The following is a 144,179-nucleotide window of genomic DNA, read 5'->3' on the forward strand; positions in this document are numbered from 1 at the left end:
GTCGTAACAAGGTTTCCATAGGTGAACCTGCGGAAGGATCATTTATGAATACCAGCCTTTTTCGGCCACGGAGCGCGCGCTTCATGGCGGGAGGTGGTTGCGTTGGAAACAACTCTGGCCGAGGCGGCAGGCGTGTTGGGAGCCCGGCGGGACCCCCGCGCCGGTGTCTCTCTGTCTCTCTGCCGTCCCCCGTTCAGAGGTAGACGGTGGAAGGAGCCGAGGCGCGCGCCTCTCTCCTTCCCGTCGACCAAGAGTGAATACCTGTTATTGAACGTGTAACACCAACTATATAACGTGAATGCCACAAAACGAATGCATTTGTTTATCTAGCCCCTTACGTGATTGCGGTGTGCAAGGGCTATTGTTTATCATAAGTAGGAACTTTATGCAGTACTCAGTAGCTTGTTTATTTTCTTCTGAGTGCTTTGTTTAATTACATGTTTACATGAACAGCCACCACTGTAAACAACATGTTTTTTCACCAATAGATTATGCAATGCCGCCCTCCGTAGGATCTATAATAATAAAAAAATAATAAAAAATTATTAAAAAATTTACAAAAAACGAACGTTCGAACGTTCGTTCGATACACCCTGGCGAACGTTCGAACCCTAAAAACAGGGTTCGGGCTCAGCCTTAATACACGACGAGTGTGACATGAAACTCTACATTCAGAAAGGGGAAAAAAAGCCCTCGGAAACGTTCAGTATTCTGATGTGGCATTTCAAAATAAAAGCCCTCGAAAATGTTATATACATTTACCTCAACTTTCAGATTATAATTTAAAGGAAAGCACCCATAGTTCAAGGCCAACACCTCAGAGTGTCACCCAGAAACGTTAACGTTCAGTACATTCTGAAGTGGCATTTCAAAATAAAAGCCCTGGAAAATGTTATATAAATTTACCTCAACTTTCAGATTATAATTTAAAGGAAAGCACCCAAAGTTCAAGGCCAATTCCACGTCAGAGTTGTAAGGGAACACCTCAGAGTGTCACCCAGAAACTTTCAGTACATTCTGATTTGGCATTTCAAAATAAAAGCCCTCAGAAATGTTACGTTCAGATTATAATTTAAAGGAAAGCACCCAAAGTTCAAGACCAATTCCACTTCAGAGTTGTAAGGGAACACCTCAGAGTGTCACCCAGAAACTTTCAGTACATTCTGATATGGTATTTCAAAATAAAAGCCCTCGGAAATGTTACTTTCAGATTATAATTTAAAGGAAAGCACCCAAAGTTCAAGACCAATTCCACTTCAGAGTTGTAAGGGAACACCTCAGAGTGTCACCCAGAAACGTTCAGTACATTCTGATGTGGCATTTTAAAATAAAAGCCCTCGGAAATGTTACTTTCAGATTATAATTTAAAGGAAAGCACCCAAAGTGCAAGACCAATTCCACTTCAGAGTTGTAAGGGAACACCTCAGAGTGTCACTCAGAAACGTTCAGAACATTCTGAAGTGGCATTTCAAAATAAAAGCCCTCGAAAATGTTATATAAATTTACCTCAACTTTCAGATTATAGTTTAAAGGAAAGCACCCAAAATGTAAGGCCAATTCCCCTTCAGAGTTGTAAGGGAACACCTCAGAGTGTCACCCAGAAACTTTCAGTACATTCTGAGTGGCATTTCAAAATAAAAGCCCTCGAAAATGTTACTTTCAGATTATAATTTAAAGGAAAGTACCCAAAGTTCAAGACCAATTCCACTTCAGAGTTGTAAGGGAACACCTCAGAGTGTCACCCAGAAACGTTCAGTACATTCTGATGTGGCATTTCAAAATAAAAGCCCTGTAAAATGTTATATAAATTTACCTCAACTTTCAGATTATAATTTAAAGGAAAGCACCCAAAGTTCAAGGCCAATTCCACTTCAGAGTTGTAAGGGAACACCTCAGAGTGTCACCCAGAAACTTTCAGTACATTCTGATGTGGCATTTCAAAATAAAAGCCCTCGGAAATGTTACTTTCAGATTATAATTTAAAGGAAAGCACCCAAAGTTCAAGACCAATTCCACTTCAGAGTTGTAAGGGAACACCTCAGAGTGTCACCCAGAAACTTTCAGTACATTCTGATGTGGCATTTCAAAATAAAAGCCCTCGAAAATGTTATATAAATTTACCTCAACTTTCAGATTATAATTTAAAGGAAAGCACCCAAAATGTAAGGCCAATTCCCCTTCAGAGTTGTAAGGGAACACCTCAGAGTGTCACCCAGAAACTTTTAGTACATTCTGAGTGGCATTTCAAAATAAAAGCCCTCGAAAATGTTACTTTCAGATTATAATTTAAAGGAAAGTACCCAAAGTTCAAGACCAATTCCACGTCAGAGTTGTAAGGGAACACCTCAGAGTGTCACCCAGAAACGTTCAGTACATTCTGATGTGGCATTTCAAAATAAAAGCCCTCGAAAATGTTATATAAATTTACCTCAACTTTCAGATTATAATTTAAAGGAAAGCACCCAAAATGCAAGGCCAATTCCCCTTCAGAGTTGTAGGGGAACACCTCAGAGTGTCACCCAGAAACTTTCAGTACATTCTGATGTGGCATTTCAAAATAAAAGCCCTCGAAAATGTTACTTTCAGATTATAATTTAGAGGAAAGCACCCAAAGTTCAAGACCAATTCCACTTCAGAGTTGTAAGGGAACACCTCAGAGTGTCACCCAGAAACTTTCAGTACATTCTGAAGTGGCATTTCAAAATAAAAGCCCTCGGAAATGTTATATAAATTTACCTCAACTTTCAGATTATAATTTAAAGGAAAGCACCCAAAGTACAAGGCCAATTCCACTTTAGAGTTGTAAGGGAACACCTCAGAGTGCCACCCAGAAACTTTCAGTACATTCTGATGTGGCATTTCAAAATAATGTTACTTTCAGATTATAATTTAAAGGAAAGCACCCACTTTCAGTTTCTGGGTTACACTCTGAGGTGTTCCCTTACAACTCTGAAGTGGAATTGGTCTTGAACTTTTGGTGCTTTCCTTTAAATTATAATCTGAAAGTTGAGGTAAATTTAAATAACATTTTCGAGGGCTTTTATTTTGAAATGCCACATCAGAATGTACTGAAAGTTTCTGGGTGACACTCTGAGGTGTTCCCTTACAACTCTGAAGTGGAATTGGCCTTGACTTTTGGGTGCTTTCCTTTAAATTATAATCTGAAAGTTGAGGTAAATTTATATAACATTTTCGAGGGCTTTTATTTTGAAATGCCACATCAGAATACTGAACGTTTCCGAGGGCTTTTTTTCTCCCTTTCTGAATGTAGCGCTTCATGTCACACTCGTTGTGTATACGATATGAAATATTAATTTGTAACTGAACATAACAACTCTTGCTAAATCGTATGAGATACACAGGAAGGCAATTCTACGATGAATTGAAAATGGGGGACCCTGATGTAAACAAGACGAAAGTCTTTCTCTGGTCTGCATCCCCTTAACAATTGTATGTATTGAGCTGTACTGTACTGTACCCATTCTGCAATCTGTTCAATCAATCAATCAATCAATCAATCAAGGAAACGGTAACGTTAGCAGGGGAGAGAGGGGAGAAAACAGATGGTGGAGGTAAACGGTACCCTATCCCCCCCCCTCACAGTGAACTGTGGTGTTCCACAAGGAAGCATACTAGGACCACTACTGTTCCTAATTTATGCAAATGACATGTCGTCAGCTTGTGACTGCAACTTGTTCCTGTTTGCGGACGACTCAGCCCTGCTGGTCTCTGACAAGAACAAGTTACAGGTTGAAAAAACCCTCAGCTCGGAACTAGGCAAAATCTGCATATGGCTCGCCGACAACAAACTATCATTACACATGGGCAAAACAGAGTCCATTCTCTTCGGTTCAAATAACAAACTCAGCAAAACAGACGGCTTCTCAGTTACAGTGGGTGACAATATTGTCACAAGGAAAGATGAAATTACCTACCTGGGTTCCATCCTAGAGGCTAATCTTTCCTGTGACAAAATGGCATCCAATGTAATAAAAAAAGTCAATCAACAAACTCGATTCTTGTACCGGATCTCCTCCCTGGTAAACAAGAATACCCTGAAGACTCTGGCAGGAGCACTCATTCAAGGGTACTACGACTATGCTTGCACCTCATGGTACCAAAGCACCTCAAAGGCACTAAAAACCAAATTACAAACATCTCAAAACAAACTAGTCAGACTACTGCTTGATTGATTGATTGATTGATTGATTGATTGAAAACTTTATTAACAGATTGCAGCATGGGTACAATACAGTACAGCTCAATACACACAATTGTTAAGGGGATGCAGACCAGAGAAAGACTTTCGTCTTGTTTACATCAGGGTCCCCCATTTTCAATTCATCAGGACATATATGACATACATGACATACAGATAGTCAGTACTGCTACATCTATACATTTATGACACCAGATTTGCAAATACAGTACTGTTTGTGATACAGAAGGAGTCAAGAAAAGGGAGTATATACATTTGACGTAGAAACTGTACATTGGAGGAGGTTGGGTGGGGGGGGTTGGGTACATTGGGATATTGACAACCATACTGGGTAATTTACATTGGAGGTGGTTGGGGGGGGGGGCACACTGTATAAACAAGTAAAACTGTACATTGAGGGGGGGGGGGGGGGGGAGGAGACATTGTACAAACAAACAAAATTGTACATTGGACTATTGACAAAACCATACTAGGTAAATGACTGTACATTGGAGGGGGTTGGGTTAGGATATTTACAGGGGCCAGTGTTGAATTGCAGTCTCCCGTAGGTGTCCCTTGAGGGAGGTTTTGAAAGTGGGTAGTGATCCACATTCCTTTACAGCTTTGGGTAGGGCGTTCCACATTGATGTGGCATAATTGCGAAACGTGTTTAGTCCCTTATTTGAGCCGAATCTGGGTTTAACATGATTTGTGGAGCTCCCTCTGGTGTTGTGATCGTGGTATTCACTGACCTTTGGGAAGTATTTTGACATGTACATGGGTACCTTGGTCGTGTAGTGTATCTTGTAGACCAGGCCCATTGCAAGTTGCTGTACTCTGTCGTCTACTCTAAGCCATCCTAGGTTGACCTGACTCCTAGAACCCACCTCACCCCTGCACACTTTGCCAACCTAGGATGGCTTAGAGTAGACGACAGAGTACAGCAACTTGCAATGGGCCTGGTCTACAAGATACACTACACGACCAAGGTACCCATGTACATGTCAAAATACTTCCCAAAGGTCAGTGAATACCACGATCACAACACCAGAGGGAGCTCCACAAATCATGTAAAACCCAGATTCGGCTCAAACAAGGGACTAAACACGTTTCGCAATTATGCCACAACAATGTGGAACGCCCTACCCAAAGCTGTAAAGGAATGTAAATCACTACCCACCTTCAAAAACACTCTCAAAGAACACCTACGGGAGACTGCAATTCAAAACTGGCCCCTACAAATGTCCTAACCCAGTTGTACAATAAAGACCAAGCATGGCTTTGTCAGTATTCCAATGTACAGCCCCACCCAACCCCACCCCACCTACCCAACCTCCTCCAATGTACAGTTCCCATGTCAAATGTATGTCAGTATTCCAATGTACAGTGTGTCCCGCCCCTACCCAACCCCCCCCCCCCCCCCCCCCCCACCTCCAATGTACAGCCCCACCCCACCCACCCAACCTCCCCCAATGCACAGTTTCTATGTCAAATGTATATACTCTTCTTCTGGATTTTTTTAGTATCACAAACAGTACTGTATTTGAAAATCTGGTATGTCATAAATGTATAGATGTAGCAGTACTGTCTATCTGTATGTCATGTGTGTCATATGATGAATTGAAAATGGGGGACCCTGATGGAAACAAGACGAAAGTCTTTCTCAGGTCTGCATCCTCTTAACAATTGTATGTATTGAGCTGTACTGTACTGTACCCATTCTGCAATCTGTTAATAAACTTTTCAATCAATCAATCAATCAATCAATCAATCAATCAAGCATGAACTAAAAACCCTTTTACCGTAATAAGGCAAGTGTATGCGCAAACGAAAATAAACGGGTGGACCACTTGACTGTGATATCCGAATTGAAGGCTGGCTTGACCCCAGTAAAAAAAAAAGCGAGGAACGTGCCGAGGCGACTGGCTTAAAAAAGCCCACGGAGAGTTTTGAGTTTGTTTTAATGACTGTAATAAACAGGGCAAGGTTCTTGAATTGAAATATGATGATGAATATGATTATGAACAGTGGCGTCGTTAGCCCTGGGCTTCCGGGGCTTTAGCCCCGGATGTTTTTCTCCTAGCCCCGGATCTAAAAAAAGAAAAAAAAAAAAAAAAAAGTTTACATTTTTTTTTTTTTTTTTACTTTTTTTTTTTTTTTTTTTATGTCAGCATCCCCATTGTCTTTGCTGAATGTTTGTTAGTGTTTGGTATTTTTTGTTGGTTTTTAGTACTTTTAAACATTTTTAGTAAGTAGTTTTCATTTGATCCTATAATTTTTCATTCACCGATTTGTGGACTTTTTTTTTAGTGTCCTGAAAGGCGCCTTATAAATCAAATGCATTATTATTATTATTATTATTATTATTATTATTATTATTATTATTATTATTATTATTATTATTATTATTATTATTATTATTATTATTATTATTATTATTATTATTATTATTATCATCATCATCCAGGAGGGAAAAGACACTTTGGATAGTAGGGACTGCATCTCTGCCTGTCCTGACCAGGAAACACTTTGCAACTGTGATCTCCTCTGGCAATAGTTGGATATTGTAATGTGTGGCGAGGGGTTGCAGCAATTCCACTGAGAGAAACTGGTCTGAGGCTGGATAACATGCCTGTACTGTATGCCTCTCATAAGTTGTTATCCAACTCATGAGAACCTGCTCTCAAGCTCTGGATAGAACAGTCTCTGTCTCAGCTGATCTCCTGAGCTGAGGTCTGAGCTTGTGCCACAAGATGCCATTACATATGGCCTTTGTCCTGTCATACATGTCCACTGCCATCTCTGAGGTGCGATAACCTTTGAGTGTGTCCTGCACTGTGCTTTTAAATAGTACAGATAGGTATTGAAGATGTGCACTTTAACGCAGCAGCACCTGGAGCCTCCATACCCATGTCCAGTGTCCACTGACAAAGACATGCTCATGATACTGTGATAAACTATAATAAGCTTTAATCGAACCCTGGTTCATTTCCTCGGATAGTCCGGTTGGTTTGGGGTGGTGTGAAAGCTCATTCACTCTTGCAAGTGAACCCTGCATTTGAGATGTGAATGCAAAGCGGACCAAAGGCAGGAAAATACCCCAAAATCTAATATCTTTTTTATGAGACTTTTTTTTTCGATTGCTTAAGCATGATTTTTAAAACGGGGCCCGGTGTTTCAAAACACACAATTAGCACAACCACACACACAATTATCAGAACACCTCAGATCCTTTGCTAAATTAAACACTTGTCAAAACCATACACTAATTTAAAAAAACTACATTTTGTTACTATATGAAACACACGTTTTATATGACTTAATTCTGTTTGAACCAGTTACTCACACTGCTGTGCTTAACCTAAAACACATTTAGCTATTCTACTTCTCAGTGATTAGAGTACTGTAAGTGAAGTACGCAGAGAATGTGCAAATATACAATAAATTCACCAAACACTACACAAGACCAATGCTGTAGACTGATGAAAATATTATTTATTTATCTACATATACCCAAATCAATGATGCAGACTGCTGGAAAAAAAACATTTTCTCTCCATATACCCAAATCAATGATGCAGACTGATGAAAATATAAATTTTCTCGCCATATAACCAAATCAGTCAACATTTCAACATGGAGAATCACAACAAAACATGTCCCAGTTTTCATGCTACTATGTGCATAACACTGTAAGCTCAGCAAATATCAGACAAACATAAAATACTGTATCCAGTAGGCCTACAGGTTAAAATTACAGTAAAAAAAAACAATTTTGAAAAAATTTAAATAGAGTACAGAAAATACTAGACATTATCTCTTTGCCTAGCTGGATCTGGCAAGATACTTTTTTGCTCTGTGTATTGTTTTGCAAAAAGTGTGAGGCTGACATTGTGCTTATAGAGGTGCGAATCTGGGCCTATGTTTTGCTCCTTGAGTGTAATGTTTTGATAATTGTGTAATACTTTTGATTTGAGTGTTTATGCAATTGAAGAAAACTGTAAAGACTAGAGATTAACTGTTTATTTCTTTTGTACATAGTCTGTGCATATGTTTGTTTGTTTGTTTATTTGCTTATGTGTATGATTCTTAACTGTTTTTATTTTGTTATTGGTGTATATGTGTGTATGTATGTACAGTATATGTATATATATATATATGTGTATATATGTATATTTGTACTCCTGTTGGGGCCTCTTGGACCAGATCAATGTTTTATCTGGCTAAATAAAAGTTAAATAAATAAATAAGAAACTGATGATTTGGTCCTGTTAACTTTGAATTTTCTATGGGGACTGCCCAGATCCCTCTCATGGACATGGACCTCACTTTGAGAACCTCTAATGATTCTAGTTCTTCAGTATTCATCTCTAATTACTCTAAAATTGCGTATTACTGTGTTTAAAAAAAAAAAAAAAAAAAAAAAGGGGGGGGGGGGGGGAAACCCCCCTCCACCCCCCTGGGCTGAAGCCCCCAATGTTTTCTAACCCTAAAAACGCCCCTGATTATGAATATGAATATGAATATTATTGAATATGATGAATTGAAAATGGGGGACCCTGATGTAAACAAGACGAAAGTCTTTCTCTGGTCTGCATCCCCTTAACAATTGTATTGAGCTGTACTGTTGTCTGTACCAGTGGCGGACTGGCCATCGGGACGTTCGGGACGAATCCCGATGGGCCGGAACCAAAGTGGGCTGGTCCAAAAAAAAAAAAAAAAAAAAATCTTTTTTTTTATACTTTTTTTTTAACTTTTTTTTTTTAACTTTTTTTTTTGGGCCAGTGTGTGGGCCACTAATGTGGGCCGGTGTGTGGGCCAGTGTGTGGGCCAGTGTGTGGGCCAGTGTGTGAGTCGGTGTGTGGGCCACTAATGTGGGCCAGTGTGTGGGCCGGTGTGTGGGCCAGTATGTGGGACGGTGTGTGGGCCACTAATGTGGGCCAGTGTGTGGGCCGGTGTGTGGGCCAGTGTGTGAGTCGGTGTGTGGGCCGGTGTGTGGGCCAGTATGTGGGCCAGTCTGTGGGCCGGTGTGTGGGCCAGTATGTGGGCCGGTGTGTGGGCCAGTATGTGGGCCAGTCTGTGGGCCAGTGTGTGGGCCGGTGTGTGAGTCGGTGTGTGGGCCACTAATGTGGGCCAGTGTGTGTGCCGGTGTGTGGGCCAGTGTGTGGGCCAGTATGTGGGCCGGTGTGTGGGCCGGTGTGTGGGCCAGTGTGTGGGCCGGTGTGTGGGCCAGTGTGTGGGCCGGTGTGTGGGCCAGTGTGTGGGCCAGTGTGTGGGCCGGTGTAGTGTGTGGGCCGGTGTAGTGTGTGGGCCAGTGTGTGGGCCGTATGTGGGCCGGTGTGTGGACCATTATGTGGGCCGGTGTGTGGGCCAGTGTGTGGGCCGGCAATAAAACAATAAACAAGTTGCATAAACTAAATCAGATTAAAAATGATCACAGTTCTGGTTTGCCTTAAGATGCAGTTTAAGATGGGTCTTGAACATGGAGTATGTAGGGCACTCTCTAATCACAACTGGTAGGCTATTCCAGTAGTTACCACTTTTAACAGAGAACACAGTTTTTGCAATGGTAGTATACCGAAAAGGCACCTTACAGTCCCCTCTACTGATGGCCCTGGTGGTAATGCCAGTGTCTCCTTTCTGTTGGATTAACTCATTCAATGGGGGAGGGGCAAGTCCATGCAGAACCTTGTACATGAAGCAAGTATATTTGAAAACTTGGAAATTCTCGAAACTTAGCATGTTATGTTTTTCTAAAACATTACAGTGATGAAATGAAATTTGTTTCCTATCAAATACTTTTATGGCTTTTTTGTAGAGTAATTCTATTGGTGTAAGAGTAGTGACATATGAAAGAGACCAGTTGATAAAACAGTACTCGATGTGTGATAAAATCATTGAATGCAGAAACATCCTTGCAGCATTAACTGGCAGGCAGGGCCTGATCTGCCTGAAGTTTTCGATGTTAAACTTGACTGTGTTTGTCACTTTCTTCACATTACTTTTTGAAGGTCAATGTAGAGTCCAATGTGACCCCAAGATACTTGAATTAATGTACAATGTCCAGCTCCGCCTCTCCCAGAAACACATTAGAGTGAGTGACCTCTACTGGTGACTTTGTGAACATCATACACACTGTTTTCTTGGTGTTAAGTGAAAGACATGCTTTTGTTAGCCAGTCTTGAATGAGACATGAGACATCAGTGAATGAGATTCACGTTTCCTCCCAACCGCGAGTAAGCCTAGAAGCGCAGAAATGGAGAATGCAAAAAAAGAAAGGGTGGAGCTGAAAAAGCTAGAATTGCTAGTAAAAGACGCAGAACAATGTTCTAAAATTACAGACATGTTTAGTAGAGGAAGGGCTGGCGTTAGAGTAGCTGCTGCTGCTAATGATGATGAAGTTCAAGTGGAAGGAACCAACAGTAACATGACAGGTGCGTGCAGTAGCCTAGTGCATATTCTACTGTTGGTGTGTGCCGGTTCATGAGGGCTAGCTAGCCTATACTAGTTCTTGCAGTGATTTCAGTCATTCTATTACAAGACAATGTGCTTTCCGTATTCCTGATTCCTTACAGCACATGGACGTAAATAGTCGTGACTCGTGACATTTTTTCTCTGACTAAAAGTTTAGTTAGCAATGTTAGGACTAGTGCCCACCACAGCATCAGAAGCTAAAGTGCTAACCTAGAGAGCCAATCAGAACCTAGGACGGGCTGCAAATTAATTGGCTACTAATATTATAATAGTAAATACTCAAATAAAATACTATTATGTTCCCTTTCAAATTTTCATGTTGATATAATATTGGTAATCTAATTGATTGAATTGATTAGTTGCCATTTTACATGCTTAAATAAGATGTACCTTAGAATTCCCAACAGTTAGCCATGTTCTCGATTAGTCTCATCTACATGTTTGTAGATAACCACAGCTAACTAGCTTAAGCTAACAACTAGGTCAACTACTACCCCGTAGTTAAACAAATGTGATTGCATATAACAGCTAACTGCTACAGCTAAGTTGGTAGTTAGCCTATTCCATTAATGTTGAATGTATTTATGAAGGTTGTTGATGGTGGTTGGCGCTGAACAGCAGACATGATTCCGTCAGTCTGCCACAGGGAAGCTGTGTTTGCTGATGCTGCTCACGACCACCAGTAGCGTATGACTGTGTGAGTGTGAATGCTTGATGGTTTCTGTGAAGCGCTTTGTGGAACAATGCTGATATACAGTTAAGAATGAGTAATTCGCTTTTGGTTTTTAAGAAAATGGTTTGTAAAGCTATTTTTGAAAACTACAAGGGTGAATAATACTGTTTTTTTTTTTGCTATTTTCTTTTAGAATACTGTTTTGGAGTCTTAATTTTTAAAATTTTTGTTAAGAATATAAGGACAGGCATAGGCTATATAAGCATTGCTTCAGTCTGTACCTTCTCAGTCACTGTAAAATCAAATATTGTTAAATGATGGTGTATATATTGTATTGTGTGAGATGATGACTGAATAAACTACTACTACTACTACTACTACTACTACTGCTACTACTACTACTACTACTACTACTACTACTACTTTGGGTGTTTTCAAAAGGCTGAAAAACGCTGTATGAATTCAAGCCATTATTATTGATTGCTGATGTTCTTCTTATGCAGTTGACTCTGAGGAAAGAGAGCGCCCAGTCCAGCACAGCTGACCCTGAGGGGAGAGAGAGCGCCCAGTCCAGCACAGCTGACCCTGAGGGGAGAGAGAGAGCCCAGTCCAGACAGACAGACAGACACACAGAGAGAGAAAGAGAGAGAGAGAGAGACACAGAGAGAGAGAAAGAGAGAGAGAGAGACACACAGAGAGAGAGAGACACAGAGAGAGACACACAGAGAGAGGGAGAGACACAGAGAGACACACACACACACACACACACACACACACACACACACACACACACACACACACACACACACACACACACACACACACAGAGACACATACACAGAGAGAGAGAGAGAGAGAGAGAGAGAGAGAGAGAGAGAGAGAGAGAGAGAGAGAGAGAGAGAGAGAGAGAGAGAGAGAGAGAGAGAGAGAAAACAAGCTCTTGGAATGGGTGTCTGGGAGGAAGTGGGGGGTCTTTCGATGTTGATTAAACGGCAAGCAACTAATGTCATGAGTGCCAAATTAAAGGACAATAAATCCAATCTAACTGAAATTGTGTAGCACAGACCTTTTCTATGGATCAAAACCTCAATATTATTATGGTGTAGTTAATACTTCATGTATCCTTAATCCCTAGGCTAATGAAGCACTAAGATGTTAGTAAAAAAAAAAAACATATGCCAATGACAGGAAGTAACGGTATATGTATGTGTGTGTCTCTGTGTGTGTGTGTGTGTGTGCACTGTGCATGAGTGCACATATAGGGGCGGTGTGTAGATTTGGTCTCGCTGATGTTGACTCCTTAGCCACAGCCTTGGGTTGTTTAATACTGGACAAGTGTTTCATAACGGCCGTTGTGTTGGCCAGTTTCGGGGCCGGTGCGTGGGCCGGTGCGTGGGCCGGTGTGTGGGCTGGTGCGTCTGAATGTCCCGGGCTGAATTTGTGTCCCAGTCCGCCACTGGTCTGTACTGTACCCATTCTGCAATCTGTTAATAAACTTTTCAATCAATCAATCAAAACAGTCAATATTGTGTCCCAATCTCTCCAGCGCAAGGACGTGGACCTGTTACAGGCGACAGCAATGCTTGGCAACGCGCAACCGATACACTTGCCCAACTCCGAGGAGAGTTTGATTAAAAGCGCACGCGCAAGAGCTGGCATCCTCATGGGGGTATGGGGTCCACATCCACAGTCTCTTCAAAGACAGACGCGCAAGTCGCACAAAGAGGCACTTTTCAGAGCTTTGCGATGATCAGCGGCTCCAAGACCCAGGGGAGCATTTTAGAGTGCGCAAATGTCGCAAGAGAGACTGTCTGCAGCCGGTTAGCAGTCCTTAGTATTGAGAGCCGACGCGCGCGCAGTATAGAGTTAAAGACTGTTTACAGGACTTTGCGCAGAAGAATACCAGGAGACGCGCTCGTATCAAATAATAGGCCTATACAAAGCAGCTCCTGATTGCATCCATATGGATAATGTAGCCTATATAGGTTGTGTTTTGTTTGTTTGTTTTTTAGGCTTTTCTTTTATACAGAACAGAATGTTATATAATGTTGTGTGAACTCCAATGATGATATAGTATAGGTGATAGCGTTCTACAATACATACCTTCATGTTACAAAAAATACACAGCTTGTTTGTATTTGTCAATGATGTTTAAATCAGATTATATTATATGATTATACAGTTCCTACAAAAGATGCCTGAAAAAATAAACATTTAAAAAAGTGGCCGCGATGTAGTACTCTATTATTGCGCAACGCCACTGCCTACATAGAACCCTTTGCGGCTACCGGGGAACATAGGGGAACATAGGGATGACCCCGCTATTTGTACCACATACAATTCGATCTCTGATCAGGGAATCTATAATGTCCCCAAAGCTGCAACTACTAGCAAGCATTCTCAAGTCTGTTACATAGCTGTCCACGTTTTCATCCAATCCTTGGTTCCTGATAAAGAATCTGTATCTTTGTTTAATTTACCTTTTGATTGCAGTACTCGTCAAATTGCTTGATAATAGTTATCAACGTTGTCCAGTGGTGCAGTGGTAAATTGACAGTAGGTCAAACGCTCCACGCGCGTGCATGCACAGTTTTTTTGGCACACATTCTTTTTTTTTTTTTTTTTTGCTGCATACTTATAAAAAATAATTTAAAGATGTATTTTTTTTACAAACCGCTTGAATCATAGCCACGTTAATAATGCTTGTAATAAACCAAACCGTTTGTAAATCCGTCAATATTTCAGCGAGTTATGAGTATTTTTGTCTGTGCAGCTGACTCACTCTCACTCAAGGCTAACTGGAGCAAGATGGCGGCGGTTCAGTGACGTCGCTCTCCATTGGCCGGCAGCGCGGGCAAGCTATCTAGTGTTCTATATATATCTATGCCTTAAAGTGTTGGTGCTCTCGTCCTGCAGCTGGATACTATTGCCTCACAGCGCGGCCGTCAGCGCGCGGCCCAGAGAGCGCCGCTGGCTCTGCGGCTCTGCAGCTGCATGCTTCTCCGGGAGTCCGGTTGGATAATGCCATGTAAAAAGTCGCATGCCTGACATATCGGCATGTAACTCGAGAACCGAGGCACGGATTTTGGCGATCCAGATGGCATTCGAACGGCAACGAATAGCGCGTTATTCGGTCATTTATATGTTCGGCGAAAAATGCAGCCCCGAGCCTTCAGATGCTCGCAAAGGGCCGTGAAACTGAAACTGAAACTGAAAAACAGTGAAACCCCGGACATTTCGATGAATTAATAAACCCCCCCCGGACGCCCCGGACAGGGCGTGAAAAGAGGACATGTCCGGGCAAAAGAGGACGTTTGGTCAGCCTACTCTACCTGTGCTTTTGTTATGTAAAAACGGTGGCCGCGCCGAGCCGGCACTTAGTTACAACGAATGGGAACAGCGGATTTTTGTGTGAGTGACTGCGCGTACACGCGCGAACATTTCCGTGCGCGATTGCGCGTACTTCAGCCTCAGTGAGTGAGGTATCACAGCGTGATACCGAGTGATACGAGCACTGCAAGCCTGACGTTGTCTCCGCCGACGAACTGGGCAGAGTTGTCTGTAGTTCTCTCCCCTTTTCTCCGACGAGATATTTAAACAGTTTGACTTTATTTGTCTCTTCGGCGTCGGGCATGGTAAGCTCTGTATACAATGTGAACTCCTCCTTCCAACGTTTCCATGCCTTCGTCAGGTTGTTGGAGTCCAAAAGCAGATGTCCAGGCGGTCTAAGCGAATTTAGCCCTTCCATCGCCGACAGATCGTAAGCGTAGACTGAAAGGAAAGTCCCCTTGCTTGCCTCAGCAGTCAGCACCCTGGCAGTGGCGCGTCTCTACTTTCCGTAGCTCCATTTCTGCAGACCCCTCTCTGATTGGTTGAGCCCATTTCTGCAGCTGTTCTCTCTGTAATAAGCGGACCGGTCGTTTACATGGAGAAATGGCGCCACCGTCTGTATTTATGTGGTGACTGCAACTGGAGTGGTGTGATATACCTGATTGATTGATTGACAATTTTATTAACAGATTGCAGAATGGGTACAATACAAATACAGTACAGCTCAATACACACAATTGTTAAGGGGATGCAGACCAGAGAAATACTTTCGTCTTGTTTACATCAGTCCCCCATTTTCAATTCATCATAACATATGACATACATGTCAATGTGTCAAAATTGCCTCCTAATATACATTTAGCTAAACAGGCCAACATATTATATTTCTTAGTCTAGGGGTTATGAATATTCACAGCAAATGTTGTGACTGTACAACTAACAGGTGAAAAGATACTCTTTTGATTTGAAAATGTTGGCCTGATGGTGGCACTAGAGGAACGGAATCAATGTTTCTTCATTTAGGGTCAAGTAATGCTAATTCAGCACTCTTATGCATTTATGGTGTTACTTATATGTTGTACAATAAGAGTTGCAAAGATGATATATGAATCGATAGAAAGCGATACCACGGATACAACTGTATCCATAATTTCAGTCCATGGAACCAACATTTTGAGTAAGAAAAGTACAAAAACAACTTTAATGTGCCAAAAACAAGGGAGTACATGTACATATTTACAATGTTAAATACTGTGGAACGTAGCAGATATGAAACAGTTGATTTGAAAATCTGAGAACAAACAAAAACAAAAAGCTTTCATCAAAATCCAGTGTTGAGCACAAGCAGTGAGTTATGCAAACTGCCAAAATGAACACTAAACTAAACTACAGACATGAACACTAAAGTACAGAACACCAGTCCCTAACTTTGACTGAAATGTATAGACTTTGACCAGAAAATCAAGTGGCTTTGTTTTGGTTTCTGCCATGATGTGGCTCTTGGTATAGGTTATTATATTATAATATTAGTATTGGGGAACTTCTCCTGATACCCTACTTTAGCCTGGTATCTCCCTGACATGCAATAACAGTATCGGTGCATCGCTAGTTCTAAAGCAAAGAAAACATGTTCAGCATTTTACAGCGCTTTCCAGTTTATGGGCTCCTTTCTGGATTTCTTCAGCAGCTCATTTGCCTTTGAGAAGTGTTTGCAACCGAAGAACCCACGATGAGCCGACAGAGGAAAAGGATGCACAGCCTTCAGGACGTGATGACGTTTCTACAAACCATGAACACAAAGACCATAAGAGGAGATTAGTAAGAGGTGTGTGTGTGTGAGATAGGGCTGACAAATGGCCTAAAATGACATTCAACTATTCCTTCTATAAAAACCACATAGGTTCGAACCATTGAAATATCTATTATTCTCTTATTATAGAATAATTATATCAGGGTTAGAAATTTTAAAAAAAATCCCAGGGCTTTTTTTGCCCCCCTTAACACTTTGAGTGCCACGGGTCCGGTGCCCCAGAACCCTGTTGAATGCCACCACCCACTTCAATGACAGAGCTCTCATATTTGCGAATGCATAAACTATATCTTAAATTATGGCTATGTGTCTAATATGGCCGTCGCTTATCAATGACTTGTTTGCAGTCAACATTGTTGAAACGGATTGTTGTTTTAATCGGTTAATTTCCGTTTTATACCATTTAGAAAAACGCTCGTTTTTGAAAGTTTCAGAAAATGTCAGAGGATTCTGTGATAATCGCCCTTTACTGGAATACACTGGAATACACAAAACACGTTGTCATTTTTCGGCCTATTTATGAATCGTTTTCAAATAAACGCTAGATCCCCCCCACCCCACCCACAGAACCACTTCCAATGTACAGCCCCCCCCCCCACCTACCCAACCTCCCCCACTGTACAGTTTTTACGTCAAATGTATATACTCTTTTCTGGACTCTTTTTGTATCACAAACAGTACTGTATTTGCAAATATGGTATGTCATAAATGTATAGATGTAGCAGTACTGTATATCATGTATGTCATATATGTCCTGATGAATTGAAAATGGGGGACCCTGATGTAAACAAGATGAAAGTCTTTCTCTGGTCTGCATCCCCTTAACAATTGTGTGTATTGAGCTGTACTGTATTGTACCCATTCTGCAATCTGTTAATAAAGTTTTCAATCAATCAATCAATCAAGCCTGAACGTCAGCAAGACCAAGGAACTGATGGAAGAAGCTAAGGAGCTACAACCCCCTCTAGTGGAGAGAGGGGGAACAACGACAGGTACCTTGGTGTACGTACAATATACCTGATCTGCCTTGGTCCACACAGCTTGGTGAAGAAGGCTCAGCAGCGCCTCTACTTCCTCAGACATCGTCATTTAGCTTAAGAGAAAAAAAATAAAAATAATTAGACATTTAAATTTTCTAAGCAGATACTCAGAACTATTTTTTGCCAAACCACTGCTGCCTGGGCGCAGTGATTTCATCACCTCAAAAGCCCTGTTTTTTTTTTTTTTTTTTTTTACTAAGCATTTGCACAATGTAAGTGCCAATCCTTCATATAGTTTTTAGTCTTACAAATGTATTTAAAATGTATTTCATTATTATATAATGACTTCATTATTTTCTTCTTGATGCAGTGCAGTCCATTGGGGCATTGCACATGAGGGGAAGCATTTCACGTCACTGTACTATGTTTTAAGTGACAAATAAACCTTGAACTTCAATTTTGGGATTCAAGTTTTTACAGTGTGATTTGATAGAATAGTGTGATTAAATGGTTTAGCTGCGACCAACACACACACACACACACACACACACACACACACACACACACACACACACACACACACACACACACACACACACACACACACACACACACACACACACACACACACACACACACACACACACACACACACACACACACACACACACACACACACACACACACACACACACACACTCCTGTACATAGCCACACACCCTTGTGTGTGTGTATGAAAATGTATGCACACATAGATGCATGCACGTACACAGTCGCAGCTATTGCGAAGTTGCACTTGTTTTTCTACTGAAACCAATGGGAACACATAATATAGATTGTCTCAGGAGTTTTTTCAAAACAACAGCATGTCATCACTGTGAGAGCACAGGTGACTTTGATGCTATCATTTGTCTGACATCCAGGGTGACAGGCAGCCGGTGACAACCAGACAGACGGAGACAGATAATTTTGACAGAAGACAGACGATATGATAAGATATTCCTTTATTGACCCCCTTGGGGAAATGCAGGTGTCATAGCAGGAGGGGGGAGGGGAGGGGATGTACATGTATGGGCAGGGTAATGGAAGAAAATATCAGTTATATGACAACATAATATTATATGAATAAAAAGTAAACTGTAAAAGAAGGCTGCAGATGAGGGTCTGTATACTGCTCTAGAGTCTGTGAGGGTTTAGTAGTTAAGAGTCATAATACACACTGCTCTAAAGTCTGTAGGGTTTAGTGGTTAAGTCATAATACACACTGCACTAGAGTCTGTGAGGGTTTTGTAGTTAAGACATAATACACACTGCTCTAAAGTCTGCAGGGTTTAGTGGTTAAGAGTCATAATACACACTGCACTAGAGTCTGCAGGGTTTAGTCGTTAAGAGTCATAATACACACTGCTCTAAAGTCTGTAGGGTTTAGTGGTTAAGAGTCATAATACACACTGCTCTAGAGTCTGTAGGGTTTAGTAGTTAAGAGTCATAATACACACTGCTCTAGAGTCTGCAGGGTTTAGTGGTTAAGTCATAATACACACTGCTCTAAAGTCTGCAGGGTTTAGGGGTTAAGTCATAATACACACTGCTCTAAAGTCTGCAGGGTTTAGTGGTTAAGTCATAATACACACTGCTCTAGTCTGCAGGGTTTAGGGGTTAAGTCATAATACACACTGCTCTAAAGTCTGCAGGGTTTAGGGGTTAAGTCATAATACACACTGCTCTAAAGTCTGCAGGGTTTAGGGGTTAAGTCATAATACACACTGCTCTAAAGTCTGCAGGGTTTAGTGGTTAAGTCATAATACACACTGCTCTAAAGTCTGCAGGGTTTAGGGGTTAAGTCATAAAACACACTGCTCTAGAGTCCATGCAGGGTTTAGGGGTTAAGAGTCAGATAGTTCTAACAGTTCTCAAGTTCTGCAGCCGTTAGTTCTCCAGCTGCTGGCAGCAGTCCATGCCCCCCGTTGTGAAGCCATGGAGGCTACTGGCACAAAGGACTGGCCGCAGCGCAGGGGCATCGTTCTGGTATGGCAAGGTATGGCACTCGCCATACGTTGTGATAGATTAGTTCATTGATGCCTGGTAATATCTTATATCTGTGCTTAGGCTGTAGGCTGCACCCTGCTCTCTGTGTCTCCCTTTGTGCATGTGGCGTGACCTGATGACCTCTGGCTCGAGGCTCCTTCTACACAGGGCCCCCTTGTACATCTCACGCACACACATGCACGCGCACACACACTCACGTGCACACGCACACACTCACGTACACACGCGCACAAGCTGTCACGCCCCTTTGATTTATGGAGATGTTGTTCCGAGAAGGGGTCTTCTACATCTGGAACCAATTAGCCCCCCTTCTTCTGACCAAGTACACACACACACACACACACCCACACACTCCTCCCCTCCCCTGTATGTATAAAATGACATGTAATATGGACATTCTGCCTCCTTCTTCTACTGGTGATGTGCCCGCGCGGGGTAACTGTCTTCTTCTCTGATGAATAAAAGCTCCTGAAATACTCCGTCTTCCGCTTCGTCCTTCGGCCGACTGGTCCACAACTATATCAATTAAGAATTCACGAGGGATAGGAAATCCCTAACAAATGGAGGTTCCAAAGTGAGAATTGATGTGTTCCAGCCGCAACCAACGACGGAACGGGGAATGGAGACGCGGAGGAGGAGAAGACGATGCAGAAGATCCAGACACTCACACCAGCTGTATGCAGCGCGTCTGAACCAGGGGTGAGATACCAGCAGCCCCTCAGACGTCCGTGACCAGACCACCAGACGACCGGATGACAGGCAGGAGGAGACGAAGGACAGACGGGCCAGGATGAGAGGCGGACCGGAGGAGATGGCAGCTGTGCGAGAGGCCGGAGAGGAACACCGCAGCCAGGCATCGACAGCAGCCAAGCACCGCCGCAAATCATCTACGACACGCAGTTCATCCACGACGAGAACGGGGGAGGCGGCCGCAGGAGAGACACTGAGCTGAGTTGGAGTGACGGTGGGCGGCTGGCGAGAGGTGGAGAGGACAGTCCAGAGACACTGGGAAGGCGGCCGACCAAGGGAGACACGTTTGTCTAGGGGACCCGCACCTGGAACGGGGACCAACCTCAGGAGGTCAGCCCTTGCCCTCCAGAAGACGGGGCCGACCCAGGTGGGCGGTGTACTGTAACAGAGGGAAGGTAGCGCCCTGATGGACGTTGGGTGTGCCTGAGTAAGGGGGGTCCAACGGGGTTACTGTATCTTCTGTTAAGTTGCCAGAATTGTGTTTCTCTCTTTCTTCTCTCTCTCTCTCCCGCTCTCCCCCCTCCCTCTATCTCTCTCTCTGCTCTCCTGATGTTGATTATCCCGTCTGGTATTGGATGTGATGCATGTAATGAGGTGACAATCGACGGATACAGATCAATGAACTGTGTGTTGACGTTTTAATTTAACATCAAAAGGGGGAATTGATAGATTAGTTCATTGATGCCTGGTAATATCTTATATCTGTGCTTAGGCTGTAGACTGCACCCTGCTCTCTGTGTCTCCCTTTGTGCATGTGGCGTGACCTGATGACCTCTGGCTCGAGGCTCCTTCTACACAGGGCCCCCTGTACATCTCACGCACACACATGCACGCGCACACGCACACACACTCACGTGCACACGCACACACTCACGTACACACGCGCACAAGCTGTCACGCCCCTTTGATTTATGGAGATGTTGTTCCGAGAAGGGGTCTTCTACATCTGGAACCAATTAGCCCCCCTTCTTCTGACCAAGTACACACACACACACACACACACACACACACACACACACACACACACACACACACACACACACTCCTCCCCTCCTCTGTATGTATAAAATGACATGTAATATGGACATTCTGCCTCCTTCTTCTACTGGTGATGTGCCCGCGCGGGGTAACTGTCTTCTTCTCTGATGAATAAAAGCTCCTGAAATACTCCGTCTTCCGCTTCGTCCTTCGGCCGACTGGTCCACAACTATATCAATTAAGAATTCACGAGGGATAGGAAATCCCTAACACTTGGCAAAAAAAAAAAATTATTTATTACAATTTTTTATGTTGATTTAGAATTCGAATGTCAACATTATGAACGAAGCTTCAAACTATTCGGTACAGCCCTAGCATGGTTTGATATTGTCAATTATCTCACTTTTACTAGGTGACTTTTACTGTGACTAACTGAAATATGCCAAAAAAAAAGGAAAATGGACATAGGGACAGAGGGCAGCAGAGACAAGTGATACAGGGACACAGGTAAGGTCTTACAATGGCTTAGTGATTATAACAGTGCAGTTCAGCATTCAGTAACCCATACTTTTTGTGAATGTGTTTTTGATACTACATTCTGACATTCTGTTGAACACACACCTCAAAACCGTACCTAAGGAAAATTGGCTCAATTGCAAGAAAAGTAATAGACAGTTATGATATTACATTCTGCATAATTCATATGCAAAATATTGTGGTTCCCTGCTTTAGTCTGTTGACACATTTCTATACTAAAAATGCTTGTGTAGTCCTGTGTCATACACCTAAATGTCATATAACTGAATTGTATAGAAACAACTCACCAAAAGTGACTATTGCACAACTGATTTGACAAAAGAAATCCACCACCCCCTTTACCCCCCACCCCCCACCCCCCCCCCCTCCTCGCCATACCTTGCCTTTTACTGAAACAACGCCACTGCCGCAGCGGTTACTGGTTAGGATAGATAAACTAGGCCTAGCAGGGATCATAGAGAGACAGACTAAATAATAATGGAATCTGGAGGTATTTGATAAGCAGGGATAACACAGACTGTTCCAGACGTTTCCCAAAGCAACAGTGCCAAACAAGACAAACGTCTTTCTCAGGTCTGCATCCCCTTAACAATTGTATGTATTGAGCCGTACTGTATTGTACCCATTCTGCAATCTGTTAAATAAAGTTTTCATTCATTCATTCATCCATCTGCCATTTGTATGTGGAAACACATTGGGAGGATGGGAGGATGCTGCATTCCATTCAAATACGGAGGTCGTAAGTTTCCAGTTGGAAAACTGGAACTATGACCTCAATAGACCTCTCACATAATTTGGACAAACCCCCGGGTCCTTTTTTCCTCAACACCTATGGAGAAAATGGTTGAATGGAATTTTTCTTTCCCGTTTACCAGTCATTTTGTCTGTTAAACTGCGTGTGGGGTGAGAGGTCAAGGTCATTTTAAGGTAAAAATCTGCTTCAAGGTCCTTGACCTGGTGTTATGTGTACATTGCATTCACATGGTGGTGTGGCTGTAGTGTTTAATTGATTGTTTTGTAATTAACACAGGTGTGGTGAGTGGTGACGAGAGGCTCCGCCCTATATAAGCAGACCGGGAGCATCGTCATTTTGTTCTTGTTCTATCTTGTTTTTTTGTGTCTGAACCAAGGAGACTGGTGGTGTAGCCTCTTGTTCTTAAAAAATATAGTAAATAAATATTACTTAGCTAAAAACGTGTCCGACTTCACACTGTCCACCATTTCGCAACCAAGGGGAAACTAGCCATCTTTTTGTGACCGTTAACCATTTCACTGCCACACGACAGAAGGTTAACCCTTTACTATCACATCCGCAGAGCTAATGATGCTAATGATGGAGCATCGCCGTCGGTTGTGTGATAGTAAAGCCGTCGGTTGTGTGATAGTAAAGGGCTAACCTTCTGTATTGTCACAGTGAAAGGGGTAACCGGCTGTCGTGTGGCAGTGAAAGGGTTGAGGCCTTAGGGGGCGCGTGAATACTTTCCCTAAGGGGGTTGCACTTCCGTGTTCGGTTTGCGCGGCCTGATTGGCCACTGACGTTTCTCTCAGCGCCCAATCGTGTTACTCCTAACTATAAATAACGTATTGTTTTCATCTCTCTATATTAACGTAACTAGCTATTCATATCAATCGACATCACATCAATATAAATAACGTATTGATTGCATCTCTCTATATTAACGTAACTAGCTATTCATATCAATCGAAATAACGTATTGTATTGTTTTCATCTCTCTATATTAACGTGATTCCATCAACACAACTTAAATGTTCAAAACACGACACGGGAAATTATTCACGCGACCAGCCTGTGATCTAAAAACTCCTGCCTGTGGCTGAATAATGAAGCCCAAAGTCGCATCACGCGCAAGAGCATATTAGTTCAAGTTCAAGTTTCTTTATTAGTTGTCATACAGAAGTACAGAATACTTTTATACAAAATGCTTCTTTGTTTCGCTCCAGAGATTGTGCTAGGCAAAAATAGATAATAAAATAAGTATAGCAAGTATAAAATAGAAGTCAAGTACGTAGATATATATACAATGCTCTATGTAGAGTAGAAGTAACTGAGTTACCATACAATATACTATACAGTGCAAAGCAGAAGTGGGATGAAGTACAATTTAGGTACAATATAATTTACAGTAAGGTGTAATGAGGTATGGGTTGTAGTGCAAATTCTTTACAGATAAATATAAAGTGTGCTTAGGTGTACTAAAGTGGTTAAAGTGGGTGCTGCAGTGAGTTGTATGTTTAAAGTGAGTGTGTGCGTGTGGATGTGTGTGCTGTGAGTGCATTTGATGGTTGTTACATAGTGTTATTGTTCGTTGAGCATCCTGATGGCCTGGGGATATAAGCTTCTTCTGAGTCTTTCTGTGATTGCCATGAGACTCCTGTATCGCTTGCCTGACCGCAGCAGTTCAAAGAGGCAGTTGTTTGGGTGGCTCGAGTCTTTGATAATTCTCTTAGCCTTGCCCATGCACCGCTTGTTGTAAATGCCCTGGAGAGTGGGAAGCCCCCCTCCAATTGTGCGTTCGGCTGAGCGGGCCACTCTCTGTAGTCTGCTACGGTCTTGTGCGGTGCTGTTCCCAAACAAGGAGGTGATATTGCCAGTCAGTATGCTCTCTATTGTGCATGAGTAGAAGTTCTTAAGGATCTTCTGACTGACTTGGAACTTCCTTAGGCGTCTGAGGAAGTAGAGGCGTTGCCGTGCCTTCTTCACAACACTGTCAATGTGTGAGGTCCATGTCAAGTCCTCGAATATGTGGACTCCGAGGTACTTAAAACTGTTCACTCTCTCAACCGGTGCCCCATCGATGCTGAGGGGGCTGTAGTGCCTGACCCCCGACCTCCTAAAGTCCACAATCATCTCCTTTGTTTTGCTGGCGTTCAGGGAGAGGCTGTTCTCTTGGCACCATCCCGCTAGAACCTTGACCTCCTCCAGTTAGGCCCTCTCGTCGTTTGCAGAGATCAGGCCCACCACTACTGTGTCGTCAGCAAATTTGATGATTGTGTTGTTGTTCCGCTGTGCCACACAGTCATGTGTGTACAGGGAGTAGAGGAGGGGACTCAGAACACAGCCCTGGGGGGGCCCTATGTTGAGAGTGATGGATGAGGAGGTGCAGTTGCCTGCTCTTACCACCTGGGGTCTGCCCGTCAGGAAGTCCAAAAATATTACCTACTTCCTTATGCCGTGCTCAATATTAAAACTCACTGCTCATCCACCCAACGTAAACAGAGCAGAGATAAGCAATAATGAAGTCGTGTTTGCAGAGATAAGCAATAATGAAGTTGTGTTTTGAACATTTTGTCATAATCACAGCACGGGCCTACTTCACTCCCCCTCCTTTTCCCCTCACGTCCTCCACACGCTCCTCTTCATCCCCCTCTCTATCCACTGCGCACTCCTCATCATCCTCTCTTTCTTCAGTCACCCCTTCCTTCACCCTCATTCACCCAGCTGTATTCCATCCCCCTAATTCACACACGGGCAAGCACCCCACTCTCCCCAGCTGCACCCTATCCTCCCCTGATGAGGGGACTATATCTACACCTCGACGCTGACCAGAAGCGTCTCACACATTTATGTTGTGTTGATGGAATCACCTTAATATAGAGATGAAAACAATACGTTATTTATATTGATGTGATGTTGATTGATATGAATAGCTAGTTACGTTAATATAGAGAGATGAAAACAATACGTTATTTATATTGATGTGATGTCGGACTTGGGCTGTGGAACTGAAGGACTTGGGCTGTGGAACTGAAGGACTTGGGCTTGGGCACACACCACTGAGGATAAACGGGGCTACCGTGGACAGGGTGAGCAGCTTTAAGTACCTGGGGGTCGACATCTCAGAGGATCAGACATGGACAACACACATAGACTCAGTCGTAAAAAAGGCGAAGCAGCGCCTCTACCACCTGAGACAGCTAAGGAAGTTCAGAGTATCTGGGAAGATACTCCAGTCCTTCTACTCCGGAGCTGTAGAGAGCATCTTGACTGGAAACATCACTGCCTGGTATGGAAACAGCACGGCACAGGACAAGAAGGCCCTACAGAGAGTGGTGCGCTCAGCCGAGCGTACCACGGGTATTGCACTACCACCCCTGCAGGTTCTATACAACAAGAGGTGCAAATCCAGAGCCTGCAGAATAATGAAAGACCCCCACCACCCCAATAACAGCCTGTTCCAGCTGCTGAGGTCAGGCAGACGCCGGCGAGCACCAGCTACTAGGACAGAGAGACTTCGGCTCAGCTTCTTCCCCCAGGCCATCAGAGCCTTGAACACTGAACTCTCCACACACAAGCACACATGAGCACACACACAACACACACACTGTACACGCTCACACACTAGCAGCCACTTTAACATGAGCAAACACACACTCATGCTGCACACGCTCACACTTATGGTCACTTTACAAAAGGAAAGGTCATTTTAAGAATAGTATAGTATAACTTGAGATTGTATAATATAGCATTGTATAGCAGTGTACATAAAGACCCAGTGCCTCATCCGTAGCTAACAGTGTATTGCACTATCACAGGACCTAGCATGTCCTACCATGCTCTGTAAATAACTCTACGATTTTTTAAAAATATTTTATACTTATCTATTTTTATCTAGCACAATCTCAGGAGCAAAACAGAAAAAGGCATTTCATATAAAAGTATTCTGTATTTTTGTATCACAACTAATAAAGAAACTTGAATTTGAAACTTGATACTAAAATTAGCAGGAGGTCGGATTTTCCTATTTCCCGCTGCAATGGAACGCGCTATTGACGTTCATGACGTCATCACGTTCGCTAGCACGTCGGACTCTGGACTCCAGCACACAGTTCATGACGTCATCACGTTCGCCAGCACGTTGGACTCTGGACTGCAGTACACGGCGTGAAACTTTCTTCTCCTGAAATACTGCAACTAAACAACAGGTGTGTCACGTCCGAGTAACCTTACTATTTGCACGCATTGTGTTAGTGTGCGGTAGATACGTTAGTGCTTTAACACCAGCAGGAAAGCAAAGCTGTAATGGCTGATTATTACTTAAGTTACATCATTGCCAGGAGCTATTTGCTAACCAATGGTTGAATGAATGACACCAGTGCAAAGATGCATCATGTTAAATTTTTAGTACCAGCCATTATAATAATAAACATGTGTACCACCATCACATGCACACACGCACACACACTCAAACATGATGTTAAAAGGCTGAAAGCAGCTGGTCGGCATTAGATTGCTAACTTAGCTAATACAGTGACAGCTGGGCGTGGATGATGGTGCATTCGGTCGGTCCTCGTCATGTCGGGAAAGTATTAACGTCATGGTGCCCAAGTGCGTCCTCCTTTTTATAGGATTCTATCACATTTGCATAACAATAGCGAATATTACGTACCTTGCGCCGTTTTCATTGGAGTTTTTTACAAATGAACGCTGTTTTATTTGTCCTATATATGCGGATATCATTTAAAAACTTAAATTGTACCATTTTGGTTCCCTTTAGACAACAAACATAATGCTAATGATGCACTTTAATTATGATAATTAGGTGGCCATTCACGGTCACTGTAGAGGTGACGTGAGGGCGCATTCATAGTTTAACGCTCCCATGTTCAGATCGCATTTTCATCACCTTTTACTGACCTGCTGACCTGTGAACTGTGAAAAAAGATCTTGGAAAATGGAGTTCTTTTGTTTGAACCTGTTTTCATCAGTTTAAATCAATGCTGCCATCTACTGTCAACTGGAAGGTAGTGTATACAGCGTTTGTCTACCATCTCATCTCAGGAGCAAACAACATCCCCATTTTATTTGTCTAACAAACAAAATATGAATCACAATCACTTGTCACATTAACATTTGAGAGTACATGTGTTTTCAACAAAAATATGACAAATTTAACACAACAGCCAGCACTTTTTAACATTTTATAAACAATATATAAAAAATATAATAAACATAACTTAGAACAATATCAACTATTTACAGCACACCATACATATTTATAAATTTTTTCATTCATACACTCCTCTTCTGCGGCTGTGGAGGGTACGGGAGGAGGTTGTGGGAGTCCGTGATGTTTCAGCCCGCTGCCGCTGTCGGTCTGCCCTGGCCAGAGCTCCTGCCTCGGCGCGGGCGGCGCGGTCCTCTGTCTCGTCGATGGCATCCGTCATCTCCTGGGCGGTGAGCAGGCGGGCCTTGGTGGTGTTCCTCCTGACCTTTCCAGATCTTCGGGTGAACTCTTGAGGCAGACCAGGACCGTGATGTGTTCCCTGGTTCCCTGGGCCTGCCTGTAGGCGTGCTTCGTCCCACGGGGCACAACGACCTTCCTCCGGTTGGAGTCCATCTGAAACCCTGTCTCGTCACAGTTGTAAATATGACAGGGTTTCTCCCTCAGCCCATGTTCCTCCAAGGTGGTGGTGAGGAGCTTGAAGTAGTCTTCTATGGCCCCCCTCTTGGCGCAGGCTGCCCTCCCACGGTCAATGGTGTCCGGGATCAGGCTGGACTTAGGGACCTCGAACAACGTGGCTGCCCGCCTCGCACTCCACCTGCCTGCTCTGACCTCTGCAATGGCCTGGTCCATGGCCTCCGGGGCCCACAGACGCACCTTCCTCTCCCTCTTCCGCATTTGCCGGATATTAGGCATGCTCTGCAAACACACAAAAATATTTTAAACAAGAAAGTAAAATAATATGAACTTTATTATTATTGTACGACTGACGAGTTTATTTTATTTTATTTATTTAGCACATTATTTAAAAAAAACAGTGCTAGGAGGGAACTTACTGTATGTGAGTGATTTATGATGAAATTAAATTAGATTTGAATTGTTTTTTGAATATGGATAAGGAGGTTGTTGACCTCAATGATGAATTTAGTTTATTGCTATGGTTTGTTGGATATGAGTGAAATTCTGATGAAAAGATGAAGAAGAAGATCTTGCCTATTGTTAATGAACTTGAATATGAATGAGCATGAAACCAAAATGATTATGCCGAAATATTACCAGACATGCAAACACACACACACAACCTTACCTTCACCCAGTTCAGCATGGCAGCCTCACACACACACACACACACACCTCCATTCACCTGTAGAGAAACAAACAAGCACACACACAAACCTACCGTGTCTGCTGTGCTGTCTCTGGACTTTGTCACTCTGTCTGTCTATGCTTCAGATGTTTTTTTATACAGAGATTGAGAGAGAGAGAGAGAAAACCAGTTCATTATTTTCCCCGCGACAATTATTGTTCTCCCTTCGATTATTTTCGCGCAACCTCAGTTCATCACTTCAGACAAACTTAGATCTCTTATTAAGATTACAAATGTACAACACATTTCGTCGGACAAAACACTGGCTATATATGCTAGCAACATAAACAAACGATCTGACTTCATCTTGGGGCGAGTGGGAGTTCATGTTTAAGGAACAGGATGCTACTTTTACTTGGGAAACAGCGTCGCCCCGAACACATTCGAACAATTATAACGTTGCAGTGGTACAAACGTTCACATCTAGTAGTCTTTAGATGACTAAATATAGATGAATAGTCATGAAATTTGATATATATACTCTAAAATAAGTATGATTTCATATCACCTACCTTTTGACGTCAAAATCTGGTGGGGCTGTGAGGAAAGATCCAGAATGCCGCGCATGATGGGGCGTGACCGAAGTTGGGTTTGGGCGTTCCCAGATAAAGAGGGTGACCGGGATTGGTTTACGTTCCGTTATATGACCAAATGGTAAAAAAAAAAAACTATCTTACTTATTTGGTCCTAAAAATGTACTTCAGGTTCAGTGTCTCCTCAACTATCTCTGTAAACCTTTGTTTGATCCCTGGGGACATCTCTGGGGGTTTCCTTAGGACCCTGGGGGTTTCATTAGGACCTCTGGTGGTTTTATTATGACCTCTGGGGGTTTCATTAGGACCTCTGGGGGTTTTATTATGACCTCTGGGGGTTTCATTAGGACCTCTGGGGGTTTCATTAGGACCTCTGGGGGTTTTATTATGACCTCTGGGGGTTTCATTAGGACCTCTGGGGGTTTCATTAGGACCTCTGGGGGTTTCATTAGGACCTCTGGGGTTTCATTCGGACCTCTGGGGGTTTTATTATGACCTCTGGGGGTTTCATTAGGACCTCTGGGGGTTTCATTAGGACCATGGGGGTTTCATTATGACCTCTGGGGGTTTCATTAGGACCTCTGGGGGTTTCATTAGGACCTCTGGGGGTTTTATTATGACCTCTGGGGGTTTCATTAGGACCATGGGGGTTTCATTAGGACCTCTGGGGGTTTTATTATGACCTCTGGGGGTTTCATTAGGACCTCTGGGGGTTTTATTATGACCTCTGGGGGTTTCATTATGACCTCTGGGGGTTTCATTAGGACCTCTGGGGGTTTCATTGGGACCTCTGGGGTTTTTATTAGGACCTCTGGGGGTTTCATTAGGACCTCTGGGGGTTTCATTAGGACCTCTGTGGGTTTCATTAGGACCTCTGGGGGTTTTATTATGACCTCTGGGGGTTTCATTAGGACCTCTGGGGGTTTCATTAGGACCTCTGGGGGTTTCATTAGGACTCCTGGGGGTTTCATTAGGACCTCTGGGGGTTTCATTAGGACTCCTGGGGGTTTCATTAGGACCTCTGGGGGTTTCATTAGGACCTCTGGGGGTTTCATTAGGACCTCTGGGGGTTTCATTAGGACCTCTGGGGGTTTCATTAGGACTCCTGGGGTTTCCGGACCCCAAGTTGAGAACCACTGTATTATTACATGCTGTGGTCCAAGCAGGTTCTACGCTAACGTTTCTGGACAGGTTGACAGGAATATTGCATGTCTTTCAATTTAGCCTAAATAAATCTGTAATAATGTAATCTTAAATGAACACGCCAACATTATGGGAAATGCTTACTGTCTTCTCCAGAGTCAGACAAGAAGACAGATACGGACCACTTACCTAGCTGTTGGCCAAAAACACCTCTCCCGGAGTTTCAAGCTAGGCTAACTGCGGACGGCTAAGTGGCGCAGTGGGCAAGGCGTTGCTTCCGGCTTGGCTGGTCGGCGTTGCTTCCGGCTTGGCTGGTCGTTCATACTAATACAATTGGCAGTGTTACGGGGTGGGAAAGCTGGTGGGTGGGGATCGGACGTTGTGGACAGCGACTCCTACAGGTCGGTTGGTGCGCCTGTACAGCAGAATCAGGAAGTATCGGGGGCAGCGTGAGCCTCCCACGCGTTACTCCTCGCCACTGAGAGATTGCGCTGTAGAGGTGAAAAGATGCGACAGGCTGCCTCCTCGTGTACCGGAGGGGACACGTGATGCAAGGCTTCGTCCACATTGCAGCCGACCAGTGGGAGGCATGGTCTAGCAACGTTCGAGACAGGGGAGGGAAGAATTGGAAATACGAAATTGGGATGGGAGAAAAATAGAAAACGGGGAGAAAAAAGTAGATAAAAAAAAAGCTAGGCTAACTGCTCTGTATCCACGTCCATTAATTTGTGCTAAGCTAGGTTAGCTACTGAATACACAGAGGAAATTGGTATGATCTTCTTGTCTGACTCTGGAGAAGACGGTAAGCACATTTCCCATAATCTTGGCGTGTTCCTAATCAGTCATAGACCAAATTTAGCAAATTTCCAGCACAAGTGAAATGTGAAAAAAAAGCAGAAATCCTGTGACTAAATGTAATGTACAATCTGAACTCAGTGCTTGCATTGATTTAGACTGCATGCATTGGAAAGAGTTCCTGTACTAATTGATAAGGAGGCCCGCTGCAACAAAAGGTGTGTGAAAGATTTTCTGTTGTGCAACAACTCATTGTTGCCATGACCGTGTTCTAGGAAGATAACCAGCATGGCCGTCACTCAAGTGTCAACCAACAAGTGTGCTGGAGGCTTTCAGAAGGTCTTTGAACATGACAGGTGAGAACACACACACACACACACACACACACACACACACACACACACACACACACACACACACACACACACACACACACACACACACACACACACACACACACCTAGTCTAGGGCCATATGGAATCCGCGATCCACTACAGAGATGTTAACAAGGAATTCTGAATTATTGCGGGATGGCGTGGAATTTGCTTAAATTATACATAAATCGGTTTTCATATAAATCAATCTTCACTACGACTTTAAAATGGTGACGTGGCACGGTCTACGGAGACGCAGAAATTACCGTTACCAAATCCATGATTCCGAGACAACTCACTCACTCACACACACACACACACACACACACACACACACACACACACACACACACACACACACACACACACACATACTGTATCATTTGGCTGTCCTAAAAAATTCAAAACTGACTTATATGGTTCTTCTGTGCAAATTGACATGGTCCTGTTTCATAAAAAAAAATCTACTTTCTTTTCCCTTTTAATACTGCTACATGGATTTATTTCTATTAGCTTAAACATTTACAGTATATATATTTAAAAAAAATATATATATATATTATTAAAAGAAAATCATGGACAATCCATACCTTTGCATAGAGCCATGATGGTACTTCTGTATACCTCTCCCAGCCTTATATTAATTTATCCTTACCATGCAATATAAATACATTAGTATTATATACTATATATTATTATAGCTTATATAGTATCTTATTGGATAATAAGCATCCATAATGATCATTGACTCTGTTTCTTTCCTCCTGTGAAGCACTGAGCTGAAATGTAAGATGAAGTTCGCAGTCTACCTGCCTCCCAAGGCTGAGGCCGACAAGTGTCCTGTGATGTACTGGCTGTCAGGTGAGTTCTCGGCTCAGTGCACAGCAGCAGGGCTGCAAATCAAATCAAATCAAATTTATTTATAGGGCCCGACAACACACGTTAATGTCCCCATGGGCCGTACAGATCTTCTTTAAACAAGTCAAGAAGAAAACATAACAATAAGTCAAGAACAGAACAAGAACACCATAAGGTCCAAACATTTTTAGATGAATACAAATAAATGAAAGAATGCAAGCACTCCCAGACATACCCCACGCGAAGGTAAGGAAAAACTCACTAAAACCTAACAATAGGGAAAAAAAGCTCCACAGGCAGTGTGGAGGAGAGAAACCTTAGAAGGGCCATTCAAGGGGGGATCTCCCTTCTTAGATGTTGGTGATAGTAGTGTTGCAGACGGACAGTTGGTAAGCATGCACTCATGTGTGTAGTGAAACACAGATGAGTGCATGCAATAGCAACTGTACATTTTGAAAAATTAAAGATAGAGCTAATAGCGATAGCAACTGAACATTTTGAAAGATTAAAGATAGAGCTGATAGCGAATCTATTTGATGCACGACATGAATTATAAAATAACTATAAAAGAAGGAAGGGTCGTCAATGTCACTGCGTTGCACGTAGGGATGGGTACCGAATGCAGTACTTTTAAGTGTATCGACCGAATCATGTCGGTACTACCGAGTACCGATTCACGATCCACCGGTGCCACATTTTGGTAATGCAAAAAAAAAGTCACATTTTTTACCACGAAACCTACGAAGTGTGCCGCACATTCACGACAACGTTCACACGCACAATACACACTTACCTAGGATTTGACTTGATTCAACAACAACAAAGCAGTCGGGCAATGGCATGCCGAAAACGGTTGCAAGTGTATGGAAGCAAATGAGTGACAGAAGTATTTGAATTTGATCAGACACCGAATTTATAGCATTGAAAATAATTACTTTGAAAACATGTATCTGAATTTTTTCAGACACCGAATTTATAGCATTGAAAATAATTACTTTGAAAACATGTATCTGAATTTTTTTCAGACACCGAATTTATAGCATTGAAAATAATTACTTTGAAAACATGTATCTGAATTTTTTTCAGACACCGAATTTATAGCATGGAAAATAATTACTTTGAAAACATGTATCTGAATTTTTTTTAGACACCGAATTTATAGCATTGAAAATAATTACTTTGAAAATCATGTATCTGAATTTTTTTTGCTCCGAATTTACCTATGTGAAATAAAATGTCAGTGTTTAAAATTCAATGTAAAAAATGCGAATGCATAATACAATTCGATGTAAAAAATTCGATGCATAATTGCGGTGTATAAAATTCAATGTAAAAATTCGATGCATAATTGCGGTGTATAGAATTCGATGTAAAAAAACATCATCCGGGCTACCCAGACAGGATAAGCAATCGAGCCTGGATGCAATCGAACGGACTTCTGGCCTATCACTACTGCACGGCTTTGTCAGTCATATGATCACACCAACCCGGGAGAAAGATGGCGGTATATATACATACTGTACGGTGGGGAGAGAATATATACATACGGTGGGGAGGAGACTGTACATTAGGAGGAGGGGGTGGGTGGGTGGGGGAGAAATATACATATGGTGGGGAGAGAATATATACATATGGTGGCGAGGAGACTGTACATTAGGAGGGGGTGGGTGGGAGAGAAATATACATATGGCGGGGAGAGAATATATACATACGGTGGGGAGGAGACTGTACATTAGGAGGGGGTGGGTGGGAGAGAAATATACAAGGATGGGGAGAGAATATATACATACGGTGGGGAGGAGACTGTACATTAGGAGGGGGTGGGTGGGTGGGAGAGAAATATACATATAATAGGTAAGTATCGATATTTAATTATTCATTAAAAATATATATATTTATTTTTTCTGTATAAGGAAGTTGCATTGTTCATTTCAATACCTGTAATAGTACAGTAGTCCACACACACACATGTGCATTCAGTTAACACTTTGGCTGCCATGGGTTAAATTCATTATCAACCGTAGGTTGCCGGCTCTATTTGTCTATAGAGAAAGTCCCCTTCTTTGCAGGGCTATAACTTTTTAAATTCTATTGCTACATTGCCATTATTAGGGCCCATTCAAAGTCCTATATGTATTGTTCATTGTGTAGCAACGTTAAACTTTTTCATTCACATATTCATAGTAAAGTATGGTCTAATGTATAAGTATGTTTTCATCTCTTTCTGCAGCTTTCTCCAGAACGTGATCTATAGCCCCAAATACATTATATTGATGATGCAATACAGTTTTATGGCAATCAGCGCGATATAAAAAATTCCAACTAGACGTACTTCTAGAAGTTACTACACGTCATCTGATGTTGACCGGATGGGCTAGGGGGCGTTTATAATTCCGTGGGCAGCGTTATACCAATCATCTAATGTGGGTCAAATGTTGATAATAGCAGTTAGTATCGAAGACGGTAACTTTACACGCTAAAACTCACCCCAGTCTCTGCGCGCCGTTGGGCGATCATCGTAGAGTAGACATTTTATCATTATGGGATGTAGATTTACCCGGTCCATCTCCAGCTTGTATAATGGTATATACGTCCAAATCATGTTGTTTATCGAGTTATTGGCAATCGATCGCTATGTAGTGTGTCGAGATCGAGTCCCGGGACCTATTAGCGAGTGCCCGGAAGTAATACGGCCGTCCAGCACAACCTCTACGGCACTTCCTGTTAAGCGATTGCGCCGATCGGCCACCAGATGGCGCTCCTGAACCGCCAGAGCGCTCAGTGGGTCCTCCTGGTGGATCTCAGGCCAGCGGAGGGGACATATGAATCCGATCCCAGATTTGTGAAATATTGATATTAAAGACGCTGTAAGGCGTCTTCGGCAACTTGAGCATGGCCGGGAATGACGTGTTTAGGCGTTTCCCGGCACCCAAAGTGTTAAGTTGGAATATGACTGTAATACAAACAGTTCAGTTTGTCAGGTACATGCAACACAGATTACAGTGTTTACATCTGTCTGCTTGAGAAAATACCATGTTCTGCAATAAAAATTATTGAAGTGAGATGAACAGACTGAACTTTATTTTATTAGATAAAACATGTTGACAAAGTTTTACTTTGCAATTGAAAAAAGGTAATAAATAAAATTTGAAAAAATCTCGCAATATATTTTGTATCGCGATACTATTGTGACGCAAGTATCGCGATAGTATCGTATCGTGAGGTCTCTGGCGATTCCCACCCCTAATGTTTGGAGTTAGAATTAGGCTAGTTCTGCTTTGCACCTAGTGATATTGTAGTGTTCAACTCATTGGGTGCCACCCTCTTTCCCCATCTGTACTCAATGGCGCCAGCGTTATTGACCATTTTAGCGATGTTTGCAGACTAGGGCTGCACGAAATAATCGAATTGCGATTTTCTCTGACAGATATTGCGATTTACATTTGCGATTATAATAATAAAAAAAAATTAAGCAGCCCCACAGAGGTTTATTGTAAAATGCGGCTTGCATCTGGCCTACGCGTGGGTCTGTTCGGGACACCGAGCCTGAGAATGTTTATTTTTACCTGGGAATAGATACTGGTACCCAACGGTACCTATTTTTCTGTACTTTACTCTCCCTCTCTGAAGTCTAAACTTCACAACACACACCTTGTGTTGTACTTTACCTCCATCTCCCAAACCGTTCCTACAACAATAACAACAACTTGCAAAGGAGATCTTGTATCTCAATGGGACTTCCTGGTTAAAATATATATATATTTTTTGTAAATAATAATTGCGATATTTTTTTTTTGCGATTAGCTAATTGCATCATTTCAAATTTCGATTTAAAATCGATTAATCATTCAGCCCTATTGCAGACCCATGGTGTGTTCTGTATTATAGCCAGTGTTGGGACTAACGCCGTTACTTTTGGCGGTGTGGTCATGTCAGTGATGTCAGTTTTTATGAATGAACATTGTATGGTCCGTTTTGTGTTTGTTTTATGTTAGGACTACGGGTGGAAATTAGCCCTGTGCAATTCCCGGCATATTTACGTCCTTATCATGCTGTGATGTTATGCATACACTCATGTAAATTATGTTCATTAATTTGCATTGTCCTTAATAAACAAATCTTAATCTTAATCTTACTGTGTTGTGATGTCACGTTTTGTATGATGCATGTTTTAAGCATCACACTCCCCCACCCCCCTACAAGGACCACAATGGAAATAAGCTCTGAGCTTTTTTGTGTTCATCCTTGGCAGTATATCCCGACTGTGCTCTTCTGTCACATGTTTATTTTTTATATTGTCAAATAAAGTCATTCATTCATTCAGTCATTCATACTCTAACGTATTACTTTTGAAATTCAGTAACGCTGTTACCGTTACTGAATGGTTTGTTACTGCGTTATTTTTATGTAGATTGGTAGCGAGCGATAGTGATCCAGCGCAGTCCTCCTGACTCCTGTCTGTGTGTCACCTCACCTGCGGGACACGCTGTGCTGGGGGCGTGTTTTGTTTACTATAGACTTGATTCTCACTATTTCTCTTTTGTCGAGCACAAAGAAAAGAACGTTTTAGTTAAATGTCATTTGTGTTTTGGCTCAAAGATGCTATCTACTGCCCATGCTTCAACGAAGCTAGTAGCTGCTGAGTCTAACGTTAACAGGACTCATCCGAAGCCAGTAAGCCACTCGCTTTCGGGGATCTAGTTAGCATCACCAGGCGGAACACGGCAAATGGGACGGAACACGTCACGTTTTTTCCAACTACTTGGAGAGAGAATATACAAAATGGAAATGAGCTAAAGAAAATGTTTGAGGGGCTGCACTAACGTTACATCTCGACCACTGCAGACTTTGGTGAGTTCAGTGATGTGAATGCAAAGTTGATCAACAGATTTTGACTGTAAGAATCTGCAAGGGAATCTCATCAATACTAATCAAACAATATAAATATAGTCCTTTCATGCACAATTGATATCCTAACTATTCTAACATTGCAATGCACGATTGATATCTTAAACAACGTTGCAAGACGGTTATAATGAAACGCTCCGCCGGCGGCGACATCAAGGCTGTTCCTTCAACCTAATGCACGGTGCATTTCTTATTATGTCGGGACTCGGGACAACATTTGTGTTTGTGTCAAATTTGTGTTTGTATAGACCACATTGCTTAGCAGAGTTCAGTGATGTGAATGGAAACTGTCAAGTTGATCAACAGATTTTGAGTATCTGTAAGGGCATTAACACTTTCAGAGCCCAAGCTTAATCTTGATTTACCGCTTGAATGCCCACCATCCACTTCAATGTTAGCGTTAATAACGCCTAATCTATGTTTTAAATTATGGCTATGTGTCTAATCTGCCCGTCGTTTATCAATGACTCATTTTCCAGTCAACATTGTCGAAGCGGATTGTTTTTTTATCGGTTCATTTTCGTTTCATAGCATTTTGAAAAGCCCTAGTTTTTAAGGAAAATATAAATATTCCATGATAATCGCCCTTTACTGGAATATTCTAGAATACACAAAAACGTTGTAATTTTTCGGCCTATTTATGAATAGTTTTCAAATAAACGCTAGATTATCGATAGTATATGTGTATGTATGCACGCTATATAGGCGATCTGAAAAATCGATTCTCTGATTTCCTCAAAGCGATCGCCCACACACACACAAACACACACATAGGGCGAACGCTGAAATCTCAGCGAATACAACTCTGATTATCCCAAGACTTGTAAAATAGATTCCTTACCTCAGATCAGATGTTCTCCAAAAAGATCATTCCAATTCCTGATCGCCATTCCAAAAATCTATCGCTTTTATTGATCCAACGCTACATACTGTATATGTATTCCACGCTGTTCTGAGGGTCCACAATGAATCCGATCGGCTCGGGTTACATGCCTGAGAAGTACAATGTGGATTCCGGATTTTTCTTTTCTCATCCATTTTCATTGAGTCCATTCCAAAAGGGTGCATTACCATCTGGGAGACGATAGGGGGCGGTTTTTTCACATCTGAGCTCCTACAGGGGCTGCATACCAATGGGAGACTCGGTTGATGAAATATGAATTCAGATCGCTAATAAAAAAATAAAACGATAAACGTCGTGGGCATTCAGGCATTGGGCTGATAAAACGTGTTATGACGTTTTGGGCATTGAAAGTGTTAACACTTTGGCTGCCGGAAAACGCCTAAACACGTCATTCCCGGCCATGCTCAAGTTGCCGAAGACGCTTTACAGCGTCTTTAATATCAATATTTCAAAAATCTTGGTAACGGATTCATATTTCCCCTCCGCTGGCCTGAGATCCACCAGGAGGACCCACTGAGCTCTCTGGCGGTTCAGGAGCGCCATCTGGTGGCCAATCGGCGCAATCGCTTAACAGGAAGTGCTATGGAGATTGTGCTGGTCGGCCGTATTACTTCCGGGCACTAGCTATAGGTTCCGGGACTCGATCTTGACACACTACATAGCGATCGATTGCCAATAACTCGATAAACAACATGATTTGGACGTATATACCATTATACAAGCTGGAGATGGACCGGGTAAATCGACATCCCATAATGGTAAAATTTCTACTCTACGATGATCGCCCAACGGCGCGCGGAGACTGGGGTGAGTTTTAGCGTGTAAAGTTACCGTCTTCGATACTAACTGCTATTATCAACATTTGACCCACATTAGATGATTGGTATAACGCTGCCCACGGAATTATAAACGCCCCCTCGCCCATCCGGTCAACATCAGATGACGTGTAGTAACTTCTAGAAGTACGTCTAGTTGGAATTTTTTATATCGCGCTGATTGCCATAAAACTGTATTGCATCATCAATATAATGTATTTGGGGCTATAGATCACGTTCTGGAGAAAGCTGCAGAAAGAGATGAAAACATACTTATACATTAGACCATACTTTACTATGAATATGTGAATGAAAAAGTTTAACGTTGCTACACAATGAACAATACATATAGGACTTTGAATGGGCCCTAATAATGGCAATGTAGCAATAGAATTTAAAAAGTTATAGCCCTGCAAAGAAGGGGACTTTCTCTATAGACAAATAGAGCCGGCAACCTACGGTTGATAATGAATTTAACCCATGGCAGCCAAAGTGTTAATGAGAGCAATCATTTTTTATTTTTTTTAAATAACTAAATAGTTACTTTTCACAGTAACGCATTACTTTTGAGTGTAAGTAACTAGTAAAGTAACCGAGTTACTTTTGAAATGAAGTAACTAGTAAAGTAACTGAGTTACTATTTTTCAGTAACTAGCACAACACTGATTATAGCTATGGAGACAATAGTATGGCTCATTTGACAGGCATTGTTCATAGTCCATCACTGACTAATCAGTTAATTTCTACATACTGTAGTTTGTGCGCTATTACACGCTAAACATCACCCCTTTCCAAAATAATCTTTTTTCATAGATGGCGAGATATGACGCGTTATATGTAGGGATGGGTACCTTTCACATTTGAACCGATACGGTACCGGTACCTGTGAATCGATACCGGTACCCAACGGTACCTTTTTTCGGTACTTTAGTCTCAAACATTTTTATTTACCTACCTCAGTTGTGAAAAAAATAATCCAAACTTCAAATAACTACAATTTCGACCGTTTTCGGCTTGCCATTGCTCCGACTGCTTTGTTGTTGAATCAAGTCAAATCCTAGGTAAGCATATATTGTGCTTGTGAACGTTGACATGAAAAGAAAAAAGCAAAAAAAAAAAAATATATATATATTATTATTCCCCCCCCCCCCCCCCCGGTATCTCACTTGAATCGATACTCGGTAGTACCGCCGTGTTTCGGTTCGGTACCTCAAAAGTACCGAATTCGGTACCCATCCCTAGTTATATACAATATGCCCAAATCGTTCTGGTTGATCGCCTGAAACCCCAAATACTTCCAAATCAAAGGTATATACCAGGGGTCGGCAACCTTTTTGACATGCAGTGCCAGTTTGAAATGCTCTTGTTAACTAGTGTGCCATATCAACAATATTCCATCCATACAGTAGGCTACATGCATCGTAACAGCATTTTAAAGACACATTTTTATCTCATAATCAGGTATTTTTAATGATCATTTTTACATTATTATTATATTATTATTAACCATATTATCATTATGGTTGTATCCTAGGGTGACCATATTTTGATTTCCAAAAATGCTGGCTCCAGCCTCGAGATACATAACCCTAAATCTGAATTGGGGGAAACGAAGCGACGGAGACAAGCGGCTACACACATACATGAGATGACCATTTCACTCGCATTTGCCTATTCATTTTAATTTTGAGCGAAACATAGACGGAAAAAAAGAGGAATCCGACGAGGGGGATTCGCAAGCCTCATCTAACGGGGTGTCGCAAGGTTTAACTGAGGCGGCTAACGTTAACATGACAGCACTCACGTTACCAGGCTAATGTCGAGCAGCCGTACTGTATTGTACCCATTCTGCAATCTGTTAATAAAGTTTTCAATCAGACATGACGTAGCTCACGTTACCAAGCAATCGTGCACAAAGTTCAGCACCACATACATGGCCCGACACTTGCACACGCACACACACACACACGCACACGCACGCACACACACACACACACACACACACACACACACACACACACACACACACACACACACACACACAAAGCACAGGCACCTAGAGAGAGTTAGAGTCTTTATGGACAGATCTCCAATAAAATAAGGTTGTTTCTCAGTCTCTAAAAACACACCAATCCCAGGTAAGTGCATACATGTGCGCATGCATGAACATGCCACTTATTGCGCGTATGCTCTATACCAGACCTGGGCATTGTACGGCCCGGATTATTCTGACCAGCCCGCGAAAGATTACATAATTAATTTTTATATATATATATATATATATATATATATATATATATATATTTTTTTTTTTTACTTTTTTCTTTTCGTGTCAACGTTCACACGCACAATATACTTTTACCTAGGATTTGACTTGATTCAACAACAAAGCAGTCGGGGCAAAGCGAAAACGGTCGAAAGTATGGTTATTTGAAGTTTGGATTTTTTTTTCACAACTGAGGTAGGTAGATTACATTTTTTTAGACTAAAGTACAGAAAAAAGGTACCGTTGGGTACCGGTATCGATTCACAGGTACCTGTACCGTATCGGTTCAAATGTGAACGGTACCCATCCCTACTGAACACACAACTGCAGGGCAAGGGCATTTTTGCTCATGAAATGCATAGCCATGTGAAAGCCTTCATGACAAAGTTGCAATTAATTTCAAGGCAGCTAGGCAGCAACAATCTCAAACACATGAAAACCCTGAAAGAAGTCAAACCATCAGCTGATCACCGGCACAGGTACTCATCCATGTTGGGAGCACTGCATGATGAATTTTCAAGGTGTTTTCAAGATTTCAAAAAGGTTGAGGATGAAATGCAGCTGGTTTCCTCTCCCTTTACCTGCAGTGTTGATAGTTGTTCAGCTTGAACTCATTGACCTGCAGTCTGATTCGGCCCCCTGGGAAAAATAATTGCCCACCCCTGCTCTATACAGTATATGCACATTCAAGTTCATGTTCACATAATAACAAAATAAACAGCTTCCTACTAGTCAGTGTGATGTGATCCCTGTTTTGCTTTGTCCCCAAATCGTCTTATGAACTCCGAAACATGTCCAAAACAGTCTTCCCTGTACCTTGCAGTCGGAGATTGAGCTTGTTGCCGTGTCGCGTAATATCCGTGAGAAACATCAGTTTCACAACCCACTTCACTTCTCGTCCTCGAGTTCTGGGTAATCTTGGCCTTTTTTTTTTTTATCAAAGCAGCCGACAAACTTTTCCACAGCGTAGCCACCTAACCGTGGAGTAGAGCGGGACATCTTTGTATGCAAGCTTTGTATTTCCTCGAGCAGTTAACTATGAAGTTAACAATCGTTGCCACCGTAGCCATAACCTCATTAAGAACATTTTCCAAACATAAAGCACACATAAAGCTCATTTACCTTAGCTTTCTTAGCTAGCGGGGTTGCCATCATGACATCTACAACTATGCAGAACGCAATTGTGTATGATTACAATGGGAAATGCGAGCGGGAGGCCCCACACACCTCAATCAAACTAAATAAAAAAAGTGTAGCCTGACATGTCATAGGGGTGTGCAAAAGAGTCGACTTACAAAAAATAACCTGTGGGAGGATTTCAACAAGATAAATGCGGCAACAGTCCAGTGCAAAATATTAAAAGTGAAGTAAGAAAAAATAAAAAAAAATATTTTTTTTAATGGGTGCTGCATGCCAATCGAAATGCTCCCGCGTGCCAATGGCGGCACGCATGCCTAGGGTTGCCGACCCCTGGTATATACCATCATCAAGGGGGGGGGGTCGTTTTAACTAGAAACTGCAATCGTGTTTGTCGAGCATGTTTTACGTCCGGTAAAACACGACACTGATTGGTACAGAAGCATGTTTTATGTAAAAAAAAATACCAGCAGGTTACCTAAAATAGACCTTACCTCAGTCAGAAAGTACTCCAAAATTTATAAATCCCAGTCGATCCCATGGCGATCGCAATTACTTGTGTATATTTGGCATGGCTACCATACGGGAAAGAATAGCTCTGATGCACCAAATCTTCCACCGATTGCTATGTTGTGATCCACTCCTAGCCGGAAACAGCCGGTGGTAAACTCTGTACTGGGGACAAGCGATATCCCCAGTTCAAAAGGTAGGCGATACTGCCACCTGGTGAGATTCGATCGTCATTGCAATTCCAACGTAGGCAGATGAGCCAGGGAGACCTAGAGAGCTCCGGCTGAGTGTATAGAATGGGGATCAAAGGGAAAATATCAAAGGATCAAAATCTGAGTATACTCAGGTTTTGGCGCTCAACGCATGGCGGCGAAACCGGACTATACTCGGGTATGGCGCCCAATGAGTTAAGACCAAGTAAACACATCACCCATTGTGATTCCAGAGTACCTCTCTCACTTCACGGATTTGGAGGATTTTACCCATTTCACTAAAATGCCATCATCTAGGTGCATTTATTTTCCTGCAAAGTTTTTATATTTTCCCTTGAAATGTTGCTCTATTGTGTCTAAAAAGGAAACTTTTTTCTGTATTGCATCACATTGGAACAACTTTCAGAAAACAATAGAATAGAAATACTTTTATTATCCCGAGGGAAATTTGACACTGCAAATCGCTCACATTAAACATTTAGACAGAACAAGTCACGAATAAGAATAACAAAACGAATTGCCTAAGAATAGAATAAAATAAAATTGAATACAAATTGAATAAAATATACAGTAAATAAATACAGTAAAAATATAAGTCTATAATAAGTCTACAGTAGGTATAATATTGCACAGTGCTGTTTCAAAAGTAAGAGTCCAGGAAGATGGTAACTGTTACTCTGTGCTCAGTGATGCAGTGAGGCACAGTGACACATAAGATGTTAGCATGCAGGGGAGGAAACAAACTTTTTAGACTGGGTCAATTTTCAGAAAATCATAACCCTGAAGGCATTTCGTGTTAATTTTGGTACATAACATTTCTAGGGGTATTAAGGGGTGCTGAATCCAAATCTGCTGTATACCAAGCTCAAAAATGTCAAATAAGGCCTCAAAATTGAGAAGTCCAACATGGCCACCAGCGCCAGGCTGAAATCTATTTAAGTGCATATCTTTTTGACTAAACAAGGTAGAAACATGAATGAAATGTGTTTTTATATGTTTGCATACATGAGGAATTTAAAATCATATCCTGATTTTAGATCAGTTGAGAAAATGTTACTTGAAACTCATATTTATAGCAGAAACGGTGGTCGTTATTGATGCATAACTCATCAACCAAATAAGAAAGAAAAGCAGGATGATCCCAGGCCATGGATTTATTCATCAAACTCTTTTCTCTTGAATTTTTTTAATCAACATGCCATTTATGCAAATGAGATAGTCCTTAATATGCGTACAGTAGCTTAGGTACAGTCATTTATTGTCAGTCATCAATCGTATTCAGGCAGGTGTTGCAGGTGTCTTGCAGTTGCATGATTCATCCAATGCTGAATATAATAGAATAGATTATAATATAATAAAATAAAAAGATTATTTTACCATATCAATATACCGTACTTTTCGGACTATAAGCCGCAGCTTTTTTCCCCATTTTTCGACCCTGCGGCTTATATAACGGTGCGGCTTATATGTGGACAAAACCCAAAAATCTAAATATTGCTTTTTTTTACTGCATTGAAATGTTATTTATCTGTTCCCTTATCTGCTAAACTTAATACAACTTGTAAATGAGTTAATGTTATTTGTCCGACAGTATTGTGTCCCAATGGGAGTCATTCTCTGTAGAGGTGGGAACTTAAAGCTCAATATAAGAACGGCCATGCACCACCACTCACAGAATCGAGAAAGAGCAATCAATCTGTCAATCCTTTCCGTGTCCGGGCCGGGTGAGGTTTCCCGTGTTGAGTAAAATTAAGCCGCAGGCTCCACTCCTTACATATGGTAATTAAACATTAAAACACATGCGGCTTATAGTCCAGTGCAGCTTATATATCAGGGCTGTACAGTGCGATGATCTCGTCGCAAATTGCCCCTTAATTTGGCCGTTGCGAGTTGGAAATATTATTTGGGAGCAACGTTGCGAGTTGTGATTTCAACCCTTCATTCGCATTTCACTCCTAAATTAATCCATACAAATTGGATACATTTTTTAAAAAACATTAGCATACAACCAGGGCTGTACAGTGCGACACAATGTCGTGGTGCTATGAAAGAATCTGTCGGCAATGAATGAACTTACTGCGATCACCGATAGCCTGAGTGAAAAAAAAGATTTGCGTGTAGAGTGAATCTGGGTCACGCTATATACAGTACCTGGTACTTGTAGTCTATCGTGCGATTAAAGACCATGTCCCTATCTGCGTAGTCTATACATCCAACACCAAATCCCATAATTCCTAGCAAAACGAAACTGAATGTGGGCTCTCTTCCTTTCAATATGGGCTATTGCATCGCCAAAGAAGCACCTCATTTCAATACATTTAAGACGCAAAAAAGAACAACGGAGTGGATATCAGTCCATCTTATGACAAACACGTCCGATGTGGAGAGATGATAAGATGATGATGATTGACGTGATGATGTGATGATTGATTGACGGGGACACAGACACTTCTAACGTTCACGTTCAGCTATGCATTAGGTGAGTAGTCCTACCGTAAGAGCCTCATACGGGTCAATTAAACCTTTTTGATTAGTCTTTCCTTCCAGCTAAGTTGGACTGAACATTTCACTGTCAAAAGCGCAAATGTAAATAAGGTTGCGTCGCAACACGGTTTTCAAAATAAAGGTCACATATACAAATACCTCTCAATTCTTATTAAAAAAAGTCCCGGATATACATAAACATTAATTGGCATAGATCTCTATAAACGGCCCAACACATTGATCACTTTAGGCACACACTGAAACCAGTAACATCACAAATATGAAGCAGGTAATTACCCATACAAATAAACCTTTCATGGGGTTATTTACAATAATAATTCATTTGATTTCTAAAGCACTTTTCATTGTGAAACAAATGTATGCAGAGTTTCTTTTCCTCCTGATTAATGCAATGGTGTGTGTGTTGTGGTGATCTCATTCAAGGAGCACTACACAAGCGCGCGCACACACACACACACACACAGTTTGTTGTTTTTGTTCTATTAGTGATTTACACACTTTCTCAGTTGGTTCATTATAAAAGATACAAACCTGAAAACAAACGCACTTAAATGTTAAATAAAAGGACCACAGTAATGAGGCAGGAGGAACATATTTTTTTTAATAATGGTAAAATTGTTATTTAAAAATGTGCCCCTAAAAATTTTTTTTTGCCCCTAAATTTCTCATTTAGGGGCAAGTGTGCCCCTAGTGAAAAAGCTTAGCGTACAGCCCTGTATGTACACATCATTCAATTTAGCTGCTGCGGCTTATATTCAGGTGCGGCTTATAGTGCGAAAAGTACGGTAAGTGAATGTTCAAGTTTCTTTATTAGTTGTCATACAGAATACAGAATACTTTGCATGAAATGTTTCTTTCTGTGTTGCTCCTGAGTGTGCTAGATAATAATTAACAAGATAGTATAAAATAAGTATAATAAGTATAAAATAGAAAGTCAAGAAGTCAAGTACGTAAACAAGTGTAAACAACAAAATTGTTCAGTGTATCTACTGTATATTTTTTTTCATTTCAAACCTTTATTTATACTCGTGAAAGCACTGAGGTTTCCCTCATTTACAGTGATGACGAGTTAACAAAGGACACAAATATCATAACAGTTAATAATTACAATGAATTACAATTACTACAATGATGGATTAAAAACAATTACATGATTCAGTACATGGGTCAAGTGCAATGCCTTTAAACTCCATGAATGACGGGAATGTTCCGAGCTTTAGAGTCTTTTGCAGGGTATTCCATGTGTATGGAGCATCGTAGGAGAAGGCAGATTTTCCAAGCTCAGACCGAACTCGAGGCACCCTGAGCACAAGCCGATCATTCGAACGAGTTTGGTAGGTGACAGCACTCCAGACCAACAAAGATGTAATATAAGGTGGAAGTTTGCCAATAATTGCTTTGTAGATAAAAAGATACCCATGATAACTACGTCGCAACGAGAGAGATGGCCAGCCTACCCTCTCATAGAAAAGACAATGGTGAGTATCATATTTGTCACCCGTAATAAATCTTAGGGCGGAGTGGTAGGCAGAATCCAAAGGCCTTAATGTAGACGCAGACGCATGCCTGTAAATGACATCACCATAGTCCAATATTGACAAAAAAACAGCCTGTATAATTCTTTTCCTACAGAACATAGGAAAACTAGCGCGGTTACGGTACAAGAAACCAATCTTTTGCCGTAATTTTGTAGCTAGGTTATCTATATGGAATTTAAAAGAAAGTTTATCATCCAGCCATATACCAAGATATTTATACTCACTAACTCTTTCAATATACAAACCATTTGCTGTTGTTAGGTGTAGCATGTCATAATCTATAACCCTGGCTCTAGAAAACATCATAGACTTGGTTTTACTAGCATTAAGCACTAACTTGAGCTTAGCTAGAGCATTTTGGAGAGTGTCAAACGCAAGCTGCAGGTTCACAATAGCTTCCTGAACAGTATCCGCAATGCAGTAGACAACTGTATCATCCGCATAAAGATGAGCCTGACAACCTGCTAGTGCTGAAAGACTAGAAACAATATCATTAATATAGATTGTAAAGAGGACCGGCCCCAATACCGAACCCTGTGGTACACCCTTAGACAATGGCAGGAAATCAGATTGAAAGTTACCTGAATTCACAGATTGACACCTTGAAGATAAATAGTCCTGAAACCAAGCACAAGCGGCTTTATCCAGGCCAATGCTAGCTAGACTATTCAAAAGCAAGTGATGGTCTACTGTATCAAACGCCTTTGAGAGGTCTACAAAGAGAACTGCACAATGCTTCCCATTGTCCAGGGCTGAAATAATGTCATTAGTGACCAAAGTAACAGCTGTAATAGTACTATGATTTGCTCTGAAACCTGATTGGTGAGTACTTAGCACTGAGCAACTTGAGAAAAAGGTTTTTAATTGGTTGTTTACCAAGGTCTCCAGTGCTTTGGCTAGGCATGATAGTTTGGAGATAGGACGATAGTTATCCATCTTATCCCTATCCCCCCCTTTATGCAAGGGGAGCACCTTGGCAGATTTCCACACTTGCGGGACTATGCCAGATGCAATAGAAAGGTTAAAGATGTGTGACAATGGCTCACAAATGACAGGGGCTGCCAGTTTTATAAAAAAAAATAGTCTAAATTGTCCACACCAGTAGAACACTTAGGGTCTATGGATTGCAAGATATTGAGAGTTTCACTAGATGAAAATGGCTGGAAGGAAAATGTAGGTACACATGAGGCATGATCGAAGATTGGGCTAGGGTCAGCGTCAATGTCCAGTGGAGCCAGCCCAGTAGACAACCTGTCAAATAAGGACCCAGCCTCAATGAAGTGTTTATTGAAAGCAAGACAAATTTCCTGAGGATCCGAGATTTTACAATCCGCCACATTAATACACAATGGCAATGTAGCAGTGTTATTTTTTGACAGGTTTACTGCACCCAAGAATTTAGCTGGGTTAGAGTAGGAATTCGAGACTAAGTCTAAAAAGTAATCAGATTTAGCCTTCCTCACAGCTGCAGTAGTTCTATTTCTAAGTTGTCTGAAGGAAAGCCAGTCTTGCGTATCCCCAGTGCGTCTAGCACGTGACCACGCAGAGTTCCGCTCAGAAAATAATGCTGACAGCTCACTTGAGAACCACGGTGCCACCCTATCCTTAATCCTAGTCCTTTTATAAGGAGCATGTTTATCTACAAAGCAATTAAATGTCTTTATAAAAGAATCCAGTGCAGTTTGCACATTATCAGACCCTGCTAAACATAGACTATTATTAGTAGCAATGTCCTCCAAAAAGGTTTGGGGGTTAAAGATTTTAAGATTTCTCCTTTGAACAATACGCGGTCTTGATTTCAGCAGCTTTGTGGATCTAACACAGACCGTAGGACAATGATCACTAATGCCTAAATCAAAAACACCACTAGCAGAGATCCTGTCACATCTGTTAGAAAATATCAAGTCAATGAGAGTGGATTTAGCATGATCTTTAGGGTTTGGTCTAGTGCTCTCAGTAATCAACTGAGTAAGGCAGAGGTTACCACTCACCTCCTTCAGGTAACTAGAAGCAGCATTTCGCCAGTCCAAGTTAAAATCACCCAGCACTAGCATCTCTGAATTAGAATATAATGACAGTATATCCATAATTTTATCAGTAGCACTAGCCTCAGCTTTGGGAGGCCTATAGACACCAATCAAAACTAAAGAGTTACAAGGCCCCAAATCAACCTTCAGCACAAGTAATTCGAAACACTTTGGAACTGTGATGGTATTCAATACTGAAACAGACAAACAGGATTTTACATACATTGCAACACCGTGCTGTAAAGCTGCAGATGAGTCATTGTCAGATTTTTTTAACCAGGTTTCCGATAAAACCAGAACATCAGGATCAGCCTGAGATACTAAAATGTTCAGATGGTCTAACTTATGTTGTTGAAGGAGGCTTCGTATGTTTAAATGGATTAGGCCAAGCCCTTTCCTATCCTTGAAGGCAGATGGGCTGTTCAGACTAACTGTGGCAGAGACTGTATCATTAGGTACAGAGTAGGGATGGGTACCGAATTCGGTACTTTTGAAACACGTCGGTACTACCGAGTATCGAATCAAGTGAGAAACCAAAAAAAAAAAAAAAAAAAAATCTCTTATTATTATTTTTTTCACTTTTTTTTGTCAACGTTCACACGCACAATATATGCTTACCTAGGATTTGACTTGATTCAACAACAAAGCAGTCGGAGCAATGACAAGCCGAAAACTGTCGAAATTGTAGTTATTTGAAGTTTGGATTTTATTTTTTATGACTAAATAAAATTTCTTGAGACTAAAGTACTGAAAAAAGGTACCGTTGGGTACCGGTATCGATTAACAGGTACCGGTACCGGTATCGGTTCAAATGTGAAAGGTACCCATCCCTAGTACAGAGGTTATGGGAACAGAAACCTGAGACAAGGGGTGTACATATCTCTCATTTTTAAGATCCACCAGGTTACTCCTGACCACACCCCTCTCTTCTACATAACTGCGCCTACCACGCGACAAACCATCACATACAACAGAGATATTTTTAGGAGTAGGTCCATCAATAGGGCTTTGATCCGCCTGATCCCTGGGAGTGGCTTTAAAAACATGGACACAAGGAACTATGAGATGGATCGGACTCACCCCATTTCAGGCCACATCCACTGTTCTATGTTTTCGGACCAGTTCCCTACTCCCACTCACTGCGGATCTTAGAGCCATGTCCATACCCATGGAGAGCAGCCGGGCTCCATTCCAGTTGGGATGAAGGCCATCCCTACCAAAGAGCTCCGGACGTCTCCAGAAAACATAGAAATTATCTATATAGGGAATCATCATTAGGCAACAGTAACCCTTCAGCCAGATATGAAGTTCACGGATCCTGCTGTACTTGCCATCCCCATACCTAGGGGAGGGAAAGGGACCAGAGATAATGCAGGATTTATTAGATGACTGGACTGTGGAGATCAGGGCCCTAAAGTCCTCCCTCAATAACTCAGACTTTTGATACCTAATGTCATTAGACCCGGAGTGGATGATGATGGATGATGCCTGAGGATGGTCCTTAATGAGTGAAGGGAGTGCTGCCTTGATGTCCGAGACCCTGGCTCCTGGGAGGCAGTAGGTTCTGGCCCTCGGGACAGCCACATGACGCACCATTGAAGTCCCAATGACAAGCACAGAGGGAGGGGGGGGGGGGAGCGGTGCAGGGCTCACCATGCCTTGTTGTGGGTCTCTGTAGAGGTTTACCATTCCGAGTGGGAGGGGGGCGCGGCTGGCGAGGGGGATCCTTCAGAGAGTGAGGCAGGGGACCCATCCCCGCCTCCTGCGTGTCGGCTACAGGCGTGGTACCAGGAGCAGCAGTGAAGGACATTCCTGCATGACCAGTCTGCTGCAACACCTGCTCCCACGCCCCGGGAGAGGAGGTCGGTTTCGGTCTGGGGGTGAAGACCGGGAAACCAGGGCGCCTAGAAATGCTAGGAGTAGCTGGCAGATCCTCCTCCCGCTCCTGTGGTGGGGGGCCCAGACAGCTCCTAGCCGTAGGAGTGGGTGAGCCTGACCCCGGACGTTGCCTCTTGGCCCCTGGTGTCCAGTGGTCAAGCTCCACACTCTCCAGGATGTTGAATCTGTTGGAGAGTGAGAGAGACTCATGGGGTGGAGGGCTAAGACGAGAGTCCCAGGTTCGCCTCTTATGCCTCAACCGCACTTTAGACCAGGCCTGGGGAGGGGGGTGAGTAGGAGTGGAGCTGTAGAGCTTGGGCTTGGCTCCCTGCTTCCTGTATAGGCTCTCCCTAGAAGATCCAGCCGGGGGGGGTGCTTCTCTCAGGTCAGCCGACAGGATGGTCTCCCGATGTCTCTGCTCATCCAGATGGATGGTGGTGAGGAGGGAGACCCGCTCCAGCAAATCCTCCAACTGCTTGGCGATCTGGCAACAGCCAGTAGTGGAACACTCCAGTGGGGGACCGGCGCCCGATGTCATCCTGGAGCTGTAGGCTCATGCAGAGCAGGCTGGAGGCCTAGTGGAGCTGGAGGTCCTCAGGTGGTGATGGAGGCCCAGTAGAGCTGGAGGCTAAGTGGAGCTGGAGGCCCGGTAGAGCTGGAGGCCCGGTAGAGCTGGAGGCCCAGGTAGAGCTGGAGGCCCGGTAGAGCTGGAGGCCCAGGTAGAGCAGGCTGGAGGCCCAGTAGAGCAGGCTGGAGGCCCAGTAGAGCTGGAGGCCCGGTAGAGCTGGAGGCCCAGTAGAGATGGAGGCCCAGTAGAGATGGAGGCCCAGTATAGCTGGAGGCCCAGTATAGCTGGAGGCCCAGGTGCAGCTAGTGGCCCAGTAGAGCTGGAGGCCCAGGTGTAGCAGGCTGGAGGCCCAAGTCAGGCCAAAGTAAAAAATATATCTCTCAGGCAATAAGCCTCTGCTGCAGATCTAGGCTATAGACGAGCCACACTGCAGCAGTAAGATGGTTGTGATGGGCAGGTAAACAGGAGATTATTCTTCCAACTCTGGACTGGATTGATAGCAGGACTAGCAGAGCCAGCTAAGCTACTGCAGGTCTTCCAGCTCTTGGCTAATTGCTAACAGAGCCAGCTAGGCTAGGCTACTGCTAACAAGCAAGAGCACAATTTCAGAAAAGTTCCCAAAAACAGTATAAGTAGTCCACTGTTTTTAAAGCAGATTAAATAAAACAGACCTTTTCAACTGGCAGTACAATTCCATGTTAAAAAACCATTAAAATTCAATAAAATCCAATAAAATCCAACAAACTTTTCAGGAGCTGTCATTTCACACAGCTATCACGGCAGCCATGTTGTTTGCCATATACAGTATGTACAGCTGGTACAAAAATGGTGAGGTATAGTTTAGCTTGTGGTGCCACCTTGTAGTGGTGAGGTGCAATAAGGAATGAGAATGATGTGCAATTTCCTTACCAATAATATAAATATAAATATAAAGTGTAAAGTGTGTCTAAAGTGGTAAAGTGGGTGCTACAGTGTGTTGTTTATTTAAGTGAGTATGTGCGCTGTGGGTGTGTTGATGGTTTGCTTATTGTTCATTGTTCATTCATTGAGCATCCTGATGGCCTGGGGATAGAAGCTCCTTCTGAGTCTCTCTGTGCTTGCCATGAGACTCCGATATCGCTTGCCTGACTGCAGCAGTTCAAAGAGGCAGTTGTTTGAGTGGCTGGAGTCTTTGATTATTCTCTTAGCCTTGCCCATGTACTGCTTGTTGTAAATGTCTTGGAGAGTGGGAAGCCCACCTTCAATTGTGCGTTCGGCTGAACGGGCCACTCTCTGTAGTCTGCTGCGGTCTTGTGCAGTGCTATTCCCAAACCAGGAGGTGATATTGCCAGTCAGGATGCTCTCTATTGTGCATGAGTAGAAGTTCTTGAGGATCTTCTGACTCACGTTGAACTTCCTTAAGTGCCTAAGGAAATAGAGGTGTTGTCGTGCCTTCTTGATAACACTGTCAATGTGTGTGGTCCATGTCAAGTCCTCGGATATGTGGACTCCGAGGTACTTAAAACTGTTCACTCTCTCAACCGGTGCCCCGTCGATGCTGAGGGGGCTGTAGTCCCTGACCCCAACCTCCTAAAGTCCACAATCATCTCCTTTGTTTTGCTGACTTTCAGGGAGAGGCTGTTCTCTTGACACCATCCCGCTAGAACCTTAACCTCTTCCAGGTAGGCCCTCTCGTCGTTTGCAGAGATCAGGCCCACCACTACTGTGTTGTCAACAAATTTGATGATTGTGTTTTTGTTCCGCTGTGCCACACAGTCATGTGTGTACAGGGAGTGGAGGAGGGGACTCAGGACACAGCCCTGGGGGGCCCCTATGTTGAGAGTGATGGATGAGGAGGTGCAGTTGCCTGCTCTCACCACCTGGGGTCTGCCCGTCAGGAAGTCCAAGACCCACTGGTAGAGGTCATAGTTCAAGGCCCGGTCCCTGAGCTTGGCTATGAGTTTGGAGGGGACTATGGTATTGAATGCTGAGCTGTAGTCGATGAATAGCATTCTCACATAGTTCCCCTGCCTCTTGTCCAGGTGTGATGCTGCTGTGTGCAGCACATGGGCTATGGCGTCCTCCGTGGACCTGTTGGGGCGGTATGCAAATTGCAGGAGGTCCAGGTTGATGGGGAGGGAGGAACAGATGTAGCCCTTCACTAGCTTCTCAAAGCACTTCATGGCTATGGAGGTGAGAGCTACAGGGCGGTAGTCGTTAAGGCAAGCAGGCTTGGATTTTTTGGGTACAGGGATAATGGTGGACTTCTTCAGACAGGTGGGGAAGACAGCCTGTTCTAAGGACAGGTTATATATGTCAGTGAATACCGGGGCCAGTTGGTCGGCACAGACTTTTAGGACGCGGCCGGGGATACTATCCGGTCCTGCTGCCTCCCTGATATTCACTTTCTTAAACGTCCTCCTCATCTCATGTTCTGTTATCCTGAACACTGAGTCTCCATCAGCAGTGCCCCCCCCCCCTCCATTGCAGTGGTTTGTAGGCTGGTGCTGTTATTCCCAGCCTCAAACCTCGCATAGAAGGTATTGAGATCATTTGCCAGTTGGATGTCACTGTTCAGTTTGAGGGAGGTGCCTTTGTAATCTGTCATCGTTCTGAGGCCCTGCCACATAGCTCTAGAGTCAGCCTGTTCATATTGAAGTTTAACACGATTTCATGACGTACTGGTCTGTGGCGCTGTTTGCGTTTCACCCTTGTGCCTGTTTTGATGGATTGGTCATGGTATCTGTCAAAGACGACATCTACCCTCTGGTATTTTGCTCCCATCTTCAACACGGTGTCAGTGAACTTGTTGGCATAGTCACCAAATGTTGTAGTGTCAGGTGGCTTTCTGAGTGCCATTACCAGAGCTTGGCCATCAATGACCAGGCAGCTGGGTCCCTGAAGGGTAAGATCTGCAGGGGTTTTAACTTGTTTCATCAGTATATTTGCTAACACAGACTTGTTGGTGGAATGTAGACTCCCGTTAGTTGTGGCCAGAGATGGCGGGATGGGCATGAGCTCATGCTGGAGGATATTGTCAAGGTCTACCTTACGACCTGCTCTGTAAGCTGTGATGAGCCTGTCCACTTTGATGGTGTTTTGCTTGTTCTTGGAAAGTTGCACAACTTCATACAAAGAGGCAAATGTCTTGGCTTTGTTCTTTCGAATGGGTGATTTCAGGTTCAGGTGCTGGTCACTATCTGGAGGTTCACACAAACGTTTGTCTACAAACATGTTCAATTGTGCCTGTCCAAGGTGTTCTGTGCCAAGTATGGATTCTTGAATCAAGTCAAGTCAAGAGTTTTAATTGTCACGGCATACAAGTATACAATGAAATGCGGGTGGTCTTGCCCGCAACGATGTGCAATACAGTGTTACAACATATAATAGAATCCAATAAAAAACAACATTGTGCAATAAACAGGTAACAGGTAACATGGTGTGACATCTCGGTATCTGTACATAGTTATTTACAGAGCATATAGGACATGCTAGGTAGCTTTGGTAGTGCAATACACTGTTCCTGTTATTCTAATTTAAAGTGGCCTTTCCTTTTGGCCATAAGTGTCCGGCATGAGTGTGTGCCCGCTCATGTTAAAGTGTTAAGTGGCTGCTAGTGTGTGAGCGTGCGTGTCGTGTGTGTGTTCATGTGTGCTTGTGTGTGGATAGTTCAGTGTTCTGTGGCACTCAATGTTCATTGTTCAGGGCTCTGATGGCCTGGGGGAAGAAGCTGAGCCTAAGCCGCTCTGTCCTAGTAGCTGGGGTTCGCAGGCGTCTGCCTGACCTCAGCAGCTGGAACAGGCTGTTATTGGGGTGGTGAGGGTCTTTCATTATCCTGCAGGCTCTGGATTTGCACCTCTTGTTGTATAGAACCTGCAGGGGAGGTAGTGCAATACCCGTGGTACGCTCGGCTGAGCGCACCACTCTCTGTAGGGCCTTCTTGTCTTGTGCCGTGCTGTTTCCATACCAGGCAGTGATGTTTCCGGTGAAGATGCTCTCTTCAGCTCCTGAGTAGAAGGACTGGAGTATCTTCCCCGATACTCTGAACTTCCTTAACTGTCTCAGGTGGTAGAGGCGTTGTTTCGCCTTCTTTACTACTGTGTCTATGTGTGTTGACCATGTCAGAACCTCTGAGATGTGGACCCCCAGGTACTTAAAGCTGCTCACCCTGTCCACGGTAGCCCCGTTAATCATCAATGGTGTGTGTGTCTCCTGCTGTCCTCTCCTATAATCCACGATCAGCTCCTTGGTTTTACCAATGTTCAGGAGCAGGCTGTTGTCCTGGCACCAGCGTTCCAGTACCTCAACCTCCTCCCGGTAGGCCTTCTCGTCGTTGTCCGAGATCAGCCCCACCACCACCGTGTCGTCTGCGAACTTCACTATGGAGTTGGAGCTGAACTTGGCCACACAGTCGTGTGTGTAGAGTGAGTACAGCAGGGGGCTTAGAACACAGCCCTGGGGGGACCCGATGCTCAGGGTGATGGTGTTGGAGGTCTGACTCCCCACCCTGACCGCCTGGGGTCTTTCACTCAAAGTCCAGTACCCAGGCGCTCAGGGCGGAGCTCAGACCCAGCTCGATCAGCTTGTCCACCAGTCTGGTGGGGACTATGGTGTTGAACGCTGAGCTGTAGTCAATGAACAACAGTCTCACATAGCCCCCCTTCTGACGGTCAAGGTGGGAGAGGGTGCTGTGCAGTACCTGGGAGACCGCGTCGTCAGTGGACCTGTTTGTCCTGTATGCAAATTGCATAGGGTCCATATCACTGGGGAGGGAGGCACAAATGTGGTCCTTGACCAGCCTCTCAAAACATTTCATGACCACAGGTGAGTGCCACCGGTCTGTAGTCATTTGGACATGTTGGGGAGGGTTTCTTCGGTACAGGGATGATGGTAGACATCTTGAAGCAGGCAGGGACCACCGACTCCGCCAGGGATTGATTAAATATGGCGGTGAACACCGGGGCAAGCTGGTTGGCACAGGACTTAAGTATGCGTCCTGTTATTCCATCTGGGCCAGCAGCCTTCCTGGTGTTCACCTGCATAAATTCTCTTCTCACACTGTGTACCGTCAATGAGAGAGCGTCCCCGCCCCCCCGCGGATGCCCCCCCCCCCTCCACAACAGCCGGCGCACCAGTGACGTCACTAGCCGTTGGGCTAGCAGTGCCACTGTTTGCACCAAACCGCGCGTAGAAGGTGTTGAGCTGGTCCGCAAGGGAGGCGTCGTCGTCGCTCCCCATTGAGGGGGCGCTGACTTTGTAGTCAGTTATAGCCCTCAGTCCCTGCCATAATCCTCTTGTGTCATTCTGTGCCATTTGTGCCTCCATCTTGTCGGCATACGTCCTCTTAGCAAGTTTGACAGCCTTGCGCAGAGTGTAGACTGTTGTCTTGTACTCTTCCATGTTTCCTGACTCTCTGCCCCGGTTATAAGCAGTGGTGCGAGAGTTCAGGGCTGCTCTGATAGTACTGTCCACCCATGGTTTCTGGTTTGGGAACACCCTCGCCTTCTTTGTGGGGACGATACTATCAGCCAGTGTTGTTATGAATGACACCACAGCGTCTGTGAAATCGCTGACGTCACTGTTACTCCTCCTGAACATTCCCCAGTCGGCGTCATCTAGTGCGTCCTGAAACGTGGCCTCTGATTGGTCGTCCCATTTTTTTACCTCACGTGACACGACGGCGTCACGTGATCTCTGTTTATATGCTGGGACAAGAAAGATGGCGGCATGATCCGACGTGTTTGTTGCTCCCGCTAATGGTGGAGCCGGTACAGCCTTGTATCCGGCTCTGAACGGGGTGTAACAGTGGTCGAGTGTATTTCCTCCCCTTGTGGAGCAGACGATGTGCTGGAAGAAAGACGGCATGACTTTCTTCAGATTCGCCTGATTGAAGTCCCCGGCTACGATCATGGCTGCGTCCGGATGCTTGATCTGGTGCGCGTTCAGATGGTCGTGTAGTTCCCCTAGCGCCCTGCCGACGTTCGCCTGGGGGTGGATGTACACTGCAGTCATGATCACTCCGGAATCTCCGGTGTGACTACGTCCTTGTTGATGTATGTAAGAAAACTTACAAAAGCACATTTAATTCAGGTTTGTACCTTGTGTAGTCACACTTAACTCATTAAGCCCCACCATTTATTTTTAGAAAATTCGCCTAAAACAGCATGCTTACATTAAAATGCTTATATATCCAGATTTATAAGAGCTACTTGCATAAACTTGGTACCTGAAGAAAGCTAAGACTTGGGGGATTCTAATGTTGGTGTCCAACACTGTACAGTTATTACCAAATTGCTGTAGTATTCCTGCAAACACTGAAGAAATGTAATTTTTTTATCCTCGCCTATACAAAGATTACAGTTAGACAGTCAAAAACACCCTGTTACTCATGGTTGCACCCCCGCTATGTTCCTACTTTCTTCCTCCATAGGTGCAGATGTTCTGTGCAAAGTTTCATGTCAGTAGAATAAAAACTGTGGGTTTAGCACCTGTTTTTGTGGAGAGAGGGCCTGGTGCTGATGTTGGATTTCTCAATTTTGAGGCCTTACTTGACATTTTTGAGCTTGGTATACAGCAGATTTAGATTCAGCACCCCTTAATACTCCTAGAAATGTTGTGTACCAAAAATAAACACGAAATGCCTTCAGCACTTTATACAAGCACATTTTCTGAAATTCTGCCTAGTCTATTTTGGCTTACCAGCCAACTGGCGAGTAGCTGATTTTTTTTACCAGCCAAACTGATTTTTTACCAGCCAATAAAAAATCGCTAATTGTGATAATTACTTCTTTGTATGTCTTCGTCTAAATTGATTTTCAATCATAGTAATAATCACAGTGTCTCTACTCTTTAAAATATTTATTAGCATAAAACATTAATAACAGTGTCTCTACTCTTCACAATATTAGCATAAAACATATTAACATGAAAGAGGGATCTATTCTGGACTGGGTTGGGCTGAACTGGGCAGTGAAAGATGCTAGGTTGGACTGGGTTGGGCAGTGAAAGAAAAAAACCGAAGTATGTTGTGAAGTGTATAGATAGATGTGAAATGTATAGATGTAGCAGTACTGTCTATCTGTATGTCGTGTATGTCATATGTTATGATGAATTGAAAATGGGGGACCCTGATGTAAACAAGACGAAAGTCTTTCTCTGGTCTGCATCCCCTTAACAATTATGTTTATTGAGCCGTACTGTATTGTAGGGGTGGACGGTATGGTCTAAAATTTATATCACGGTATAATTTGAAGCATAGACGGTAACGGTATATATCACGGTATCAGTGTTTCCGTTAGAATAATTTTTTTTGCCTGATAGGCAGGCTATATAAAGAATGACATCCTCAAGGCATGTAGATTTATAATATTTTAACTTAAAACTAGGCTACTTTTGCGTATACAGTAGGGATGTCCGATATTATCGGCCGACCGATATTATCGGCCGACCGATATTATCGGCCGATATCGGCAGTAAAATGTGATATCGGAAAATATCGGTATCGGTTTAAAAAAAATAAAAAACAATAACAATATTTGTTATATATATATCCAGTGAAATTATTAGTTACCTGAAATTATTCAGTTTTTTGGACGGGGAAACCCTGCATATATCGGTATCGGTTGATATCGGTATCGGAAATTAAGAGTTGGACAATATCGGAATATCGGTATCGGTAAAAAAGCCAATATCGAGCATCCCTAGTATACAGTCATTATATTCCAAATAAAATAAGTCCCGAGTCGAGACTCCGTGCTGCTCCCAATAGTATGCAACTGCAGAGCCGCAGAGTAGGGGCGCTTTCAGGTCCGGTCACAGGCCCTCTCAACAGCGCCCCCCACCCAACGGCTGAATTGCCAATGGCTGAATTGGAGTACTGCACTGTGCCGGTACAGATGGGTGGGTTATGGTGGATTCTGCGGCTCTGCAGCTGCTTATGCTTCTCGCAAAATCCAGCTTCCAGCTCCCGCTGCCCAGCCGTCGTTATCCGAACACTACACACTTATCATAATGTTCACAGCAAACTGTAGTTGATCACCAGGTATGTTTTATTAACGTAGAATAATTCATATAAGAAAAACGATAGGGAAATCTCTTACCTTTCTCCACTGGTTAAAAATGCCAGGAACTGAAATTGAAACTTGCTGTGCGCCGTGGTGATATGTGTTTATTATGAAATGACAATTGCGTGTTGACACGCCCACTGCGCGAAGTCTCCTAAATCAGGGGTTCCCAAACTTTTCAGGCCGGGACCCAGAAAATAAGGCGTCAGAGAGCCGCGGCCCAATGCACATCGTCAGGCTTTTTTTTTTTTTTTTTTTGCCAGGCGACCGATTTTTTAAGCCAAATATCACTTCAATCCTATTACCGTAATTCCTCTAATAGTAACACCGGCTTGTATTTGTTTCAACTGTAGCGGATACCAGGCTTGTATTAGGAGGAGGCATGTATAAGAGAGAGGCCTATATTTCTAATTTTCAAACAGATCATAATGAATAAATCAATATTTTGTGTCAGTTTGAACCCAGTAAAATGTACTGGGTTCATTTATTGAAACCAAGTACTGTATGAAATACGGTAGTAAACAGTGCAATTACAGGTGGCCAAAAAAAGTTAAATAAAGTAAAATAGTGCAATCACAATACTGGTATAATAATAATAACTTCGTCTTATACAATTCTGAGGTAGGCTTACTCTTGGTAAACATTAACACCATACCATTATATGGTATTTACTGCACAGCCAGGCCAGCATATAACAACAATAACAAAATATATTGCCTATGGTAAATCCGTTGAGGGAGAAATACCGTAATTCCTCTAATATACATGAAACCCGGCTTGTATTAGGAGGCCGGCTTATAATTGCTTAGCTCAACAGCGCACCCGGTCATTAATAGAGACCCGGTTTTTAATTGAATACCGGTTACTATTAGAGGAATTACGGTAAGTTAGTTCAAGTTAGTTATTAATTTGTATGTGCTATTTATGAGAGGGCTAACTTGTTGCAAAATAATAATGATAATAATAATAGCCTCATTAAAATACTATTGTTGCTTCGGTTGTTTTCAGCGTTTTATGTGCATAATCTGTTATTTAGTTTGAAATGTTCGTTGAAATAAGTAGATTTTTCGTTTTTGTTTATTTATTAAGTTAATATAAAACCATATAGTCACATTTTAGAATACAATAGAATAGAATTTTAGAATACAACTAGAAACACTGTCCTGGCCTGCTTCTAAGTTCAGTGGCCTGACAAATCTTTTTTTTTTTTTTTTTTTTTTTTTAAATCATCTCGCGGCCCTCCCGTGGCTCACGTGAATACCAAACCAAGCCGCATTTCTCGGAGACGCTCTCTGATTGGCCGACGCCTGTTTCTACACTGGTTAAGCTTAGGCACTCTTTCGAAGTTGGTTAAGGTTAGAGTTTGTCTTAGAGCATGGCGATAGAACGGCAGGTAGTTTGCAGGCTGTTTGGCGTCCCCCCCCCCTCATTTGCATGCGCAGTAGTGCAAAGCCAGGTCCATGCCACAAGCCACGTCCACGCCACGAAGCCCCGCCTCAAGCCACGTCCACGCCACGAAGCCCCGCCCAGACGTTGGGCTCTGTGGCTCTGCAGATATACCCTACTCATCTGGGTGGGTAGGCATCACAACGGTGTTCACTGTGCCTTTAAGACAGCACGGTGGGCTGGACAATAGGAGCCTCGTATGGGTTCTGCGGTTCTGCAGCTGGATGCATCTCGGGCTGGACGACAGGGCTGTGAAATACCCTCAGTGTTGTGGTATCGTCAGTTCGGTTGGTGTGTTGTTGTGCACTGGTTGAGCATGCAATAAAACATATAACCTTAGGTCGTAGTCCGGTGCGTTTTTGGAAACATTATAGTCATAACAGATACACGGCTAACATGGGGCTGGCTGCTTTGAGCACACACACACACAGGGCTAACGTTAGCTAGCAAGCAGCTATATAGCTAAAACGCTAACTAGAAGCTAACTACTGTATACAGTTCCAATAGACTAACATACACCTCTGTGATTTAAATGTGTCCTTGCCTTAGACTCGAGGGTTGCACTAGGGTTGGATGCAGTTCCCCGTTGGTCAGTCTGTCCGTTTTCCATCTTCTGCTGTGTTTAACGTACCGCTGGACTTTTATTCAACATTATATATGTCCGCCGCGGGTTGGCCAGTACTGCGGGAACTTTTATTAAACATTATATGTTTGCGGGTTGGCCAGTACTGCGGGAACTTTTATTAAACATTCTATATGTCCGCGGGTCTTGTGCAGTGCTCTCGTGGCACTGTCAACTAGGGCTGGGCGATATAACGATAACGATAAATATCGCGATATATTTTAATAATCGATATCGAATATCGAAATTAAAAAAAAATCGAAAAATCGTTTTTTTTTTTTTTTTTTTTTTTACCTGCAACAGGGCAGTTTTAAAACCAGAGACAGTGGACAGACTTGTCTTTCTTGCCTGCAACTTAAAGTAATGGCTTTGCTTGTCCAAATGACAATACTGACCAAATTCAGATTTCTTTTTCTCTTATTTTGTTTGCTTTCTAATTTAAAATACATTTTGAAACCGTCTGTACACAGTAGGCTATGTGTGCTAGCAGAACTAGACTCCAGTCACGAGTCACAGTGCACATGTGCGGTGGTTTGTCCACCAAAAAAGCGCCAAAAGATCGAAAATAAACTAGCAGAGCCAGAACTGTTCAACTCCTCTGGAGCCACAGCCAGCAGAGAAGCCGGTTTACTTTAGCTTTTAAACCAGCTGCAGCCTGAGAACTGGAGTGTGAGGGGATGTAACACTAAAGATGGCGGCAATGACAAAGAATTGCTGCAAAATAAACATACATCTGTTGTTAAAAAAAAAGATTTTTTTTTTTTTTTTTTTTTTTATACTTATAACAATTCGATAATTATCGATATCGAGAAATAAAATAAAATTATCATATTGTTATCGCGATAAGATTTTTTTCCATATCGCCCAGCCCTACTGTCAACTAATGTGAGCACTCAGAAGACACGCACCGTTTGCCAGTGACCGTGATTGCAGAATGTTTTTTTGTTTTTTTGTTTACTAGTCGCCAGACTGGCGAGTGGTCTTCATGAATCACTCGCCAAACCTAAAAAATACTCTCATTTGGCGAGTAAAGTGGCCTAATTTCCTCCCCTGTTAGCATGGTATTTTAGTCAGATATTGTGACTTTCTTCAGTTTATCTTGTGTCTAAGACACATCCTCGGATTCACTGGAAGCTAGGGCTGGGCAATTACAATTATGGCTTTCAACGATTATGAAAACAATATAATCGACTTTTAGCCAGGTTGTGTTTTTAAGCCAGGTCATGTTTTTAAACCAGGTCAAGTCTTGAATTATATTTATAATTATATTTACTGTTATTAAAAGACACAAACATGCATGTTTACAAAGTCAATGAGTAATCGTGTTAAATAATTATGATCTCAATATTTTTTTTTATCCACTTTTTCTCCTTATTTTTCTATTTTTCTCCCATCCCAATTTCGCCTCGCCAATTCTCCCTTCAATTTCTCCCCTCCCCTGAAAGTTGCTAGACTATGCCTCCCACTGGTCGGCTGCAGTGAGGACCAAGCCTTGCATCACGTGTCCCCTCCGGTACACAAGGAGGCAGCTGTCTCATCTTTTCACCTGTACAGCGCGATCTCTCAGTGGCGAGGAGTAACGCGTGGGAGGCTCACGCTGCCCCCGTTACTTCCTGATTCTGCTGCACAGGCGCACCAACCGACCTGTAGGAGTCTCTGTCCACAACGTCCAATCCCCACCCACCAGCTTTCCCACCCCTAACACTGCCAATTGTGTTAGTATGAACGACCAGCCAAGCTGGTAGCAACGCCGAGAGCTGGGCTCGAACCCAGCATCTCCTGCGTTAGTGGCGAGCGCCTTGCCCACTGCACCACTTAGCCGCCTTATGATCTCAATATTGACCAAAATAAACATGATTATTATTTTTGCCATAATCAAGCAGCCCTACTGCAGACCAGTGGCAGTGGTGAACTGGCAGAAAATAATTACCAAATCTTTCAGTAAAAGAAGGGCATCTTGATTTTGTATTGAGGCAAGAATTACCTGATATGGTCCTTTAAATTAATATGGTTATGATTAATTTGAAGTTAGCCTTTTGATAGCCTTTTAGCTATGAATGAATGACTCTCCACTCAGTTATAAAACCACTGCTGCCTCCCTCCCTCGCAGCCTTCCTATTGTCTCAATAAAGAACCTTCTCTCCTGTGTCTGTCTCCCCTACTCTGTCTCCCTCTCAGCCTTCCTGCTGTCTCAATAAAGAACCTTCTCTCCTGTGTCTGTCTCCCCTACTCTGTCTCCCTCTCAGCCTTCCTGCTGTCTCAATAAAGAACCTTCTCTCCTGTGTCTGTCTCCCCTACTCTGTCTCCCTCTCAGCCTTCCTGCTGTCTCAATAAAGAACCTTCTCTCCTGTGTCTGTCTCCCCTACTCTGTCTCCCTCTCAGCCTTCCTGCTGTCTCAATAAAGAACCTTCTCTCCTGTGTCTGTCTCCCCTACTCTGTCTCCCTCTCAGCCTTCCTGCTGTCTCAATAAAGAACCTTCTCTCCTGTGTCTGTCTCCCCTACTCTGTCTCCCTCTCAGCCTTCCTGCTGTCTCAATAAAGAACCTTCTCTCCTGTGTCTGTCTCCCCTACTCTGTCTCCCTCTCAGCCTTCCTGCTGTCTCAATAAAGAACCTTCTCTCCTGTGTCTGTCTCCCCTACTCTGTCTCCCTCTCAGCCTTCCTGCTGTCTCAATAAAGAACCTTCTCTCCTGTGTCTGTCTCCCCTACTCTGTCTCCCTCTCAGCCTTCCTGCTGTCTCAATAAAGAACCTTCTCTCCTGTGTCTGTCTCCCCTACTCTGTCTCCCTCTCAGCCTTCCTGCTGTCTCAATAAAGAACCTTCTCTCCTGTGTCTGTCTCCCCTACTCTGTCTCCCTCGCAGCCTTCCTACTGTCTCAATAAAGAACCTTCAATCCTGTGTCTGTCTCCCCTACTCTGTCTCCCTCTCAGCCTTCCTGCTGTCTCAATAAAGAACCTTCTCTCCTGTGTCTGTCTCCCCTACTCTGTCTCCCTCGCAGCCTTCCTACTGTCTCAATAAAGAACCTTCTCTCCTGTGTCTGTCTCCCCTACTCTGTCTCCCTCTCAGCCTTCCTGCTGTCTCAATAAAGAACCTCCTCTCCTGTGTCTGTCTCCCCTACTCTGTCTCCCTCTCAGCCTTCCTACTGTCTCAATAAAGAACCTTCTCTCCTGTGTCTCCCCATACTCTTGTCTCCCTCGCAGCCTTCCTACTGTCTCAATAAAGAACCTTCTCTCCTGTGTCCGTCTCCCCTACTCTGTCTCCCTCTCAGCCTTCCTGCTGTCTCAATAAAGAACCCCTGTCCCGCCTACTGTCACTATAAAGATCTAGTATGGAAAGTGGACTTCTCACTGTACTTGTACATAAAAAGAGAGTGATTTCTACTCATCATCATAATGTGTTACTGTGCGTGTGTTTGCAGGGCTGACGTGCACTGAGCAGAACTTCATCACCAAATCGGGGAGTCAACTGGCGGCAGCCGAGCACGGCATCATCGTGGTGGCCCCGGACACCAGCCCACGTATGACCACACTTCATTCATCACTTCTGGCTGTATATCAGACGATCACATCGGCCCCGTGAAGGAGTTTAAATTTGGAAAAGGTTCTGCTGTTCTGACGCCAGCTGGGACTCATGGTTCCTCTCTACTCCTAGAATATCATTTTGTTTTTTATTGCCCCTTGTACACCGATTTGAGGGGGGCTTTATTTGAGAAAATTCTATTCGATTTTGAGAAAGCATGGCACTTGAGACAAAACACACTATATCCTATATAATCTTATATGAATTCCTCTTGTTTCTTTGTTTACAGCTTGGTTTTGTGGCCATCTTGGTCTATAATACATAAGTTATTGTCAAGTTCCTGGACTCTTACTTTTGAAACAGCACTGTGCAATATTACACCTACTGTAGACCTCAGTATATTTTTACTGTATTTATTTACTGTATATTTTATTCCATTTTTATTCTATTCTTATCTTAGGCAATTGGATTTGTTTTGTTATTCTTATTTATGACCTGTTCTGTCTTAATGTTTAATGTTGAGCGATTTGCAGTGTCAAATTTCCCTTGTGATAATAAAAGTATTTCTATTCTATTCTATACTATTATATACTTATTGGTTATGTGTCTTGTAAGCCCATATGGGCTAGGCATACATCTGTATGTAAGGCACGAAAATAAAAATAAACAATCAACCTAGCTGTTAACCTTGCCCTGTGCCTGTCTACTCCTAGCTGTTAACCTCGCCCTGTGCCTGTCTACTCCTAGCTGTTAACCTCGCCCTGTGCCTCTACTCCTAGCTGTTAACCTCGCCCTGTGCCTGTCTACTCCTAGCTGTTAACCTCGCCCTGTGCCTCTACTCCTAGCTGTTAACCTCGCCCTGTGCCTCTACTCCTAGCTGTTAACCTCGCCCTGTGCCTCTACTCCTAGCTGTTAACCTCGCCCTGTGCCTGTCTACTCCTAGCTGTTAACCTCGCCCTGTGCCTGTCTACTCCTAGCTGTTAACCTCGCCCTGTGCCTCTACTCCTAGCTGTTAACCTCGCCCTGTGCCTCTACTCCTAGCTGTTAACCTCGCCCTGTGCCTCTACTCCTAGCTGTTAACCTCGCCCTGTGCCTGTCTACTCCTAGCTGTTAACCTCGCCCTGTGCCTGTCTACTCCTAGCTGTTAACCTTTCCTGTGCCTCTCTGGTTAGGTGGCTGTGACATCGAAGGTGAAGACGAGAGCTGGGACTTTGGCACAGGAGCCGGTTTCTACGTCGATGCCACCGAGGAGCCCTGGAAGACCAACTACCGCATGTACGCCTACATCACCCAGGAGGTCGGCTGGATTATTGTTGTGTATTCTACTAAATAATACTATATTATAATCAGTCTCAGTTTACTTGGTATTCTACTAAATATTATAACGTGAATCTCCGATCACTTGGTATTCTAATAAATAATATACAATTATGAATCTCTGTTTACTTGATATTCTACTAGATATAATATTATGAGTAATATTATAATACTATTGTTGCTCCATTACACCACCCCTTGTCTCTCTCAGCTTCCCAAGTTGATCAACGCTAACTTCCCCACCGACCCAGAGAGGATGTCGGTCTCTGGTCACTCCATGGGGGGCCACGGGGCCCTGATCTGTGCCCTGAAGAACCCCGGCAAATACAAGGTACACAGGGCCTCAGAGAAGCCTGGCAACTACAAGGTACACATAGGGACTCAGAGAAGCCTGGCAACTACAAGGTACACATAGGGACTCAGAGAAGCCTGGCAACTACAAGGTACACATAGGGACTCAGAGAAGCCTGGCAACTACAAGGTACACATAGGGACTCAGAGAAGCCTGGCAACTACAAGGTACACATGCTTCAGAGAAGCCTGGCAAATACAAGGTACGCATAGGGCCTCAGGGCCCTTTCTCACTCACTCATTCTGTCCGTACCGGTCGCGTACCGCCCTCATTCCGGGTCAGAGTGCGACCACCAATGTGCTCTATAGTCATTGAAATGTATTATAATGTCTCAAGTGGTATCTATCTATCTAGCTTTATTGTAACTTGGTATTGCAACACATTTTTATCCTGAGTGTTAGCTGGCTTTGTGCAGGTGGACAGTGCTGGCCAGGCCCAGTGATACAATGGTGATACTATAATATTGAATCCTTCATTTGCCAGACTGGACCATTATCCCTTTCACTTCAGTTAAATAACAGTGACATTAAACGATGTATCCCTTAAACTATTAAACGATTCCTCTTTTTTTCAGTATCAGGGAAATTAAATCTAAAATGTACAAACTAGCAAACTCTTAACAGTGCATAGTAATAAGTCGGTGCAAATCTTTCCAATGTGAGGTATCAAGAGGTTTATTTGTTAAAAAAAATAGATAAGACATGATATGCATGGTAAAAAAAATACATGCTAGGTTCCTATTATTGCAAAATACAATAATATAGAATACAATAGGCATTGAAAAAATAATAGATGACAAGATATGCATGGGGGGAAAAAGACATGCTAGGTTCCTGAGAAACTGGTTATTATGTACACTACTATGCTATATACAATTTACAGTGTCTGTCTATTATATTGTACAAAAAACACTAATAAAATAGAATACAATAGGCATTGAAAAAATATAGATGACATGATATGCATGGTAAAAAAAGACATGCTAGGTTCCTATTATTGCAAAATACAATAATATAGAATACAATAGGCATTTAAAAAATAATAGATGACAAGATATGCATGGGGGAAAAAAAGACATGCTAGGTTCCTGAGAAACTGGTTCTTATGTACACTACTATGCTATATACAATTTACAGTGTATGTCTATTATATTGTGCAAAATACAATAATAAAATAGAATACAATAGGCATTGAAAAAATATAGATGACATGATATGCATGGTAAAAAAAAAAGACATGCTAGGTTCCTATTATTGCAAAATACAATAATATAGAATACAATAGGCATTGAAAAAATAATAGATGACAAGATATGCATGGGGGAAAAAAAGACATGCTAGGTTCCTGATAAACTGGTTCTTATGTACACTACTATGCTATATACAATTTACAGTGTCTGTCTATTATATTGTGCAAAATACAATAATAAAATAGAATACAATAGGCATTGAAAAAATATAGATGACAAGATATGCATGGTAAAAAAAAAAGACATGCAAAATAAAACATAATATAACTGTTAAGGCACCTATTTTTACTCAAATGTACAATTTAAAAAATGTGCAGAGGGATGGGGGAGAAAGAAGGGAAACACCTGTTTCGTTACACATCAACGCAATTCCTTCTACAATCATTATAGCCTGTGATAGGTAGGTGGTGTAGATGGTGTGTCATTTGCAGGCGCTGCAGCTCTGAGCTGTTCTCCAAAGTTCTCATAATTTTGAGGGGCGGGAGGCTGTGGGTGTGCAGTGCGCTGCGATTCGAACATAGTGCACATCATCCTCATGAAGTTCGCGCTCTCTCGCTCTGCTCTGCGGTCAGCACGCACGCTCTCTTGGGCTGATCTGCGGTCTGCCTCCTCGTTATCAGCTCTGCGCAGCTCGACCTCTCGCTTCCACAGGTCCTCGTGGCTGCTGTGCCTCTCGCTCTGCTCCTCAAGTCCAAACTTCTCGCTTCTCGCTCTGAACGCAGATCCTCTGCTTGGGAGAAATCCAGGCATCTCTTATTGGTCAGGTCTATAAAGGCAACCACAGTGTCTCTTTCATCAGCAGTCCTCTTCCGCCGGGTGTTGAGACTTGGCCATCTGAAACGCCTGTATGCAAGCAAAAATATAAAATTAATTGAAGGCAGGCTACAACCAAAATATCCCTTTTTGTGTGGGCAGTTAGTGTATTTGTATAAAACCAACTACAGTAACTTTGCATAATGCTAAAACACAGGTTTTGCCACAGACTGACCAGGCAGACACTGAAGGCATGAGAATATAGATGAATATAATTGCTAAACTTGTACTCACATGGACTCGATGGTAGGTCGGCCAAAGTTGGTGTGTTTCTCCACCTCCGTTGTTTTGTTGTTGGTGGTTTCTGACTGAACAACGGAGGGTCACTGGACGGTTGCTGCTGAGAATGTAGTCCACTGCCTCGTACCACGGAAATTTGTCCTTCTCATCAGACGAGCTGCCGGATTACGCACCACATCTCGTACTTTTAAATATTGCAGCCTCAAACTTCTTTACTTTGGCTCGACACTGCTCGACCGATCTGTTGAATCCGTGCACAGCCAGATGATCGGCAAATTTTCCATAAATGTCAGCATTTTTATGCGTCTTGTCCAGCTGTTGCTGAATGCTCTCATCAGCCCAAAATGCCAGCAAGCATTTAATTTCGGCAGCTGACCACAGTGATCCTTTGGCTTGTCATGTTTGCTAAATCGATGTTGCTTGGTCGAATAGTTTATGACGTTATGTCAGCAGCAGGCGCCACGCCGTTGTTTAGGTACAAGCTCGCAAAGCCATGCCCCCCGAATCAGCACCGTTTCGCACCCCAAAAGGGGTGAGTGAGAACACTCCCCCCGTGCTCCGGACGGTGATTCGATCCCAAAGGCTGAGTGAGAAAGGGCCCTCAGAGAAGCCTGGCAACTACAAGGTACACATAGGCCCTCAGAGAAGCCTGCAACTACAAGGTACACATAGGGCCTCAGAGAAGCCTGGCAAATACAAGGTACACATATGGCCTCAGAGAAGCCTGGCAAATACAAGGTACACATAGGCCTCAGAGAAGCCTGGCAAATACAAGGTACACATAGGGCCTCAGAGAAGCTGGCAACTACAAGGTACACATAGGGCCTCAGAGAAGCCTGGCAAATACAAGGTACACATGCTTCAGAGAAGCCTGGCAAATACAAGGTACACATAGGGCCTCAGAGAAGCCTGGCAAATACAAGGTACACATGCTTCAGAGAAGCCTGGCAAATACAAGGTACACATAGGGCCTCAGAGAAGCCTGGCAAATACAAGGTACACATAGGGCCTCAGAGAAGCCTGGGCAAATACAAGTACACATAGGGCCTCAGGAGAAGCCTGGCAAATACAAGGTACACTTAGGGCCTCAGAGAAGCCTGGCAAATACAAGGTACACAGGGCCTCAGAGAAGCCTGGGCAACTACAAGGTACACATAGGGCCTCAGAGAAGCCTGGCAAATACAAGGTACACATGCTTCAGAGAAGCCTGGCAAATACAAGGTACACAGGGCCTCAGAGAAGCCTGGCAAATACAAGGTACACATAGGGCCTCAGAGAAGCCTGGCAAATACAAGGTACACATAGGGCCTCAGAGAAGCCACAACTTGAATTTCTTTCTCAAATTCTGTTTTATTTATTCTCAAATTCCTTTATACAAAAGAGCCACACTTGGTATTGTAATTATAAACAAAGTGCAATTACTAAGCGTGGCTCTTTTGCTTAGAGCATAGGTGTCAAACTCATGGCCCGCGGGCCAAATGTGGCCCGCCACATCATTTGATGTGGCCCCCAAGAGCTCTGGTAAAAAAAAAATATAATAATCTTTTTTTTTTTAAATTTTTTTAAACATTAATCTTGGGTTAAAAAATAGCGGCGTTAAAAGAATTGTGGGTTAATGCGTTAATAAAGCTTTAACTTTTACAGCCTTAGTTATTACACATTCTTACACATACATGTATGTTGAACATCTGAGGTATTGATGAAGTAACAAAGGAAAAAAGCCAAAAGCACTTACTCCTCAGACATTTTTTGACAATTTTACAGCCCAAAATACAAAAAGATCCAGGTGGAATAGGTAACAAAGGGTTGAAGAAATATTGTCTGAACTGTCAGATGCAAACTGGCTGTGTGACATAACCGAGCATCTCGCTCAATTGAATAAGAAGTCCCACCCAAAACTTGACCAATATAGTTGTGAACTGAGACAACCCTTATTTTGTTATTTTTGAGTACAGTTACAGTTGTGTGTTCATGCAGACACATAATAGCAATTTCATTACGAATTGAAAATTGGGGACCCTGATGTAAACAAGTCGAAAGTCTTTCTCTGGTCTGCATCCCCTTAACAATTGTGTGTATTGAGCTGTACTGTACTGTACCCATTCTGCAATCTGTTAATAAAGTTAATTAAACTATCTTCCATTAGTTGGATGTATGGCTTCTGCAAGGTTGTGTGCAGCCATTTGTTTTTGTAACATCTGCTACATCTGTCCCACGTTTTCTTTGCAGCTCACAGTTGTTAGTTCTGCCCCTCTTGACTGATTGATTGATTGATTGATTGAAAACTTTATTAACAGATTGCAGAATGGGTACAGTACAGTACAGCTCAATACATACAATTGTTAAGGGGATGCAGACCAGAGAAAGACTTTCGTCTTGTTTACATCAGGGTCCCCCATTTTCAAATCATCGTAACATATATGACATAGAGATAGACAGTACTGCTACATCTATACATTTATGACATACCAGATTTGCAAATACAGTACTGTTTGTGATACGAAAAGAGTCCAGAAAAGAAGTATATACATTTGACGTAGAAACTGTACATTGGAGGAGGTTGGGTAGGTGGGGGGGGACTGTACATTGGAGGTGGTTGGGTGGGTGGGGGGGAGGTTGGGTAGGAGTGGGGGGGGGGGGGTTGGGTAGGATGGGTGGGTGGGGGACACTGTACAACTGTACAAGCAACACTGTACATTGGAATATTGACAAGACCATACTTGGTCATTTTTACTGTACATTGGAGGGGGTTGTGTTAGGACATTTACAGGGGCCAGTTTCGAATTGCAGTCTCCCGTAGGTGGTTTTTGAGAGTGTTTTTGAAAGTGGGTAGTGATTCACATTCCTTTACAGCTTTGGGTAGTGCGTTCCACATTGATGTGGCATAATTGCGAAACGTGTTTAGTCCCTTGTTTGAGCCGAATCTGGGTTTAACATGATTTGTGGAGCTCCCTCTGGTGTTGTGATCGTGGTATTCACTGACCTTTGGGAAGTATTTTGACATGTACATGGGTACCTTGGTCGTGTAGTGTATCTTGTAGACCAGGCCCATTGCAAGTTGCTGTACTCTGTTGTCTACTCTAAGCCATCCTAGGTTGTCAAAGTGGGCAGGGGTGAGGTGGGTTCTAGGAGTAAGGTCAAGCAGTAGTCTGACCAGTTTGTTTTGAGATGTTTGTAATTTTGTTTTTAGCGCCTTTGAGGTGCTTTGGTACCATGAGGTGCAAGCATAGTCGTAGTACCCTTGAATGAGTGCTCCTGCCAGAGTCTTCAGGGTATTCTTGTTTACCAGTGAGGAGATCCGGTACAAGAATCGAGTTCGTTGGTTGACTTTTTTTTATTACATTGGATGCCATTTTGTCACAGGAAAGATTTGCCTCTAGGATTGAACCCAGGTAGGTAATATCTTCTTTCCTTGTGACAATATTGTCACCCACTGTAACTGAGAAGCCGTCGGTCTTGCTGAGTTTGTTATTTGAACCGAAGAGAATGGACTCTGTTTTGCCCATGTGTAATGATAGTTTGTTATCAGCGAGCCATATGCAGATTTTGCCTAGTTCCGAGCTGAGGGTTTTTTCAACCTGTAACTTGTTCTTGTCAGAGACCAGCAGGGCTGAGTCGTCCGCAAACAGGAACAAGTTGCAGTCACAAGCTGACGACAGTAGCGGACCTAGTATGCTTCCTTGTGGAACACCACAGCTTACTGTGAGGGAGGGGTATAGGGTACCGTTTACCTCCACCATCTGTTCTCTCCCCTCCAGGCAGGATTGCATCCAGCTCACTGATAGACTATCAAAACCAATTGCTTTTAGCTTGTCAATCAGAATAGTGTGATTGACAGTGTCGAAGGCCTTTTGTAGGTCCAGCATGACCATGCCGCAGTATTTGCCCGCGTCCACCTCTTGTTTGATGTGGTCGTTTAAATAGGGAAGACATGTGTCAGTGGAGTGGGATGTTCTGCCAGATTGGAATTCGTAGATTAGATTTTTTTCCGCAAGATATTTTTCGACCTGTTCATATACAATCTTTTCCATGACTTTCGAGATGGAGGTAAGGATAGAAACAGGGCGGTAGTTGCCTGGATCTAATTTACTGCTTTTTTGTGCAGGGGTGTTACTCTCGCAATTTTGAAGTCCTTGGGGACGTGTCCCTGTTTTATGGAGAGGTTTATTATGTGTGTGATGACTGGGGTGATGGCGGCTGCTGAGTCTCTGAGGAATTTGGAGGGGATGTTGTCATGGCCAGTGGCCTTGTTAGGTTGGAGGGCGCTCAGTTTTTTGAGACAAAAAGGTTTTGAACAAACTTAATGTCATAGCTTGTATTTTATGATATTCTTCTTTGTTATTTACTTGAATGGTTTGATCATTGATTGATGGAGTAATATGGGGTTCTGATTAACTAAAAGTATTTTTTTAAATAACATAAGCTAACATATATTTTTACATCTATGCAAATGCATATGCAATATGTATAACTTGAATACGTATTAAATACAGAAACAACATGTTTAACAATATGTAAATGAGTAGCTACATTTATTTTACATTACATTAACATTTATACGGTCTTTGGCCCTTTGAGGGCAACCATAATGCTGATGTGGCCCTCTGTGAAAATGAGTTTGACACCCCTGGCTTAGAGGTTGCTGTTTGATGGCATTACAGATTCTGCCTTTTAATGTTGCATGAGCAGCACTGAAAGCTTGACAGCATACATAGGAATAGGACTGAGTACAACTTAAAGGAATGCCAATCGGGAAATGCTCTTACCGTCTTCTCCAGAGTCGGACAAGAAGTTGGATACCAATTTCCTCTCTGTGCATTCAGTAGAAAGCTATCCGGCTGCAAGCTAGCCTAGCTTAGCACAAATTAATGGAAGCGGATACAGACCACTAGCCTAGCTTAAAACAGCTAGGCTAGTGGTCTGTATCTTTTTTTTGTACAAAAACCTGTTTTAACAGATTCGGGGCCAACCACGTATATATATACGTGATTGGGAGCCAGCGCTTGACGGCCAACCACGTATAAATACGTGTTAAGCTTGTTTTTGTTTTTATTCCATTTTAATATCCCGGATGTTGTCACGGAGCTGTATTTTGGAAAAGGCGTATTGGGACTCCGAAAGTGCAGTACCGGCCAGATCCTGGTATTGGCACTGTCTCGAGAATGCAGTTTCCCCTGTTGCAGACCGGGTGTCACTGTTTTTTCTCTCCGGGTTAGCTTTTCTGTTAGCCTAAAGCTATGGCTTCACCAGATCGCCTGGAATACTTTTTGCGACGCCGAATTAAGTATGCAGTAAAGGAATATAGCATCAGCCAATGGACATATCGATCTACCAGATGGCGATCAAATAACTGGGAAATTGTTTTTGGAATCCAACCGGCCACAGGTAAGAACGATTTGACGTCAATTTCAGTCTGATCGGGCCTTGTTCTCATAGCCATCCACCCGGTCAGCGTATGATGTTGCAATAACGAATGCCGTTATTGGTAATCAATAATCAGAAACGACCCCCCCCCCCCCCCTTTCATGCATTCATGGTGGAACATGATACCGATCATATCCATTTAGATTTTTAACTCTAACTTGTGTAGGGCCTAAAGTCCAAAAAAAAAAACACAAACTAAGTGTTAACAGGCTTTGCTTCACATCAAATGGCTTCAACAACAGGCCATAGAGGTGCAGCACAACGTAGATCCAACTAATCCATTATAAAAATAGTTGCCAACTATTGTCATAATCGATTAGTTGTCGATTAGTCGGTTGTTGGAGGGGGTAAAAAAGAAATGTTTGCCATTTTAATAGTTTGTAGTTATCAGTTGCCATGGTAGAGATTGAAGCATTCAGGTGAGCCCTGTGACAATAATTCGTTTATTTTAATATAGATATAATATAGACTTAAATCACTTTTTTTTCTTCTTAACCTCTGATACCCGGTACCGGGCCAAGATTTATTTATCCATTTGACACAATATTTCTGACACGGTGAATACATTCCCTGAGATCCATAGAAGTCCCTAGATACCAGGAACATGCTAATGGCCCTTGTAGAAGTGGAGCAATCTCCCATTTACTTAGGTACTGTATGTATTTTTTGAAAATATGGCTAGGGCTTAAGAGGTTAACCAAAAATTGTACAAGTCACAGAATAGAATCATCATATTTACTGTATAAGTATACGTATTGTATTATGTACTGTATATGTGTACAGCTCCACAGTCTTACTATATCACAGTATCAGTTTCCCAGGAATATTAATTTATCCTGTAAATCGTGTTCATGTCATTATTATCAATGTGTTTTGAGCACAAAGGATAAATTACACCGTTTCTCTCCCTCTCTCTTTAACCACCCTGTGTCTGTCGCTCCCTCTCTCTTTAACCACCCTGTGTCGTCTCTCTCCCTCTCTCCATGCCGCTCCCTCTCTCTTTAACCACCCTGTGTCGTCTCTCTCCCTCTCTCCATGTCGCTCCCTCTCTATTTAACCACCCTGTGTTGTCTCTCTCCCTCTCTCTTTAACCACCCTGTGTCGTCTCTCTCCATGTCGCTCCCTCTCTCTTTAACCACCCTGTGTCGTCTCTCTCCATGACGCTCCCTCTCTCTTTAACCACCCTGTGTTGTCTCTCTCCCTCTCTCTTTAACCACCCTGTGTCGTCTCTCTCCATGCCGCTCCCTCTCTCTTTAACCACCCTGTGTCGTCTCTCTCCATGCCGCTCCCTCTCTCTTTAACCACCCTGTGTCGTCTCTCTCCATGTCGCTCCCTCTCTATTTAACCACCCTGTGTTGTCTCTCTCCCTCTCTCTTTAACCACCCTGTGTCGTCTCTCTCCATGCCGCTCCCTCTCTCTTTAACCACCCTGTGTCGTCTCTCTCCATGTCTCTCCCTCTCTCTTTAACCACCCTGTGTCGTCTCTCTCCCTCTCTCTTTAACCACCCTGTGTCGTCTCTCTCCATGCCGCTCCCTCTCTCTTTAACCACCCTGTGTCGTCTCTCTCCATGCCGCTCCCTCTCTCTTTAACCACCCTGTGTCGTCTCTCTCCATGTCGCTCCCTCTCTCTTTAACCACCCTGTGTCGTCTCTCCCTCTCTCTTTAACCACCCTGTGTCGTCTCTCTCCATGTCTCTCCCTCTCTCTTTAACCACCCTGTGTCGTCTCTCTCCATGTCTCTCCCTCTCTCTTTAACCACCCTGTGTCGTCTCTCTCCATGTCGCTCCCTCTCTCTTTAACCACCCTGTGTCGTCTCTCTCCATGCCGCTCCCTTTCTCTTTAACCACCCTGTGTCGTCTCTCCATGCCGCTCCCTCTCTCTTTAACCACCCTGTGTCGTCTCTCTCCATGCCGCTCCCTCTCTCTTTAACCACCCTGTGTCGTCTCTCTCCATGCCGCTCCCTCTCTCTTTAACCACCCTGTGTCGTCTCTCTCCATGCCGCTCCCTCTCTCTTTAACCACCCTGTGTCGTCTCTCTCCATGTCTCTCCCTCTCTCTTTAACCACCCTGTGTCGTCTCTCTCCATGTCGCTCCCTCTCTCTTTAACCACCCTGTGTCGCCTCTCCCTCTCTCTTTAACCACCCTGTGTCGTCTCTCTCCATGTCTCTCCCTCTCTCTTTAACCACCCTGTGTCGTCTCTCTCCCTCTCTCTTTAACCACCCTGTGTCGTCTCTCTCCATGTCTCTCCCTCTCTCTTTAACCACCCTGTGTCGTCTCTCTCCATGTCGCTCCCTCTCTCTTTAACCACCCTGTGTCGTCTCTCTCCATGCCGCTCCCTCTCTCTTTAACCACCCTGTGTCGTCTCTCTCCATGCCGCTCCCTCTCTCTTTAACCACCCTGTGTCGTCTCTCTCCCTCTCTCTTTAACCACCCTGTGTCGTCTCTCTCCATGTCTCTCCCTCTCTCTTTAACCACCCTGTGTCGTCTCTCTCCATGTCTCTCCCTCTCTCTTTAACCACCCTGTGTCGTCTCTCTCCATGTCTCTCCCTCTCTCTTTAACCACCCTGTCGTCTCTCTCCATGCCGCTCCCTCTCTCTTTAACCACCCAGTGTCGTCTCTCTCCATGCCGCTCCCTCTCTCTTTAACCACCCTGTGTCGTCTCTCTCCATGTCTCTCCCTCTCTCTTTAACCACCCTGTGTCGTCTCTCCATGTCGCTCCCTCTCTTTAACCACCCAGTGTCGTCTCTCTCCATGCCGCTCCCTCTCTCTTTAACCACCCTGTGTCGTCTCTCTCCATGTCTCTCCCTCTCTCTTTAACCACCCTGTGTCGTCTCTCCATGTCGCTCCCTCTCTCTTTAACCACCCTGTGTCGTCTCTCTCCATGCCGCTCCCTTTCTCTTTAACCACCCTGTGTCGTCTCTCCATGCCGCTCCCTCTCTCTTTAACCACCCTGTGTCGTCTCTCTCCATGTCTCTCCCTCTCTCTTTAACCACCCTGTGTCGTCTCTCCATGCCGCTCCCTCTCTCTTTAACCACCCTGTGTCGTCTCTCTTCATGTCTCTCCCTCTCTCTTTAACCACCCTGTGTCGTCTCTCTCCATGTCTCTCCCTCTCTCTTTAACCACCCTGTGTCGTCTCTCTTCATGTCTCTCCCTCTCTCTTTAACCACCCTGTGTCGTCTCTCTCCATGTCGCTCCCTCTCTCTTTAACCACCCTGTGTCGTCTCTCTCCCTCTCTCTTTAACCACCCTGTGTCGTTTCTCTCCATGTCTCTCCCTCTCTCTTTAACCACCCTGTGTCGTCTCTCTTCATGTCTCTCCCTCTCTCTTTAACCACCCTGTGTCGTCTCTCTCCATGCCGCTCCCTCTCTCTTTAACCACCCTGTCTCGTCTCTCCCTCTCTCTTTAACCACCCGGTGTCGTCTCTCTCCATGCCGCTCCCTCTCTCTTTAACCACCCTGTGTCGTCTCTCCATGTCGCTCCCTCTCTCTTTAACCACCCTGTGTCGTCTCTCTCCATGCCGCTCCCTCTCTCTTTAACCACCCTGTGTCGTCTCTCTCCATGTCTCTCCCTCTCTCTTTAACCACCCTGTGTCGTCTCTCTCCATGTCTCTCCCTCTCTCTTTAACCACCCTGTGTCGTCTCTCTCCATGCCGCTCCCTCTCTCTTTAACCACCCTGTGTCGTCTCTCTCCATGTCTCTCCCTCTCTCTTTAACCACCCTGTGTCGTCTCTCTCCATGTCTCTCCCTCTCTCTTTAACCACCCTGTGTCGTCTCTCTCCCTCTCTCTTTAACCACCCTGTGTCGTCTCTCTCCATGTCTCTCCCTCTCTCTTTAACCACCCTGTGTCGTCTCTCTCCATGTCGCTCCCTCTCTCTTTAACCACCCTGTGTCGTCTCTCTCCATGCCGCTCCCTCTCTCTTTAACCACCCTGTGTCGTCTCTCTCCATTTCGCTCCCTCTCTCTTTAACCACCCTGTGTCGTCTCTCTCCATGCCGCTCCCTTTCTCTTTAACCACCCTGTGTCGTCTCTCCATGCCGCTCCCTCTCTCTTTAACCACCCTGTGTCGTCTCTCTCCACGTCTCTCCCTCTCTCTTTAACCACCCTGTGTCGTCTCTCTCCATGTCTCTCCCTCTCTCTTTAACCACCCTGTGTCGTCTCTCTCCATGCCGCTCCCTCTCTCTTTAACCACCCTGTGTCGTCTCTCTCCATGTCTCTCCCTCTCTCTTTAACCACCCTGTGTTGTCTCTCTCCATGTCTCTCCCTCTCTCTTTAACCACCCTGTGTCGTCTCTCTCCATGTCTCTCCCTCTCTCTTTAACCACCCTGTGTCGTCTCTCTCCATGTCTCTCCCTCTCTCTTTAACCACCCTGTGTCGTCTCTCTCCCTCTCTCTTTAACCACCCTGTGTCGTCTCTCTCCATGTCTCTCCCTCTCTCTTTAACCACCCTGTGTCGTCTCTCTCCATGCCGCTCCCTCTCTCTTTAACCACCCAGTGTCGTCTCTCTCCATGTCTCTCCCTCTCTCTTTAACCACCCTGTGTCGTCTCTCTCCATGTCTCTCCCTCTCTCTTTAACCACCCTGTCGTCTCTCTCCATGTCGCTCCCTCTCTATTTAACCACCCTGTGTTGTCTCTCTCCCTCTCTCTTTAACCACCCTGTGTCGTCTCTCTCCATGCCGCTCCCTCTCTCTTTAACTACCCTGTGTCGTCTCTCTCCATGTCTCTCCCTCTCTCTTTTTTTTTTTTATCCACTTTTTCTCCCATTTTTCTATATTTTCTCCCATCCCAATTTCGTATCATCCAATTCAACCCTCCCCTGTCTCGAACGCTGTTTCTTGCCTCCCACAAGCCGGCTGCAATGTGGACTAAGTCATACATAGCACAAGTCCCCTCCGGTACTTGAGGTAACAGCAGTCGCATCTTTTCACCTGCGCAGCTCGATCTCTCAGTGGCGAGTAGTAACGCGTGGGAGGCTCACGCGTCAGGGAATGTATTCACCGTGTCAGAAATATTGTGTCAAATGGATAAATAAATCTTGGCCCGGTACCGGGTATCAGAGGTTAAGAAGAAAAAAAAGTGATTTAAGTCTATATTATATCTATATTAAAATAAACGAATTATTGTCACAGGGCTCACCTGAATGCTTCAATCTCTACCATGGCAACTGAGTAGATGTTGTCATGGCCAGTGGCCTTGTTAGGTTGGAGGGCGCTCAGTTTTTTGAGACAAAAAGGTTTTGAACAAACTTAATGTCATAGCTTGTATTTTATGATATTCTTCTTTGTTATTTACTTGAATGGTTTGATCATTGATTGATGGAGTAATATGGGGTTCTGATTAACTAAAAGTATTTTTTTAAATAACATAAGCTAACATATATTTTTACATCTATGCAAATGCATATGCAATATGTATAACTTGAATACGTATTAAATACAGAAACAACATGTTTAACAATATGTAAATGAGTAGCTACATTTATTTTACATTACATTAACATTTATACGGTCTTTGGCCCTTTGAGGGCAACCATAATGCTGATGTGGCCCTCTGTGAAAATGAGTTTGACACCCCTGGCTTAGAGGTTGCTGTTTGATGGCATTACAGATTCTGCCTTTTAATGTTGCATGAGCAGCACTGAAAGCTTGACAGCATACATAGGAATAGGACTGAGTACAACTTAAAGGAATGCCAATCGGGAAATGCTCTTACCGTCTTCTCCAGAGTCGGACAAGAAGTTGGATACCAATTTCCTCTCTGTGCATTCAGTAGAAAGCTATCCGGCTGCAAGCTAGCCTAGCTTAGCACAAATTAATGGAAGCGGATACAGACCACTAGCCTAGCTTAAAACAGCTAGGCTAGTGGTCTGTATCTTTTTTTTGTACAAAAACCTGTTTTAACAGATTCGGGGCCAACCACGTATATATATACGTGATTGGGAGCCAGCGCTTGACGGCCAACCACGTATAAATACGTGTTAAGCTTGTTTTTGTTTTTATTCCATTTTAATATCCCGGATGTTGTCACGGAGCTGTATTTTGGAAAAGGCGTATTGGGACTCCGAAAGTGCAGTACCGGCCAGATCCTGGTATTGGCACTGTCTCGAGAATGCAGTTTCCCCTGTTGCAGACCGGGTGTCACTGTTTTTTCTCTCCGGGTTAGCTTTTCTGTTAGCCTAAAGCTATGGCTTCACCAGATCGCCTGGAATACTTTTTGCGACGCCGAATTAAGTATGCAGTAAAGGAATATAGCATCAGCCAATGGACATATCGATCTACCAGATGGCGATCAAATAACTGGGAAATTGTTTTTGGAATCCAACCGGCCACAGGTAAGAACGATTTGACGTCAATTTCAGTCTGATCGGGCCTTGTTCTCATAGCCATCCACCCGGTCAGCGTATGATGTTGCAATAACGAATGCCGTTATTGGTAATCAATAATCAGAAACGACCCCCCCCCCCCCCCCTTTCATGCATTCATGGTGGAACATGATACCGATCATATCCATTTAGATTTTTAACTCTAACTTGTGTAGGGCCTAAAGTCCAAAAAAAAAACACAAACTAAGTGTTAACAGGCTTTGCTTCACATCAAATGGCTTCAACAACAGGCCATAGAGGTGCAGCACAACGTAGATCCAACTAATCCATTATAAAAATAGTTGCCAACTATTGTCATAATCGATTAGTTGTCGATTAGTCGGTTGTTGGAGGGGGTAAAAAAGAAATGTTTGCCATTTTAATAGTTTGTAGTTATCAGTTGCCATGGTAGAGATTGAAGCATTCAGGTGAGCCCTGTGACAATAATTCGTTTATTTTAATATAGATATAATATAGACTTAAATCACTTTTTTTTCTTCTTAACCTCTGATACCCGGTACCGGGCCAAGATTTATTTATCCATTTGACACAATATTTCTGACACGGTGAATACATTCCCTGAGATCCATAGAAGTCCCTAGATACCAGGAACATGCTAATGGCCCTTGTAGAAGTGGAGCAATCTCCCATTTACTTAGGTACTGTATGTATTTTTTGAAAATATGGCTAGGGCTTAAGAGGTTAACCAAAAATTGTACAAGTCACAGAATAGAATCATCATATTTACTGTATAAGTATACGTATTGTATTATGTACTGTATATGTGTACAGCTCCACAGTCTTACTATATCACAGTATCAGTTTCCCAGGAATATTAATTTATCCTGTAAATCGTGTTCATGTCATTATTATCAATGTGTTTTGAGCACAAAGGATAAATTACACCGTTTCTCTCCCTCTCTCTTTAACCACCCTGTGTCTGTCGCTCCCTCTCTCTTTAACCACCCTGTGTCGTCTCTCTCCCTCTCTCCATGCCGCTCCCTCTCTCTTTAACCACCCTGTGTCGTCTCTCTCCCTCTCTCCATGTCGCTCCCTCTCTATTTAACCACCCTGTGTTGTCTCTCTCCCTCTCTCTTTAACCACCCTGTGTTGTCTCTCTCCATGTCGCTCCCTCTCTCTTTAACCACCCTGTGTCGTCTCTCTCCATGACGCTCCCTCTCTCTTTAACCACCCTGTGTTGTCTCTCTCCCTCTCTCTTTAACCACCCTGTGTCGTCTCTCTCCATGCCGCTCCCTCTCTCTTTAACCACCCTGTGTCGTCTCTCTCCATGCCGCTCCCTCTCTCTTTAACCACCCTGTGTCGTCTCTCTCCATGTCTCTCCCTCTCTCTTTAACCACCCTGTGTCGTCTCTCTCCATGTCTCTCCCTCTCTCTTTAACCACCCTGTGTCGTCTCTCTCCATGTCGCTCCCTCTCTCTTTAACCACCCTGTGTCGTCTCTCTCCATGCCGCTCCCTTTCTCTTTAACCACCCTGTGTCGTCTCTCCATGCCGCTCCCTCTCTCTTTAACCACCCTGTGTCGTCTCTCTCCATGCCGCTCCCTCTCTCTTTAACCACCCTGTGTCGTCTCTCTCCATGCCGCTCCCTCTCTCTTTAACCACCCTGTGTCGTCTCTCTCCATGCCGCTCCCTCTCTCTTTAACCACCCTGTGTCGTCTCTCTCCATGTCTCTCCCTCTCTCTTTAACCACCCTGTGTCGTCTCTCTCCATGTCGCTCCCTCTCTCTTTACCCACCCTGTGTCGTCTCTCCCTCTCTCTTTAACCACCCTGTGTCGTCTCTCTCCATGTCTCTCCCTCTCTCTTTAACCACCCTGTGTCGTCTCTCTCCCTCTCTCTTTAACCACCCTGTGTCGTCTCTCTCCATGTCTCTCCCTCTCTCTTTAACCACCCTGTGTCGTCTCTCTCCATGTCGCTCCCTCTCTCTTTAACCACCCTGTGTCGTCTCTCTCCATGCCGCTCCCTCTCTCTTTAACCACCCTGTGTCGTCTCTCTCCATGCCGCTCCCTCTCTCTTTAACCACCCTGTGTCGTCTCTCTCCCTCTCTCTTTAACCACCCTGTGTCGTCTCTCTCCATGTCTCTCCCTCTCTCTTTAACCACCCTGTGTCGTCTCTCTCCATGTCTCTCCCTCTCTCTTTAACCACCCTGTGTCGTCTCTCTCCATGTCTCTCCCTCTCTCTTTAACCACCCTGTGTCGTCTCTCTCCATGCCGCTCCCTCTCTCTTTAACCACCCAGTGTCGTCTCTCTCCATGCCGCTCCCTCTCTCTTTAACCACCCTGTGTCGTCTCTCTCCATGTCTCTCCCTCTCTCTTTAACCACCCTGTGTCGTCTCTCCATGTCGCTCCCTCTCTTTAACCACCCAGTGTCGTCTCTCTCCATGCCGCTCCCTCTCTCTTTAACCACCCTGTGTCGTCTCTCTCCATGTCTCTCCCTCTCTCTTTAACCACCCTGTGTCGTCTCTCTCCATGTCGCTCCCTCTCTATTTAACCACCCTGTGTTGTCTCTCTCCATGTCTCTCCCTCTCTCTTTAACCACCCTGTGTCGTCTCTCTCCATGTCGCTCCCTCTCTCTTTAACCACCCTGTGTCGTCTCTCCATGTCGCTCCCTCTCTCTTTAACCACCCTGTGTCGTCTCTCTCCATGCCGCTCCCTTTCTCTTTAACCACCCTGTGTCGTCTCTCCATGCCGCTCCCTCTCTCTTTAACCACCCTGTGTCGTCTCTCTCCATGTCTCTCCCTCTCTCTTTAACCACCCTGTGTCGTCTCTCCATGCCGCTCCCTCTCTCTTTAACCACCCTGTGTCGTCTCTCTTCATGTCTCTCCCTCTCTCTTTAACCACCCTGTGTCGTCTCTCTCCATGTCTCTCCCTCTCTCTTTAACCACCCTGTGTCGTCTCTCTTCATGTCTCTCCCTCTCTCTTTAACCACCCTGTGTCGTCTCTCTCCATGTCGCTCCCTCTCTCTTTAACCACCCTGTGTCGTCTCTCTCCCTCTCTCTTTAACCACCCTGTGTCGTTTCTCTCCATGTCTCTCCCTCTCTCTTTAACCACCCTGTGTCGTCTCTCTTCATGTCTCTCCCTCTCTCTTTAACCACCCTGTGTCGTCTCTCTCCATGCCGCTCCCTCTCTCTTTAACCACCCTGTCTCGTCTCTCCCTCTCTCTTTAACCACCCGGTGTCGTCTCTCTCCATGCCGCTCCCTCTCTCTTTAACCACCCTGTGTCGTCTCTCCATGTCGCTCCCTCTCTCTTTAACCACCCTGTGTCGTCTCTCTCCATGCCGCTCCCTCTCTCTTTAACCACCCTGTGTCGTCTCTCTCCATGTCTCTCCCTCTCTCTTTAACCACCCTGTGTCGTCTCTCTCCATGTCTCTCCCTCTCTCTTTAACCACCCTGTGTCGTCTCTCTCCATGCCGCTCCCTCTCTCTTTAACCACCCTGTGTCGTCTCTCTCCATGTCTCTCCCTCTCTCTTTAACCACCCTGTGTCGTCTCTCTCCATGTCTCTCCCTCTCTCTTTAACCACCCTGTGTCGTCTCTCTCCCTCTCTCTTTAACCACCCTGTGTCGTCTCTCTCCATGTCTCTCCCTCTCTCTTTAACCACCCTGTGTCGTCTCTCTCCATGTCGCTCCCTCTCTCTTTAACCACCCTGTGTCGTCTCTCTCCATGCCGCTCCCTCTCTCTTTAACCACCCTGTGTCGTCTCTCTCCATGTCGCTCCCTCTCTCTTTAACCACCCTGTGTCGTCTCTCTCCATGCCGCTCCCTTTCTCTTTAACCACCCTGTGTCGTCTCTCCATGCCGCTCCCTCTCTCTTTAACCACCCTGTGTCGTCTCTCTCCACGTCTCTCCCTCTCTCTTTAACCACCCTGTGTCGTCTCTCTCCATGTCTCTCCCTCTCTCTTTAACCACCCTGTGTCGTCTCTCTCCATGCCGCTCCCTCTCTCTTTAACCACCCTGTGTCGTCTCTCTCCATGTCTCTCCCTCTCTCTTTAACCACCCTGTGTCGTCTCTCTCCATGTCTCTCCCTCTCTCTTTAACCACCCTGTGTCGTCTCTCTCCATGTCTCTCCCTCTCTCTTTAACCACCCTGTGTCGTCTCTCTCCATGTCTCTCCCTCTCTCTTTAACCACCCTGTGTCGTCTCTCTCCCTCTCTCTTTAACCACCCTGTGTCGTCTCTCTCCATGTCTCTCCCTCTCTCTTTAACCACCCTGTGTCGTCTCTCTCCATGCCGCTCCCTCTCTCTTTAACCACCCAGTGTCGTCTCTCTCCATGTCTCTCCCTCTCTCTTTAACCACCCTGTGTCGTCTCTCTCCATGTCTCTCCCTCTCTCTTTAACCACCCTGTCGTCTCTCTCCATGTCGCTCCCTCTCTATTTAACCACCCTGTGTTGTCTCTCTCCCTCTCTCTTTAACCACCCTGTGTCGTCTCTCTCCATGCCGCTCCCTCTCTCTTTAACTACCCTGTGTCGTCTCTCTCCATGTCGCTCCCTCTCTCTTTAACCACCCTGTGTCGTCTCTCTCCATGCCGCTCCCTCTCTCTTTAACCACCCTGTGTCGTCTCTCTCCATGTCGCTCCCTCTCTCTTTAACCACCCTGTGTCGTCTCTCTCCATGCCGCTCCCTTTCTCTTTAACCACCCTGTGTCGTCTCTCCATGCCGCTCCCTCTCTCTTTAACCACCCTGTGTCGTCTCTCTCCACGTCTCTCCCTCTCTCTTTAACCACCCTGTGTCGTCTCTCTCCATGTCTCTCCCTCTCTCTTTAACCACCCTGTGTCGTCTCTCTCCATGCCGCTCCCTCTCTCTTTAACCACCCTGTGTCGTCTCTCTCCATGTCTCTCCCTCTCTCTTTAACCACCCTGTGTCGTCTCTCTCCATGTCTCTCCCTCTCTCTTTAACCACCCTGTGTCGTCTCTCTCCATGTCTCTCCCTCTCTCTTTAACCACCCTGTGTCGTCTCTCTCCATGTCTCTCCCTCTCTCTTTAACCACCCTGTGTCGTCTCTCTCCCTCTCTCTTTAACCACCCTGTGTCGTCTCTCTCCATGTCTCTCCCTCTCTCTTTAACCACCCTGTGTCGTCTCTCTCCATGCCGCTCCCTCTCTCTTTAACCACCCAGTGTCGTCTCTCTCCATGTCTCTCCCTCTCTCTTTAACCACCCTGTGTCGTCTCTCTCCATGTCTCTCCCTCTCTCTTTAACCACCCTGTCGTCTCTCTCCATGTCGCTCCCTCTCTATTTAACCACCCTGTGTTGTCTCTCTCCCTCTCTCTTTAACCACCCTGTGTCGTCTCTCTCCATGCCGCTCCCTCTCTCTTTAACTACCCTGTGTCGTCTCTCTCCATGTCTCTCCCTCTCTCTTTTTTTTTTTTATCCACTTTTTCTCCCATTTTTCTATATTTTCTCCCATCCCAATTTCGTATCATCCAATTCAACCCTCCCCTGTCTCGAACGCTGTTTCTTGCCTCCCACAAGCCGGCTGCAATGTGGACTAAGTCATACATAGCACAAGTCCCCTCCGGTACTTGAGGTAACAGCAGTCGCATCTTTTCACCTGCGCAGCTCGATCTCTCAGTGGCGAGTAGTAACGCGTGGGAGGCTCACGCTGCCCCCGACACTTCCTGATTCTACTGCGCAGGCGCACCAACCGACCTGTAGGAGGCGCTGTCCACAACGCCCGATCCCCACCCTTCAGTTTCCCACCCCCTAATACGGCCAATGTGTATTACTGCGGACGACCAGCTAAACTGAAAACAATGTGGAGAGCTGGATTCGAACACGTGAACCCAGCGTCTCCACATTGGTGGCGAGTGCCTTGCCCACTACACCACCTAGCCGCCCACGTCTCTCCCTCTCTCTTTAACCACCCTGTGTCGTCTCTCTCCATGTCTCTCCCTCTCTCTTTAACCACCCTGTGTCGTCTCTCTCCATGTCTCTCCCTCTCTCTTTAACCACCCTGTGTCGTCTCTCTCCATGTCGCTCCCTCTCTCTTTAACCACCCTGTGTCGTCTCTCTCCATGTCGCTCCCTCTCTCTTTAACCACCCTGTGTCGTCTCTCTCCATGTCTCTCCCTCTCTCTTTAACCACCCTGTGTCGTCTCTCTCCATGACTCTCCCTCTCTCTTTAACCACCCTGTGTCGTCTCTCTCCATGTCTCTCCCTCTCTCTTTAACCACCCTGTGTCGTCTCTCTCCATGTCTCTCCCTCTCTCTTTAACCACCCTGTGTCGTCTCTCTCCATGTCGCTCCCTCTCTCTTTAACCACCCTGTGTCGTCTCTCTCCATGTCGCTCCCTCTCTCTTTAACCACCCTGTGTCGTCTCTCTCCATGTCTCTCCCTCTCTCTTTAACCACCCTGTGTCGTCTCTCCATGTCTCTCCCTCTCTCTTTAACCACCCTGTGTCGTCTCTCTCCATGTCGCTCCCTCTCTCTTTAACCACCCTGTGTCGTCTCTCTCCATGTCTCTCCCTCTCTCTTTAACCACCCTGTGTCGTCTCTCTCCATGTCGCTCCCTCTCTTTAACCACCCTGTGTCGTCTCTCTCCATGCCCCTCCCTCTCTCTTTAACCACCCTGTGTCGTCTCTCACTCTCTCTTTAACCACCCTGTGTCGTCTCTCTCCATGTCTCTCCCTCTCTCTTTAACCACCCTGTGTCGTCTCTCTCCCTCTCTCTTTAACCACCCTGTGTCGTCTCTCTCCATGCCACTCCCTCTCTCTTTAACCACCCTGTGTCGTCTCTCTCCATGTCTCTCCCTCTCTCTTTAACCACCCTGTGTCGTCTCTCTCCATGTCTCTCCCTCTCTCTTTAACCACCCTGTCGTCTCTCTCCATGTCTCTCCCTCTCTCTTTAACCACCCTGTGTCGTCTCTCTCCATGTCTCTCCCTCTCTCTTTAACCACCCTGTGTCGTCTCTCTCCATGTCTCTCCCTCTCTCTTTAACCACCCTGTGTCGTCTCTCTCCATGCCGCTCCCTCTCTCTTTAACCACCCTGTGTCGTCTCTCTCCATGTCGCTCCCTCTCTCTTTAACCACCCTGTGTCGTCTCTCTCCATGCCGCTCCCTCTCTCTTTAACCACCCAGTGTCGTCTCTCTCCATGCCGCTCCCTCTCTCTTTAACCACCCTGTGTCCTCTCTCTCCATGTCTCTCCCTCTCTCTTTAACCACCCTGTGTCGTCTCTCTCCATGTCTCTCCCTCTCTCTTTAACCACCCTGTCGTCTCTCTCCATGTCTCTCCCTCTCTCTTTAACCACCCTGTGTCGTCTCTCTCCATGTCGCTCCCTCTCTCTTTAACCACCCTGTGTCGTCTCTCCATGCCGCTCCCTCTCTCTTTAACCACCCTGTGTCGTCTCTCTCCATGTCGCTCCCTCTCTCTTTAACCACCCTGTGTCGTCTCTCTCCATGTCGCTCCCTCTCTCTTTAACCACCCTGTGTCGTCTCTCTCCATGCCGCTCCCTCTCTCTTTAACCACCCTGTGTCGTCTCTCTCCCTCTCTCCATGTCGCTCCCTCTCTCTTTAACCACCCTGCAGGCCGTGTCTGCCTTCGCTCCCATCTGTAACCCCATGCAGTGTCCCTGGGGACAGAAGGCCTTCTCTGGGTACCTGGGCTCTGACAAGTCTACATGGGAGGTAGGTGGAGCCTCCGACTGGAAATTAAAGGGGACATACGATGGAGAATGGGTTTTGTCTTGTCTTTTCATGGATTTGTCTGAAATGTTATTTAGGCGCTCTGGAAAGATTATATATGTACTTGTAACAAGGCTGGCCATACCCTGTGCATTGAAAAGCTTTACAAAAAAACAATGAGACCTACTAAACGTTTTTAATATTGATTTAAAAGCAAGTTTCAAACATTCCTTGGCAGGTACTATGCAAAAATAACCTCCCACCATGAATAGGGTTGGGCACCGAGAACCGGTTCTAATAGGAACCGGTTCCTAACTTCATATTTGCATTTCGATTCTTAATTTCGATTCTTAAAAAAAAAATTACTTTGTTAATTAATACCCTAGTTACAGTACAGCAACCAAATTAAACTGTATCAAGTCAACTGACAATGTGAATAGTATGAAAAAAAATTTAGATTTTTCAAAAAAAAATTAAATCCTGCTAAATAAGCTGTGACCTGTTTTGACCTGCACCTCAATGAATCAGAATCAAGAATCGTTTAGAACAGGAATCGAAATGGAGAATCGGAACCGGAATCGTTCAAATCCAAACGATGCCCAACCCTAACCATGAACACACCTGGTTTTTAATCAAGATCACCTGCATCAATGAACTCTTGACAAACGAGTCATAGCCAGTTACTGTTTAAAGATTTTAAATTGATGTAGCGCTGCATTATTGTGACGCATGAATAATGAAATATACACAAACCAGATATAGACAAATTTGCTCAAACTATTTACAATAAAAATGTGTATGAAGGAGCCCCATGAATGAATCTCTTCACAGTACTCCTTGCGGTTTGGCCAGGGTTTGAAGTCTTAAACCTAAACAAGCTGTTCAGATTTATTATATAATAATAATAATAATAATAATAATAATAATAATAATAATAATAATAATAATAATAATAATAATAATAATAATAATAATAATAATAATAATAATAATAATAAACTTGATTTGTATAGCACCTTTCATACACAAATTGTCCTACTCTTTTGTTTGCCTCTTTTTCAAGCTCACTCGTTCAATCTCTCTCTCCTCCTTCATCACTGTAGTCTGGCGCCCGGAGAGAGAGGCAGCCTGTTAGAGCAGCTCCTCCCTTGTATAGTGTATCTAGTGTATATAGATACTGGACTGTATAGGACTGTGAAGCTATGTATCCCCCCCCCCCCATGCTGCTTTGACACCCGAATTAATTAATAAAGGATCATCTTATCTTATCCTCCCTCTCTCTCTTCATCTCTCTCTGTATGTGTGTAGGCCTATGACGCCACGGTCCTGGCAGCGTCCTATGCGGGTCCTCCGCTGGACATCCTGATCGACCAGGGCCGCGATGACCAGTTCCTCTCCGCCAGCCAGCTACTGCCCGACAACCTGATCGCAGCCTGCTCGGGGAAGAAGATCCCTGTGGTCTTCAGGCTGCAGCCGGTCAGTAAAACCAACACACCTCCAGTTACTGCCCCCATGTGGCCATATACGTGCAACTGCACACACCTTCCTCGAGTCGTAAATGGTGCATTTTATATAGCGCTTTTATCCAAAGCGTTTTTACAATTTACAGAATACAATTATACATTTTACCCATTCACACACCTGACGGCGGAGGCGACCATGCAAGGTGCCAACCTGCTCACCGGGAGCCTATAGGGCCCGGGGTTAAGTGTCTTGCTCAAGGACAATTCCACACGCTGCCCGGGAGGAACAGGAATTGAACCGGGAACCTCCGGATTACCAGACGACTGCTCTACCTCCCGATCCACTGTCACTCCACACACCAAGTCGTGTGTGAGAGGTCTGGGGAAAACATACTGTATAAGAACGTATTTGTACATCAATTACTCATCCCATGTTGTCTTAAATTCCTGGTGACGTTTTCTTTCTCACATGCCTTCTTGATGAACTGAAAATCCCAAAACGGTAGGCCTACTTGATGAATTTAAGTGAATGGCAACGGCAAAACTATCAATATATCAAAATATCTGTTTACAAACTACCAAACACATTGTGCAGTATAACACCAAGTCTCATTCAACCACTTTCCAAACGCATGCATTTTTGCTAAAACCCTGCTAACGAAAAAATGTCTGTAAGTGCTGCCCGGGAAGTTGAGTACACGTTATGTTTGGTGTTCAAGTGGCCTGAAGTCACGAGGGCACCGTTGCTAGGACACTGGGCAGAAGGTTTCCACTTAGAGCGGTCGTTCAGCCCCTCCTTAAAAAAACAAACCTGGACCCCCCTCTCCCTAATCTACTACAAACCTGTGGGCCGTGTGGCCGTGGGCCCTTTTAGGTCCGATAGGTCTCCCCTACAATGTAGTCTGTTTTGGCCCCAATTGTATTTGCCCTTTATATGCTCCCCTTAGGACTTATAATTGGCCAATTTAAGGGTGTTTCATATCATTGCTACGCAGATGATATCCAGCTTTATTTTTCTTTTAACCCCAACAACATAGATGGCATCCTGCAGGAGTGTCTGTCTGCCATAAGGAGGTGTAGTGTGACGTCACTTTAGTTTCCCGCGCGGTTCCACCCGTATAGGGATTTATCATTGGGAAAATGGATTATTGGCCAGGAATATTGGCAAGCTTTCCATTTTTGCACAAAATGAGTTCCCTTCTATCACTAACATTATTGTTTAAGCATTTTTGGTTGAAATAAAGGTAGTTATAAGGTTTTTAATTAGTCGTTAAAAAAGAACTACACTTACCTGTAGTTATCTTACCGCCATCACCCCAATCATCACACACATAATAAACCTCTCCATAAAACAGGGACACGTCCCCAAGGACTTCAAAATTGCGAGGGTGACCCCTCTGCACAAAAAGAGCAGCAAATTAGACCCAGGCAACTACCGCCCTGTTTCTATTCTCACCTCCATCTCGAAAGTCATGGAAAAAATAGTCTACGAACAGGTCGAAAAGTACCTAGCGGAAAAAAATCTAATCTACGAATTCCAATCTGGCTTCAGAACATCCCACTCCACTGACACATGCCTTCTCTATTTGAATGACCACATCAAACAAGAGGTGGACGCAGGCAAATACTGCGGCATGGTCATGCTGGACCTACAAAAGGCCTTTGACACGGTCAATCACTCCATTCTGATTGACAAGCTAAAAGCAATTGGTTTTGATAGTCTATCAGTGAGCTGGATGCAATCCTACCTTGAGGGGAGGGAACAGATGGTGGAGGTAAACGGTACCCTACCCCCCCCCCTCACAGTGAGCTGTGGTGTTCCACAAGGAAGCATACTAGGACCGCTACTGTTCCTAATTTATGCAAATGACATGTCGTCAGCTTGTGACTGCAACTTATTCCTGTTTGCGGACGACTCAGCCCTGCTGGTCTCTGACAAGAACAAGTTACAGGTTGAAAAAACCCTCAGCTCGGAACTAGGCAGAATCTGCATATGGCTCGCTGATAACAAACTATCATTACACATGGGCAAAACAGAGTCCATTCTCTTCGGTTCAAATAACAAACTCAGCAAGACCGACGGCTTCTCAGTTACAGTGGGTGACAATATTGTCACAAGGAAAGATGAAATTACCTACCTGGGTTCCATCCTAGAGGCTAATCTCTCCTGTGACAAAATGGCATCCAATGTAATAAAAAAAGTCAACCAACGAACTCTATTCTTGTACCGGATCTCCTCTCTGGTAAACAAGAATACCCTGAAGACTCTGGCAGGAGCACTCATTCAGGGGTACTACGACTATGCTTGCACCTCATGGTACCAAAGCACCTCAAAGGCGCTAAAAACAAAATTACAAACATCTCAAAACAAACTGGTCAGACTACTGCTTGACCTTACTCCTAGAACCCACCTCACCCCTGCCCACTTTGACAACCTAGGATGGCTTAGAGTAGACGACAGAGTACAGCAACTTGCAATGGGCCTGGTCTACAAGATACACTACACGACCAAGGTACCCATGTACATGTCAAAATACTTCCCAAAGGTCAGTGAATACCACGATCACAACACCAGAGGGAGCTCCACAAATCATGTTAAACCCAGATTCGGCTCAAATAAGGGACTAAACACGTTTCGCAATTATGCCACATCAATGTGGAACGCCCTACCCAAAGCTGTAAAGGAATGTGGATCACTACCCACTTTCAAAACCTCTCTCAAGGGTCACCTACGGGAGACTGCAATTCAACACTGGCCCCTGTAAATATCCTAACCCAACCCCCTCCAATGTACAGTAAAAATGACCAAGTATGGTTTTGTCAATAGTCCAATGTACAATTTTGTTTGTTTGTACAGTGTCTCCCCCCCCCCCCCCCCCCCCCCCTCAATGTACAGTTTTTCTTGTTTATACAGTGTGCCCCCCCCCCCCCCCCCCCCAACCACCTCCAATGTAGATTACCCAGTATGGTTGTCAATATCCCAGTGTACCCAACCCCCCCACCCAACCTCCTCCAATGTACAGTTTCTACGTCAAATGTATATACTCCCTTTTCCTGACTCCTTCTGTATCACAAACAGTACTGTATTTGCAAATCTGGTATGTCATAAATGTATAGATGTAGCAGTACTGACTATCTGTATGTCATGTATGTCATATATGTCCTGATGAATTGAAAATGGGGGACCCTGATGTAAACAAGACGAAAGTCTTTCTCTGGTCTGCATCCCCTTAACAATTGTGTGTATTGAGCTGTACTGTATTGTACCCATTCTGCAATCTGTTAATAAAATGTTCAATCAATCAATCAATCAAACCTGTCGTTCAGTGCTGTCGCCGTCAGCAGCACCAGAGAGAAGTGTAGTTCCTCACTTCACAACATAGTAAAAGACATAAACAACATAAACGTTGTTATTTTGCTACCTTTTCGATTAATTGCAAATCTATTCATGTTGAGCTATAGATTGTGGATGAATACACACAGAAAAGTACACCATGCCAATGTTCATACTTTATTTATTTTAAACGATACGATTTAGAAATAGGTCCATTGGAAATACATGGCGATTTCAAGAGGGGTGGACCGCGTGGGAAACAGCAATGACGTAACCACTACACCTCCCTATAGACCAGGAAGTAACCACTACACCTTCCTATAGACCAGGAAGTAACCACTACACCTCCCTATAGACCAGGAAGTAACCACTACACCTCCCTATAGACCAGGAAGTAACCACTACACCTCCCTATAGACCAGGAAGTAACCACTACACCTCCCTATAGACCAGGAAGTAACCACTACACCTCCCTATTGACCACAACGTGAAGTAGGCATTTCCGGTAGGTCTTCCAGGTTGAAAATGGTTCTTCCGGTCCAAATACATTGTTTTTAGCAACTTTTCTCCTGTTATTTAAACAACTTTGTCGTCACAGAGAGGTAATGAAACATTTGTATTATTATATTATAGAATGTATTTAATAAGCAAACGTTTGTCAGCAGGGTTTTTGGGCTGTATTTCATGTAAAAACGTTTACTGTTAGTTTACTTGCTCACGCTAGTTAAGGCTAATGCTGGCTAACAGAAGCTAGCGCAAGAAACGACGCCGCAAAGTATCGTTTATGGTTCATTTCTTGCCACCTTATAGCATTTGTACATTTGTATGACAGTCTATAATGCTCCCGTGAGTTTTTTCCTGACGTTTTGGTAATGATTTTCACTATAAAAACATATTTCTAAAAGACAGGAAGTTGATGAAAACGGGCCGGATTAGCTTTGAGCTAACTATCTTTGCCGACGCATACTTGATGTATTCATTCCATTCTAAACGTAACGTTAGTTTACAAAACATCACCTGTCTATATAACGTTGAGGAACAAATTATAAAGTGTGTGTTTTGGTGAACATTGGACTGCAAAGCAGAAAATTCATTGCAGTTACAGACAGTAGCTAAATAGTTAGCTGCACTTCTTTCTCAAACCGAATTAATCACTCTAGTTTCCAGATGTGATTATGTACAACAATACACACTCACACACTTTATAATTTGTTCCTCAACGTTATATAGACAGGTAATGTTTTGTAAACTAACATTACGTTTAGAATGGAATGAATACATCAAGTATGCGTCGGCAAAGATTGTTAGCTCAAAGCTAATCTGGCCCGTTTTCATCAACTTCCTGTCTTTTTGAAATGTTTTTATAGTGAAAATCATTACCAAAACGTCCGGAAAAACCTCACGGGAGCATTATAGACTGTCATACAAATGTACAAATGCTATAAGGTGGCAATAAATGCACTATAAACGATACTTTGCGGCGTCGTTTCTTGCGCTAGCTTCTGTTAGCCAGCATTAGCCTTAATTAGCGTGAGCAAGTAAACTAACAGTAAACGTTTTTACATGAAATACAGCCCAAAAACCCTGCTGACAAACGTTTGCTTATTAAATACATTCTGTAATATAATAATACAAATGTTTCATTACCTCTCTGTGACGACAAAGTTGTTTAAATAACAGGAGAAAAGTTGCTAAAAACAATGTATTTGGATGGGACCGGAAGAACCATTTTCAACCCGGAAGACCTACCGGAAATGCCTACTTCACGTTGTGCAAGTGGAGAATAGACCAGGAAGTAACCACTACACCTCCCTATAGACCAGGAAGTAACCACTACACCTCCCTTAAACATCTTCTTCACAAACATAGCCACAACACTGGTAAACAAACTACCCTCCCACTCAGGGCATTATGGGGTAGAACACATAGTAGCATACTACAAAAACCTAGGGGTCCACAAAGACGACTTCAAACTTGAAATGGTTACAACCGATGAGGTACTCAAAAAATTGAGCGCCCTCCAACCTAACAAGGCCACTGGCCATGACAACATCCCCTCCAAATTCCTCAGAGACGCAGCAGCCGCCATCACCCCAGTTATCACACACATAATAAACCTCTCTATAAAACAGGGACACATCCCCAAGGACTTCAAAATTGCGAGAGTGACCCCTCTGCACAAAAAGGGCAGCAAATTAGACCCAGGCAACTACCGCCCTGTCTCTATTCTTACCTCCATCTCAAAAGTCATGGAGAAAATAGTCTTCGAACAGGTCAAAAAGTACCCGGCGGGAAAAAAAATCTAATCTATGAATTCCAATCTGGCTTCAGAACGTCCCACTCCACTGACACATGCCTCCTCTATTTGAACGACCACATCAAACAAGAGGTGGACGCGGGCAAATACTGCGGCATGGTCATTCTGGACCTACAAAAGGCCTTCGACACTGTCAATCACTCCATTCTGATTGACAAGCTAAAAGCAATTGGTTTTGATTAGGGATGCTCGATATTGGCTTTTTTACCGATACCGATATTCCGATATTGTCCAACTTTTAATTTCCGATACCGATATCAACCGATATCAACCGATACCGATATATGCAGGGTTTCCCCCCCCAAAAAACTGAATAATTTCAGGTAACTAATAATTTCACTGGATATATATATAACAAATATTGTTATTGTTTTTATTTTTTTTAAACCGATACCGATATTTTCCGATATCACATTTTACTGCCGATATCGGCCGATAATATCGGACATCCCTAGTTTTGATAGCTTATCAGTGAGCTGGCTGCAATCCTACCTGGAGGGGAGAGAACAGATGGTAGAAGTAAACGGTACTCTATCCCCCCCCCTCACAGTGAGCTGTGGCGTTCCACAAGGAAGCATACTAGGACTGCTACTCTTCCTAATTTATGCAAATGACATGTCGTCAGCCTGTGACTGCAACTTGTTCCTGTTTGCAGACGACTCAGCCCTGCTGGTCTCTGACAAGAACAAGTTGCAGGTTGAAAAAACCCTCAGCTCGGAACTAGGCAAAATCTGCATATGGCTCGCTGATAACAACTATCATTACACATGGGCAAAACAGAGTCCATTCTCTATGGTTCAAATAACAAACTCAGCAAGACCGACGGCTTCTCAGTTGCAGTGGGTGACAATATTGTCACAAGGAAAGACGAAATTACCTACCTGGGTTCCATCCTAGAGGCAAATCTTTCCTGTGACAAAATGGCATCCAATGTAATAAAAAAAAGTCAACCAACGAACTAGATTCTTGTACCGGATCTCCTCTCTGGTAAACAAGAATACCCTGAAGACTCTGGCAGGAGCACTCATTCAAGGGTACTACGACTATGCGTGCACCTCATGGTACCAAAGCACCTCAAAGGCGCTTAAAACAAAATTACAAACATCACAAAACAAACTGGTCAGACTACTACTTGACCTTACCCCCAGAACCCACCTCACCCCTGCCCACTTTGACAACCTAGGATGGCTTAGAGTAGACGACAGAGTACAGCAACTTGCAATGGGCTGGGTCTACAAGATACACTATACGACTAAGGTACCCATGTACATGTCAAAATACTTCCCAAAGGTCAGTGAATACCACAACCACTACACCAGAGGAAGCTCAACAAATCATGTTAAACCCAGATTCGGCTCAAACAAGGGACTAAACACGTTTCGCAATTATGCCACATCAATGTGGAACGCCCTACCCAAAGCTGTAAAGGAATGTGAATCCCTACCCACATTCAAAACCGCTCTTAAAGAGCACCTACGGGAGGCTGCAATTAGAAACTGGCCACTGTAAATGCCCAAAACCCCCACCACCTCCTAATAGACAGTCTCCTCCCCACCGCATGTATATATTCCCTCCCCGCCGTATGTATATTTCTCTCCCACCCACCCACCCCCTCCTAATGTACAGTCCCCTCCCCATCATATGTATATACTCTGTCAGGATCTAGGGGTAACAGTACTGTATATTTGAATACCGTTTATGTCACAAATGTATCAGTACTTAATACCTATATGTCCCTATGCCATAAATGTCATGTATGTTGTGTATGTCATAAATGTCTATATGAATTGAAAATGGGGGACCCTGATGGAAACAAGACAAACGTCTTTCTCAGGTCTGCATCCCCTTAACAATTGTGTGTATTGAGCCGTACTGTATTGTACCCATTCTGCAATCTGTTAAATAAAGTTTTCATTCATTCCCTATAGAGGAGTGGATGTCCAGTCGCTTCCTCCAGCTTAATGCGGCAAAGACAGACATTTTTATTATAGCTGTGGGAAAAAATGCCTCTAGGGTAACAAATCTCTTGGGACCGCTCAAGGCAAATGTTCACGGAAATATAAAAAATTTATTTGACCAGTCCATGCTACTCGAGAAGCATGTAAAATCCCTGACCCGAACCTGTTTTTTCCACCTCAGGAATATAGCCAAACTCCGGGCTATTTCATCCCATGCAGAGCTGGAAATGGCTATTCATGCTTTTATTTGATCTAGGCTGAAAATATTTGTATTATGAATCAGTCCATCTCGTCTTTTAAACGTTGTTTCTTTGTGTTTCTCAGGGCTATGACCACAGCTTCTTCTTCATCTACTCCTTCATCAACGACCACATCAAGCACCACGCCAAGTACCTCAACGCCTAAACCCCAATATCAGCACTCAACCAACCTGGGATGTGTCTCGAATAATGGATTATTCCATCAAGCGCTTCATAATCAACGTTTGAAATGTATAATTTCCAATAAACCCAATAACCGATTATTCATTTGTAGCAACTACAGAAAAATCTACAGTCTGGATTTGTGGTCATCCCTACACTCAACCAATATCAAGTACCCGGGCATCTGCAATCATTGAACAAATAGAGATGTGATTTGTCAGTTGTTGTTTGAGGAATTTATGAGGAATTCGTTTTTTTTTTGACACATTGTTCCCGTTGGATATTCCTGTTAGATATGTCCAGTCGACCTGATCATCTCTCTGTACTCTGTTATTTCTGTGTGCTTGTTCTCCTCTTTCTCATTGGTGAAGCATCACAACGCCAGGTGTTAGTTCCTTGCCACGTTTTCAAACCACCCAGTCAGTCGGCCTGATGGAACTTTTCAATTGAAGTGAATGAACTACAGTATTAGGCTGCCTTGGTGTTACAATCCCCATGCTTTGGCCTAAAAGAAAAAATGGTTTGTTTCCGGTTGCCGACCGACCCTGCCGATTTAGGTGCGACCCAATTTATTTTATGAGTTTAAAATTAAAATAAATAAAAAATTTAATTCTTTTTTTTTTTACAATAAAGTTTCATAAAAATCTTAGTCAAACCTTTAGTATTATGGATATTAAACATGCTGGCAGAGTACATGCATCCATGTTGTTGTGAACATTTTTATTAAATAAAGAAATTCCCTATCCATAGTCGCCGTGCGAAAGAATACAATAAATTCCCTACCTACCCATGTCCTTAACTGACAACCAACAGGAAACAAACAATATTTTTTTTTATGCCTTTGATTGATTGATTGATTGAAAACTTTATTAACAGATTGCAGAATGGGTACAATACAGTACGGCTCAATACAAACAATTATTAAGGGGATGCAGACCAGAGAAATACTTTAGTTCTTGTTTACATCCAGGCATGCAGTCGTGCACACACGCGGTTACACGGCGTGTTAGTAGGTCACTCAGGGCAGAAGTGCGCGCAATGATGTGCACGCGCGCACTCGTCGCGCCGTGCGATAAGTACGTGGCCGCAACACCGGCACTTATCACCTAGACTTTGCATAATAGTAGGATACCTACGAGAAGTGCCAAACCAAAATACAAGTCCTGGCTGTAGGCTACCAATTGGTGGGGGGCTGCTTGATCTCCCGACTGGAAGGATGAGACAAGTTGTGCTTCAGTCTGAAGGAAACTGTCCTTCTGTAAAATAACTCAAGTTACATTGTTAATTTAGTTTGTATTTACTTTTCTAGTTTAAGTTAATTCAATTAAAGAAATTGTAACTACAATTACATTTAAAACATTGTTATGCATAATAATAATCATCTGTTCTGTGCGCAACTGAGGGAACATGTATGCGCGAGAGCGTGCGTGCACGTGGCGTGTGGGCAGTTCCCATATTACGACTGCATCACTGTTTACATCAGGGTCCCCCATTTTCAATTCATCAAGAAGGTCTGCACTCTGAAATGGATCCAAACTGGTGTTTTTTCAGAATAAAATACATCTTTGGTTATCTTTTGTTGTGTCATCACTGGACTTACATGGAATATCTGTAATATTATCTTAATGATTAGTCAGTGGGAAAATATTAGCATACTGTATATTATATTCCTGTATATGGTGGCATCTTTGTCCACTAGGGGGAATTACATCAATGCTGCCTTTTAGGTTGTGTGCAGAAAATATTTCCCCAAGATCGTATTCTAATTTCTACTTTGTTATTAAGGAAAACGCGGCCATATGACTGATAAAGACTGTACTTCACTCTTTCCACCGAAATGTGCCACCAGAGGGAGAAACACACTTGATCAAGTTTATTATACCAACATAGCTCCCATGCTTATAGAACCACGGTGTACCCCCCCCCCACCGCGTGATTTTTTTTTCAATCAAAATGTGGGTTATGCTTAGAGTTTGGAATCAGGGCTGGTGGTCCATAAAAATATTAAACTTTCTGTGCATCATGTCTAACTATGGCTCCCACGAGCTCCTCCCGCTCTCTCCCACGAGCTCAAATACCGGAAGTGTTGCTGTGGGCTACGTATCACGTTGCTAAGTAACAAGACAGGAAAACCAACACTAACCCGGAGAAAAGCTGCTTTGTATACCGTATAACTATAGCCAGATAGCTATTAGCCTACAATGGCTTGAGAAATTATTGTTTGGAAAGCCAACTGTCAACAAGGCGAATTGCTAATGACGCCGCAGTTGAAAAGTTGAACATTTCTTGAAGGAAACGTTTTGATTTTAAATATCTGACCAACACATGATCCGGCTTCTTCATGGATACGTTAGTAAACGAGGAACGGCAGAAGGTAACAGAAATATAGCAACACAGTTAAATATATTCACTACTGTCCAGGGGTGCAGTGGTAATATCAGAAGTGATATTCTTTCTACAGTGGGGATGACGCCGCGTGCGCATAAATGTTCCCTTGTGTGCGACTGTGCGCACAGAACAGCTCTGACCACAGTGACCAGCATTATGATTAGAATGAGTATTATACATAAATAGTAGGAAAGATGTTTGTATAGGAAATTACTAGTTTTTGTAAATATTGCCTTGAAATAGAGAAGCTGAAAAAGGTAGCAGGATGTAGCCTTCAATATATAAAGAAATTATAATGTCAACAGATATGGTGGAAAAACAAACAATGTTTTAAATGTAATTGTAGATACAATTTCTTTAATTGAATTAACTTAAACTAGAAAAGTAAATACAAACTAAATTAACTGTTTGTTGTCAAATGATCTGTTTATACCGTGTATATGAGGACGTAGTTGAAGACACCTGACGACCTGCGCTATTGTTATGCAAGACAGGTGAGTCGAGTGGAGCGCATTTTTGTGTGCGCGCGTGCACATCCGTGCGCGACTGCACGTACTTCTGCTCAGAAAAGTGGTGGGATGGCATGGTACCGCATTGGGACCACCACTGCACCACTGCTACTGTCCACGCAGCCGTTTGACGCAAGGAGCATTTCAGTTGAACATATAGATAGGCAGCAAGAGCAGCACATCACCAGGGTTATCAAGTGTAGATATATAGACAGTGAGAGCAGCATATCACCAGGGTTATGTTATCAGCTGTAGATAGATTGGCAGTGAGAGCAGCATATCACCAGGGTTATCAGCTGTAGATATATAGACAGTGAGAGCAGCATATCACCAGGGTTATGTTATCAGCTGTAGATAGATTGGCAGTGAGAGCAGCATATCACCAGGGTTATCAGCTGTAGATATATAGACAGTGAGAGCAGCATATCACCAGGGTTATCACATTTACATTTACATTTAGTCATTTAGCTGACGCTTTTATCCAAAGCGACTTACAAGTTCTGTACGACAAGCCATCAGGAAGAGCACAACTCTATCAGCTGAGTAACAATGTTCATCAAAGTGTTGAGTGCTACAGTGTAGGTTAGTTTATTAGGACAAGTGCATGACAGTATGGTTAGTTAGGGTTAGATTTTTTTTTTTTTTTTTTTTTTTTTTTTTTTTTTAATTCAGATAATGGTTGAAGAAGTGAGTCTTTAGTCGACGGCGAAAGATTGGACGTGTTTCGGCTGTCCTAACTGGGGTGGGTAGTTCATTCCACCATTGTGGGGCAAGGACTGAGAATAGGCGACTTCTCTTTGATGACCCTCCCGGAGCTTGGATAGGAGTAGGTCTGAGGCGGCCAGAAGATGCAGAGCGTAGGGGTCTTGAGGGTGTGTAGTTAGAGACCATTGACCGGAGGTAGGCGGGAGCAGTTCCCTTTGCCGCACGGTATGCTAGGTCAAGGGCCTTGAAGCGGATTCGTGCAGCAATGGGGAGCCAGTGCAGGTCCCTAAGAAGTGGGGTGACATGGGCCGACTTCGGTAGGTTTGAGATCAGGCGGGCCGCTGCGTTCTGAATGAGTTGAAGAGGCTTAGTGGCAGTGGCCGGGAGGCCAGCGAGCATCAGCTGTAGATATATAGACAGTGAGAGCAGCATATCACCAGGGTTATCAGCTGTAGATAGATTGGCAGTGAGAGCAGCATATCACCAGGGTTATCAGCTGTAGATAGATTGGCAGTGAGAGCAGCATATCACCAGGGTTATCAGCTGTAGATAGATTGGCAGTGAGAGCAGCATATCACCAGGGTTATCAAGTGGGCACCTCCCTTCACTGGTGTTTCGTCAAGTTAGGCCCACGGCACTTCGGGAAGGCTCGACAGTTACTTCCAGAGTCCCAGAACCCCCCCCCCCCCCCTCCATGCTAGCTCCCAGTTAACAGATCCAACCTGACATCTCTAACTGGTGTTTTCCCCAGATCGTTTCGAGGACCAGTCTCTTCCCGCCCATCCTCCAGAGCAACTCCATGACCCTGGCGGTGCCTTACTCGGTGCTCGGTCACCATCGCAGCCCCGTCGACACCATCGCAAGCAACTATAGCCTCCAGGCTAGGCACCTGAAGGTACACGACCTGAGGAGCAGACCTGGAGCTGTCCGTGACTCCCTGGTGCGCCGTATCCTTTTACTGTGCACTCTCAACTCTTATTCTCAAAGCAGATACAGAGCACCTGCCTTTGGCTTGTTGGCCAAAGACACCTCTCCTGGAGTGGTTCGTATCCGCTTCCATTCATTCGTGCTAAGCTAGGCTAGTTGGTCCGTATCTGCTTCCATTCATTTGTGCTAAGCTAGGCTAGCTTGCAGCCGGATAGCTTTCTACTGAACGCACATAGCGGTAGAATCAGAATCAGAATCAGAAAGGTCTTTATTGGCAAGTAGTTTACACATACAAGGAATTTGATTTGGTTATTTTTGGTGCGACATTACGGACAGACAATTACGGTAGAATAAAATAAAAAGGTAGAATGAAATAAAATGGAACATAAGCTAAATAGAAGCACAGTAGAATATAATAGAATTGTAAAATAAAATAGGCCAGGGCTGTACAATTGAGCACAATGTGGTCAAATTGGTATCTATCTTCTTGTCTGACTCAATGTTCTGACAATGTTGGCGTGCCCTTTTAAGGAAACCAACTCCCCCAAAAAGTCTTTGATCTTTAATGAACATTTTAGCATCGACCTCACGGGGGCCGAAGCCTAGTCCCACACACCCTCCAACACCCAGCAGCCGACCTCTGACCCCAGACCAGCAGCGGCCGAAGCCTAGTCCCACACACCCTCCAACACCCAGCAGCCGACCTCTGGCCCCAGACCAGCAGCGGCCGAAGCCTAGTCCCACACACCCTCCAACACCCAGCAGCCGACCTCTGGCCCCAGACCAGCAGCTGGACATCATGCGCAACCGAGACGAGCAGATGTGGGCAGCAGAGGCGGAGCCTACGGAGAGAGACCTGGAGGCGAGTTTCATCCAATCACTTCACACAAACCACTGGGTGGATTCAGTCATATTCAGTTAGTCAAGTCATAGTCATATTCAGTTAGTCAAGTCATGGTTATATTCAGTTAGTCAAGTCATAGTCATATTCAGTTAGTCAAGTAACAAGTTATAGTCATATTCAGTTAGTCAAGTTATAGTCATTCAGTTAGTCAAGTCATGGTTATATTCAGTTAGTCAAGTTATAGTCATATTCAGTTAGTCAAGTCATGGTTATATTCAGTTAGTCAAGTCATATTATATTCAGTTAGTCAAGTCATGGTTATATTCAGTTAGTCAAGTCATAGTCATATTCAGTTAGTCAAGTTATAGTCATATTCAGTTAGTCAAGTCATGGTTATATTCAGTTAGTCAAGTCATAGTCATATTCAGTTAGTCAAGTCATAGTTATATTCAGTTAGTCAAGTCATAGTTATATTCAGTTAGTCATATTCAGTTAGTCAAGTCATAGTTATATTCAGTTATTCAAGTCATAGTTATATTCAGTTAGTCAAGTCATAGTTATATTCAATTAGTCAAGTCACATATTCAGTTATTCATATTCAGCTAGTCAAGTCATGGTTATATTCAGTTAGTCAAGTCATAGTTATATTCAGTTAGTCAAGTCATAGTTATATTCAGTTATTCAAGTCATAGTTATATTCAGTTATTCAAGTCATAGTTATATTCAGTTAGTCAAGTCATAGTCATATTCAGTTAGTCATATTCAGTTAGTGTGAGGTTTTGCCCGCTGCTCACTACCTTTTCTCTGTCTTCTTTAAGCCTACTGTTAGGAATTCCCTATTCTCTGTCTTCTTTAAGCCTACTGTTAGGAATTCCCTATTCTCTGTCTTCTTTAAGCCTACTGTTAGGAATTCCCTACTCACTCTCTCTAGCCCCCACCCTCTCGTTCCTTACCCTTAGTGGCCACACCTGTTTGATATTCTATTATCTCTCGCACCTGTGGTGGCAGGCTAATTAGTCCCCCTGTGGGCTTTAAATACCAGGGCGCTTCCCCTCGTTTTGGCGTGGGGTCGTGTTGTATTCATGCCGAGTCATATTCCTAACATCTAGACTCTTTTCGGGAGATCCTCTGGTCTACCAATGCTGTAAGATGGACCTCTCCAGCCTTGAGATGTTTGCTCCAGCCTTCGTCTGCTGTCGCCGTAGCCTGTGGAGGAGACTGTTCTGCGCTCCCTGTAACTTCCACGGGAGGCACCTCAGCGTTCCACTGCAGACCCCAGCGCAGCTGTTCGTCCTGACGCACATCTAGACCAACGCGCATCTCCCGGACCCTCGAGCTTGGCACGCTCCTCCGTTCCAGCGCACTGACGCGCATCTCCCGGACCCTCGAGCTTGGCACGCTCCTCCGTTCCAGCGCACTGACGCGCATCTCCCGGACCCTCGAGCTTGGCACGCTCCTCCGTTCCAGCGCTCTGACGCGCATCTCCCGGACCCTCGAGCTTGGCACACTCCTCCTCGCAGACGCACCCCGAGGCGTCTCTCGGTTCCGACAGCGGCTACCCGGTGGACGACGCTCTCGCCATCGCCACTGTTCCGACGCGCACACCAAGGTGTGGCGCGCACTCTGTCTCCTCGGCTCCGACAGCGGCTACCCGGTGGACGACGCTCTCGCCATCGCCACTGTTCCGACGCGCACACCAAGGTGTGGCGCGCACTCTGTTCCTCGGCTCCGACAGCGGCTACCCGGTGGACGACATCCTCGACACCGCCACTGTTCCAGCTCCCTGTTCCGACGCGCACACCAAGGTGTGGCGCGCACTCTGTTCCTCGGCTCCGACAGCGGCTACCCGGTGGACGACGCTCTCGCCATCGCCACTGTTCCGACGCGCACACCAAGGTGTGGCGCGCACTCTGTCTCCTCGGCTCCGACAGCGGCTACCCGGTGGACGACGCTCTCGCCATCGCCACTGTTCCGACGCGCACACCAAGGTGTGGCGCGCACTCTGTTCCTCGGCTCCGACAGCGGCTACCCGGTGGACGATGCCCTCGTCACCGCCACTGTTCCAGCACTCTCTCCCTCGGCTCGGACAGCCAGCCACCCGGTGGCGATGCCCTCGCCCCGTTGCTGTCCCCTTACCATTACGCATACGCCGGGGTGAGTTTTGATTGTGATGTCACTCACCCAGCGTAGTGCCCTTGCCCCCGTTCCCGTTGCTGTCCCCTTACCATTACGCATACGCCGGGGTGAGTTTTGATTGTGATGTCACTCACCCAGCGTAGTGCCCTTGCCCCCGTTCCCGTTGCTGTCCCCTTACCATTACGCATACGCCGGGGTGAGTTTTGATTGTGATGTCACTCACCCAGCGTAGTGCCCTTGCCCCCGTTCCCGTTGCTGTCCCTGTACCTTTACGCATACGCTGGGTGAGTTTTGATTGTGATGTCACTCACTCAGCATAGTGCCCTTGCCCCCATTCCCGCTGCTGTTCCTGTACCATTACGCATACGCCTGGTTGAGTTTAGATTGTGATGTCACTCTCCCAGCGTATTGCCTCTGTTTTTGGTTCTCACTTTGAATAGTATTTTTGGACTTTACATCTCCCCCTGTGTGTTTGTCACACGAAGATATTATTACTTTGTTCACTTTGTTTATTTGGACTGTTCTGCACCTGCTCTGTTTTTTCCCTTTTGTGCATTAACTATCTCCTCTGTCCTGCAGAGCGGCCCAGATGATTTCCACCAGTCCTCCCAGTTCCTCCCTGTTTCCCCAGCCCGCCTCCGCGGGCCTCAGTCCCCTTCTAGTTCCACCTAGTTCCTGGTCCCAAGTTCTTCCTTTCTAGTTCCACCTAGTTCCTGTTCCCTAGTTCTCCCCTTTCTAGTTCCACCTAGTTCCTGTTCCCTAGTTCTCCCCTTCTAGTTCCACCTAGTTCCTTGTCCCTAGTTCCCCTAGTCCCCGTTTCTCCTGTTCCCTAGCTCTCCTAGTCCCTAGTCCTCTCTCCCTAGTTCTCCTTGTCCCTGGTTTACCTAGTCTCTAGTTCCTCTGTCCCAAGGCGTTCCCTTAACCTTCCCTTAGGCGTTCCCTAACTTTCCCTTTGTGTTCCCTTTTCCTGCCCGCCTCTTAAAGGCACCTTTCCTTCCCCTCATATTATATTCCTGTGTTTGTGATTCTCCCTTAAAGGGACAGTGCCCTTTTCCCTGTATTTCCCTGTTGTTCAATAAATATCTGTTTCTTGGCAAACCATCATACCTGTCTTGTGTTGTGCGATTGGGGTCGGTTACAAACCATAACAGTACGACCCCACCAAGTCTACGACCCCAGCCAGCACAGACTGTGTATGTTGAGTTTGCCTTTTTTTTTTCTTGTTCCCTCTAGCTCCCCTGTTAGCCCAGTTTAGCTTCCTTGTTAGTCCTGTTTAGCTCCCTTGTTAGCCTGTTAGCTCCCCTGTTAGCCCTGTTGGCTTCCCTGTTAGCCCAGTTTGGCTCCCTTGTTAGCCTGCTACTCCCCTGTTTAGCTTGTTAGTCTCCCCGGTTAGCTCCCCTGTTTGCTTCCCGTTTTGCCCTGTTTGACCCCCCTGTAGCTAGCCATGCCCTGGCAGCTAACCCAGTCCCTCAGCAGAGCCCCTGTCTGCTAGCTTAGCCCCGGCTGCTAGCACAGCCTCTATGTTTATGCAGCCCTTGCTGCTGGCATAGGCCCTGTAGCTAGCCATGCCCTGGCGGCTAACCCAGTTTCCCTCTGCATGGCCCCGGTCTGCTAGCTTGGCCCCGGCTGTTAGCACAGCCTCTATGTTAATGCAGCCTTGCAGCTGGCATAGGCCCTGTAGCTAGCCAGGCCCAAGCAGCTAACCCGGTCCCTCTGCTTGGCCTCCACTTTTTTGTGTGGTTTCTCCCACTGCTAGGACTGCCCTTCAGCTAGCAAGGTCAGTATTCCCACAGCTAGGACTGTCCTTCCAGCTAGCTTGTGCTCTCATGCTGGTCCAGCCCTGTCTGCCAGCCTAGCTCCGGCAGCTAGCGCAGCCTCTATGTTGATGTAGCAGTACAGCTAGCATAGGCCCTGTAGCTATCAGTGCCCTGGCAGCTAACCTTCCCTCTGCTAGCCCTTCCCGGTGCTTCCATGGTTACCCCTTTGCTACCCTGCTTGCCCCTTAGTTCTCTAGACCAGTTCTCTAGCCCGGTTCTCTAGCCCAGTTCTCTAGACCAGTTCTCTAGACCAGTTCTCTAGACCAGTTCCTCTAGACTAGTTCTCTAGACCCAGTTCCTCTAGACCAGTTCCTCTAGACCAGTTCCCCCAGTTGCCCCTCTGCTACCCTAGTTACCCCTCGGCGACCCTGTTTCTTTTGCTAGCCCCACTCTTGTGGTGGCTTCCCCTGCTGGCTTGGCCAGTACCTCTTGTTTTGTCCCCCTGCCACTCTGTCTGTATTTGTTTTGGGTCGCCGGGTGGCTCCCGTTGGAGGGGGGGATACTGTGAGGTTTTGCCCGCTGCTCACTACCTTTTCTCTGTCTTCTTTAAGCCTACTGTTAGGAATTCCCTATTCTCTGTCTTCTTTAAGCCTACTGTTAGGAATTCCCTATTCTCTGTCTTCTTTAAGCCTACTGTTAGGAATTCCCTACTCACTCTCTCTAGCCCCCACCCTCTCGTTCCTTACCCTTAGTGGCCACACCTGTTTGATATTCTATTATCTCTCGCACCTGTGGTGGCAGGCTAATTAGTCCCCCTGTGGGCTTTAAATACCAGGGCGCTTCCCCTCGTTTTGGCGTGGGGTCGTGTTGTATTCATGCCGAGTCATATTCCTAACATCTAGACTCTTTTCGGGAGATCCTCTGGTCTACCAATGCTGTAAGATGGACCTCTCCAGCCTTGAGATGTTTGCTCCAGCCTTCGTCTGCTGTCGCCGTAGCCTGTGGAGGAGACTGTTCTGCGCTCCCTGTAACTTCCACGGGAGGCACCTCAGCGTTCCACTGCAGACCCCAGCGCAGCTGTTCGTCCTGACGCACATCTAGACCAACGCGCATCTCCCGGACCCTCGAGCTTGGCACGCTCCTCCGTTCCAGCGCACTGACGCGCATCTCCCGGACCCTCGAGCTTGGCACGCTCCTCCGTTCCAGCGCACTGACGCGCATCTCCCGGACCCTCGAGCTTGGCACGCTCCTCCGTTCCAGCGCACTGACGCGCATCTCCCGGACCCTCGAGCTTGGCACGCTCCTCCGTTCCAGCGCTCTGACGCGCATCTCCCGGACCCTCGAGCTTGGCACACTCCTCCTCGCAGACGCACCCCGAGGCGTCTCTCGGTTCCGACAGCGGCTACCCGGTGGACGACGCTCTCGCCATCGCCACTGTTCCGACGCGCACACCAAGGTGTGGCGCGCACTCTGTCTCCTCGGCTCCGACAGCGGCTACCCGGTGGACGACGCTCTCGCCATCGCCACTGTTCCGACGCGCACACCAAGGTGTGGCGCGCACTCTGTTCCTCGGCTCCGACAGCGGCTACCCGGTGGACGACATCCTCGACACCGCCACTGTTCCAGCTCCCTGTTCCGACGCGCACACCAAGGTGTGGCGCGCACTCTGTTCCTCGGCTCCGACAGCGGCTACCCGGTGGACGACGCTCTCGCCATCGCCACTGTTCCGACGCGCACACCAAGGTGTGGCGCGCACTCTGTCTCCTCGGCTCCGACAGCGGCTACCCGGTGGACGACGCTCTCGCCATCGCCACTGTTCCGACGCGCACACCAAGGTGTGGCGCGCACTCTGTTCCTCGGCTCCGACAGCGGCTACCCGGTGGACGATGCCCTCGTCACCGCCACTGTTCCAGCACTCTCTCCCTCGGCTCGGACAGCCAGCCACCCGGTGGCGATGCCCTCGCCCCGTTGCTGTCCCCTTACCATTACGCATACGCCGGGGTGAGTTTTGATTGTGATGTCACTCACCCAGCGTAGTGCCCTTGCCCCCGTTCCCGTTGCTGTCCCCTTACCATTACGCATACGCCGGGGTGAGTTTTGATTGTGATGTCACTCACCCAGCGTAGTGCCCTTGCCCCCGTTCCCGTTGCTGTCCCCTTACCATTACGCATACGCCGGGGTGAGTTTTGATTGTGATGTCACTCACCCAGCGTAGTGCCCTTGCCCCCGTTCCCGTTGCTGTCCCTGTACCTTTACGCATACGCTGGGTGAGTTTTGATTGTGATGTCACTCACTCAGCGTAGTGCCCTTGCCCCCATTCCCGCTGCTGTTCCTGTACCATTACGCATACGCCTGGTTGAGTTTAGATTGTGATGTCACTCTCCCAGCGTATTGCCTCTGTTTTTGGTTCTCACTTTGAATAGTATTTTTGGACTTTACATCTCCCCCTGTGTGTTTGTCACACGAAGATATTATTACTTTGTTCACTTTGTTTATTTGGACTGTTCTGCACCTGCTCTGTTTTTTCCCTTTTGTGCATTAACTATCTCCTCTGTCCTGCAGAGCGGCCCAGATGATTTCCACCAGTCCTCCCAGTTCCTCCCTGTTTCCCCAGCCCGCCTCCGCGGGCCTCAGTCCCCTTCTAGTTCCACCTAGTTCCTGGTCCCAAGTTCTTCCTTTCTAGTTCCACCTAGTTCCTGTTCCCTAGTTCTCCCCTTTCTAGTTCCACCTAGTTCCTGTTCCCTAGTTCTCCCCTTCTAGTTCCACCTAGTTCCTTGTCCCTAGTTCCCCTAGTCCCCGTTTCTCCTGTTCCCTAGCTCTCCTAGTCCCTAGTCCTCTCTCCCTAGTTCTCCTTGTCCCTGGTTTACCTAGTCTCTAGTTCCTCTGTCCCAAGGCGTTCCCTTAACCTTCCCTTAGGCGTTCCCTAACTTTCCCTTTGTGTTCCCTTTTCCTGCCCGCCTCTTAAAGGCACCTTTCCTTCCCCTCATATTATATTCCTGTGTTTGTGATTCTCCCTTAAAGGGACAGTGCCCTTTTCCCTGTATTTCCCTGTTGTTCAATAAATATCTGTTTCTTGGCAAACCATCATACCTGTCTTGTGTTGTGCGATTGGGGTCGGTTACAAACCATAACAGTTAGTCAAGTCATAGTCATGTTCAGTTAGTCATTCAATCTGTTGACTGAGAGTCTTGTTCTCTTGATAAAGAAAAACGGTTGTTGTTGTTGTTGTTGTTGTTGTTGTTGTTGTTAACACTTTGATCGCCATGGTTAAATTCATAATTTACCATCCCTAGCCAGCTCTATTTGTCTATGGAGAAGTTCCCCTTCTTTGCAGGGCTATAACTTTTTAAATTCTATTGCTAAATTGACATTATTATGGCCCATTCAATGTCCTATATCCATTGTTCAGGGTGTAGCAACGTTATACTTTTTCATTCACATATTCATACTAAAATATGGTCTAAAGTATAAGTATGTTTTTATCGTTTTCTGCAGCTTTCTCCAGAACTTGATTTATAGCCCCAAATGCATTATATTGATGATCAAATACAGTTTGGTAGCGATCGGTGCCAGATGAAAAATGTCAACTGGAGGTACTTCTAGAAGTTACTACGTATCATCTGATGATGACCGGATGGGCGGGGGGTCGTTTATAATTCCATGGGCAACGTTATATCATTCGTCTAGTGTGGGTCATATGGTCATCAGAGCAGTTTATATGGAACACGTTAGAAAATAACATTGAAACTCACCGTATCTTCCTTGCGCCGTTGGACGATCAGCTTGGAGTAGACAGTTTTCGATTATGGGATGTTGATTTAGATGAACCATTTCCAGGTTGTATAATACTATATACGTCCAAATAACGTTGTTTATTACATGGCGTTTTCACATTCGCCGAAATGCTTGCTTGTGATTGGTCAATAGCCCCCCGACTGCGGTCATTATTTTTCAATAATGACCGCAGATTTTTCAATAATGACCGCAGAGCGCAGCTGTTCGCAATCAAGCCCACTGACACACTGTTTCAGTGCAATTAGACACTGCCGTGCCGGCGATGACAGGGGGCGGAGCGACGAGCGGAGCCAGAACACAGAGGCTGCCCGCGATAATAATAATCACTTTATTTGGGCTGACAGAGCCACAGAACAACTGCGATTTGTCAAATGAATTAGGTATATTGTTAGTAAGTTAGCCATGTAATAAGCGGGATAATGTATAGCGCTGCACTGACAGCGGAGCCAGAGGCTGCCCGCGATAATAATAATCACTTTATTTGGGCTGACAGAGCCACAGAACAACTGCGATTTGTCAAATGAATTAGGTATATTGTTAGTAAGTTAGCCATGTAATAAGCGGGATAATGTATAGCCTACTCTGTCATTGTCGCAAAATAATTGACCTTCACTACGTTTAAAACACCTCGGCGCGGCGCCTCGGTATTTTAAACTCCGTGTCGGTCAATTATTTTGCGACAATGACCTCGTAGGCATACATTATCCCTTACTTATTGAGTTAGGGCGAGCGATTGATTATCCAGTGTGTTGAGATGGAGTCCGGCTAACGATCGCGAGTGCCCGGACGAAATATGGATGAGCACTTCCTGTTTGGCGCGTCACGTCCTGTTGGCCGATCTGCCGATCGGCCACCAGATGGCGCTCTTGAACCGTTAGACAGTTGAGTGGAGCTCACCAGTACATCTCATGTCTCCGGAGGAGAAATATGATTTCGATCACAGATTTTTGAAATATTGATATCAAAGACGAGTTACGGCGTCTTCGGCAGAATGAGCATGGCGAGCAAAGACGAGTTACGGCATTCCCGGCGATTAAAGTGTTAATAGATTAAAATGTATTATCATTGAATGAATAGTTTTATTTCGAACAATAAATATAAAGAAATAACCATATAATATCATAACATCACCGTTACTCACACAGAGGTGTGTGTGCTACATCACCGTTACTCACACAGAGGTGTGTGTATTACATCACCGTTACTCACACAGAGGTGTGTGTATTACATCACCGTTACTCACACAGAGGTGTGTGTGCTACATCACCGTTACTCACACAGAGGTGTGTGTATTACATCACCGTTATTCGCACAGAGGTGTGTGTATTACATCACCGTTACTCACACAGAGGTGTGTGTATTACATCACCGTTACTCAGACAGAGGTGTGTGTATTACATCACCATTACTCACACAGAGGTGTGTGTATTACATCACCGTTACTCACACAGAGGTGTGTGTGCTACATCACCGTTGCTCGCACAGAGGTGTGTGTATTACATCACCGTTACTCACACAGAGGTGTGTGTATTACATCACCGTTACTCACACAGAGGTGTGTGTATTACATCACCGTTACTCACACAGAGGTGTGTGTGCTACATCACTGTTACTCACACAGAGGGGTGTAAAGTACTTGAGTAATTGTACTTTGTTACAATACTTAAGTACTGTTTTTGGGGATTCATACTTTACTCGAGTATTATTAGGTTTGTATACTTGTACTTTTACTCAATTACATTTCAGAGGAAAAAAACATACTTTTTACTCCTTACAAAGTACAAATATCGCAGGTCCAACCATTTTTATTAGTATATTTGTTTCTCTGGCCGAACTAACGTTAACATTATTAATCCTGCGGCCGCACTTTATTTAAAAACAGCCAATCAAATCCCCATCAATGGAAAATTAACGAACAAGAATAGAAAGCGGGGATCTTTGATTAAACACCTGCTATCAGAAGAATAGACAGTCAGAGTGACAAGCTACAGAAGATGGCCACAAACGATAGTACGAGTGATGAAGAGGACGAAACAGAACATTTCATTGCCCCGGAATAAAAAAAAGTTTTTACTTTGACTTTTTAGTACGTTTAAAAGTAGAAACTTTTTTACTTTTACTCAAGTGTGTTTTTAGCCAGATACTCTGACTTTTACTTGAGTGCGATTTTGAGACGGTACCCATACTTTCACTTAAGTATAACTTCTGGGTACTTTTTACTCCCCTGCTCACACAGAGGTATGTGTACTACATCACCAACATCCCCAGTTCCGTGCTGGCGCCCCAGCCCCCCGAGCTGATGAGCAACATCCTGCGCTCGCTGCCTCCTCCTGGCGACGAGGACGGTGGACGAGGCCGGGACCTGAGGAGAGGACTGCAGGAGGAGATCAGCCAGGACTACGAGTTCACCCTCAAGAAAATCATAGGTAGGAATAGAGCAAAGCAGACGATCTTATCAATCAACGTGTCTCTTTTGAATTGTGTCATTGTGTCATTTGGGCCAAATAATAAGCGACGCTGCATTTCCTTCACACTTTGCCAGTCAAATCTGCTGATCCGTGTGTCGGTTCCTCTAAAGGGAGCATTACACTGTTAATTTTTCATCAGTCTTTAGCGATATCTACATATATCTCAGACACCACTGGTCACATGAGCCATATCCACCACACTGGACGTTTCCAGCCCTCCTTCTGCTACAGCGCCCACCGTATGGCATGTTCCTCTGTTCTGTCTTTCTCGGAAAGCAGCTTTTCCCTCGAGGCCTTTTGACCTGCCAACACTGTACTGTACACGGCCTGAGGATACTGATGAGCAATATAAGCACAGGGATAGGGGGGGGGGATAATTGAATCAAAAACATTTATTTTGGAAACTGATTATACCCATTTCAGTGGTGATGCATTGGGTCATTTGAAAGATATTTTGTATTAGAAGTGGGTACCTAGCATGAAATAAACCCCTCACCATGCCCAAAAAACTAAATGTAAAGAAAATACTGAAAAACGAAAATACAGATGAATGGACTATTCCTTCTCTGGAAACTGCTGTGCACTGCATTGCTGAAGCCAGGCTAATGAGTGGACATAGACACACACTCATGTTGATGGGCAAGCAGAACCTTTAATTCCTAAAGGTATGTGGTGCAATTCAACACAACATCAAACTGTTTAAAAAAGTTGCCACAGGTTTTTACAAAATGACATAAATTGAACAGGTTTACGGCCGATTACCTCCAATATTTGGTAGCTAATTACATTAATTTAAGATAGCATATTTGGTAGCTAACTGTTACATTTTTATTTTTATTTTTTTATTATTGCAAAACAGAAATTATTAAAAGTCAGTACTCAACACATAATGTATAATGAAACTAACAGTCAAGGTGGTTAAAATTACATGCAAGTACAGAAACAAGACAAAAAAAAGTCTATAATAATATTTTACCGTATACAGTGTATATCCAGCGAAATTAACAATTATACAAATGCTTATATAGGACATACCTATATGTTACATATGTAAGCTAACTGTTACATTAAAGGGGAACTATCTTACTATTTCTTACAGATTGAATCACTGATTGGCCCAAATGGTGATGGCATCAATACCAAGGGATGTTTTCTATTGCCTTGTCGTTTTCATCTTTTCCTCATCGTTTACAGTGGAAAGGGGAGTATTGTCGGCATATTATGAGACGCAATGATGTTCGTTCACTTAATGCGTTGTACAGGGTCAGAAATATCTAGTTCTAGCAACATCTGGTCATCACACTCACCTGGGCCCAGGAGTTCAAAACTTTTAATCCCTATCTGATCGTATCAGATTTGGATTTTGGGTAGTTGAAAACCAAAAAACAGGATTAGGATCACTTTGATATCCGATCAGATCAGGAAATAAAATCCAAGCTTTAATCTGGATCAAATCTTCAAAACGGGTAGTTCAAACCGACAACACAAAAAACTGGATTATCTTGATCCCACCAGAGCGGTGGATTTCCACTGGATTACCAGAGCAAAATGTACTATACAATTTATTAGAAAATATGTTTCAATATGAATAAGATGGCAAAGTTTGTTAACTGAAATAATACAAAATGTTTTGCCTTCATGGCAAATCAATTTAATTTTTAATTATTTTGTCACATTTGTGGTGTCCTATTTTGTTTTCAACCAAATGTTGATGACATAAATGTTTATGCTCATAAAACAACAAAGATTGTCAATCACAAATGTAATTTAGGTTAAAGAAAAAATATATTCAGCAAAAAAAAAGTCCATCTGCCATCACCTTCAGCAAACTGAAACCTCACTTAGAATTCAGCTCCTCAAAGCACGCCTGGATGATCAGCTGCCTTTGAATGAATGTTTTTTGTTGTTACCTTAATGGGAGTATTTTTTTTTATTACAATTCCATTATGATTTTATGTCCTTTATGTATTTAACAATATAATTAGACATAATAATAATAATAATAATAATAATAATAATAATAATAATAATAATAATAATAATAATAATAATAATAATAATAATAATAATAATAATAATAATAATAATAATAATAATAATAATAATAATAATAATAATAATAATAATAATAATAATAATAATAATAATAATAATAATAATAATAATAATAATAATAATAATAATAATAATAATAATAATAATAATAATAATAATAATAATAATAATAATAATAATAATAATAATAATAATACATTTTATTTATAAAGCGCTTTTCATGAACCCAAAGCAATGACAATGAGCAAAACAAGGAGAGGGAGAGAAAGTAGGGAAGGGGAGAGGGAGGTGGTAGGTTGGAGGAGGGTGGTTATGGGTAGGGAAGGTTGTATGCTTGGGAGAACAGGTAGGTTTTGAGTCTGGATTTGAAGGTGGATAGTGAGGGAGAGTCACGGACAGTCTGAGGGAGGTTGTTCCAAAGTGTGGGTGCAGCTCGTGAAAAAGCCCGGTCACCAAAACGTTTAAGTTTGGATGACGGGACAGTGAGGGAAAGAGTGGAAGAGGACCGGAGGGAACGGGTGGGGCGGTAAGGGAGAAGGAGGTCAGTCAGGTAGAGGGGGGCCAGGCTATAGAGGGCTTTGAAGGTGAGGAGTAGTGTTTTGAAGTTGATGCGTTCCTTGATCGGGAGCCAGTGGAGGGAGTGGAGGACAGGAGTGATGTGTTCACGGGACCGGGTGTTAGTGAGGAGGCGGGCGGCTGAGTTCTGGACCATCTGCAGTTTATGGAGGGAGCGGGAGGTGATGCCAGTGAGGAGGGAGTTACAATAGTCCAGGCGGGAGGAGATGAAGGCGTGTATGAGGGATTCAGCAGCGGGGGGGGGGGGGGGGGGAGAGAGGCAGTGACGGATTTTGGCAATATTGAGTTGTTATATATCGTATAGCTCCGCTCTGCGTCTACTGGAATACATCCCTGTATCAGTACTAGCACTGAATACATCTTCACATGCACCTATATACACCCACTCACCTGGCCACACCCCCATCCACTCCTCTACATAAGCAGGGGTGTGGCCATACTAACAGCTCCTTCCTTGTTTTCACCACCATCAAGTGTCTGTGTACACCACTTGCGTTTAGTGAAGGTCAAGGAGCTACGTTGAAGAGAAGGAGCTGCGTTGACATTATATCTTTATTTTTTCTCTCACTATTTTCGAGGAAATACAGCGATAATGTCTTCGCCACCGGGGTGTCTAGAAGATGATGATTATTCTGACCTCCACCGGCATTTTCGTATTAGGGGCTCGTGTCGCTGGCCTAATCCCCGCATTCCTCCAGCTCTGCAGTTGGACAGGTATTACCTCCGCTCTGCAGTTGGACTTTGCTTGAGAGGCGCTCGGCCGTGTGAGGGCTAGCTGCCTCTCCGGGCGGGTGATGGTTTAGAGATGCAAGCGCCAGTTGTGTTGCTATGGGGGGAATGGCTGCACGACTTACGAAAGCCGGCTCCAGGCTGGTACCCTTTTTTGCTGCCTCTTAGCGGCATGGAGAGGGTTCTGGTTTGATGCCCACGTTACATGAGCTCCTCATCGGGAGCTCTGTTACCTGGGACCGTATCCGAATCTGCGGTTCAAACCCCCGGATCTCTGGACAAACGGATACTCTCTGTCACCGTGCGGCCCCATTTTTCAAAATGAAAATCACCCGGCGCGAGGGAGGTGAGTTGGTGTTTCGTTATGAGAATACCTCCACGCTCAAGTCGGCTGCAGCGCATGAGGGACTTGTGCCGGCACCGCTGTGTCTGATAATCACCGTTCTGAAGACTGTGTTGACTTCTTTTCCTCTTCTCTCTTCGGATGAGGAGAAGGACAGACAGCGGCTGCCTGAGTGTTGGCCTATATTGTGTTCTCACGTTGTACAGTTTCGGTGGTAGCTGCTTAGCTTGCGTCCTAGCTGGGTTTAGCTACCTGTTAGCCAGTTAGCTGTTTAGCTACGACGCTAGCTCTGTACGCTCGCTCGGCTGGGAACGTTAGCCTGATGCTACCAGTTAGCCTGGAGTTAGCTGTTAGCTTGTGCTACACCGTTGAACATTAGCCGTGAGAATAGCAGGCTATAGCACTCTGACTACGACGTCATCTTTGACAGAAGATGTAGTCGGCCCTGCATCATGACCGGCTGTTGGAGGGGGGCATCTCGCCGGAGCCTACGCTCCGGCCATAGCTTCTTTTGCCCCGCCAGCGAGGGCCTTCGTCAACATGGAGACCAGCCTGTTGCGGTCTTCTCAGCCTGCGTTTATTGGTGCAGGTAAGGGTCCATTGGACATTTCCCCCCTCTTCCTTCCTTCCCCTCCTGAAGGTTTTGTTAATAACGATGTTTTTTTCCAAAACGTATGTTGCTTCACTACATTTGGAGATACGACATGTGCTGTGTGTGAATTGTCTTGATCGCTGGTATAGCTTTCTCTCTACCTAGAAAACGGCGTTGTTTTTTACGTGAGTAAAAATGAACTGGGTTTTTTGTTGTATGATGAGAGGTTGTGTGTGTTCATGTAACGTTAGATAACGTAGCTGAGCCCACGACTGGCTGGGTTACCCTGCAAAGCTATGCATAGTGGCATGTGATCGAGGGATGAGTCCCTCTCTCAGCTTGTGATGACAATAAACAGGTGACAAGTTTCACATATAAACAGGGCTGTACCTGTTCAAACAAGTCGTATCAGGGGTAAGGTGGTGAGGGGTGGTTTTTTCCCCGGTTTTCCCCTGGGCCCCCCCCCCCCCCCCCCTCCCCGCAAACATGTTTTTGTTTACAATGTATTGTTTCACTATGTTTGTGGGGATACGGTGTAACCCCTCAGCTTCTGCTGGGGTTGTGCTCCTGCTTAGAGAGCAGGCCACGTGAGCGGATCGGCGCGGGCGTGAAATCCGCTCTTCGCTCTAGACGGCTTGTTCCGCTCCGCTAATCGCTCATGTTAACCCCGCCCCCAAGTCGCTCTCCGCTCGCTCACCGCTCACCTTGAATCGAGCGCTCCCCGCTCCACATCACTCGGCAGATTTGTTTTGTTTTTTGGAGCATGGTGTAAATTTGCTCAAACTACAACAGTCTACACCCCCTGGGCCCCTTAAAGGGGAACTATTTTACTATTTCTTTCACTATTTGGGCACTTTTACACAATTCCTGTGAGTCTATGGAACACCTCTGTAATATATATATTTTTTTTATTCATTGTTTTGTATTTCTAATCAAGTCCTCAAAAACAGCATTTTTCTACCTCAAGATCTCGAGCTGTTTTGAGCCTGGGCTCCTAAACCACTGCGGAGCGTCGTCGTCGCCTGAACATTAACATGCAGCAGTGACTATATGACATCACATATAGGCACATTTTCAAACGACTCAGTTCAGTGAGGGTGAATATTGTGAGAGGAGAATTGGAAGAATGAGCCAATATGAGAATTTTGAGACATAGATCATATTAATATAAGTTCACATAGCTAGGAAACAATGCTAAACACTCAAAAAGGCCATTTATAAGATAGTTCCCCTTTAAAAATTGTTTGTATTGAGCCGTATTGTAATTGTACCCATTCTGCAATGTTAAATAACGTTGTTTATCCATTCACTAGCTCTATTAAGCGATGATAGCTAGCCTATCCACAATGCTATGGTCGCTGCCATTAACGTTAGCATGTAAGCTAACGACAACAACAATGGCGTCATATACTTTTTCTAACAGGATGTGAGTGACGGTTCACCCTTCTCATTGGTTGAAAATGGCCTTCATGTTTGTACATCGCCATCTGTTGCTTTGGCATTGTACTACATGTATATTACATCAGTGTTATACAACGGCATGCAAATTTCTCGATTCTGATTGGCCATTTACACGTCTTTATTGGCAACAATCCACGGTCCTGGGCTCAGGACCCGCCCACAACCGAATCACATATCACTCCCCGGCTCACTCCGGGAGAAAACAAGATCGCGGACAACAAATGGATATGTTGATAGCACCATAACGACTAAATATGAAGCGATTCTGTCAAGGGGAATGTGTTAGTCCTTTAAACAATGTTGGATGATGTAATTGATGGGTCTTGAGTCAATCTAGAACAAAAGAAAAATCGCGGATTGATTGATTGATTAATTGATTGATTTAAATTTCTACTTCCTTCCCACTGACTGCAGCGTTCACTCTCACACTGTCCGACGCTGGCGTACCCACAAACACACACACACACATACACACACACACACACACACACACATACACACACACACACACACACACACACACACACACACACACACACACACACACACACGCACACACACACACACACACACTCCTGTCTGCAACAGCGGGGGAGTCAGACTGAGAGAGAAGCAGCGCTGTTTTAAGTGAGCATGGTCTATTGAATTGATTGATTGGTTGATTGCTAATTTTATTACTGTACCCCTGGTTTCCAACTGGTTAAGTTTAGGCTAAAAGAAATAAATAAAAAAATAGGGCGAAGAAAACGTTTTTTTCCTATAGGGCAAAGAAAACGTTTTAATTTGTTTTACCTACTTTATATAGAAGCATCTAAGAATGAAGTTCTATGGAAAGTAGGTCTGCATTCCCTTAACAATTGTGTGTATTGAGCCGTTCTGTATTGTACCCATTCTGCATCTGGTAATAACATTTTCAATCAATCATTCCAATAATACACAGTTGGATGTGTTAGTTGGTTGGATGCACTTCAAGCTGCTTCCACATGAGGCAACTTCTCTCAATCATTCCAATAATACACAGTTGGATGTGTTAGTTTGGTTGGATGCACTTCAAGCTGCTTCCACATGGAGGCAACTTGTCTTTTTTGTAGTTGTGGGAACTACTTTTTCTGGCGGATGGTTTTTTCAATAAATCTTCGATTAATGTGTGTTTATTGTATAGAAATAAGGTTGGATGAATCTGGCAGTTGTATAAAAGCTTTACACCACTTGTAGTCGTGATTTGTGACCAATAAACCATGCCTAGGGGGGTCTAACGACCCTCGGCTGCGCCTCGGGCCTAACGACCACCCCTAGGCATGGTTTATTGGTCACAAACCACTCCTGCGCGTGATGTAATGCTTAATTAAACCACTGTGAGCGGCCCGGAGTGGATTGGAGCGGAGGAGAACTCTCGCTCCGGACGTCGCACCGACCCATTTTAAAACCCACTCCTCGCTCACGTCAAAACCGCCCGCGCTGCTCACGCGCCGCGCCTCTCACGTGCACTGTTAGAGAGGCAATTTTCTTTCTGAAGATTGTTTGGTCGCTGTCATGTGGACTTAGCAAGGCCTGTGGCCAGTACTTAATCGAGGACTTGTGTCTTCTCTCGTTATGAAAAACGGCGTTCCTCTTACGGTAGTGAGAGTGTACTTTTGCCTTTTTTGTTGTGATGGAGGGTTGTGTGTAGTTAAGATCCACAACTGGGTTAGGTGTTGGCCTACAGAAGTTACATGTGTAAGCTCTTGTACCAGGGCCCTTAATAAAGGGCCCTCTCTTGGTCTGTGTTTTTCTTCCTTTAGGAAAAGGTGTAAAAATTCAGGTGGCAGGTTCGCACATGAGCCTATGTGAAGCTGTTACCTTGACAGGTATACATGCGCTTCATGTAGCACGCTATGACTGGTGTCATGGCTCTGCTTTGTCATTGCATCATATCAGGGGTGAGGGGTCATGAGGGGGTGAACTGATAAAACCTCTCCCCTTTTTCTGATTGGTCAGGGGGTTGGGCCTCCGGTCCTTCGGGCTTCCTGTCACGTTGTTGGGTCAGTGCGTCACAGGGTAGGGAGGGGGGGGGGGAGTTTCCTGGTCCCACGCCATATTGTGTATTGTGTGGTGGGCCACGGAATTCCCCCCGCCATAGAGTACGTCACTGGGCGCGTTTCTATTGGTTGTGAGACTTTCGTGAGTTCTTTTCAGGGTCCATGTTGTGGACCTCTGTTATTGTCAAGGTGAGTAGAACTTAAAAAGAAGTTCTGCTCTGTTGTATGTGTCTTGAGCTTGGTAGGTGATGCAATGCAGTAGAGACAATTTGTTCTTCTGCTCTGCTCCCTACTAGTAGTGTGTATATTGGGTCAGAGCCTCCTCCTCAGGGAGTTTCAGAGCCTCCTCCTCAGGGAGTTTCAGAGCCTCCTCTGTGAGTTCAGAACCTCCCTCTCAGTGAGGGAGCCTCCTCAGAGTTTCAGAGCCTCCTCCTCAGAGAGTCTTAGTCCAATTGTTACATAGCTCAATGTTGCATATGTCTTTTCAATTATTACTCACATGGGAAGTCTCTCTCTGGGGGTTCCCTGTCTCCTCTCTTTATAGGGCAGGGTTGACAGGGGTGTTTCCCTCTGGCACGTCATATGGGACCCATATCTGTGTCTTGGCCAGCTTCCTGCCGCTCTCCCAGGCGGCTTGGAGGGAACGTTATCTGGGTTCTTGTTAGAATTACCATTGATATGTTTTGGGTCTCGACGTGTACATAGTGCTGATAGGAACCACGCATGGGCTTGCACGCCTTGGTTGCTCATCATTGAAACAGCGTTTTTGTGGGGCAACTGGGATGGAGTTTTGTCTCTTCCGAGCGCTAGTTTACTAGGTTAGTCTTGATGAATTCTCGTTCATCTCTGGGGGGAGATAACGGAATAGATCAAAGCATTGGCGGAGGGGTCTCACGCCTTTGGGGTGGGCCACCGGGCGCGGCTTGGTGGCGCCCTCTGTGATGTTTTAGATCGACACGTGTACCTACCCCCCTCCTGGGACTGGGGATGGTGGTGTGATTAGGACACAGGACTGGTTCTGGTCACGCCGGACCAGATCAGTTAACCCGTTGTCCGCCGGGGCGCAGATCTGCTGTTCTGATACCCTGAGGGACTTGTGCTTTTTCGGGGGGAAAATGCCGGGTCGGCCCGGGTGTTGCAGGGTTTGATGTTATGGAGATGTTCGTGATTATGTCAGTGCGTGTTACCCCTCACTGTTGCTTGGTCCATATTGTGTTGTACCTTGCGCTGTTCTAAGGAGCCTGGTCCTTCTCCATTCTTTTTTCGCCCCTCTCTTCTCCTGCTTGGCGGGGCTGGGAGGGGGCTGTCGAGGTGTTTTTTGTAGAACCCCTCTGGCATCCCTGTTTACGTCCCGGTCCGCCGGGCCCAGGTCCGGATTTGTTTTCATCGACCTGTTGGCCTGGGTTAACCCCTTCTTGAAAACTGAAACACTTGGGCCGGAATCCACAGAGCCTTTGCTCGCGTTTTCCAACGCAAAGCCGGCGCATCTCGCTCTCAAATGAATGAAATTAGGTTGCTCATGCGTAACATATGGCTTTGCGTCCGTGCAATTGGCGTATATTTAAATGAGGTAATATGGGCTGAAAATCTCCCCGTTCTATGTAAATGAGCCTCTAAACAGGTGCTCGTGGCAGCAGTAATAGCAGACCGTGAAAGAATATAGAATATCTCGAACGACAATATCAAATCTAAACAGTCTAAATGTGGTGCTAAAGCAATGTCCAAACATGAGACAATTCAAACTGATGTATAAGGAAATGATGTTCACAAGGTACAGGGATGAGGAAGGGACTTGATATTCATGGGTGTTTACATTTTTATTTAATTTCTTTCATGTTTTACATATATCGTTTTTTATTTAATAAAATTCTTTGCATATATATATATTTTTTTTAACGTTTTAAAATAGTACACTCATTTGAGTAGTGGAAAAGGGGTAGGATTAAATAAGTGTATACTTCTTCCTACTCCTTTTCGAACATGTAGATTGAGTTGTGTTTTGCTTTGGTTATTGTTTGTTTGTATTCATTCATGTTCGAAATAAAGATTTCAAATCAGAAATGACTTCAATTCAGATGACGAACAACTTCCTAAAATTAAATGAGGGCAAAACTGAAATCCTACTAGTCGGTCCTATAACAAAAAGAGAAATGTTACAGAGCAATATGGGGCAACTTACTCCTTGGATCAAACCCAAAGTTACAAGTAAATAACCTACACTGGCTTCCGGTAACATTTAGAATTGATTTCAAGGTCATCCTCCTTATATACAAAGTATAAACATTGCGATCATCTACTATTGAAGGTTCCAAGCCACAGTCTAAAGAAAATCGGGGATGCAGCCTTTGCTAACTATGCACCAAAGTTATGGAACACACTACCTATGGACATTAGGGAAGCTAGATCTCTTAATATTTTCAGAAATAAGCGAAAAACGTACCTCTTCACCATAGCCTTCTAATACACCCCGCTGTTGATTGTACTGTAGCACTATTTTACTCTGGCCATTCTATTGCATAATTTTACTATCTATTCTACTATTCTATTATTGCACTGTATTATTGGTATGCAAACCAGTCAACTTACAAAAAATAGCTTGTTGGAGGATTTCAACAAGATAAATGCGACAACATTGCAAAATATTTCACTATAATATTTCAAAGTGAAGTAAAAAATATTATAATAATTATTTGATCATGTTAAATGATCATTTGATCATGTTAAAAAAGGGGAAATAAAAAACATTTGTAAATTTTTTTTTTTTTTTTTTTTTTTTTTTAATCAGTGGGGCACAGATGATCATCAGTAGGGCACGTGTCCTACTGATAGTGGTCTAAATACGCCGATGCTTTGGACTATAGGAACCCGGTCCGTGCGAGGCCCCCCTATCCAGCGACTACCCGACTGGTTGCATGTTAATTTGATTAGCCCCAGGATATTAATGTGACCACAGGATATTATGTGATATGTTACATGTGTGTTTTTATGTTACACATTAAATGTAATAATTCAACTTGGTACCCCTCCAGTTAATAAGAGTGTCCGCCATTTTGTGTACATTTAATATTGGTTAATATATCATTTAGTATTTGCCAAGCTCATTATTTAAATACAGTCAGGGTTGTGTAGCCCCTTAGCTACAGTCTGTTTGTTATTTCTTCCCTATATAAGCGACCTTAGGTTTTATGAAAGGCGCTATATAAAACAAACTATACAAAAAATGTATTATTATTATTATTATATTATTATTATTATTATTATTATTATTATTATTATTATTATTATTATTATTATTATTATTATTATTATTATTATTATTATTATTATTATTATTATTATTATTATTATTATTATTATTATTATTATTATTATTATTATTATTATTATTATTATTATTATTATTATTATTATTATTATTATTATAAAATTAATAATTAATTAATAATAACCTTCACTAGAATATAATCTAATTATGAAATCAAATATAGGCCAGGAACTTAATAAAGAGATTGAATACAATTAAATGGGATATAAACGGAATATAGCCCAATATGATTATAATATTATTTCATTGTATATGGTACATTTAATTTAGTTCCTATCCCATTTAATATATATTCTTTATTAAGTTGTAAAGCCCTGGCCTATATCTGATTTAATTTAGATTATAGTGAAGGAGACGAGTCCTTATTAATTAATTATTAATACATTTCTTATTTAATAATAATAATAATAATAATAATTGTTGTGAAGGGCCAGATTAAACCGAATATATATATTTATTATATATATATATTTAATTGTATTTGTATATTCTCTAATATTCCTTGATATCCCTTGTATATTCCTTGTACAATATGCATTGAATATCCATTCTAGCCTACTGAACATCCCATAATAGTCTCCATTCTACTATTGGTCGAGACCTTGGTGCCAGGCTGCCATACCCCCCAGACCCAGTTCAAACGTACCGCTCAACATGTACGAACAAGTCCTAGTTCCGCGTAGGAATCTGGCTACCGCACCACTAACGGTACTATTTGTTCATAGTGCGTATATATACTGCGCTACTAAAGTAGGACTTCCTTTTTTAGTCCAGTTTCTTACCCTCCAATAGAGTGACAGACGTAAAGCCTCCCCGCGACGCCACGTGTGGGAGTAAGGCCAAGTTCGGCCTACCATCGGTATTGAGACATTGTGTATATTAATATTTGAATAGTCATATTTGGCACTATATCGTCGAGTTGGACGTAGTCTATTAAGCTAATAATAGTCTATTCATATGTAGTGCTTCGTGCGGTGAGAATACTATCGTAGTCAGTACCCCATCGTTTCGGGCAGAGAACTGGCTGCTTATCCAGGGTGGCCGACCCCATGTGAGGCTGCACCCGAGGAGCCCCAGAGCCGACGAGCGAGTGGACCTGCATACCGGATTATTCTACCGACGACAGCCCGCCTTCCCAGGCACGGATTATGCTTTGTATACAGTGATTATTCTATGGATAAAGACCAACACTGCCGTGTGTTGGAAACCCCCCCCCCCGGAGAGGACGACAGGTGAGGAGACGCTCTACACGACGAGGTCGCTTCACGTCTCTCCATCGTGGACCGGAGGAAGCCGGCCCACAGAGAGTCCAACTGCTTTCATCTGTGGATCGAGGATCGCTGAGGCACCGAGCCGCACAACCGTGGGTTCTCCCAGGATACCCTCGGCCAGACGGATACAGCCAGACTCTACCCCCCCCCCCCCCCTTCTCCAGTTGTCTTACAAGCGACCGGAATTCCCCCCTAGTGTATCCAGTTCTATAATCATTAAAGTATCATTGCTATTATTCCTTAAATATTCCAGGTTGTATATTTACCGCCTGCGCCACCAGAGATTGGACGTTCTCTATTGATATACCAACGAATACTCATTTGCCATAAAAGTGCATCCTATTTCAAATCATAAATGTAATTAAGTGATTGCTCTACATACCTTTTGCTATGTATTAATTATTATTAAACGCAGACTTTCGACTTGGTACATTTGTGTTGGATCGTTTCATCTACGTGGGAGTGTTTACCATAATTATTTATGCCTAGTACTGGGTGGCCAGAGTCTAAAGTACAAGAGGTAGTGGTAGTAAGTATCATATCTAGCAATACAGTCAGGGAATTGTACCCCTCAGTTACAATTGGTCCTTCGAGCCGGATGGTAATTAGTGTAATATTAATATAGTGTTATTAATATTGAAATGGCCTATGATGAACACTCCACGAAACGATCCTCCTAACCAACACCCGCAGCGCGAACGACGGCTCCCTCAGTACTTAGAGGCTTACGCTGTCAGTCAACAACCTAGTCTTCTACTAACAGTAAACGCGGTAAAACTAGAAAGTAAAAGTATGTCTAACCCCAACGCCCAGACTACCCCGACCATAGAGGCCCCTACGGGTTCTAATGTAACTGACCAAGTTCACGGTGGGGACCAGTGGGAACCAGACATGACTTCACACCCCGCCAGTACTGAAGAAGTAGTCCCCGATGAGTCCCGGGAGGAATACAACGCTACCGAGAGAGAACTCGGCACGGAAGAAGACGGGGAGAGCACCGTGGAGATAGAGCTCCAAGGCTCCGCAAGGAGTACCCCGAGGGAAGGCTCCCCTATACAACCGCCTTCTCCCAGCGAGGCAGAGAGGACCCTACAGCAGGCCTTCCTCATCAGCCTGAACGCCGCTGCTGAACGCGACCGACTGCAGATCCAGCAGCGGAGCGAAGAAGAGCATATACGTCTAGAAATAAGACGCATTCAGAGGGAAGAGAATGTGGCCCGAGACCGAGCAGACAGCCAGCGAGCAGCTGCTGGTGCTCTACGGGACGCAGAGCGCGACAGACAGCAAGCGCAACTAATAGAACAGCTGATCAGACGGACAACACCCTCTCCCTCCGCCAGAGGCTCCAGGAACTCGTCTAGACACACCTCCAGGGCGGCATCCCCTAGCCGAGTAAACAACCCTGAACTTGACCAACAGACGAGGTCTATACCCCCCACAGACCACCTCCCCCCACCGGTCCAAGCGAGACCTAGCAACCGGGAAGGAGCAGCATATCCTGTGGAGAGGCTAAACCAGAGACTACAAGCACTGGATGACCTAACTGAAGACGAAGAGGAAGAGGAGGAGAACCACGCCCGACGACAGCACAGCACTCTACCGGACCAGGAGGTCCGGTACAGCCCAGGATATACTCCCGCGGAGCTGCGCTACAGACCCCCGACTCTATACCCGGGTGAGCACGACGCACGACCCGCACAGAGGAACAGCACCTGGACAAGCGGGCCATGGTACACTGCCGGTACCAGCCCATACCAAGGAGCGGGAGGAGACTCGCCTAGGAGGCCTCTCCCCCAACGCTCGCCGATGTATCCACAGTCAGCGTCATACATTGGCACGCCTATGGTACCCGACTTCACCCAAGAGAACCGGGCCCAGTATACAGAACTCCGCATGTGTCTGGAGACCATGTTGGTGGATGTATTGGATGAACGCCATAAATACGCCATCCTACTGAAGCACTTAAAGGTACCCCGCGCACATAATATAGCGCTCGCCTACGCGACTTCCACCACCCCATACACAGCAGCGCTGGTAGCATTGGACCAGAGGTATGGGCGCATATGGGATTACGTGATCCAGGAGATCCGACACATCGACCGCTTACCCCCAGCAATAGACAATCGAGCACTGGACGACCTGTCCATCAGAGTGCAGTCCCTGGTAGGGATGTTGGGAGCGCAGAGAGAGAAGGGGAGGCATGAACTTTACGCCAACTCAAATGTGGAAAGGATCTTGGAGAAGCTGCCGCCCGCTCGACAGGAGCGTTTTAGGCGGCAGAGAGACCACCGAGACCCGAATGGCCCCGAACCGAACCTCCTCGATCTAGCAGACTTCCTGGCGAGAGAAGTCAGCAGCCTACGGCTAGATACATTCGGACGGAGCACCCCTGGCTCCAGAGAAGGAACCAGACGACTAAATGATGGAAGAAGATCGGTGACTGTGATGCACCAATCGGAGTCAGTACCGAGCAGCAGGAGCCACAGTACCCCCTCCAGAACGGAGAAGTGGAAGATAGTGTGCCCCTACTGTGAGAAAGAACACTGGCTAGCGCAATGTGACTCCTTCCCCAAGCTGAACGCGGAGGAAGCAAGTCAATGGATAAAGTCCAACAAGCGCTGTTTTCGCTGTGCGCGCTCACACATGGCAGCCGAATGCCGCTTAAAGAAAAGGTGCACCAAGTGCGATGGAGCCCATCTGGACATACTTCACGACAGTAACAGACGGCGCCCTTCACCCGCACCATCCAGCAGCAAAGCGAGCGTCATGTACATCGATCCCGCCAGCAGCAGTGGAGCCCGAGTACTCCTAAAAGTAGTGCGTGTGACACTAAGCTACCAGAATAAAGTCCTGGACACTTACGCCGTCCTCGATGACGGGTCAGAGAAGACCCTTCTGCTCGCCTCCGCTGCGGCCCAGCTAGGGCTGCGGGGAAGCGAAACCCAAATGACAATTCGGACAATAAGACGAGATTTGAAGACGATAAAGGGCGAGAATGTCTCATTCTCTATCGCAGCAAGCGGCCAGCCTGAGCGACGGTACCAGATTACAGACGCTTTCACCAGCCAAGAAATAGGACTGTCGCGGTACACATACCCCGTCGCCAAGCTGATGGAGAAATATGCACATCTGCGCAAGTTACCGATCCCGCTCATAGACAATGCTATGCCGACCCTGTTGATAGGTTCCGACCATGCAGACCTCATTGTCCCGATAGACCGGGTTCATACCGGACCCCGAGGCTGTCCTGCAGCAGTCGAGACCCGTTTGGGATGGACTCTCCAAGGCCCGCTCGCCAAATCTCTCAACCGAAGTACAGCCACTAGATGTCTCCACTCCCGAGTCACAGAGGGAGAAACCGCACTCCTGCAACACGTAGAGCGGCTATGGACCTTGGAACAAATGCCCTTTAAGAACGGAAAGAAAGACATTCGCTCTAAAGATGACATTTACGCCATTCACCTCCTCGAGACAGGGACCAAGAGAGTCCCGGTCAACGGCGTGTTGAGATACGCCACGCCACTCCTGCGGCGAGAAGGAATGCCTACTTTCCACGCCAAGAAAGACGCCACAGAACGGTACCTGCTGAACACGGAGCGGCGCTTAGCCAAGAACCCCGCCCAAGAGAGTGTATACCGCGCTGAGATTGAGAAGCTCATCACAGCGGGACACGTCACAAAGATGGACATTAAAGAGGCTGACCAGACCACTGAATCGTGGTACGTGCCTCACCACAAGGTCCATCACAACGGTAAAGACCGCATAGTATTTAACTGCAGCTACCAGATCGGATCCCAAAATCTGAATAAAGAGTTACTGCCCGGTCCCACACTCGGCCCCTCCCTACTCGGCGTTCTACTCCGCTTCCGCCAGGAAAAGGTGGCCATCAGCGGGGACATTAAAGGAATGTTCCTGCAGGTGAGATTAGTAGAGGAGGACAAGCCCCTGTTACGGTTCCTATGGAGAGAGAAGCCAGGAGATGAGCACCCAGCCATCTACCAATGGGAAGTCCTCCCCTTCGGAACGACGTGCAGCCCCTGCTGTGCTACATTTGCACTACAGAAACATGTAGCAGAGGACCCAGCAGCGGACGAAGAGGTCCGACACAGCGTAAAGAACAGCTTCTACGTAGACAACTGTCTACAAAGCCTTTCAACCCAGGAAGAAGCCGAGGCTCTCCTGATTAAACTCTGCGCCTCATTGATCAAAGGCGGCTTTGATCTCAGGCAGTGGGCCAGCAGCGATCCGCAAGTACTGCGCAGCCTCTCCTCCGTGGACAAGGCAGCCAGCAGCGAGACCTGGATGGCTACAATCCCGGGAGAAGCCCAGGAGATGACCCTGGGATTGGTGTGGCGATTCAAAACAGATTCGCTTCACTACAGACACAAGCCCCTGACTACGGAGCAGGGAAGGCCGGCGGCGGCGCCGACCACCAGACGGAGTGTGTACACAACACTCGCCCGACAATATGACCCGCTAGGATGTATTCTACCGTACACCACCAGGGCAAAAATGATTGTACGAGCATTGTGGGACAAGGACCAGGGCTGGGACGACCCCATTCCCGCACACCTTGCATCCACCTGGAGAGAGTGGGAGATGGAGCTCCACTCACTCCCAGGCGTTAATATGCGCCGAAGCTACTTCCCACCCACGGTGAGGCCAGAGACATGTAAAATGGACTTACACGTCTTCAGTGACGCCTCAGAGGTCGCATACGGATCAGTAGCCTACTTGCGGGCCCAAGAAGAGGGGGGAGAGATCTACACAGCATTTGTCCTCGCCCGCTCGAGAATAGCCCCACGCAAGCAACAATCTATCCCACGCCTAGAGCTCTGCGCAGCCCTAGCCGGAGCGCACCTAGCCACGCTCATCCAACGTGAGCTCACCATACCGGTGTCTAGAACAATCCTGTGGTCAGATTCCACGACAGTACTCGCCTGGATCAAATCGGACTCATGCAAGTACAAAGTCTTCGTGGGAGTCAGAGTCACCGAGATTCAAGACTTAACCGAAGAGTTAACCGGAGAAACAGAGTGGCGCTACGTTGATACAAAACAGAACCCAGCTGACGTCATCACCCGGGGAATGCCCCTAGATGACCTCACCCGTCGCAATGTCTACAGTGACGGCCCAGCATTCCTAAAGCTCCCGGAAGGAGAGTGGCCCACGCCTATCCCGAGGGAAGCCAGTCAGGAGGAGGCTGAGAATAAGAAGCCTGTGTTCTGTGGATTGAGCACTGTTATCTCCGCAGACCCCAACATAGATGATTGCACTACCATAGAGAGTGCACAACAAAGGACATTCCTGCGGCACCACCCGGAGTGTAAGTCCCCCGCTGAAATGTCAGCAGCTAACTACGAGGAAGCAGAATTGCTTCTACTGCAGCGAGCCCAGAGAGACTCGTTCCCCGATGAATTGGCCTGTCTACAGGGAGGAAAGCCCGTCCCATCCGACAGCAGATTAATTCATCTGGCCCCCGAGAGCGACGCTCATACCCTCATCAGAGTGGGTGGTCGCCTACGCAGAGCCCCCAATCTACCGGATGACATTAAATACCCGATCGTATTGAACAGCCGACACAAGGTCACAGAGCTGATTATAAAGAAATACGATGAGGATGTACATCACGCAGGAGCAGAAAGAGTCTTCGCGGAGATCAGACGTCGTTACTGGATCCTACAAGGAAGAGAGGTGGTACGACGCTTCCAGCGAACATGTCTAGACTGCCGCAAGTGGCGCGCGCAGCCCAGCATACCAAGGATGGCTGACCTTCCTCCATGTCGCCTCCGAATCGGTGACAAGCCATTCCACTCAACGGGTATGGACTGCTTTGGCCCGCTGCACATAAAGAAAGGAAGAGGAACCGAGAAGCGGTTGGGTATTGTATTCAAATGCATGACCACCAGAGCGATACACATCGAGCTTCTCCCGACCATGAGCACAGACTCATTCCTTATGGCCTTCCGTAGATTCACATCACGGAAAGGAAGACCGTCTACACTATTGTCCGATCATGGGACAAACTTCAAAGGCGGCGAAAGAGAGCTGAGAGAGAGCTTCCAAGCTATGGGCCCAGAACTTAAGACCCACCTCGCTCCAGCACAGATTGACTTCCAATTCAACCCCCCAAACGCACCCCACTTCGGTGGTACTTGGGAACGGGAAGTGCGTTCCATAAAGACAGCCCTGTACGCAGTACTTGGGGCCCAGACTGTGGCGGAAGAAGTCCTAATGACAGTCCTCATGGAGATTGAGGGAGTATTGAACTCTAAGCCCCTCGGCTACGTCTCCAGCGATGTGGCGGATATCGACCCAGTTACCCCCAACACACTCCTGATGGGGCGGCTAGATCCTGCGTTACCCCAGACAATGTACCGGCCTGAAGAAGCGAACGGCCGACGAATGTGGAGGTACAGCCAAGTATTAGCCGACAAGTTTTGGAGCAGTTTCCTACTGCACTACCTACCGTCTCTACAGACCCGCCAGAAGTGGGTAAAGGAGAGAGACAATTTGACAGAAGGAACAGTCGTCATGATTATTGATCAATCACTGCCCAGAGCTATGTGGCCGGCCGGCCGCGTAAGCAAAGTGATCACCGGTGCCGACGGCAAGGTCCGAGCAGCTGAAGTGCTTGTCCAGGGTCGCACTTACACCCGTCCCGTGGCGAGGCTCATAGAACTGCCCCGACTCCCAGACACAATCGATGATGACCATGACCCTATAACCCTATGACTTTGTGAAGTTGACTGACCCCTACAGCAAACCCTTATGTGTAAATAGACAACGCGATTAATCTGTCTCTGCTTAACTGATTAGGTCTGGGACCAATCAGGGGGTGGCTGTTGTGAAGGGCCAGATTAAACCGAATATATATATTTATTATATATATATATTTAATTGTATTTGTATATTCTCTAATATTCCTTGATATCCCTTGTATATTCCTTGTACAATATGCATTGAATATCCATTCTAGCCTACTGAACATCCCATAATAGTCTCCATTCTACTATTGGTCGAGACCTTGGTGCCAGGCTGCCATACCCCCCAGACCCAGTTCAAACGTACCGCTCAACATGTACGAACAAGTCCTAGTTCCGCGTAGGAATCTGGCTACCGCACCACTAACGGTACTATTTGTTCATAGTGCGTATATATACTGCGCTACTAAAGTAGGACTTCCTTTTTTAGTCCAGTTTCTTACCCTCCAATAGAGTGACAGACGTAAAGCCTCCCCGCGACGCCACGTGTGTGAGTAAGGCCAAGTTCGGCCTACCATCGGTATTGAGACATCGTGTATATTAATATTTGAATAGTCATATTTGGCACTATATCGTCGAGTTGGACGTAGTCTATTAAGCTAATAATAGTCTATTCATATGTAGTGCTTCGTGCGGTGAGAATACTATCGTAGTCAGTACCCCATCGTTTCGGGCAGAGAACTGGCTGCTTATCCAGGGTGGCCGACCCCATGTGAGGCTGCACCCGAGGAGCCCCAGAGCCGACGAGCGAGTGGACCTGCATACCGGATTATTCTACCGACGACAGCCCGCCTTCCCAGGCACGGATTATGCTTTGTATACAGTGATTATTCTATGGATAAAGACCAACACTGCCGTGTGTTGGAAACCCCCCCCCCCGGAGAGGACGACAGGTGAGGAGACGCTCTACACGACGAGGTCGCTTCACGTCTCTCCATCGTGGACCGGAGGAAGCCGGCCCACAGAGAGTCCAACTGCTTTCATCTGTGGATCGAGGATCGCTGAGGCACCGAGCCGCACAACCGTGGGTTCTCCCAGGATACCCTCGGCCAGACGGATACAGCCAGACTCTACCCCCCCCCCCCCTTCTCCAGTTGTCTTACAAGCGACCGGAATTCCCCCCTAGTGTATCCAGTTCTATAATCATTAAAGTATCATTGCTATTATTCCTTAAATATTCCAGGTTGTATATTTACCGCCTGCGCCACCAGAGATTGGACGTTCTCTATTGATATACCAACGAATACTCATTTGCCATAAAAGTGCATCCTATTTCAAATCATAAATGTAATTAAGTGATTGCTCTACATACCTTTTGCTATGTATTAATTATTATTAAACGCAGACTTTCGACTTGGTACATTTGTGTTGGATCGTTTCATCTACGTGGGAGTGTTTACCATAATTATTTATGCCTAGTACTGGGTGGCCAGAGTCTAAAGTACAAGAGGTAGTGGTAGTAAGTATCATATCTAGCAATACAGTCAGGGAATTGTACCCCTCAGTTACAATAATAATAATAATAATAATAATAATAATAATAATAATAATAATAATAATAATAATAATAATAATAATAATAATAATAATAATAATAATAATAATAACAACTTCAGAATAATAATAATCATGACATTGCATTACTGCTGACCAGCACCTATATCAGAAATAAATGTTTACTGTATTGATCATCATCTCAGAAGCAAGAATTTGAAATGTCAGACAGCCTTATCACCGCGTTGCAGTGGCGGACTGGGACACAAATTCAGCCTGGGACATTCAGACGCACCAGCCCACACACCGGCCCACGCACCGGCCCCGAAACCGGCCCACACAACGGCCGTTATGAAACACTTGTCTAGTATTAAACAAACCAAGGCTGTGGCTAGGGAGTCAACATCAGGGAGACCAAATCTACACCCCGCCCCTAGATGTGCACTTGTGCACAGTGCACACACACACGCACGCACGCACGCACGCACACACACACACACACACACACACACACACACACACACACACACACACACACACACACACACACACACACACACACACACACACACACACACACACACACACACACACACACACACACACACACACCGTTACTTCCTGTCATTGGCATATGTTTTTTTTTTTTACTAACATCTTAGTGCCTCATTAGCCTAGGGATTAAGGATACATGAAGTATTAACTACACCATAATAATATTGAGGTTTTGATCCATAGAAAGGTCTGTGCTACACAATTTCAGTTAGATTGGATTTATTGTGCTTTAATTTGGCACTCATGACATTAGTTGCTTGCCATTTAATCAACATTGAAAGACCCCCCACTTCCTCCCAGACACCCATTCCAAGAGCCTGTTCGCTCTCTCTCTCTCTCTCTGGTGGTCGTGAGCAGCATCAGCAAACACAGCTGCCCTGTGGCAGACTGACAGAATCATGTTTGCTATTCAGCGCCAACGACCATCAACAACCTTCATAAATACATTCAACATTAATGGAATAGGCTAACTACCAACTTAGCTGTAGCAGTTAGCTGTTATATGCAATCACATTTGTTTAACTACAGGGTAGTAGTTGACCTAGTTGTTAGCTTAAGCTTGTTAGCTGTGGTTATTTACAAACATGTCGATGAGACTAATCATATACAGATCGAGAACATGGCTAACAGTTGGGAATTCTAAGGTACATCTTATTTAAGCATGTAAAATGGCAACTAATCAATTCAATCAATTAGATTACCAATATTATATCAACATGAAAATTTGGAAGGGAACATAATAGTATTTTATTTTAGTATTTACTATTATAATATTAGTAGCCGATTAATTTGCAGCCCGTCCTAGGTTCTGATTGGCTCTCTAGGTTAGCACTTTAGCTTCTGATGCTGTGGTGGGCACTAGTCCTAACATTGCTAACTAAACTTTTAGTCAGAGAAAAAACTTCACGAGTCACGACTATTTACGTCCACCTACTGTAAGGAATCAGGAATACGGAAAGCACATTGTCTTGTAATAGAATGACTGAAATCACTGCAAGAGCTAGTATAGGCTAGCTAGCCCTCATGAACCGGCAGACACCAACAGTAGAATATGCACTAGGCTACTGAACACACCTGTCATGTTACTGTTGGTTCCTTCCACTTGAACTTCATCATCATTACGCCAGCCCTTCCTCTACTAAACATGTCTGTAATTTTAGTACATTGTTCTGCGTCTTTTACTAGCAATTTTAGTTTTTAAATTCTAGCTTTTTCAGCTCCACCCTACTCGCGGTTGGGAGGAAAACGTGAATCTCATTCACTGATGTCTCATGTCTCATTCAAGACTGGCTAACAAAAGCATGTCTTTCATGTAACACCAAGAAAACAGTGTGTATGATGTTCACAAAGTCACCAGTAGAGGTCACTCACTCTAATGTGTTTCTGGGAGAGGCGGAGCTGGACATTGTACATTAATTCAAGTATCTTGGGGTCACATTAGACTCTACATTGACCTTCAAAAAGTCATGTGAAGAAAGTGACAAACACAGTCAAGTTTAACATTGAAAACGTCAGGCAGATCAGGCCCTGCCTGCCAGTTAATGCTGCAAGGATGTTTCTGCATTCAATGATTTTATCACACATCGAGTACTGTTTTATCAACTGGTCTCTTTCATATGTCACTACTCTTACACCAATAGAATTACTCTACAAAAAAGCCATACAAGTATTTGATAGGAAACCAATTTCATTTCATCACTGTAATGTTTTAGAAAAACATAACATGCTAAGTTTAGAGCATTTCCAAGTTTTCAAATATACTTGCTTCATGTACAAGGTTCTGCATGGACTTGCCCCTCCCCCATTGAATGAGTTCATCCAACAGAAAGCAGACACTGGCATTACCACCAGGGCCATCAGTAGAGGGGACTGTAAGGTGCCTTTTTGGTATACTACCTTTGCAAAAACTGTGTTCTCTGTTAAAGGTGGTAACTACTGGAATAGCCTACCAGTTGTGATTAGAGAGTGCCCTACATACTCCATGTTCAAGACCCATCTTAAACTGCATCTTAAGGCAAACCAGAACTGTGATAATTTTTTATCTGATTTAGTTTATGCAACTTGTTTATTGTTTTATTGCCGGCCCACACACTGGCCCACACACCGGCCCACATAATGGCCCACACACCGGCCCACATACGGCCCACACACTGGCCCACACACTACACCGGCCCACACACCAGCCCACACACCGGCCCACACACCGGCCCACATTAGTGGCCCACACACTGGCCCACACACCGGCCCACACACTGGCCCACATACTGGCCCACACACCGGCCCACACACCGGCCCACATACTGGCCCACACACTGGCCCACACACCGGCCCACACACTGGCCCACATTAGTGGCCCACACACTGGCCCACACACTGGCCCACACACCGGCCCACATTAGTGGCCCACACACTGGCCCACACACTGGCCCAATTTTTTTTTTCTTTTTTCTTTTCTTTTTTTTCTTTTTTTTGGACCAGCCCACTTTGGTTCCGGCCCATCGGGATTTGTCCCGAACGTCCCGATGGCCAGTCCGCCACTGCCGCGTTGCGAAGGCTATGGCACTCTCGAACAAGTTAGATACTGTTCATAACTCATAAGATCTATTTTCTTTAGTATTCCGTTCATTTTGTATTGTATTTCGTTTACTTCGTAATGTATAGAGGAGTGCAAAATAATATAATCTTTATTGTCATTGTTGGTCCAACGAAATTGAGTTTAGAGCATCACCACATACAAACATACTGAATATAGCATGTATAAATAATAACATCAATAATATAATATCAATGTCCCAAGTGCAATAGTGCTAGTGCAAATAAATAGTATGACAGTCCAGTTGAGTTAATGGATGGACTCGGAGTGATTTCTTGATTTCTAATTTATTTTCTTTTTTTGGACAGCGCGCTAAACTTGACAGTGCGCCGCATTTCGACACACATTTCTGACAAGAGCGCTGTCAGGAGTGCAGAGTGCAGACTGCTCGCAGCCATACATATTGGGCGTGTCTGCGCTGGTATCTCATCGAGCAATGTGCTTCCGTGGATACCTTGCAGACGCAGAGCAGGCTCCACAGATGCAATTTGCTTCGCGCAATCCATTCTCTGTGGATTCCGGCCTTGTACTGCTGTATAGCCAGTGTATACCCGCAGTTGTGTTTTGGAGTTTTGGATTTTTTTTCTTGGGGGGTTATAGGAACAACCGCCTCATGTTAGAACCAAGGTGGTGGTTGGTTTCCAGGTGTGTTGGTAGCGGAGTCTACTCTCGGGGTAGGCCGGGCTTGGCCCCGTCTGCCTGCGAGTGTGCCCTGCACCTTTCATGACGTCCGCCAATCATGTCAGCCTTCTCTGCCTCGGCCTCTCTAGAGGGTCGGATTTTTTTTTGGAGGCTGCGACATGGTGCACAGCATACCATACGCCACTTCCGCCGGGGTGCTGTTTTCAGCAGACCCATTTGGCGCCTGTCTAGTCCGCAGTGCTTCAGGCTCAGGTCGAGTGGCCTGTTGCCTGGATTGAGGGATCGACCTCTTTTGGGGGTTGTCTCCCCGGTGCGCTGCCTGGTCCCGCTGTGGGTGTAGCCTCTTGAGTGCTTCGGGGCGGCGTGCTGTTGGGGGGAAGGGCCTGCTCTTGGATGGGCCCTGTCCAAATACGCTGGCGATGTGGGGGGTAGTGTCACTAGTCAAGTCAAGTCAAGTCAAGAGTTTTATTTGTCACGGCATACAAGTACAGTATACAATGAAATGTGGGTGGTCTTGCCCGCAACGATGTGCAATACAGTGGTACAACATATAATAGAATCCAATAAAAACAACATTGTGCAATAAACAGGTAACAGGTAACGTGGTGGGACATCTCGGTATCTGTACATAGTTATTTACAGGGCATATAGGACATGCTAGGTAGCTTTGGTAGTGCAATACACTGTTACTGTTGTTATACTAATTTAAAGTGACCTTTCCTTTTTGGCCATAAGTGTGGGCGTGTGCGGCATGTTAAAGTGTTAAAGTGGCTGCTAGTGTGTGAGCGTGCGCAGCGTGCGTGTCGTGTGTGTGCTCATGTGTGCTTGTGTGTGGCATTCAATACCATAGTCCCCTCCAAACTCATAGCCAAGCTCAGGGACCTGGGCTTGAACTATGACCTCTGCCAGTGGGTCTTGGACTTCCTGACGGGCAGACCCCAGGTGGTGAGAGCAGGCAACTGCACCTCCTCATCCATCACCCTCAACATAGGGGCCCCCCAGGGCTGTGTTCTGAGTCCCCTCCTCTACTCCCTGTACACACACGACTGTGTGGCTCAGCGGAGTAGCAACACAATCATCAAATTTGCTGACGACACAGTGGTGGTGGGCCTGATCTCTGCCAACGACGAGAGGGCCTACCTGGAAGAGGTCAAGGTCCTGGCGGGATGGTGCCAGGAAAACAGCCTCTCCCTGAACGTCAGCAAAACAAAGGAGATGATTGTGGACTTCAGGAGGTCGGGGGTCAAGGACTACAGCCCCCTCAGCATCGACGGGGCACCGGTTGAGAGAGTCAACAGCTTTAAGTACCTCGGAGCCTACATATCCGAGGACTTGACATGGACCACACACATTGACAGTGTTGTGAAGAAGGCACGACAACGCCTCTACTTCCTCAGGCGCCTAAGGAAGTTCCAAGTCAGTCAGAAGATCCTTAAGAACTTCTACTCATGTACAATAGAGAGCATCCTGACTGGCAACATCACCTCCTGTTTTGGGAATAGCACTGCACAAGACCGAAGCAGACTACAAAGAGTGACACGTTCAGCCGAACGCACAATTGGAGGGGGGCTCCCCACCCTCCAGAACATTTACAACAAGCGGTGCAGGGGCAAGGCTAAGAGAATCATTAAAGACTCCAGTCACCCGAACAACTGCCTCTTTGAACTGCTGCGGTCAGGCAAGCGATACCGGAGTCTCAAGGCGAGCACAGAAAGACTCAGAAGAAGCTTCTATCCCCAGGCCATCAGGCTGCTCAACGAACAATGAACACTACACAACAACAACCATCAAACGCACATAGCACACACATCCACACGCACACACTCACTTTAAACAAACACACTGTAGCACCCACTCCCCACACTTATAGCACACACTCACTTTAAACAAACACACTGTAGCACCCACTCCCCACACTTTATATTTATTGATGAAGGATTGCACTACAACTCGTACACCTTACTGTAAATTGTACCTAAATTGTACCTCATCCCATTTCTGCTTTGCACTATATAGTATTGTACATTAGTACACTGCATAGTATTGTATATTATATGGTAACTCAGTTACGTCTATTCTGCATGTCTATACTAAACACTGTGACCTCATTTTCTACTTCTAATTTACATGCTATACTATGTTATTTGATACTATCTTGTCTAGCACAGTCTCTGGAGCGTAACAGTAAGAAGCATTTTGTATGAAAGTATTCTGTACTTCTGTATGACAACTATTAAAGAAACTTGAAACTTGAAACTTGAAACTTGAACTAGATCAGTGTTCTGTGGCACTCAGTGTTCATTGTTCAAGGCTCTGATGGCCTGGGGGAAGAAGCTGAGCCTAAGCCTATCTGTCCTAGTAGCTGGGGTTCGCAGGCGTCTGCCTGACCTCAGCAGCTGGAACAGGCTGTTATTGGGGTGGTGGGGGTCTTTCATTATTCTGCAGGCTCTGGATTTGCACCTCTAGTGACCGCCTGGTGGGGTCTCGATACTGCGGCGTCGTTGGCCTCACCAGGCCCCCTTTTCCGGGGGGTCCAGTCCCTTCCTGGGGCTGGGTCCTCCTTCGCGCTCCGCTGCTACGGCCTTGCCACGGGGTTGGGTTTTTGCCTTTGACCCCGTGATATTAGGGGTTGTAACAGGGGTTTTGTTTCTTCCCGTTCGTTCCCTAGTGGCATGTGGGTTGCGCGTTTGTGTAGTCATGGGTTCTTCTGTGGGAAGGTAAGTCCCACGGTCTGCTCACCCTGTGTGTTTGAGTTGCTAAACCCCTCTTCGCACAGTCGGATCCGATTCCCTCCCGCCTCCGCTAGGGGGGTCCAGGGGGCTCGGGTCCTCCCCGGTTCTGATGGTTGTGGGGGGCCTCAGCGGGTACATTTGTCGAGCTTCCGCTCTGCTCAGCTCCTGTATTCCAGTAGATGCAGAGCGGAGCTATACGATATATAACGTACGGTTATGTCTATAACCATAGTTATATGAGTATAGTGACGCTCTGCGTCAGACTCACTGAGGACCCTGTGGTCTTCGCCTTGGTGGTGAAAGTCTTGGGAAGGAGCTGTTAGTATGGCCACACCCCTGCTTATGTAGAGGAGCGGATGGGGGTGTGGCCAGGCAAGTGGGTGTATATAGGTGCATGTGAAGATTTATTCAGTGCTAGTACTGATACAGGGATGTATTCCAGTAGACGCAGAGCGTCACTATACTCATATAACTATGGTTATAGACATAACCGTACGTTATATGTTATAGATGTCTCTGCAATGTGGTCTCTTGTCTTCCTTGTATTCTTTTTCATATCCACTAGATCTGTAGGATTAAAGCACTGATATTCAGGATCTAGTAATCTTGAAAAGTCTGAATCTGGATCAGGGTGATCCTATCCTGGATTGCTTTGAAATACCGGGACAAAATATGTCCGAGTTGTCTGATCCTGGATGACAAAAAATGGGATTTAAAAATCTGATCGGATCAGATAGGGATTAAACGTTTTGAACTACTGGGCCCTGGTCATCACACTCACCTGGTCATCATCACACTCACCTGGTCATCACATTCACCTGGTCATCACATTCACCTGGTCATCACACTCACCTGGTCATCATCACACTCACCTGGTCATCACACTCACCTGGTCATCACCACACTCACCTGGTCATCACCACACTCACCTGGTCATCATCACATTCACCTGGTCATCACACTCACCTGGTCATCACCACACTCACCTGGTCATCACCACACTCACCTGGTCATCATCACACTCACCTGGTCATCACACTCACCTGGTCATCACACTCACCTGGTCATCATCACATTCACCTGGTCATCACACTCACCTGGTCATCACCACACTCACCTGGTCATCACCACACTCACCTGGTCATCATCACACTCACCTGGTCATCACACTCACCTGGTCATCACACTCACCTGGTCATCATCACACTCACCTGGTCATCACACTCACCTGGTCAGCACCACACTCACCTGGTCATCATCACACTCACCTGGTCATCATCACACTCACCTGGTTATCATCACACTCACCTGGTCATCATCACACTCACCTGGTCATCATCACACTCACCTGGTCATCACACTCACCTGGTCATCATCACACTCACCTGGTCATCATACTCACCTGGTCATCATCACACTCACCTGGTCATCATCACACTCACCTGGTCATCATCACACTCACCTGGTTATCATCACACTCACCTGGTCATCATCACACTCACCTGGTCATCATCACACTCACCTGGTCATCACACTCACCTGGTCATCATCACACTCACCTGGTCATCATACTCACCTGGTCATCATCACACTCACCTGGTCATCATCACACTCACCTGGTCATCACACTCACCTGGTCATCATCACACTCACCTGGTCACCACACTCACCTGGTCATCATCACACTCACCTGGTCACCACACTCACCCGGTCATCACCACACTCACCTAGTCATCACCACACTCACCTGGTCATCACCACACTCACCTGGTCATCACACTCACCTGGTCATCACACTCACCTGGTCATCACCACACTCACCTGGTCATCACCACACTCACCTGGTCATCACACTCACCTGGTCATCACACTCACCTGGTCATCACCACACTCACCTGGTCATCACACTCACCTGGTCATCACACTCACCTGGTCATCACACTCGCCTAGTCATCACCACACTCACCTGGTCATCACCACACTCACCTGGTCATCACACTCACCTGGTCATCACACTCACCTGGTCATCACCACACTCACCTGGTCATCACACTCACCTGGTCATCACACTCACCTGGTCATCACCACACTCACCTGGTCATCATCACACTCACCTGGTCATCACACTCACCTGGTCATCACCACACTCACCTGGTCATCATCACACTCACCTGGTCATCACACTCACCTGGTCATCATCACACTAACCTGGTCATCACCACACTCACCTGGTCATCACCACACTCACCTGGTCATCATCACACTCACCTGGTCATCATCACACTCACCTGGTCATCACACTCACCTGGTCATCACCACACTCACCTGGTCATCACACTCACCTGGTCATCATCACACTCACCTGGTCATCATCACACTCACCTGGTCATCACCACACTCACCTGGTCATCATCACACTCACCTGGTCATCACACTCACCTGGTCATCATCACACTCACCTGGTCAGCACCACACTCACCTGGTCAGCACCACACTCACCTGGTCATCATCACACTCACCTGGTCATCATCACACTCACCTGGTCATCATCACACTCACCTGGTCATCATCACACTCACCTGGTCATCATCACACTCACCTGGTCATCACCACACTCACCTGGTCATCATCACACTCACCTGGTCATCACACTCACCTGGTCATCACACTCACCTGGTCATCACCACACTCACCTGGTCATCACCACACTCACCTGGTCATCACCACACTCACCTGGTCATCATCACACTCACCTGGGCATCACCACACTCACCTGGTCATCACCACACTCACCTGGTCATCATCACACTCACCTGGTCATCACACTCACCTGGTCATCACACTCACCTGGTCATCATCACACTCACCTGGTCATCACCACACTCACCTGGTCATCACACTCACCTGGTCATCACCACACTCACCTGGTCATCACCACACTCACCTGGTCATCATCACACTCACCTGGTCATCATCACACTCACCTGGTCATCATCACACTCACCTGGTCATCATCACACTCACCTGGTCATCACACTCACCTGGTCATCACCACACTCACCTGGTCATCATCACACTCACCTGGTCATCACACTCACCTGGTCATCACCACACTCACCTGGTCATCATCACACTCACCTGGTCATCACACTCCCCT

At 44.9% G+C, this 144,179-nt stretch overlaps 1 protein-coding gene across 1 annotated transcript; it reads left to right on the top strand.

The window, feature by feature from the left end:
* The first annotated feature begins 26,649 nt into the window (after positions 1 to 26,649).
* Positions 26,650 to 99,905, top strand: esd (esterase D/formylglutathione hydrolase). Its single transcript, XM_084313771.1, has 9 exons — positions 26,650 to 26,723; positions 31,636 to 31,716; positions 32,508 to 32,596; positions 65,386 to 65,484; positions 66,659 to 66,783; positions 67,015 to 67,134; positions 88,754 to 88,852; positions 90,158 to 90,325; positions 98,246 to 99,905. The coding sequence occupies exons 2-9, from the start codon at positions 31,649 to 31,651 to the stop codon at positions 98,324 to 98,326; spliced, it is 849 nt and encodes a 282-aa protein (XP_084169897.1). The 5' UTR covers positions 26,650 to 26,723; positions 31,636 to 31,648; the 3' UTR covers positions 98,327 to 99,905.
* The last annotated feature ends 44,274 nt before the right edge of the window (positions 99,906 to 144,179 follow it).

This window comes from Notolepis coatsorum, assembly GCF_963971535.1.
Source record: "Notolepis coatsorum genome assembly, chromosome: 5".
Taxonomy (NCBI): domain Eukaryota; kingdom Metazoa; phylum Chordata; class Actinopteri; order Aulopiformes; family Paralepididae; genus Notolepis; species Notolepis coatsorum.

Bases quoted from the DNA above. Each gene is read 5' to 3' on its own strand.
- esd (XM_084313771.1), top strand. From the start codon at position 31,649: ATGGCCGTCACTCAAGTGTCAACCAACAAGTGTGCTGGAGGCTTTCAG. The intron at 32,597-65,385 runs GTGAGTTCTCGG...GTGTGTTTGCAG, and splicing joins TGTGATGTACTGGCTGTCAG to GGCTGACGTGCACTGAGCAG. The intron at 66,784-67,014 runs GTCGGCTGGATT...TGTCTCTCTCAG, and splicing joins ACGCCTACATCACCCAGGAG to CTTCCCAAGTTGATCAACGC.